The 140270-nt window shown below is 47.7% G+C and overlaps 3 protein-coding genes and 1 long non-coding RNA gene across 5 annotated transcripts; 1 reads left to right on the top strand and 3 right to left on the bottom strand.

Moving 5' to 3' along the window:
• Positions 1 to 36143: 36143 nt before the first annotated feature.
• LOC144603218 (E3 ubiquitin-protein ligase TRIM39-like) lies at positions 36144 to 63193 on the bottom strand. The gene is made up of 6 exons (XM_078416417.1): positions 62768 to 63193; positions 55622 to 55717; positions 51307 to 51537; positions 47595 to 47617; positions 40840 to 40958; positions 36144 to 38398 (listed from the first exon to the last, which is right to left on the bottom strand). The coding sequence occupies exons 1-6, from the start codon at positions 63179 to 63181 to the stop codon at positions 37875 to 37877; spliced, it is 1407 nt and encodes a 468-aa protein (XP_078272543.1). The 5' UTR covers positions 63182 to 63193; the 3' UTR covers positions 36144 to 37874.
• Positions 63194 to 71474: 8281 nt separating this feature from the next.
• LOC144602773 (zinc-binding protein A33-like) lies at positions 71475 to 101309 on the bottom strand. 2 transcript variants are annotated; one of them, XM_078415907.1, is made up of 6 exons: positions 100896 to 101309; positions 83914 to 84009; positions 79639 to 79872; positions 76302 to 76324; positions 73925 to 74040; positions 71475 to 72023 (listed from the first exon to the last, which is right to left on the bottom strand). In XM_078415907.1, the coding sequence occupies exons 1-6, from the start codon at positions 101307 to 101309 to the stop codon at positions 71491 to 71493; spliced, it is 1416 nt and encodes a 471-aa protein (XP_078272033.1). In that variant the 3' UTR covers positions 71475 to 71490. The 2 variants fall into 2 exon arrangements, 1 of the variants encoding a protein (XP_078272033.1); XR_013548503.1 differs by lacking the exons at positions 76302 to 76324; positions 83914 to 84009; positions 100896 to 101309 and having other exon boundaries at positions 72011 to 72023; positions 79639 to 79759.
• Positions 101310 to 114279: 12970 nt separating this feature from the next.
• On the top strand, positions 114280 to 115997 carry LOC144602964 (putative G-protein coupled receptor 139). Its single transcript, XM_078416087.1, has 2 exons — positions 114280 to 114319; positions 115096 to 115997. Exons 1-2 carry the CDS (start codon positions 114280 to 114282, stop codon positions 115995 to 115997), a joined length of 942 nt encoding a protein of 313 aa, XP_078272213.1.
• Positions 115998 to 137102: 21105 nt separating this feature from the next.
• On the bottom strand, positions 137103 to 139725 carry LOC144602772 (uncharacterized). The gene is made up of 3 exons (XR_013548502.1): positions 139694 to 139725; positions 138508 to 138555; positions 137103 to 137434 (listed from the first exon to the last, which is right to left on the bottom strand). It is a non-coding gene; the product is annotated as an uncharacterized LOC144602772 (long non-coding RNA).
• Between the last annotated feature and the right edge of the window lie 545 nt (positions 139726 to 140270).

Here is a 140270-nt window from a genome sequence, read left to right as displayed (position 1 = left end):
GATAGCTGTTTACTTTCGTCATTGTGCAAGATTCCAGGCAATATTTTTCCTCAACCACGACTTCGCTTACGCATTCGAAATCCATCGAAACACTTTGGCGTGTACAAATTGGTAATATTAGGCAAATACGAAAGGGACTCTGGCTGAAACGTGCCATGGTTTTTCAACTTCTGCTGCACGTTTATAATATTTACAACAAAACGTTATGCAGCGATTCCAGGTGAGACGCTTCCGATGGCAGTGAGGGACCATCACTGATTATCAATTGCGTACATGTGAATCGCTTTAGACTGGAATCTATTTGAAGAATGAATCTTCTTGCACTTACACTTGCATGAATCCGGAATTGAGACGCTCGTTTAGGAGATTAAGTCATTCTAACTTACAGCAAACGCGTTCAAGACCAAGGTATTTTACAATTATTAGACACATTAAAAACGTTTTTAAGAAGTCCAGCAATTGCGGAGTATCTTGAACTTTAACGCGATTGTTAAGAAATGGATTTGCATGAGAAATAGGGGGGAAAACTACTGGATGACTGCAGCAATACACTGTGTGTATTGGATAGCAGAAGATTTGAACGTCATAGTTATAAACTAATACTAATATCGATACCAATGTTTCGCTTTTCCACCCTATGTTGTGATTTGCTCAAACATACAAATAAATGGTTTGCAGCAATTCTACTTGAGACCAAGAACGGGGAAATAAAAGACCCATTGGATAGTAAAATCAAGCACTTTGGAGATAGCTTGTTTAACTTAATGTCCTCTTGAACGTATGCTTGAAATACTGCAGAACGAAAATGTTTCTCTCAACAGTGAACCGATCCGTCTCCCGGTATTCTCTTTAACGTTCAACACACGCGACATTGACTAAACACGCGAATTGCATTAAGTTAGTCTCGGAAATGAAAGCGAACGACTGCCGCTAATTTGCTACATGTTGGAATTATCCTCGCATCTGAAGGTCGAAAAATGATGTCGGCATTAAGATGGAGGACATTTACTTTTGCGTGGGTTCCATCTCCGATGTGCTATGTTGCAAATGTTTAGTCAGAGTTGATGCTTGAAATGATATATAGCACATTCTAACCATGCTTTCCTTCACGGAGTCAAAGTGGTCTTGTAATTGGGGTGCAGCTGCCGCGGTGGGGAAAGTTAGTTTATTTGTGTTGGATCTGGTTGAATGTAATAGACACTGTCCTTACTTCTGTAACCGAATGCGCTTCGGCCTTGGTCAGTAGCTCCAGTTGGCTACCAATCAAAAGACAGAACGCTGCAAGTACCAGCGGATCAAGCAGCATTCAAGGAGGCAAAGTGTTTAAGTCAAGGATTCAAGTGAGGAGGTTGCATCATGACTGGAAGGGAATAGAAACGATAACCAGAAAGTTATCAAGCAGATTTCAGTCCTTTGCATATTTATTTAAACAATAAATATTTTTAATGATGGTATAGAATTAGCGATTCGCATATGGCAGTGCATTGGTTGCCAATTTTCATAAAAAGTTCTGTTTTTTTCTTTTGTTTTGCACGATATTTAACACTCACTTTAGACTGTTTCACAGTCTCCGAAAAATTAAATGTTTGTATTATTCACACACGTTGCTTCAGATATTATTGTTTTCAAGGCTTTATAAGAAGATATGGATCTGAACCTTTGGTGTAACCAACAAATAATTTTCAAGAGGAACCGCATTAAAGGCAGAGGCATCGTATTTTTGTAGCCCCTGACAGATGATTCATGTGTTCTCGATTGTAAATTGTGAAACATCCGTAGACACGTCACCAATTTAGCAGTGGTCTGTGGCATGAAACAAACAGCCTAATTAATGTGATCGTGACTGACTAATACCAATCATGGCGCCTGTTAATTCCACCCTCGAGATGTCTCTGACGTATAAGTACCAGCTAAATTTGTGCCCGTCGAACTGACTAGAAAACTACCTTCGCTCCCGATATGAGACAATCGGTAATCCAGAAGACGGAGAGTATTTACTATCCTATTCTTGCAATCATTGGAGTTCCTGGTAAGTGAGCCAGATTATATAGATATGTTTGATTAAGGATGATAAACCAGATAGCACAAATATCGGAAAATATTACAGTTGCTGCCCAGAATGAATGCAAGCGACCTAATCCAGTAATATAATGATTTATTAGCGGTACCTGGTCCGGAGTATTGTGTCTGTGTCACGATTGTACTGGTTTTAACAATCAAATGAGAAATGCTTGAGTTCCTCTGTCGGTAAAATTATATGATCATATCGTTTCAGTTAATTAATATTTCCGTATTATGTAAGTCGATTTAGCAAACAGAAATCCCCTCTTTCTTCTCCTTCACACACAGTATATCTTAACAAAGGCAGTTTCCTCGCTTCGAATGAATAGTCATGCATTTTTTTTTCTTTCCACGCAGTAAATTCTACGTAGCGCCATTTGGCAAAGAACATGTATATTACGGTGGTCTGCTCCATTTGCTGCTCGGCATTGTAGGTCATAAATTTAGACCGCGGTTGAAATAAAATAAGGTCTCGAAATCGTTTGAAGCGTGCTCTGCTTTATCCTGGCACTCCCGCCAAAGGATGCTGGCAGCCCAGGCGGATCCATGCGCATGGTATTGTCGCAGATGCCACCTTCTCCCTGATCACCCATCGGGAAGTAGTACATGCGTCAACAAGCGATGCGAATCTGGCAGCGACCATCCAGGAAACTATTATTGAGGCGTTTTGGGGTCCAACGTAAATTCCAAGTTAAATTTAGTCACGGTCCGTTAAGCTGAGCAGTAAGGTTTATTTCAATACATTCTAACAATTGGTTCCAATCTACACACAGTGAAAGCCATTAGATGCCCATGAGTTGTACTAACAGATTTATGAACCGTGATTTGGGGAGTAATTATAATTGTAATCTATTGCCGGACTTCTTTATCAGTGGGTGTTATTGAAACAAACAAGGATAGTAAAAATAACGCAAAAAAAAGCTGAAAAAATACCTCAGAATAAGATAATCAATATTAAGGTGATGTAGCATTTACATTTCAGGAAGATTTATTTTTTACCTTTAACAGTGCACTAAGAGGGTAGGTAACGCCTATTCCTTTGAGATTGTTCCGCTAGATTTAATCGTCACAAATATATTTGTGTCGCTGACAGGGGAGTGAAATGTTGTGGATGTATTTGTAGACTAAGAAGGATTGTACAGCGGAGATTGTGGCAATCCCGATGTTTAGTTGTTCGGGTCGATCCGTAGCGTGGCACGGCTTTCAAGGAATTCTACATGCATCAGAAAATTCAGAGGCGTGACGCCCAATTGCCGATGGGAACTCTGTCTTTTTATTCATGTTACTTGTCACCCGACAAGTAGGTGTGATACTTCCACCTTACTGTGCTGGGCTGGCGGATAGTTTGCATGCAACACATTGGGACTAACAGTAGCCGGAACTCGAGATAGTTCATCGTGTTCCACCTTTATATTTTTACATATTTGTACATCAGAAATGAGAATGAAATGTTCTCCTTAAAACACCAACTCGATCATTAAGTTTGCGACGTTATCACTATTGTCGGTTATTCCGATCAGAATGATGATACGGAGTACAGGCAAAGTATTGGAGACGTTGTATCAAGGTGTTGGAACATCTACCTCGCCCTTAACCTCAATACGGCGAAACAGTTGCATGTGGACTAAAGGAAGCGCAGAAGGGATAACACCGTTCAATTTCATTTCTAGATATGGTCAACTGTTTCATGTTCTGTGACATTAATATCGCCGGCAAAGTAACTTGCTCTCTTCATGGAGATGAGGTAATTCGAACGCGCATCAACGTGTTCACTATATTAGATGTCGAGGAACATTACACGTCCACCAGGAATCTCTGGAAAGTATATGCATGCACTGTAGAATGTATTTCGAAGGATGCACCTCAGAGCGATATGATAAAGGCTCAGCCCTTTACCGCCTGAATATCCAGAGATAGAGAACCACTGGAACATGGCTTGCATTTACTTCAATCCAGTCCAACTTGTTGATGCATAGCAGCGGAAAGGCTGGGGAAACCGCCAAGGATGCCTGCCATCCAGACCATTCCCGTGTCTCTCTTCTACCTTCTGAGCGAAATATCTGAGCTTGAACGTCGATACTTAAAGAAATATTTATCTCCCCTGCTGTCAGTTTCCCGAACCAATCGCCCATTTCACAGCCCAGTCAAAGAGGCTTTGTCACGTGATCCTATTCTTAACTCATTCAGTTATCCCGTTTTGTTATTCAGGTGTTTTTGCGCTTCTTCAAACTTAATTACAATGTTACGATACCTCAGTTGTACTTTCGGTACCTCAATTTCATTGCATCAACTATTACCTTACGCATGCGTATGAATTACATGAAATTCATTGCGCCCAGCTTTTTATCAGAAGAACGAATATGAACCAAAGATAATTAAAGAAATGATCAAAGTCTACCATGTGGACCCCGTGAAACCATGATATTCTGTTTCCCTCTGGGACACATGGTTTCACCGGACACACAAGACACTTAGACAATATATTGCATAGAATATCCACATTGCTTTGAAAGCCAGAACATATTTATAAATAACTTTATAGTTTGCAAGGAACCATAGACCAGATCAATTTTTAGCATGGAGTCTTGTTTGACATTAGATTGCTGATTCGAAGAACAGTCATACTTTTTCCAAGTGAACATCAAATCTGAATCGTTGCAAACGTCCTCGCTATTGAAAAACACCAAATTATCTTAACTGTGGAGATGGATGTTAATTCTACACACACACGCACACACACACACACACACACACACACACACACACACACACACACACACACACACACACACACACACACACACACAGAAATACAATACATTTACCTGTCAAAGTAAAGTCCCGTGGATTAGAATTGAAGCAAATGCCATAGATTTAACGGGTTATCTCTCGTTCCTAATGAATTTTTCTTTCTTCGTTCACAGCAAATTTGTCGGCAATTCTTGTTCTGTCATCCCGAAAGTGCGGCCTCTCAGGATGCGTCAGGCAATATTTGATATCAATGGCAGTAGCTGACCTAATGGCGTTCATCATCTTTCTGTATGAGATCAAAGAGGCATATTTTCCACATTCATTCTTTAATTATACCCCTATTTGCAGACTGCATATTACACTTATTTATATTTCGCTTGATTGTTCTGTTTGGCTAACTGTCTCTTTTACATTTGATCGACTTGTTGCGATTTGTTATCAGTCGTTACGTACAAAATATTGTACCACGAAGACTGCATTGAAGGTTATAACTGCAGTGATTTTGTTAAGCATCTTGGAAAATATTCCAGTCTACTTTGCCTTTGAACCGCGGGAAATAATTAATAATGTGCCCTGGTCCTGTTATGTAAAATCAAGCTTCTACACTTCACCCAACTGGATCGCGTTTTTATGGGTTGAAACTGTCTTGACCCCTTTTGCACCATTTATGTTGATCCTTCTGTTTAACTCCTTGACCATAAACCATATTATTCTGGCGAACAGAGTCAGGAGCAAGCTCAGAGGCGAAAGAGATGCCAGCCTGACCATGAGGCTGAGAGCAGGAAGAAATCGATCGTTTTACTCGTTGCAATATCTGGTAACTTTATTTTATTATGGATGGTTAACCTCGTGTGCTTCATCTGTGTACAATTCACAGATACTCAATTTTTGGAAACAGATCACACCAACTCATTCCCCATTGCGGAAAAAAGTGGTTACATGCTACGGTGCTTGAGTACTTGCACAAACACTTTCATTTATGCAGTTTCTCAGAGACACTTCAGAGAGGAATTGAAGCATGTCATTTCACGTCCCGTTGTGGTCATTGCAAATATTTTCAAACGCTGGAGGCATGTTTAGCACAAAGCTAATTTTACCCAAACAGTTTAAATGTAAGTTATTCGTTGGAGAGACAGATATAAAATCTTTAATTTGTAAAGCCATTTGTCGTGATATCCATTTCTACAATTTGTAGGGATTTATTTATTTTTCTGTTCAGTGATTAGGAAGCTTTAAGACAACAAAGCGATGTTTTCCAAAATCTGATAAAGTCATAGATTTGTACATTTGCTTGATTTCGCTGAACCCATTTGTGACACAACTATGCTTCAATTCCAATGTCTTTGATTGGGACCAGAAAATGATTAAAATCACAATAGTGTGGTTTGTTGGAAAGTGAGCTGGATAGACACCATTAATGGAAATAACTTTTGTAGCCTATCGGATGTCAAGGGCGTGGAAAATATAAATGATGTTCGTTTACACTGAGGTGATGTGGACCCATTAATCTCACGATTTCTCTGGAGGATAAGAAAAATAACATGATTTGGGGAAGGGGAGGCGGAATGAAATGCATTGCTAACATCTGAGCTGGAAGCTATTGTTGTAGCAATGCACAGATATAATATAATAGTTGCAACACACAGCCTGTCAGGTAGCATCCATGGTGGGAGAAACCAGAGCTAATGTGTGTCAATGAACTATTATCGTGCTTAACTACTTCCGATGCAATGCGCAAAACCTCGGAAGTTGCTGAATACACTTCGCTGAGCGACATACAATGCCAAACTCCAAGTACCGTGTTGCACGCGGATGCGAATGTGGAACAGATAGCTGAGCGTTCAGAGCCACTCTCTGGAAATTTGATCTGAAAATAACAGTAAACAGTTCAGTATTTCTGTGTGTGTGTGTGTGTGTGTGTGTGTGTGTGTGTGTGTGTGTGTGTGTGTGTGTGTGTGTGTGTGTGTCTGTGTGTGTGTGTGTGTGTGTGTGTGTGTGTGAGTGTGTGTTTATTCCATCTGCGGTGCAGAACAATAAATTTAATGCGCTAATCTGGAAATATTAATGGATTCCTGCTTGGGCAAGGAGGTATATTGGGGTTATCTAAATGTTGGAACGGCACCCGGTATAAATGCAAATGTTATATCCGGCGTGCTTACTGACAGAAAATGAGGGAATGTGGCTGTTTGGTGTGGATCAAAGAATGAAACGAAAACGCTAAATATAGAGGGGAATAAAATATTTGACTTATAATGTTAGCTGAACATCCGTTTGATGTGAATCTGTTAGTGTGGAGGGATTTGTGAGTAAATAAAAATACAACATAGTCCAGCATCACGTTGAAGAAATTAGGTGAATGTGGAAATTAGAGAAAAGGAATAGGCTTTTTTTAAACCATTGCGATCTGGATCAATGAAGAAATAGTGAAGAAAAAATGAAGTACACTGGATAGAATTCCATGGAATTTTTCATTATCAGAACGAATATGCATAAGTTGAGCAAATAGGGCAACGGTATGCCGTTCTAACAGGAAGTTGCCAAATGGTCTAGGCAAGATAACCTTTGTGGTCTACGGGTGTACATATTATTATATAATATCTTTATGATGATACTTGCTGCTGATTTTGTCTGGCTCTCCAAATATTTCAGGCATTCACTTTAAATGTTTACAGCCCTCGGGCATATTCCGGTAACATCTCGCCATCCAGCATTCATTGATAAAGCACTTATTCATCTCAGCACTCTTCTCCGCCTGTGTACATCTCCAACCAGATCAACCGTGATTATCAAGCCTTCAGCGCCTTTACTAACCGACACCCCCAACATGTCCGTCCATCAGTCTTCCTAGCCCTCACCTAACCGTAAGCATCCCACGTTTAAGAGGCTAACGTTTCAGTTCACAATGGAGTTTGAAGTATGGATACATTCTAATCCCACTCCACTGACCTTTTCTGACTCAAACAGTTGCAGTTTTCTGTGTATCCCTTCAGATTAACGAGCTTCCGGCCTCCTGCGCCCAAGTCCAATTTGAATCAAACCATTTATCTATTAATCTTCCGTGGATCCCATCTTCTGTGTGCGCCAACCATGAGAGATTTTCTCAATCGCCTTGCAAAGTGCATACCGACAATATTCGCTCTCCTACTAGCCGTAATCATCTTGGTCACCTCATCAAAAAAGACAATCAACTTTGTAAGATATGTCCCTTCACGCTCGGATCCATCACTCCAAATAACCTGGGCTCTGCCTGGCATCAATATCCCCTGTCTTGATCTCTCTGCCTTCATCACAGGGGACAGACTATCGAATGACGTTTGGTACAAGACTACCCGTAGTTATAAGGACACACTTCCTCACACCCAGCCTCTTCCAACTAGTGATTTCTCAAGTCTGCACTACATCTGTCCCCAATACGATGATTATACAATGCAATCCGAGATCTCCTCTTTCCTCATTTAACGTGGTTTCCTCGCAGCTATCATAGATGGATCCTTCCCCTGGGTCTCTCCTGTCTCCCGTACCTCTGCTCTCACTCCACCTACCCAGACGGAACAAGGATAGAGTTCCCCTGGTAACCTTCACCCCCAGCAGTCTGCGAATCCAACATAACATCCTTTGATATTTCCGACACCCCCAACGTGAACCCATCACGAGCCACATCTTCCCATCTCAATCCGTTTCCGCCTTCCAAAAAGATCGCTCTCCATGTAACTGATTGTTTCACCCAACGTTTCCCGACAAGACCATCCCCTCCCCAGGTATTTCCCCTGCAACCGCAGGAGAGGGACCCTGTAACGCTCTACCTGCTCCCTCGCCTCCATCCAATGAAACCAGCAGCACTTCCATGTGAGACAGGATCAGTCAAAGTCAGCATGGATTTATGAAGGCAAAATCAAGCTTGACTGATCTTCTGGAATTTTGTGAGGATGTAGCAAGTACAATGTATAAGGGAGAGCCAGTGGACGTTGTGTGTCTGGACTTCAAAGAGCCTTTGACAAAGTCCCACACAATAGATTAGTGTGCAAAATTAGAGCATATACATTGAGGGTAAGATATTCGCATGGACAAAGAACTGGTTGGCAGACAGGAAGCAAAGAGTAGGAATTAACAGGTGCTTTTCAGAATGGCAGGCGGTGACCAGTGAGGTGCCGCAATGCTCAGTACTGGGACCCCAGTTAATTACGATATATATTAACGATTTAGACGAGGGAATTAAATGTAATATTAGACCGCCGGTCGAACATCGAAAATGCGTCTAGATTTTAACTTTCGTGACCCATCTCTGGTATCTACTTGAAATTTGGCACAGATTTATATTAAAAATCATAACTGGTTAGTGCAAACAGTTGCACACTAATTTATTAAGATAATTAGAAAATGAGAAAGAGCAACAGTTAACATTACAGATGTAACGATCTGTCTCGGTGGACACCAGCCAGCCTGTGGAAATAATCCCTTCTGTTTATGAGTTGATTTACCCTGTCCCTTTCGTTCTGACGTTTCAGTTCGAGATCCTTCTTCAGACCCGCTGAGTTGTTCCAGCATTTTGTGTCGACCTTCGATTTAAACTAGCATCTGCAGTTCGTTCCTCAATAGTCAACAGTGCTGAGCTATGACTGAAAGATCATTATTCTACTTCTCACAACTTACATCCTCAACGGGTTACAGTACTTTTAAGGTTACAGTACTTTTTAATAAACAGCTTTGCGTTACACCAGTTATCTGGAGCACGACTCACTCGACCCGTGTAACAGACATTGCAACAATTCTCCTCACTAAAATGAGAACGATCCGTTTAAGACATGTTTGCAGTTTGCCTCACTCTTTAGTTTTAAAAAAAATTGTAAATCTTACTCTTAGTATTTTGCTAATGTTGACAGATTTCAGTAGCATACACGTAGTCCACGAATGAAGAGACGTCGCAGGATACAACCTGACTCAAGAGAGGATGCAGGATATATATTATTGTCAGACTGCTAAAAAAACTAAACTATAGGCACCAATAACACTTCTGTGAATTTAATTTGGGAAATTACGAAAAGGCAAGAAATTGGAAATTAGACGATTCACGTTTTTTGTCTGTGTCTTCTGTCTACGATTCCTCCAGTGAACCCCAATGATTTACATTGGCGGCGTTCCAAAATGCTAATTAATTCATCATATTCGGCGAAAATTGACTTTCCAGAAGTGTTTTCTTTATTATTCGAATTATGTACAATAATAAATGCAATTAAGACATAACTGGCATCTTATGTGTTTAATTACTCCTAACCTGTGCTTTCAACCCTCGTTAAAACTGTTTTCATTCATTGTGAAGCAATCGGCTGGTGAATGGTTAATAAGCGAATGTTTAATAAAGTGTAACTATTGCACGTAGCTGGACGATCGTTAGAAATCGCAACCGATACCGTAGAAGATACCGTAGTAGATACACGAAGAAGGGGGGGGAAACACGATACTACTACACCTTATTTCGTGTTATTACGAACTAAGTACAATGATCTTGCGATGGGTTTCGACGACATGCATTGCACAGAGCACAAAAGAACCTTCCTCGGAATCCACCGTCAGGCGAGCAACAGACGGAATACTGTCCGCCATGATCCCAGTGGGCTCCCTGCCCAGCTAACCTGAAACAAACCGCGTGATTGGTCAATTGGCGTCGGAGTCAATGTCAAACGTGCTTTGATTGGACAATTACTACTCGGAAAATTGACACGATTTTGTAGTTTTTTTCCATATTTTAAAAATATGTGCAGCTTTTGTTCTTGACGAGTTTCACACATAATTTCTATAATATTTTTACACACTTTTTCTATAAATATAGGTAGATATGGGATGTGGGTCACGACATGAAATGAAAAGGCACCTCGGCCCACGGTCTACAGGGGCCTTTTCTCCCCCTACCTTCGGTCAGACGGTACAGAAGCTCGAAAGCGCGCACCAACAGACTCATGAACTTCCCCCCGGAACGGTCATCCCACAAGCTTGGGTACTGTCCCATTCACCTCTACCCCATTGCAGACATTGTACTTGTCTCTCGAACTGGTGCGCTACAATGCTGGGAACTATATGCTGCACTCTTTGCTCTACACTTCAACTTGACTTGAATATATGTAGTATTACGTTACTGATCTGACACACAGCTATTCACTGTACCTCGATGCACGCGACAATAATGCACCCAAACCGACTACCACTGATGTTCCTTATTTACCCCTCTACCCTCCCCTCACCTGCATCCACCTATCACTTGCCAGACTTTGTCCAGCCCCCACCTCTCTGCCAGCTTTCTGCCCCCATTATAATCAGACTGAAGAAGGGCCCCGACCCATAATGTCACCTGTCCATGTTCGCCAGAGATGCTGCCTGAGCCGCTGAGCGTTTGTTTGTAAAGCCGCCTCTGCAGTTCCTCATTTCGGATGTGCGGGAGGAAACAGTAGATGCTGGTTTAAACTGAAAATAGACACAAAATGCTGGAGTAACTCAGCGGCTCAGGCAGCATCTCTGGAGAGATGGGTGAGGTTTCGGGTCGAGCCCCTTCTTCAGGCTGAGAGGCAACGGAGAGGGAAACTGGGAGTATGAAAAGGTACAAAACAAACCAGAACACGCACAGATGACCAAGGGAAGGTGGAGCCCACAATGGTCCATTGTTGGCTGTGGAAGAGGTGATAACGAAGAGATACAAACAGTGAAAGCAGCAGGATTACTAAGGTGAGGGGTCGGGGGGGGGGGGGGGTTGTCGGAGTGAAGCCACATGCAAATTGGAGGAACAGCAGCTCATGTTGTGCTTGGGCAGCTGACAACCCAGGGGCATGAGTATTGATTTCTCTAATTACAAGTAACCCTTGCGTTACCTCTCTCTCTGTCCCTCCCCACCCCAGTCATCCCGCTGGTTTCACTGTTTGTATCCCTTGGTTATCACCTCATCCACAGCGAACAGTGAACCTTGTGGTCATCTAGTTTCCCTCTCCGCTGACTCTCGGTCTGAAGAAGGGTCCCGACCCGTAACGCCACTCATCCCTTCTCTCCAGAGATGCTGCCTGGTTTCTGATGCACAGGCGAGCCCTGGTCTGCCTCATGTAAGGCGCAGCGCTGCTCCGGCCCACCCGTCCCCCCGGCCCAAGGGAACGAGCCGGCTTACCTTCAGCACGGCGGCGTCAGGTTGCATGGGGTGGGCGAAGTGACGTTGTGGAACTGGATGCGAACGCCCAGTGTCGCTGGAGCCAGGGTTCCGTGAAGGGCCAGGGCGTGCTGGCGGTCCATGAACTCAAACACCTTCTCCGAGGCCCCGACCGCCTTTTTCACGTGAGGGTAGACATGGAGCTGGGCCTGGCGGGGCACATGGGACACCTCAGGGTCACGTCCCTCTCCCAGACGCAGACGCCCCTCCTCCAGGCAATAGACAAGAGACAATAGGTGCAGGAGTAGGCCATTCGGCCCTTCGAGCCAGCACCGCCATTCAATGTGATCATGGCTGATCATTCTCAATCAGTACCCCGTTCCTGCCTTCTCCCCATACCCCCTGACTCCACTATCCTTAAGAGCTCTATCCAGCTCTCTCTTGAATGTATTCAGAGAATTGGCCTTCACTGCCTTCTGAGGCAGCGAATTCCACAGATTCACAACTCTCTGACTGAAAAAGTTTTTCCTCATCTCAGTACTAAATGGCAGACGCAGACGCCGCTCCCCAGATGCCCTTCCCCAGACGCGCCTGCTCAGACGCCCCTCCCCCAGAAGCCCGCCCCCCAGACGCCGACGCCCCTTTTCATGCTCACCAGCTGAGGACAGGACCACGGAGACGGCCACGAGGAGGAAGCGTCGGAGATGCGGCCGCAGACAGGACAGCAGTCTGGAGACGAGGCGGTGGCGGGCGTCTGCCCGGTGTCTGAGCTCCCGTCTGGGGCAGGAAGCGGCGGGACACCTCCAGCCCCAGGGCGGTGACCGGGTAGGCGAGGGGCAGGCGGGTGGGGAGGGGGCGTGCAGGAGCTCGGTGTGGGTGGGGCCCGCGGCCAGTGCCAGGCTGGCGTAGCATGTGGCCAGTACCGACCACGGCTCGGCTAGACGCCTGGCGCACAGACGGACCAGCGGCCGCAGGCAGACGGACAGCGCAGCCAGCGGCCCCACCCCCCACAGCCAGAGCTGCACCAGCGGCCCCACCCCCCCACAGCCGCAGCGCCCCGCTCACCACCCAACTGCCCGTCACGTTCAACATGGCCAGTGGCAGCTGCAACACTGGCAACGCCATCCTCCCTGCAACACTGCCAGTGCCCACACTCCGTACACAGCAACACCAACACTCTGCCCACCTCACATTCCCATTCCCCCGGCCTCCACACGCCCCCCACAGCACCACCAACACTCTGCCCACCTCCCACTCCCCCGTCCTGCACACTCCCTCCACACCCCCACCAACACTCTGCCCACCTCCCTCTCCCACTCCCCCGGCCTGCACACTCCCTCCACACCCCCACCAACACTCTGCCCCCCTCCCACTCCCCCGGCCTGCACACTCCCTCCACACCCCCACCAACACTCTGCCCACCTCCCTCTCCCACTCCCCCGGCCTGCACACTCCCTCCACAGCCCCACCAACACTCTGCCCACCTCCCACTACCCCGGCCTGCCATTCCCAAACATTTATGCACAGGGCAGTTTCACAGGGATGTGGGCCGCGCGTGAATTGGAATCGTTTCCCTTGATAATAATAAAAATTGTAATTGTCATATGTAGGTTGTCTCAGGGTCAACGGTACAATGAAATGTATTTGACAAGACAACGGGTCACCACAGCAGTAATATTCCAAGGATAAATAAGATTTTAAAAATTACATTCATAAGGTAAAAAGACAATATTAATAATAGGTTAAAAGACAATATTAAAAATAATCAACATATATGATTTGAAATGTATTTATGAGTTCAGTAGCTTGATGGCCTGATGGTAGAAACTGTTCTTAAGTCTGGTGGTACGTGCAGCCATACTTCTGTATCGTCTGCCTGACGGTAACAAGGAGAACAGTCTGCGTGCTCCGGATAGAACAACAAATAATAGAATACAGCTCCGAATAGAACAACAAATAAAGAACTGGAGGAGCCAGCGGAGCAGGGACCCCCCACTCCCCCCCACCCCACCCCCCCTCCACCAGATGCCCCTCTGTGATGAACAACATGGAGGAGACACATGGAACTGCAGGTGTCGGAATCTTCAGCAAAACACAAAGTGCTGGAGGAACGCAGCGAATCAGGCTGCAACGGGGGATGGAATGGACAGGCGACGCTTTGGGTCGGGACCCTTCTTCCGACATCAGTCTTTCAGGCTTCACATCCAGAGAGGGTGAGGAGGAGGGGGGGGGGGGGCGGAGGAGAGGAGGATGGGGATGAAGGGGAAGAGCAGGGGGGGATGCAGGCAAGGGGAACGGAATGGGGGGTGGAGAGGGCAAGGGATTAGAGCAGGTAAGGGGACGGAGAAGGAGAGGGGATGTAGCGGTGGGGCCAGAGCGTAGGGGGGGGGGGAAGAGGGTAGGGGAAGGGGAAGAGCTTAAGAGTAAGGCTGGGGAGAGGAGAACGGGACGGAGGAATGGGGCGAAGGATAGGGCAGAGTGGGGAGGGAAGGAAGGAGGGGAGGCAGAGGAGGGGGTGGGGTAAGGGGCATGGAGGGTGGGGTGCCCGGCCTTTGGGTCATATTCAGAGCAGCACCCTCAGTACCCGCCAAACCCCACAACTCGCACTCTCTACCCCCAACGCCCTCTCCCACCCTCACACCCCCCCCCCTACAGCTCCCTCTCCCCTCCCCCTCCCCTCCCCCACTCTCTCTCCAACACCCTCTCCCCCCCTCACCCCGCAACTCCCTCTCCTCACCCCTCCCCTGCGGCTCCCTTTCCCCCTCTAACTCCCACTCCCCTCCTCAAACCCCAGCAACACCCTCTGCTCACCCCACTCCCCCCGCAACTCCCTCTCCTCACCCCCCCCCCGCAGTTCCCTCTCCCCCTCTAACCCCCACTCCCTACGTCACCATCTACCCCAACCTCCTCAACACCACCCCCTCACCACCTCCCTCCCCCAACTACATCCCCTCACAGCCCGACCAACTCCCTCTCCCCCCTCTAACTCCCCCCTACCTCACCATCAACACCCGCCAACCCCCTCAATACCAGCCCCTTCACCAACTCCCTCCCCACCCGCTCCCATCCAAGTCCCTCTCCTCACCTACAAACCCCCCCAGTTATTCCCTCACAATTCCCTCCCCTCTCCCTTCCTTACTCCCTCTTAACTCGCCCCCCCCCCTGACACGTTTAACTCCACCCTCTTCGCAGTTGCTTCCTATTCTCCCCTCCCCATGCTCGCCGCCTCCTCTCCCTCCGTCTCTCCCCGACCTGCCGGGGGGTGGCAGAGAGAGGGAGCGGGCGTGGAGGGAAGGGGAAGAGGAAAATGGAGCGAGGGGGAAAGGAAGGTGGGGAGAGGAAGGTGGAGAGAAGGGTGAGGAAGAGGAGGGTGAGGGTGGAGGGGGAGATGGGGAAGAGGAGGGGGAGGGGGAAAGGAGGAGGGAGGGGAGAGGGAGGAGGAGGGAGGGAGAAGGGAGGGGGAGAGGAGGGGGGTTGAGGGGGGACGGGGCAGAACGAGGGGGAGAGGAAAGGGTGGAAAGAGGAAGGGGAGAGGCAGAGAGGAGGGGAGAGGGGATGAGAAGAGAGGAGATGTAGAGGAGGGGGAGATGAGACGAAGAGGGGAGAGGAGGAGGAGGGGAGGACAATGGATTGGTGAGAGGGAGAGGTAAGGTGCAGTAGAGCGATGGCGGTGTGTTGTGGAGTGGGGATGGATGCGTGGAGGTGTGTTATGGAGTGAGGAGTGAGGGGTGGGGCTGTATTGGAGTGGGGAGAGATGCGTGGAAATGTGTTGTGGTGTGGGGAGTGAGGGGTGGGGTGTGTACTGGAGTGGGGAGAGATGCGTGGAGATGTGTTGTGGTGTGGGGAGTGAGGGGTGGGGTGTGTTATTGAGTGGGGGGGAGGGGTGGAGATGGAGGGGATGATTAATGTTGAAGGGGGTATATCGTCAATGATGTGGGGCAGTGAGACTGGTGAGTCCAGGGCAAGTATACCAGTACATCGTAGGGGTCGGCATGGCCGTGGGGGAGAGGTTACGGTAACGCCCGTGACCCGTGACCGGGAGTCATGTATGACCAGTTCGCTGGAGATCTTTGTGCCAGTGAGCCGCTGTGTGTTAGACACAGGGACCCTAACGCTACCTCCACCACGCATCACCAGCACCCACCTTTTGCACCACCGTGGACTTGATTTCCTTTTCTAATTGTACTTCTGCCCAGTCTTCCTTCTTTTGTAATGTTCAGTGTAGTTTATGTATAAGTGTATGTATAAGTGGGTTTAGTGCCGTATCTGAGTCACTGTGCCTATGCGCTGCATCAAGCAATGCCATTGTACTTGTACCTCTCCGTACAAACCCCCCCCCCCCCCCCGCATTACCCACTCCTCTGCCCCCCGTCCCCCAGTTACACACTCTCCGGCAGCGACAATAACCTTTAACACCTTCAACTTGGATATGCCGTGGTTTATTATTTGGTTTCCAAAAGGCCCCAAGAGTCATCGGGAACGTTTCTCCAGAACCTTTCTCCATCAGGTGGCGCAGCGGTTGTGTTGCTGCCTGACAGAGCCAGAGACCCGGATTCAATCCTAACTACAGGTGCTGTCTGTGCGGAGTTTGTACGTTCTCCCCGTGAACTAATTGGATTTGCTCCGGGACCTCCAGTTTCCTCCCACACTCCACAAATGTATAGGTTTGTCGGTTATTTGGCTTGTTATAAGTGTAATTTATCCCCAGTGTGTGTAGGATCGTGTTAGCGTGCGGGGACCACTGGTCGGTGCGGATTTGGTGGGCCGAAGGGCCTGTTTCAGCACTCTAAACTAAACTCAACTAAACTCAACCAAAACCCAATGGCTTTAGGGCAGGGATAAGCGGTGAGAGGGGATGAGGTTCTTCAACCAATCTACACAACCCGGACATTATCTCAGTCATGCAACTCGACAGCCGTGTCTTCGCTACCATGGGCTTGGTTTATTTTATTAATTATGTTTTTGAACTAATATCTTGTTATTTTTTCTTTCAGAAATATTATAATTAGTGTACAATGTGTTTTTGTGTGTTGTCTTTGTCGATGTGTAAATGTGCAAGGTTTCCCTCTCCCACCATCGCTCCTCCTACCCCAACCTGTCCTCTACCACTACCCCCAACATTCACCGTCCCTCCCCTCTCCCACCACCCCACACCTGCCGCACCCTGTCTACCATTACCCCCCCTTCACCGTCCCTCCCCTCTTCCACCACCCCACACCTGCCGCACCCTGTCTACCACTACCCCCCTCACCCCCTCCCCTCTCTCACAATCGCTCCTCCTACCACAGCCTGTCCTCTACCACTTCACCGTCCCTCTCCCCTCTTCCACCATCCCACACCTGCCCCAGCCTGTCCTCTACCACTACCCACCTCACCCCTCCCCTCTTCCACCACCCCACACCTGCCCCAGCCTGCCTCTACCACTTCACCGTCCCGCCCCTCTTCCACCACCCACACCTGCCCCAGCCTGCCTACCACTACCCCCCTCACCCCCTCCACTCTCCCACCACCCATATATTCAAGATGGCCGCGCCGTTGTGTTTGGGGGCCTGTCGTCGCTCACCTGGAGATCGTAGTGTTCTTCGAGCCACTTTGGTTTACGACCGCCGAACCCTCCTGTTGATCCGAACCTCCGTCGTCGACTTCTTCAGTCCAGGTCCCGGACAAAGTTTCTTCCAGCGATCGCTCCTCAATCAACTCCCGGTAGATGTGCGGGCCCAGCCTTACATCCACCGCCGCACGCACCGCGCTAGGAGGCGGGGTAAACGCGCGGGAACATTCGAAAATTTAAAAAACCTCGCCCGCGCTCATCCAACATCGGCCTACCTCGCCCAGCGCTGCGAAGTCGGACCTGGTCGACCTTACCGCTCCATCCGCCGGCGCTCCCTCGAGCTCAGGTATGCTGCTCTTCGACCGATCATCCCGGTCCCTGGACTGCCGGCCCGCGGGCTCCCAGCAAGGCCATCTGTGAAGCGCAGCGGCGTGGTCTCCCTGAACCTCCGCCCGCTGGCGTGGGAGCCGCTACGAGACCGAAGCTCACCTGCTGTCCCTGCTGTCCCTGCTAAAGTGGCCCTGATCAACGCAAGATCCCTACAGAACAAGACCTTCATCCTCAACGACTTCTTCACCACCCGTGGATTGGACTTCTTACTGCTCACAGAATCCTGGCTTAACCCTGGTGAGCTTGCTCCACTCGTGGAACTCTGTCCTGATGACTGTAACTTCTTCACCTCGCCTAGGCTCTCCGGACGCGGTGGGGGCTTAGCCACTGTGTTTAAGAAACATTCCAACTGCCGCCTCCTGAACGCTGATCATTTCTCCAGTTTCGAGGTGCAACTAATTAAAGTAGGCCTAGCCTATCCCCTTTTAATTGTTCTTGTGTATCGCCCACCAAAAATGCATAAGGACTTCATCACCCAATTTGCTGATCTGATTTCTAGCATTTTGCCCAAATTTGACCGGATCATGATTCTTGGTGACTTTAATATTCATGTTTGCTGTCCCACTAAGCCTCTTGTGAGTGAATTTATGCACCTGGTTGAGTCCTTCAATCTGACTCTTCACACCACGGGACCCACTCACAAGTTAGGCCATACTCTCGACCTAGTGTTATCGTCCGGATTCCCAATCAACAACATTGAAACTACTGAAGCCTGTCTATCGGACCACAGCGCTCTCATTTTTGACGTATCTCTGCCTTTATCTCCCGCAAAATCTCATCTCCCTGTTCGCTACTCCCGCGACATAAATTCATTGACTGCCAGTAAATTCTCCGAGGCTCTCACAGCTGCCCCCAACATCTACACTATTGAGGCCTCTCCCCCCCATCTCAGCACTGAAGTTATCGCCTCTTTATTTAATATCACTTGCTCTTCCGTCCTGGATTCTATCGCTCCCCTTAAAATGAAAAAGCCTAAGCCCAAAGGTCGGCCGTGGCTCAATGACTCCACCAAAGCCCTAAGAAGGGAGTGCAGAAAATCAGAAAGGAGGTGGAAATGTGACAAGCTTCAAATTTCCTTCGAAATTCTGAGAAACAATCTTCTCAAATACCAGGAAGCAGTAAAGTCTGCTAGAGCACAATACCTCTCCGACCTTATTTCCAAAAACTCTCATAACTCCAAGGTCCTATTTAGAACAATTACCTGTCATATGTCCCGCCCCCAGTACCAGCTTAGTTGGGTCCCCTGCTAAGTGCGAAGAATTCGCTAAATTTTTCACCAACAAAGTTGAGAACATTAGAATGAACATTTCCCCTCCCACCCGTCACCTAGCTGTCTCACTAGTCTGTTCATCTAAATTGGACTGCTTCCAACCCGTCACTCTATCCTCCCTTGCAAAGCTTGTCTCCGCTATGAAACATGCAACCTGCCCCCTTGATCCTGCCCCCACTGCCCTTCTGAAGGATGTCATCGCAATAGCCGGTCCCAGCATCCTCTCTATTATCAACAGTTCTCTGGCCACTGGCACTGTTCCAACCAGTTTCAAGCACGCGGTGGTCCAGCCCCTACTGAAAAAACCTAACCTACACCCCACCTTGCCTAGCAACTACAGACCCATTTCCAAACTGCCATTCCTGTCAAAAGTCCTTGAAAAGGCAATTCTAAACCAATTAGTGCCCTACCTGCACCAATACACCATCCTGGAAAGCTTCCAGTCAGGTTTCAGAGCCCACCACAGCACAGAGTCTGCCTTGTTGAAGGTACACAACGACCTGCTTCTCGCCATCGACACCGGCGACTGTGCAATCCTGCTCCTTCTCGACCTCAGCGCAGCGTTCGATACAGTGGACCACACCATCCTTATTGACCGTCTCCGGTACGCGGTTGGCATTGATGGCACTGCCCTGAGCTGGTTCGCTTCGTACCACAAAGATAGGAGTTTCGCCATCAACATAGGCAGTTATTCTTCTGCTCCAGCTAGCCTCTCCTGCGGAGTTCCACAAGGCTCCATCCTAGGCCCCATTCTCTTCTCTCTATACATGCTCCCCCTTGGCCAAATCATTCAAAGGCACGGCATTTCTTTCCACTGCTATGCCGATGACACTCAGCTTTAGCTCCCCCTGAAACCCAACAACCAGTCAAATTTAAACTGCCTCTTACACTGCCTTGAGGACATAAAATGTTGGATGGCACAGAACTTCCTCCAATTAAATGAGAGCAAGTCTGAGGTCATCCTATTCGGCCCCCTCCGACTCCATCAAATCGATAACAGGCAGTCTTGGAAGTCTATCCTGCCTAGTCAAACCGCATGTCAAAAACCTCGGCATGATATTTGACTCTGCATTAAAATTTGACAAGCAAGTCAACGCTGTGGTAAAAGCCAGCTTCTTCCAACTTCGAACCATAGCTAAAATCAAACCTTTCCTCCAATTCGACGACACAGAAAAAATCATTCACGCTTTCATTTCCTCCCGCCTAGACTACTGCAACTCCCTATACACTGGGATCAGCCAATCTTCCCTGTCCCGCCTGCAACTGGTCCAAAACGCCGCAGCGAGACTCCTGACGGGTACCCGTAAAAGGGACCACATCACCCCGATTCTGGCCTCTCCACTGGCTCCCTGCACGGTACAGAATCAACTTCAAGCTCCTCCTATTCACGTATAAAGCCCTAAATGAACACCCCCCCCCCCCCCCCCCACATCAAAAATCTTCTAACCCCCCTCTCTAACTCCAGGTCCCTCAGGTCGGCCGACTTGGGGCTACTCGCTATCCCGCGGTCCAGGCTTAAGCTCAGGGGTGACCGCGCTTTTGCGGTTGCAGTTCCTAGACTGTGGAACAGCATCCCTCTCCCCATCAGAACTGCCCCCTCCATCGACTCCTTTAAGTCCAGGCTCAAAACCTATTTCTACTCCCTAGCGTTTGAGGCTCATTGAGGAGGCGCTGTGAACTGTTTGCATGCTACTGTATGTTTCATTTTTTTCCTTAATACCTAATCAGATGTACAGCACTTTGGTCAACGTGGGTTGTTTTTAAATGTGCTATACAAATAAAATTGACTTGACTTGACTTGACTTGACTTCAGAAGGAAATCAGGGGGGCAAAAGTGGTCCATGAGATATTCTTGACAGATGTCAAAGACGACCCCCCCCCCCCCCCAAAAAAAACGATTCTGCAAATAAATTATGGGAAAATAATTGCTATGGCGCAAAATGATACTCATTACACAGACAGGTGCTCGGCGCCGGGAGGATGTTGGGTGAAAATAAATGAACAAGTTGGAGATAAATATGAAATCTGAAATATAAAATCTGATATAAAGGTGCCGACCAGGCTACACCCGTGGGAAAAGAAACAGAGCTAACATGTCGTGGCCTTCTTGAAAATTAACCAGATTCGTCTGTCTTTTCCAAATTCTGATGGACTGGCACGTTGGTGCGCCCATCGCTTCCTCGCTGCCATTAGGTGGCGCGAATTAGTTTTAACGCTTCAATTGCCGCGATTACTGTGTAAAGAGATCTGAAACGTCAGCCGGCTAAGATGTCGAACATTGTACTCAGCCCGATAACGAATGGTCACTTCATCTGTTATGTCACAAATACTCCTCCGATCAACAGAAGAAATATCAGGCTTTAACTTCTGCAACTTTTATTGTATACTAGGCCAAGTGGACCCGTTGTGCAATTTTGGTCTCCTTATTTGAGGAAGGACATTATTGTTATAGAGGGGATGCAGTCTAGGTTCACCAGGTTAATTCCCGGGATGGCGGGAATGACATGTGATGAAAGAATGGGTCGACTGGGCTTGTCTTCGTCGTAATTTAGTAGAAGGAGAGGGGATCTTATAGAAACTTTGTGCACTTTGTGAATAAATACATTCGATTTGTACCAGCATCTGCAGTTATTTTCTTACACTGTATGTGTATATCTACACACACTGAACGTTTTTCTCTCTCTCGTTTATTATATTTTTTACAGTGTACTATGTTTACATATTCTGTTGCGGTGCTGCAAGAAATAATTCATTGTCCTATCTGGGACATACAGGTATAACAATGTCTTGCCTCTTAAGAAGGGTCTCGACCCGAAACGTCACCCATTCCTTCTCTCCCGAGATGCTGCCTGACCTGCTGAGTTGCTCCAGCATTTTGTGAATAAATCTTGCCTCTTAACTCTCTGCTTATGGAGAATGAGGAGCAGGTCTCCACATCAGCAAAGTTAATGAATATAAGTAACCTGTGGCGGCTCCCAATGGTCAGGCCACTCCCATATCGATCCTTCCAGCACGGTGATGGACAGGTCCGGGGCGGCTCCCAGCTGCAGAGGTAATCCAGGGGCGGCTCCCAGATACACAGATAAGTAGCAAGGATTTTGGCGCGAGCCCAGTCTCCAGTACTATGCTGTGCTCATGAAAGCCTCTACAGACTTTGCCTGGCTCCTCGCCTTCATTCCGTGTTTTCTGACGGACCCGCTACACTTTTGACGTTCGACGCTCCGTTACAGGTATGATGGAGCCAAACAAGATGCCTCAGCAGCCGACCAGGCCCAGCTCAATGCGGTCCCGTTAAAATTGCCCACGTTCTGGACCGCCCAGCCTCACGTCTGGTTTCAACAGGCGGAGGCCCAGTTCCAACTGCCGGGCATTACCTTGCACGCCACCCGTTACTATTATGTGGTCGGCGCCCTGGATCAAGAAACGGCCGGCTACGTCGTATCCTACCTGCGCGACCCCTCGGCAGATGGCAAGTACCTCGGCCTTAAGGAGCTCCTGCTCCGTACTTACGGGCTCACCCGAATGGAGCGTGCGGCCAGGATCCTCCGGATGGACCGTCTTGGCAACAGGCGACCGTCAGCCCTGCTGAATGAAATGCTGGCGCTGCTGGAGGGGCACGCCCCGTGCATTCTATTCGAATTTGCTTACCTACAGCAGCTGCCAGACGTCATCCGTCTGCAGCACGCCGAGGCCTCCTTCGCCGACCCCCAAGCACTCGGCAGGCGCGCCGACACGCTGTAGATGGCGCGACGGAGGGACGTGAAGCCGTGCAGCGTCCGAGCTTCTTCACCAAGGCGGTGGAGCCGTGGATGCAGTTGCGGCCTCGCCCCGAAGGCCCGTGCGACCGCCCTTCGCGGCTCCCGCGCATTCGTCCTCTGCAGTCCCGCCCCAGCAGGCTCCGGGCGCTGGTGCTTTTTCCACCAGCGGTGGGGCGCTGCAGCCCGTCAGTGCTGCCAGCCCTGCACGTACCCGGGAAACGCCGAGGCCGGCCGCCGGTAGTCGCTGTGGCGGCCGACCTGATTCACCGCCTCTTCGCCTGGGATCGGCGAATCGGGAGTCGCTTCCTGGTCGACACCGGGGCAGAGTTGAGCGCCCTGCCCCCTTCAACAATGGACATCCGCTCCGGCAAGCGGGGACCCACGCTGATAGCGGCGAACGGCAGCCCTATCACAACCTATGGGGTTCGCACGGTCCCGCTTATCTCCGGGGCCTGCCACTTCACCTGGCCCTTCGCGGTTGCCGACGTCTCCCATCCGTTGTTAGGCGCAGACTTCCTCCGGGACGTCAAACAGCGGCGCCTGCTCCACTCTGCGACGCTTGAACCGATCTCCTTGCGTTTTGTCGCACCTGCAGCGCCGCCTCGTGACCCGGTGTCGTCAGTGGACAACATATATGCGCAGGTACTGGCTGATTTCCCCGATATTCTGACTCCCCAGTTCCACTCCACGGGCCCCAGGCACGGTGTGTGGGACAGCGTCCAGACTTCCGGCCCGCCGCTCCATGCCCGTGCTTCCACCAGACAAACTCCGCATCGCCCGGGAAGAGTTCCGCACCATGGAAGCCATGGGAATTGTCCTTCGCTCCGACACCCCATGGGCTTCCCCGCTCTACATAGTCCCTAAGGCGAGCGGAAGCTGGCGGCCTTGTGGGATTATCGGCGGCTCAACGACGCGACGACCGCGGACCGGTATCCCGTCCCCCACATACAGGACTTTAGCGCGCACTTGGCAGGGGCCAAATTCTTCTCTAAAGTGGACTTGGTGCGGGGATACCATCAGATCCCGGTCCACCCGGATGACTTGCCCAAGACGGCAATAATCACTCCATTCGGCCTTTTCGAATTTCTTCGGATGCCCTTCGGCCTTAAAAACGCCCTTTTCAGCGCCTCATGGAGTGGGTGTTCCGCGGCTTCGGGTTCGTGTTTGTGTACCTGGATGACATCCTTGTGGCTAGCCGCTCTCGACAGGAGCACATTGCACATCTCCGGCAGCTCTATCAGCGGCTCAACGACCACGGCCTGGCCATCAACCTGGAGAAGTGCCGGTTTGGACTCACGTCCATCGACTTCCTGTGACCCCACAGGGTGCAGTTCCATTCCCGGAAAAGGTGGATGCCGTCCGCCAGTTCCCACGGCGTTCTACTGTGCGTGGTCTGCAGGAGTTCGTGGGGATGGTCAAGTCAAGTCAAGTCAAGTCAATTTTATTTGTATAGCACATTTAAAAACAACCCACGTTGACCAAAGTGCTGTACATTTGATTAGGTTCCAATAGGAAAAAAAATGGTCGCATTCTACCACCGGTTTGTGCCCACTGTGGCCCGAATAACGCGGCCATTGGCGGGTCGGCGGAAGGCCGTAGAGTGGCACGACTAGGCCGTGCCCGCTTTCGACGGTGCGAAGGAGGCCCTCGCACGGGCGACGATGCTGGTCCACCCGCAGGAGGAGGCCCCGACCGCACTGACGGTGGACGTCTCTGGAGCAGTTCACGGACGGGTGTTGGCGGCCCCTGGCTTTTTTCACCAAGCATCTCAACAACACCCAAAGACAGTACAGCGCGTTCGACCGGGAACTCCTCGCCTTGTACCTGGCGGTACGACACTCCCGTTACTTCCTGGAGGGTCGACCCTTTACGGCCTATACCGACCACGGGCCCCTCACGTTCGCCTTTGCCAAGGTGTCCGACCCGTGGTCCGCTCGGCAGCAGCGCCAATTGGCGTTCGTGTCGGAGTTCACCACCTCCATCCGCTACATTGAGGGGAAGGAGAACCGGGTCGCCGATGCGCTGTCCCGCCCCGCCCCGCCATCAATGCCGTCCTGGAAGTGGCCCCGGGCATCGATTACTCTGCCCTGGCAGTGGCTCAGCTGGAAGACAGCGAGATGTCCGCCTACCGGACTGCCATCTCTGGACTGCGGCTGGAGGACGTGCCGTTTGGTCCAGTGGAGGCAACGTTACTGTGCGATGTCTCGTCTGGTCAGCCACGGCCCATCGTCCCTGCCGCCTGGCGCCGAAGATTTTTCTACGTCATCCACGGGCTGGCGCACCCTTCCAGCCGGGCGATGACAGCTTTGGTGGCCGCCCGTTTCATGTGACACGGCCTGAGCAAGCAGGCTGGTCACTGGGCCCGGTCCTGCATTCCATTCCAGATGGTCAAGATCCATCCAGGAGTTCGGGGTACCGCGCCGGCGGTTTGACCACATCCACGTGGACATCGTGGGCCCACTTCCCCCGTCCCGCGGCGTCACCCAGCTCCTCACGGTGGTATACTGCTTCACGCGGTGGCCGGAGGTCATTCTGCTGGCTGACAAGGTGGGATGGGGGATGTGGGGGGGGGGGGTGGGTCACTAAAACTGGCGAAATCAATGTTCATCGCCTTGGGTTGTAAGCTACCCAGGATCATATCTCGGATTTCCGAGTCTTGAAAATGTCCCAGTAAAAGCCCAGCACATTGACCTTGGTTCAAAGGACGGGTGAGAAAAAGTCCCCCCCCCCTCCACCCCCCCCCCTCTCTACATATTATTTTTTTCACACCAAGCATTCCTCCACCGAGAGATAGTTAGAATTGATTAATTTATCAGGGGGTGAAAAGATGTTTGTTCAGGAGCTTGTGATTAATGTCATTGTTACGGTTCGTCCTTAAATCCACTGGAGGATTGGCGCGGATATAAATGGATATCCCAGCGGCGCTCCCTGCTTCATTGTGTCACCGAGTTCGCTGTCTCCACTACGACTATTCCACGATGGGGCGGGCTCTGATTCTGTACGTGAAGGAGATTTCTTATCCAATTCTGGCGGTGTTTGGCTTCCCTGGTAAGTCCGGCCACGTTGATCAACGCGTTGCTGCTCAGTCCCAATGTTACCGATGATTTACCTTTCTGCCACGGTATCCCCAATGCTTCTTCCACTCTCTGCCTGCCGTTTGCACTCTACAATTTCGCTGGTCTTTCTGAAATGAAACTGCAGACGTTCTCGTCCCAGCAGCCAAGGGAATAGTTTCAAAATGCACAGTGCTGGAATACCTCAGCGGTTCAGGCACTTTCTACTCCCGCTCTCTCTTTTTCTCTCTGTGTCTCTATTTTATCTTTTCTCTCCCTCGCTCGGTCTCGGTCTATCTCCCTCTGTGTCTCTGGTTCTCTTTCCATCTTTCTCTATCTGCCTCTGCGCATACATTCGCCATGTTTTGCCTCTCTCTCTCTCTCTCTCTCTCTCTCTCTCTCTCTCTCTCTCTCTCTCTCTCTCTCTCTCTCTCTCTCTCTCTCTCTCTCTCTCTCTCTCTCTCTCTCTCTCTATATATATATATATATATATATATATATATATATGTATATATATATATATATATCTTTCTCACTGTGTGTTTCTCTCGGTCTCTTTTTACCTTCCTCTTTCTTATCCCTGCTTCTGCCAGTCTCCCTGTAGTCCCTACAGTCTCCCTGTATGTCTATTTTCATCTCGTCTCTTTATGTCACTATCTCTCTATTTCTAACTCAGTTTCACTCTATCTTTCTGTCTGCATTTCTCGCCTTTTCTCTCTTGTCTCTCTCTTATGTGCAAAGATTTGCCATTTGTTGCCATTCAGCGAGTTATTCTCTCACTCGGCACCTCCCCATTTCGCTCCCATTCTAAGGGGTCCTCGCCACAATGCCCACAGCAGTGTTCCCACCAACGCTCATTCTTCTCTGCCAGTTAAACAACGTTCGATTCAACTTTCAGGAGGTCCGCCGAATAAACATTTTCCTGAAATATTAAATCCCGCCTCTCTCTCTCCACCGATGTTGCCATTTTACTGTTCATTTTTTAAAAATTTATTATTATTTTTTTAAAAATATTTTTTATTTTTGAAAAGCATATGTACAGATAGAAATAAGAAAAAACACATTTGTTACAAAGTTCTTACACAGCTTCAATTTTAAATTTTTGAAGAGAGAAAGTAAAAAAAAAAAAAAAAAACTATAAACTTGGGGAGAGAGAGTAAGAAGGTTAAAAAAAAAGGGATCTAACAATAAAAATTAAAGGGAGTAGATCCGGGAGACCATAACCACAGTTGTACATCCAACCCCTAACTCAAGTTTCAACTTTTAATTTAAATTTTTTATTTTAGTCCTGTGCCAAACCCATTTACTTTTCTAAAAATTCAATAAATGGAGACCATATTTTAAAAAACAACTCAGGTTTGTCGATTAAGGCAAACCTTATTTTTTCCAAATGCAGGGTCTCTGTCATTTCCGTAGTCCACATTTTAATTGTGGGGGTTATTGGTTTTTTCCAAAATTTAAGTATCAATTTTTTCGCAGTTATTAGACTGTAATCAAGAAAATGTACCTGACTTACTGTAAAATTTGTAGTATGTTCTGATAATCCTAATATAATTAATTTTGGGTTCATATCTAATTTTTTATTAATGACTTTAGAAACTATTTTAAAAATCTCCAACCAGAAGTTTTGCATTTTTATACAAGTTACGAAAATATGAGTTAAATTAGCTTCTTGAAATTGACATTCCGAATTTATTAAGCATTCCGAATTTATTAAATCTCATAACTCAATTTGGTTCATTTTCAGGTTATAGAATTAACTGGTATAAAAGTGAAATTATGCCAATAATGGAGCATAATCCGGCCATACTTCAACAATTTCCTTTTAAAATTGCCTATGAAAAGTTTAAATATCTTGGAATTTACGTGACTAGGAAATATACTTCTTTATTTAAATTAAATTTTCCTCCTTTACTCACTAAATTACACAGAAATATCCAATTTTGGAAAACACTTCCTATATCATTAGTTGGTCGTAGTAATGCTATAAAGATGATCTTTCTTCCACAACTACTATACTTATTTCAAGCAATTCCGATCTATCTTCCAAAAAAGTTTTTTTTAAAAATTGATTCAATTGTTACTAATTTTATTTGGGACTACAAGACTCATAGAATAAATAAAAGACATCTATGTAAGTCTAAAATTAATGGAGGAATTGCTTTACCTAACTTTTTATTTTATTATTGGGCGGTTAATATTAAAAATATAACCTGCTGGTTGGATGATTCTGATCAACAACCGGATTGGTTAAAGATGGAGAAAGAGGATTGTTTACCATTCGATATTGGTGCGATCCTCTTAGCTCCAATAAATTTAAATAAAAAAACATATGGAGGTAATCCCATTATACACAGTGTTATCCGTACCTGGAAACAATTAAAGCTCACGTTAAAATTGAGTAAATTATCTGTTTTCCTTCCTATTGCGAATAATCCCTCTTTTAAACCGTCTGTCTTAGATAGAGGCTTTGCTCAATGGAAAAGTTATGGAATTAAAAGGGTGGGAGATCTTTATCATAAGGGAACTTTTCTTTCTTTTCAGGATTTACAGCAGAAGTATGGATTACATGTTAATAATTATTTTAGATATTTACAACTTAGAGATTATGTAAAATCACACATGCAAGAATATAAGTTTAGAGGTCCAGAAACACTTGATGTATGCCTGAATCGACATTATAATTCAAATAAATTAATATCCTTTATTTACAATACTCTCCTTGACACTGACATTCCGTCATCAGAATCTTATAGACGAGCATGGGAGGACGAATTGAATCAATTTATAATGCAAGATATATGGGATGAAAGCTTACAACATCTACATCAATGTTCATTGAATACTAGACATTCCTTAATACAATTTAAAATAATACATAGATTACATTATTCGAAGACGAAATTAAATAGGATTTTTCCTTTACTGTTCATTTTGACTCACCATGTAACCGGTAACCAACAACTACGCGTTGTAAGAACTTTAGTTTAGTTTCGAGATGCAACATCGACCCACTGTACATCAATCATCTATTCACACTATGTTTAACCCACCTCACTTTCACATGCACTCCCGTGTCTCTGGCGCTGTGCGGCAGAAACTCTACGAGCTGCGCCACTGTGCCGCTCTTTTAACAACAAGAACAATATTTTTGACCCTAATGCTGCCGTTTGGGTCAGGTACTGGGGCAGACTCATTCCGTGGACAAAGAAACACTGTACCAAAGTGCAGTGAAAAGCTTTGTGTTGCACGCTATCCAAACAGAGCATATAATACTGTACGCAAACAGTAGGGGGCGCGGGGGCGCAGCGGTAGAGTTGCTGCCTCACAGCGCCGGAGATCCGGGTTCAATTCCGACTACGGCTGATGTCAAGTCAAGTCAAGTCAAGTCAAGTCAAATTTATTTGTCACATACACATACTCGATGTGCAGTGAAATGAAAGTGGCAATGCCTGCGGGTTGTGCACAAAAAGAATTACAGTTACAGCATATAAATAAAGTTAATAAGTTACTAAACATAGCACAAAAAGTGTCGACAAAAATTTAGTCTCTGGGGTTATCAAAGTTGACAGTCCTGATGGCCAGGTGGGCCGAAGGGCCTGTGTCCGCACTGTATCTCCCAACTAAACTGAAGAAATACAATCAAGCGAAACCCAAGTACAACAGGTCGAGCAACGTGTTCTACTGTTTTTGCATCCCATTCACTAATGAACGAACTGTCTTTCTTTTTGGTTGCCTCGGCGACACATCTGCATCGAGGGCCTCGCACTCAACGCAGAAACATTAGTTCTATTATATAGGTCGCTCTGTTTGAATAATTTTACCGAAGTGTTCTGTGCTTCCTCTAGCGAACATACTGACGGCTGCGATCCTGTGCCGGGGAAAGTGTGGTCTCACCAAAGGAATCACGCGTTACATGGTGGCGATGGCAATGTCCGGTCTGCTGGTGATCATCTTTCACGTGTTGCTGCAAGGAATCTACGGTTACTACAACCCGAACTCTTTCCTCTCCCTCAGCGCAGTTTGTCCTTCCGACGTTTACCTGCGGATCGTCACCCTGGACTACTCCGTCTGGTTAACCGTATCTTTTACCTTTGACCGCTTTGTCAACATTTGCTGCCCGAAGCTGAGGCTCACATACTGCACGGATCGGACGGCCGTCACGGTCATTGTGTCCTTGTGCGCGCTGAGCTGCATCAAGTACATCCCCTTTCAGTTCATGTACGAGCCAAGCTTCACCAGGGACAATGTGAACTGGGGGTGCCGGCCCAAAGCCGCCTATCTGACCTCCATCTGGTGGGTCATGTTCTCCTGGATATGCAGCATCTCTCTCTCCTTCCTCCCTTTCCTTCTCATCCTATTCTTCAACGGACTGACGGTCAGGAACGTCGTCGCGGCCAGCAGGGTCCGCCGGCGGCTGAAAGGGCGGGAAGGCAATGACACTGAGACGGAGAATCGGCGTAAATCCATCGTTTTACTCTTCACTGTGTCCGGCGTCTATATACTGCTGTGGACAACAGAAACTGTGACCTTCGTCTGCACTCGAGTCACTGTCAGTGGCGCCGATGGAAATCATATGAGTCCTTCATATATCGCTTATGAGGTGGGTGTCCTCCTTATGTATGTCAACTCCTGCGCCAACACGTGTATCTACGGAATGACACAGAAAAAATTCAGAGAGGAGGTGAAGAACGCGATTAGCCATGTAACCCGGTTTTTGAGTAATCTCCTGAAACTGGTGCGGATGTAACACGAGGTCTGGCGATTATAACGTCGTCGTTGTCTCTATTCCTTCACATAACCCCAGCTCCTAACTTCAACAGAAAGTGACTCAATGAGCACGAGTCATCACAGAATCAGAGCCCTTTATACCGTGATTGTCACCTGCTGACTCTTGTTTTAACCTGCGCCGAAAACTCGTCTCAGTTCATCTAATGGTCAAATATATTCCATATATTATCTGCCGATTCCGCAGCCGCTCGTCTGCGGAGCGGAAGTGTCTGGAATATCCCTCATTCCTCCTCAAAGTATATCTGCTTTGAAGACATTCTTATTCCTGAGCACTGTGCCGAAATAAAACCTGTGATGACTTCAGAAAGCGAAGCGGTGTACAGACCCGGTACATATCTATTCTACATTGGCGGCGGCGCTGTGGAGACAGGTGAAAGCTTCAACTTCTTCGGAGTAAATATCGGCAGCTATTTGCCCTGGACTAGTCATACCCAAGTAATGTCCAAAAAAAGCATAGCCACGCCTCTACTTCCCAAGAAAGCTCAGGATGTTCGGCATGTCTCCAACGCCTCTCGCCAACATCTAGATACACCTCAGACAGCATTTTCACAGGATGCATCAAAGCATGTTCCGGGAACAGCTCCATCTAAGGCAGCAAGGAATTGCAGAGACGTTGCCCAGACCGTCACGCAAAAAAGAACAACCTACCTTCCATTGACTCCATTTATGCTTCACGCTACCTCGGCAAGGACACCAATTATGATGAAGGACGTGTCTCACTCCGATCACTCGCTCTTCTCCCCGCTCCCATCACGCAAGAAAGCGCACAGCCCCAGACTCAGGGACAGTTTCTTTCCAGCTGTTATAAAGTAAATGAACCATCCTCCGGCAGGGCGATCCTGACCCACCACTAACCTCATTGAGGACCCTCACACCACCTTTAATCGGACTTTACCGGACTTTACCTCACACTAAACGTTATTCCTTTTATCCTGTACCTGTCCACTTTTGACGATTTGGTTATAACGATGTGTAGTCCTTTCACTGACTGGATAACAAGCAAAACTAAACTAGACCTTTCGTATTCCTTTCAAAGCCAGTCAAATGCGCCTCCTCTTTATTATACTATTTAAAAAAAGGAAACATAAATATCCCGTGCATCTTGTTTACCTGGAACCCACCTGTTTGTTCCATGTTTACCGATTGTGTATTGTAGTGAATTAGAAATATTGGCACAGGGCGGCACGGTAGCGCAGCGGTAGAGTTGCTGCTTTACAGCGAATGCAGCGCCGGAGACTCAGGTTCGATCCTGACTACGGGTGCTGCACTGTAAGGAGTTTGTACGTCCTCCCCGTGACCTGCGTGGGTTTTCTCCGAGATCTTCGGTTTCCTCCCACACTCCAAAGACGTACAGGTATGTAGGTTAATTGGCTGGGTAAAATGTAAAAATTGTCCCTAGTGGGTGTAGGATAGTGTTAATGTACGGGGATCGCTGGGCGGCACGGACTTGGAGGGCCGAAAAGGCCTGTTTCCGGCTGTATATATATATGATACGATATGATTAATCTTTAGATAAAGTGTACTCCGTGGTAGAATACAAAGCTGTTGGAATTAAACAAACCGAATCTCAAAACGAGCCCCATCTCTTTTCGATTTACATCCCATGTAATCCATTCTGGGCGCTCCCAGCACGCCGCGGCCTACGGCGGGAAGCCGCCGAGCCGGTTAGCGGTTGTGGGATCCGGTGTACCGTTATCGGCAAGGAGGAAGCCGCCGGCCGCAGGACCAGCCGCTAGACCGGTAGGAGAGGCAACCGGGTTCTGGCCTATTGTGCACTTTAGGTCGGCTGCGAGAGGCGCCCCTTGGGCACAAAGGTGGACGGGCGAGGAGAGGGATATCGCATCCTGGATGCCGATGGGTGAAGGCTCGCAGCAGCCTGGGGATCGCCTGGATCGGGCACCGCTCATCAGAACTAGAGGGACTGGACTTTAAAAATGACGCCAAAACATGGCACCTCTTTCTCGCGGGATCAGTATACTATTTCTTCAGACCTGCTGATCCAGGATGTGCTTCGGTATGTTAATACTGTACTGGAATGTATGTAAAAAACGGATTTTACTGTGGGTTTGCACATGTGACAATAAAAACACTATGGCACATTTTTTCCGTCTGAAGAAAGGTTCGGATTCGAAAGTACTGTCCTTCCTCTACATATACCACGGTACCACGGTATCCCTTCTCTTACTCGAGTTCTGCCAACTTGTAGTGCTATTTGTCTGTGCGTGTCCTTATTCTTCCCTTTTAATCTTTTTTCAAATGAGGTTTCCTGCGATCACAGCACCTTTCTAAATCAGTTATACCATCCCTCTGCAGTGTGGGAACCTTCCTCCGAAGACACGGGGGATTGCTTTAATGACCCTGCACTGGTCCCATCCTTTCCAGCCATGCAGTAATCTGAAACAATTAATTCAGCGCCATTTCTCAAATTCCACTCCAGCTATTCCCCATTTCTACCCACACAGTCTGCCGTGTGCCATCGGCGTCAAATCAGTGAGAAATCACTTCATTATCCAGACTCCTTAGCATGTGCCAGCAAAACAACACTCTTCAGATCAGTTTAGTTTATTGTCTCGTGAACCGAAGTTGAGTGAAAAGCTTTTGTTGTGTGCTAACCAGTCAGTGGAAAGACAATACATGATTACAATCGAGCCATTTATTGTTTACAGATACATGATAAGGTAACAAATTTTAGTGCAAGGTAAATCCAGTAAAGACCGATCAAAGATAGTCTGACGGTCACCAATGAGGTAGATAGTAGTTCAGGACCAAAGGTAATAGAGCAGAGCAAGATAGACCACTCGACCCTAAAAACCATAGTAGGTCATGGCGCCATTTTACTAGGCAGAAACTTGCAGAAACATTTAAAAAGAAAAATAACAGAAATCTGTGAATTGATAGATGAGATATATTCTGCATTTTTATGGTATCATCACACATATTGTTCCCCCAAAACACTGATTACACTGCGAGAGGCATCGCGAAAGGCGGGTTTTACTTACTAAAATGTTAGATGTTAAGCTCCTTTGCGTACTGCACTTGAGTATAGGCGATTTCGACTTGCACCTCTAGTATCTTTATTCAGGTCTGCTCTCTAGTTGTGGTGGGATGATTCACTGCCTGATAACAACTACGAAGATACTGTTCCTGAATCTGGAGGTGTGCGTTTTCAACCTTCTATAATAGTGCCCTTTCTACCCATGTCATTGGCGCAATTTGTTCTATTTGTCCATCCCAAAATTGATGCTCTATTATGTCCTGATAAAGTTCTATCTGCCAGTGGTCCTCTCAACTGAGCAGCTGATCCACGCACCTTTCTATCCTTCCATACTCTCTCCTTCGCTATCCAGTAGCCACCAATTTCCGCGCCACCAGTAGGTCCACCAACGTTCACATCCAAGCCATTTATTTAACTAATGCAACAATGCTCCCACTGCCCCTTGCAGTACTCCGTTGATACTCCTGTCAGAGAAACAGCTCTAGCAATCTCTTCCTTTGCTCCCCATAAAACCTCAGATAGATCTATTTATATTCACCGTTATATCTGATTCAACTGAAATCAGCTCCCTCTTAATTCAGGACTTTAATTCAAAAACTACACTTATCCTTTCTGATAACCATCTTTAAACATACAGAATTGTGGTCATTGTTCCCAAAGTGTTCCCAATTGACATTTGGGACCACCTGCCCAATTCCCAACAAAGTGTGGAGTACTGATCTCTCGAAGGACTCTCTGTTTAATGACCATAAATGAATCTATTAAATTCTGCCCTATTTCAGCGCCTTGCACTAAAGCAAGCCCTCGCTATCAGACAAGTGTAAAACCACTCACTACGATCACCCTAGTGCTTTTACACCGTTCTGCGATTTATGTACATATGTTCCTTCAAGTAGTGCTGAATATTGGGTGAGTTATAGCATAATCCGTGCATAATATTAGACTCAGGAAGCATTTAAGTTAGTGAAATACACACAAGCATCTCAAAAAAGGTACACAAAATACACATATAAAATAAGGTACATTTCAAACAACGGGCATGACCACCAAAATTAAAATCTTCTGTTCTCAGCATATCCCGAACTAAATCTTAATAATAGGCGACACGGTGGCGCAGCGGTAGAATAGCTGCCTTACAGTGAATGCAGCGCCAGATACCCGGGTTCGATCCCGACTACGGATACTGTCTGTATGGAGTTTTCTCCGAGATCTTCGGCTTCGTCATGTTCGTCACAGACATTGCAGGCTGAAGGGCCTGTTCATGTGCTGTAGTGTGGTATGTACTAAGTCTAAGAAGCTGGTTGATTGTTCAGGAATATTTCCATCTTGCCCAAAGTTTGTTCCAGGGAGAATGCCTTATTTCAAGCTTAGCGTGAATGGCAGTTAGTGGCCACACACTCATTTCACCCCCGCCATCGGGAAGAAGTTACAGGAGCCTGAAAACTGCATCGTCCAGGTTCAGGAACAGCCTCTTCCCTGCAGCCATTCGGATTAAACTCTACAACCTCAAATAAGCGCTGAAGTACAGAGACTATTATTGTTACTATAGCACTATTATTGGAGCTTTTTTTTGTGTGTACGTGTGTATGCGTATATATATATATATATATATGTATTTGTGAGTATGTGTATATCTACACACACTGCACTTTTTATTTCTCTCTCGTTTATTACATTGCTTACAGTGTACTATGTTTACATATTCTGTTGTGCTGCAGCAAGAAAGAATTTCATTGTCCTATCTGGGACACACAGGTATGACAATGTCTTGACTCTTGACCCTCTGCTTATGGAGAATGAGAGCAGGTCCCCACATCAGCAGAGTTAATGAATTGAAGTAACTGCAATATACTCCTTGTTTTTCACCAATCACACTGCTCACCTAAGTGGGCTGTTGATTGATTTATTGCACAGATGCATCATGGAAACAGCCCCTTTAGCCCACTGTGTCCATGCCAACAGTCAGTTACACTACTTCTATGTTATCTCCCCTTCGTATCCATACCCCTACACAATAGGGGCAATTGTATTACCTACAAACTGCATGTCTTTAGAATATTTGAAGAAACCCGAGCACCGGAGGAAACCCACACAGTCACAGCGTGAACGTGCAACCTCCACACAGTCAGCACCCGAGGTCAGGGTTGATCCTGGGTCTCTGGCACTGGGAGGCAGAGGCTCCACCACCTGCACCACTGTGCAGCATCACACATTTTTTGTCCATTAATTTGTATATTCTGTAATCAGCATCTGATTTTGAATTTAACATCAAACCAGGAGAAATATCTTAACACATGAACTATAATTTTGAAAAAAAGGACAGAAATTTAAGCTGTCGAAAGAAAATAAAATAAAAATAGGTTTGCATAGTAACTATTTAATTAGCTTAAAACATGCAGCTTTGTTGACCTTTACTTGCGCAGTAACAGATATGAAATGAATCAACATTTACTTTGGGTTATGGATGTGAAGAATCGATTATTTATAAATGTTATGTACAGTTAAATTATGGTAAAGAAGAAACAACTAATTTTTGCAATCAATTATCAATTAAAATTAACTGAAATGGAACAGGCAGTTCTAAAGAGGCATATATTTTGAATTGATTGTATTATAAAATGATTGTTACCAAACTTGAAAGCGACGAATGCAACTAATATTATGCAGTTATTGATAAATCTGTTCATAGGTTACGTTCAATTGATGTATAGTTCCTTCACGTGCAGACATAGGTTTTTTGAATGACAAATGAAACAGTCACTTGGCAAGATTTTCAGTTAATTTTGCATCACAGTCACCAAATTTGATAACATGAGCAAACGCAAGGGAGAAATTAATTTGTAGATTTATTTGCTCATGTCAAATTTCAAAGCCTTCCTTTGAAACTAATATGCTAAGCAATGAGGAGGATTTTGTAGCCAGTTTAAAGTGGACATTTGGTAGGTTATTAGAATGAACTCGGAATTTACAAATGAAATATGGAGAAATGTGATGTTTAGTTTAGTTTAGACATAAAATGTGTAAACAGTCCAGACCGATCACGATCAACCATACACTAGTTCTATCCTACACACGAGGGACAATTTAGAGGCCAACCTACAAACCTGCATGTCATTGAGATGTGGAAGGAAACTGGAGCACTCATGCAGTCACGGGGAGATTGTACAAACTCCGTACAGACAGCACCCGTAGTCAGGATTGAACTTGGCTCTCTGGCGATGTAAAGCAGCAACTCTACCACTGCGCCACTGTGCCGCCAGTGATTCATTTGGACAAAATGTAGTTTAAGTTGCAGGTGATTTATTGAATTGAATGATACAGCATGGAAACAGGCCCTTCGGCCCATAGAGTTCATGCCGACTTGTGATCACCCGTTCACATACGCTTTGGAACATAGTGACCACAATATCAAACGTTCTAAAAGTCTTCTTCACATTAACTTTTTATAATTGGCTTCAAAGCCTCTTCTAACTAGCCTGTGAAATCTCCTTCACATTAACTTCTTATAATTTGCTTAGAAACCTGTAGATTTGCTGATATTTTATCAGCATTCCAGAATTTCGTGTATATTTAAGTTGAGAAAAATAGGAATAAATGAAGATGGGTAAGCTCAGTGTTAATTGGCCAAAAAGATGGGTAGTGAGGGCAAGTTTAACACATCAGTATGTGGTAGAGATGTTTGGCTCAGGAATGTTTGCAGATAGGGACATCGACATACTAAAACTGTCGTTTGTTTGTTTGATTGTTCCTGAACTACAGCCAAAACGTTACACGATAGCCTGACAATTGTAGGCCCACCTTACTCACCGTCGTCCCTTTGGTGCTAATGGAAGAAGTTTCATTGAAATCGGTGTTATATTTTTTAAGTTATTCACATTTTAAAGTTTAAATCTATCTCCTAGGGAGGGAGGGGGTGTAGGGGGAGGGGGGAGGAGAGGGTGCTGCGCCAATTCAGGAGAGATTTGGGCCCCAACAGGTCCACTTGGTCTTAGATATCTAAAGATGGAGTTTACAGGTGGAGACAATGTTGGAACGACTTATCAGACTCACTGATTCACACTGATAACCCCTGGAGTAGGGCAGTTTCAAGTGTCTCCCCATAAAGGTTGACCGGGCGTTCACCAAATAAACCTATATATGCAAGTGGACTATTTGCAATGAATCAATGTTGCAACCCGTTAAGAAGAAAGGATAGAGTTTCTCGGTGAACTTGTCCGTGAAAGTGTACAGATGTGACATGTAATCGGCATTGTACAGTGTCACCTGGCCAGCCTCATAGTTCAGGTAGACGCCCAATCTCTGGGGTTTGACTGGAACAGGGAGGGCAGTACGTGGTGAAGACATAGTGGTATATTCCTCTCCCAGACGCCACAATACCCAGGCTCCGGATTTCTGCTCCGGTGTGAACTCCACTTTCCTCGGTACCGATGCTTTTACCACTCCCACGCTCCACATAGTGTTCCTTCCGACCTCTACCTCCCAGTAGTGGATCCCAGTGTTGAAGCCCCGAGATGCCAGGACACCGTGCCACTGCACAAATCGCTCTGGTCTGTCAGGGACCATCTGTTTAGCACCGAGCCTGATGGCTGTCAGGTCACTGGACAGGATGAGTCTCGGATGCGCAGTGTTCGGATTCAGCTTTAGTTTGATCGGGACTGAAGGGGAGAAAAAATTCTGCATGGTGAATTCACACGATTTGCCATTCAAACAATTTGACACATTGCTCCCCCTCTCCCCATTCGTAACAAGGACAGAGTCCCCCTTGTCCTCACCTTCCATCCCATCAGCCATCGCATACAACATATAATTCTCCAACATTTTGCCACCTCCAACAGGATCCCACTGCTGGCCATATCTTCCCATCTCCACCCCTTTCTGCTTTCCGCAGAGACCGTTCCCTCCAAAACTCCCTGGTCAGCTCGTTCCTTCCCACCCAAACCACTCCCTCCCCAGGTACTTTCCCCTGCAACTGCAGGAGATGCAACACCTTTCCCTTTACCTCCCCCCTCGACTCCATCCAAGGACACAAACAGTCTTTCCAGGTAAGGCAGAGGTTCACCTGCACCTCTGAGGATGTAACTAGGATAATTGACAGGGGAGAGCCAGTGGATATAATGTACCTTGACTTTCAGAAAGCCTTCGACAAGGTCCCAGGTAGGAGATTAGTGGGCAAAATTAGAGCACATGGTATTGGGGGTAGGGTACTGACATGGATAGAAAATTGGTTGGCAGACGGAAAGCAAAGAGTGGGGATAAATGGGTCCCTTTCAGAATGGCAGGCCGTGACTAGTGGGGTACCGCAAGGCTCGGTGCTGGGACCGCAGCTATTTACAATATACATTAATGACTTGGATGAAGGAATTAAAAGTGCCATTAGCAAATTTGCAGATGATACAAAGCTGGGTGGCGGTGTGAACTGTGAGGAAGATGCTATGTGGTTGCAGGGTGACTTGGACAGGTTGTGTGAGTGGCCGGATGCATGGCAGATGCAGTTTAATGTGGATAAGTGTAAGGTTATCCACTTTGGTGGTAAGAATATGAAGGCAGATTATTATCTGAATGCTGTCAAGTTAGGAAAATGGGACGCACAATGAGATCTGGGTGTCCTAGTGCATCAGTCACTGAAAGGAAGCATGCAGGTACAGCAGGCAGTGAAGAAAGCCAATGGAATGTTGGCCTTCATAACAAGAGGAGTTAAGTATAGGAGCACAGAGGTCCTTCTGCAGTTGTACAGGGCCCTAGTGAGACCGCATCTGGAGTACTGTGTGCAGTTTTGGTCTCCAAATTTGTGGAAGGATACACTTGCTATTGAGGGCGTGCAGCGTAGGTTTACTAGGTTAATTCCCAGAATGGCGGGACTGTCATATGTTGAAAGATTGGAGTGACTAAGCTTGTATACACTGGAATTTAGAAGGATGAGAGGGGATCTTAACGAAACATACAAGATTATTAAGGGGTTGGACACGTTAGAGGCAGGAAACATATTCCCAATGTTGGGTGAAGTCCAGAAGCAGGGGTTTAAGAATAAGGGGTAGGCTATTTAGAACGGAGATGAGGAAAAACCTTTTCAGTCAGTGAGTTGTAAATCTGTGGAATTCTCTGCCTCAGAAGGCAGTGGTGACCAATTCTCTGAATGCATTCAAGAGAGAGCTAGATAGAGCTCTTAAGGATAGTGGAGTCAGGGGGTATCGGGAGAAGGCAGGAACGGGGTACTGATTGAAAATGATCAGCCATGATCACATTGAACGGTGGTGCTGGCTCGAAGGGCGGAATGGCGTCCTCCTGCACCTATTATCTATTGCATTTTTCGTGGTCATCTTAATATAGGCCAGAATCTTATTCCAAATTATTCCAAAATTCCAAATTATGAAATTATGAAATTCCAAATTATGAACTGAATTTAAATGACACAGTTTCCATCGTGTGATATGAAGCTGATAGCAATGCTTACACTGATGGAAGGCAGAGATAAGGTAGACATTCGCAACCTTTTTTCCCAGGGTGAAAATGTTGTGGACCACAGGTCGTGGCTTTAAGGTGAGAGTGATGAAGTTAAAAAAATATGTACGGGGCATGTTTTTTTAACACAGAGGATGCCTGGAGCATGTTGCTGGATGAGATGGTGGAGGCAGACACCATAGTATCTTTTAGAGAGGTGCATGGATATGCAGAGAATGGAGGTATAGGTTTCAGGTAGAGGAGATTAGTTTATCTTGGCTTCATTGTCGGCATGGACATTGTGGGCCAAAGCGTCTGCTCCTGCACTGTACTGAACTCTTTAAACTGTTAGTTCAGGCCCCAGGATTACCAGCCGTGTTACATATCTGGTGTATCGCTACTGAACCTGTGGGCTGGCCTGGCCCAAATGTGTAGGAAGGACATGCAGGGGCTAGTTTACACTGAACATAGACACAAGAAGCTGGAGTAACTCAGTGGGTCAGGCAGCATCTCTGGATAAAAGGAATAGGTGACGTTTCAGGGCGAAACCGTTCTTCAAACTCGACCAAATGTGTCAATTTTTCCTCACAACTCTATCAAAATCTCTTCCATATTTCAAACACCATAATTCCTCGACTCTACTGGAAGATAAGTTTACCTGGATTAATTAACTTCAGCATCCGTTTCCACAGACTGAACTGAAAGGGGCCGCTGAAATCATCTTGACTGAGGTCAATGGAAACTCTGGCGGGTCTTTGGAACTGCATGTTTTCACACCTGTGTTGGAAATAAAAAGTATCGCTGAGATGCAAAAGTAGAATGATACACCATATCTATGATCTCACTTTATATACTTGTCAGCACTGCCCTCAACTTCTGACTTTTCAGAGACTACTATCCAAGACTTAGGTCATAGGGAAATATGAACAACATATATAAGAAATATATAAATCAAGCTATTCTATGTGTTGATTGGGGATAGTTATTGACCAAGGAGGAATTTTCAGTTGGTTTTTATAGTATTCTGCAAGGGCTACCTCAGAAAGCAAATGGAGACCTCAACCAAAAGGCAACACTTCTGATAGTATTGAACTCCCTGTACTGCATCCCAAATATTGGACTTTCCACTCAGCACTTAAATTCCATGCTTCATGTATCTTGTGTTTTATGTTGTATTTTGCTGGCAGACCAATTTCTCTCCTGGGATAAGTAAAGTTCTATCGTATTGTATCATATTGCATCCCTTGCACATGAGACATTGGTTTTTATTATCCATTGCTGGTAGCTTAACAGCCACCAGCTATTAACCTTCTCCATAGGTAATGGATATTCCTTCTGAACTGTGTGTGTGTTAGAGGAATTAAGTGTGAGGATATTGGAGAGGGTGTGGAAATGATGTACAATAACAGTGCTTTGGTTACATTGATTAGAAGGACTGGAGCCTCAGGGGCTTCCCAGGTAACGATTGCATGACCGAGTGAAAGACTGATTTTTTAAGCCAGGAATAATTATAGAGATATAGTCCGGAAACAAACCTTTTGGCCCACCAAGTCCATGCCAGCCATTGATCACTCGTTCACAATCGTTCCATGTTATCCCAATCTCCCATCCAGTCCTTACACCCTTGGGGCGATGAACAGAGGCCAATTAACCCTGCCCGTCCCACTGAGTAACTCAGTGGGACCGACAGCATCTCTGGAGTGAAGGAATGCATGGCGTTTTGGGCTGAGACCCTTCTTTAGACAATTTGCCTGAAGAAGGGTCTCAACCCGAAACGGCACCCATTCCTTCTCCCCAGAGATGCTGCCTGTCCTGCTGAGTTACTCTAGCATTTTGCGTCTATCTTCGGTTTGAATTTGCATCTGCAGTTCCTTCCTACACAAGAGAAAGTACAAGCTCTCCACAAACAGCATCCGAAGTCAGGTTCAAAACAGGTCTCTGGCGCTGCCAGGCAGCATCTTTACCAGCTGCGCCATAGTGCTATCCTCAGCAATAATAAATAAGAATAAAGCAATACACCTTGCACTTTAAAGATACAGTGCGGAAAAAGGCCCTTCGGCCCACAAGTCCATGCCGCCCTCCGATCACATTAACACTATCCTACACACTTGGGATAATTTACTATTTTACCAAAGCCAATTACAAACCTGTACATCTTTGTTGTGTGGGAGGAAACCGGAGCACCTGGAGAAAACCCACATGGTCACAGGAAGAATGTACAAACTCCATACAGAAAGCACCCATAGTCAGGATCGAACATGAGTCTCTGGCGCTGTAAGGCAGCAACTCCACCGCTATACCACTGTGCCACACCAATAATGAATTTTTCATGGTATTCATTAACTAATGGATCCAAAGTATATTCCATTTGTTTGATCACAGGTAAAATTAGGGTTATTATTCAATGATTCTAAAGAACTATAGCAAGTATATTGTGAGATGGCCATGGAAGATTACTGTTTCTGACTTGCTGAATAATTGACTTACAGACATTTCTGAAGAATGAAGCCCTTACATAAGCTGGGAGAAGAGAAGGCTGAGGAGAAATGTAATTGATTATGTGAAGTAATGAAGGGTCTGGATAGATTTGATATTGAAGGACTCTTCACATTGGAGGAATGGTAAAAGATTATATGCAACGGGTATGCAATATAGGGGAAGAGTATTAAGAACATCATAATGAAAAATTATTCTAACTTCCATACCAGACACAGCAGTAGAGTTTCTGCCTTACAGTGCCAGAGACCCGGGATCAATCCCGACTATGAGTCCTTATCTCTATAAGGTTTCTACGTTCTCCCCGTGACCTGTGTGGGTTTTCTCTGGGATCCCCAGTTTCCTCCCACACTCCAAAGACATACAGGTTCATAGTTTATTTGGCTTTGGTAAAAATGGTAAATTGTCCCTAGTGTATTGGATAGTGTACAAGGATCGCTGGTCAGTGCCGGCTTTAGGGCCTGTTTCCACACTGTATCTCTAAACTGCCAAGGGATGTCCTTTTGGACGTCCCTTGGCAGTTCTGATGGACATCATTTCATTCTAAACTAAACTGCTGGCATGTTGTCCAAATCTGGAACATACGGATGCAGAATTGGTGGAGACATGTTTCACTGTAGTCTTTGAGGGAACTGGATAAACATATTCTGGAAGCAAGTTTGTAAGGCTGCAGAGAGCATGCCTTTAGGTGGAACTAGTGAAACATAGAAACAAAGAACAGTAGGTGCAGGAGTAGGCCATTCGGCCCTTCAAGCCAGCACCGCCATATATGGCTGATCATCCAAAATCATTACCACATTCCTGCATTTTCCCCATATCCCTTGATTCCTTTAGCCTGAAGAGCTAAATCTAACTCTCCCTTGAGTTAGAGATTGGTAGCTAATGTCTGGTGTTGTGGGAATTACAGAGACAAGGCCTGAAGAGGATCGGAGCTGGGAACTGAATATTCAGGGTTATACATCCTATCAAAAAGACAGACAGGTGGACAGATGGGGTGGGGTACCTCTGTTGGTAAGGAATGAAATTCAGTACTTTGCGAGGGGTGACATAGAATCAGAAGATGTAGAGTTATTGTAGAATTGAGAAATTGTAAGGGCAAAAATACCCTAATGGGAGTTATCTACAAGCCCCCAAACAGTAGCCTTGATATCGGGTGCAAGTTGCATCAGGGGTTAAAATTGGCATGTAACAAAGGTAATGCTACGGTGGTTATAGGAGATTTCAATATGCAGGTAGACTTGGAAAATCAGGTTGGTACTGGACCCCAGGAAAGGGAGTTTGTCGAGTACCTCCGAGATGGAATCTTTGAGCAGCTTGTACTGGAGCCTACCAGGGAGAAGGCAATTCTGGATTAGTGTTGTGCAATGAGCTGGATTTGTTAAGGAAACTCAAGTTAAATGAACCATTTGGAGGTAGTGACCATAATATGATAAGTTTTAATCTGCAATTGGAGAAGGAGAAGCTAAAATCAAAAGTGTCAGTTTTGCAGTTGAACAAAGGGGACTATGGAGGAATGAGGGAGGAGCTGGCCAAAGTTGACTGGAAAGGGTCCCTCGCATGGGATGACGGCGGAACAGCAATTTCTGGGAGTAATCCAGAAGATGCAGGATCATTTCATTCCTACGAGGAGGAAAGATTCTAAGGGGAGTAAGAGGCAACCGTGGCTGACAAGGGAAGTCACGGACAGGAGAAAACTAAAAGAGAAGACGTATAACATAGCAAAGATGAGCGGGAAGCCAGAAGATTGGGTAACTTTTAAAGAACAACAGAAGTTAACTAAAAAGCCAATACCGGGAGAAAAGATGAAGTACGAAGGTAAGCTAGCCAAGAATATAAAGGAGCATAGTAAAAGCTTCTTTATGTATGTGAAAAGGAAAAGATTAATTAAGACAAATGTGGGTCCCTTGAAGACAGAAGCAGGTGAATTTATTATGGGGAACAAGGAAATGGCAGACGAGTTGAACAGGTACTTTGGTTCTGTCTTCACTAAGGAAGACACAAATAATCCCCCAGGTGTACTAGGGGACAGAGGATCTAGGGTGACAGGAACTGAAGGAAATTCACATTAGTCAGGAAATGGTGTTGGGTTGACTGATGGGATTGAAGGCTGATTATTCCGCAGGGCCTGAGGTGCTGCATCCCAGGGTACTCAAGGAGGTGGCTCTAGAAATTGTGGACGCATTGGTGATCATTTTCCAATGTTCTATAGATTCTGGATCAGTTCCTGTGCATTGGAGAGTAGCTAATGTTATCCCACATTTTAAGAAAGGAGGGAGAGAGAAAACAGGGAATTATACACCAGTTAGCCTGACACTGGTGGTGGGGAAGATGATCGAGTCAATTATTAAAGATGTATTAGCAGCACATTTGGATAGCAGTAACAGGATCGGTCCAAGTCAGCATTGATTTACGAAGGGGAAAGCCTGCTTGACTAATCTTCTGGAATTATTTAAGGATGTAACAAGTAAAATGGATAAGGGGGAACCAGTGGATGTAGTGTATCAGGTTTTCAGAAAGTCATTGATAAGGTCCCACACAGGAATTTAGTGGGCAGAATTAGAGCACATGGGGGTTGGGTATTGACCTGGATAGAAAATTGGTTGGCAGACAGGAAACAAAGTGTAGGAATTAACAGATCCCTTTCAGAATGACAGGGTGTGACTAGTGGGGTGCCGCAAGGCTGGGTCCATAACTATTTACAATATATATTAATGATTTAGATGAAGGAATTAAAAGTAACATTAGCAAATTTGCAAATGACACAAAGCTGGGTGGCAGTGTGAACTGTGAAGAGGATGCTTTAAGGATGCAGGGTGACTTGGATAGGTTGGGTGAGTGGGCAGATGCATTTTAATGTGGATAAATGTGAGGTTTCCATTTTGGTGGCAAGAACAAGGTGGCAGATTATTATCTGAATGGCTTCACATTAGGAAAAGGGGAGGTGCAACGATACCTGGGTGTCCTAGTACATCAGTCACTGAAAGTAAGCATGCAGCTACCGCAGGCAGTGAAGAAAATTCTCTGCCTTAGAAGGCAGTGGAGGCCGATACACTGGATGCATTCAAAACAGAATTAGATAGAGCTCTTAGGGCTAATGGAATCAAGGGATATGGGGAGAAGGGAGGAACGGGGTACTGATTGTGGATGATCAGCCATGATCACATTCAATGGCGGAGCTTGCTCGAAGGGCTGAATGGCCTACTCCTGCGCCTATTTTCTATCTATCTACTGTATGTTTGTTTCCATGAAAACATCCAGCGAATTGGCCTCCACTGGCTTCTGTGGCAGAGAATGCCATAGATTCACAACTCTCTGGGTGATAAAGTTTTTCCTCATCTCAGTCCTAAATGGCCTACCCCTTATTCTTAAACTGTGACTCCTCGTTCTGGATTCCCCCAACACCCGGAAATATTTCTCTGCATCTAGCCTGTCCAATCCTCTAAGAAATGTATATGTTTGTATAAGATCCATTCTCATCCTTCTAAATTCCAGTGAATAGAAGCCCAGTCGACCAATTCTTTCCACATATGTCAGTCCCGCCATCCCGGGGAATTAACCTGGTGAACCTACGCTGCACTCCCTCAATAGCAATAATGTCCTACCTCAAATTAGGAGACGAAAATTGCACACAATACTCCAGGTGCGGTCTCACCAGGACCCTGCACAACTGCAGCAGGACCTCCTTGCCCCTAAACTCAAATCCTCTCGCAAAGAAGACCAACATGCCATTAACTTCCTTCACTGCCTGCTGTACCTGCATGCTTACTTTCAGTGACTGATGTACAAGCATACCCAAGTCTCTTCCTAATCTGACACCATTCAGATAATAAATTGCCTTCCTGTTCTTGCCACCAAAGTGGATAACTTCACATTTATCCTCATTATACTACATCTGCCATGCATCTGCCCACTCATCCAACCTACCCAACTTACCCTGCAGCCTCATAACATCTTCCTCGCAGCTCACACTGCCACCCAGCTTTGTGTCATCCACAAACTTGCAGATGTTACATTTAATTCCCACATCTAAATCGTTAATATATATTGTAAATAACTGGGGTCCCAGCACCGAGCCTTGCAGCACCCCACAAGTCACTGCCTGCCATTCTGAAAAGGACCTGGCAATTCCTACTCTTTACTTCCTGTCTGCCAAGCAGTTCTCTATCCTTGTCAATATTCTACCCCCAATACTACGGCCTCTAATTTTGCACACTAATCTCTTGTGAGGGAACATGCCAAAGGTTTTTTGAAAGTCGAGATGCACGATATCCACTGGCTCTCCCTTATCCAATCTACTTGTTACATCCTCAAAAAAGTATGTGCAAGCAGATAATGGTTTGTCTTAGCATCATGTATGGCGTACACATTGTGGGCTGAAATGCCTGTTCTTGTGCTGTCTGTTCTATGTATCTTGCCCTGTCCCCTTCCATCTAGATCCCTCCCTTTTACTTTGCATTTCACCCATCCTCTCTTCTTATCTGACACATATTTGTTGCCTTTTTATCTCCAGCCTGTGTCACTTATTCCACTGCCAATAAAACCCGCGCCCAAACTGTATCCACCTATCACTCGCCAGGCTTTGTCCTGCTCACTACTCCTTCTCAGCTTTCTCCCTGCTACTACAATCAGTATGAAGAAGGGTCCCGGCCCGTAATGTCGCCTGTCCATTCCATCTACAGATGCCGCTGAGTTCCTCCACCACCCTGTGTTTTGCTCAAGATTTCAGTATCTGCATTTCCGTGTGTCTCCTGTCTTTGTTCTGGATTTCCAGCCCCTAAAGTGTTTTGCTCCAATGAACCCAAGTATTCATTCACTTTGCCTGCCATCCGTATCCAACAATGCAAAGGACTACAGGTGGAATGGGTTGCATTACAGAATATATAATTGTCAGCCAAATATGGACAATAATGCACTTACCGGCCAAGAATATTTTTAATATCCTGAAAGAGAGAAGATTGTTTTAGTTTTAGTTTTTAGTTGTGGAGATACAGCAGAGAAACAGGCCCTTCGACCCACTGAGCCCACACCGACCAGCGATCCCCGCACATTGACACTATCCTGCACATACTGGTGACCAATTACATTTAAACCAAGCCAATTATCCACAAAATCGTGCGGCTTTGGAGTGTGTGAGGAAACCGAAGATCTCTGAGAAAACCCACGGAGTTCACGGGGAAAACGTACAAACTCTGTACAGACAGTACGCGTCGTCAGGATCAAACCCGGGTCCCTGGTGCTGTGAGGCAGCAACTATATCGCTGAACCACCAGTAAAAGGGTGGGCCTTTTATTACAACATTGCATTACAAAGATCTGTCAGAAACTTAAACAATGGTAAAAATGCATTTCCAATATTATTGTGTAAAAACTGCAATTTGACTTTAAAATGTCACAAGATTTGGACACAGAATAGTTTCAATACCGAACTCATAGTTCGAAATTCTCGGTGGAGGGCATGTCGATAAAATAGCAGCATTTAAGTGGCTTTTAGATAGGCACATGTATATGCAGGGCATGGAGGGATATGGATCATGTGCAGGCTGAAGAGATTAGTTTAGCTAGGAATCATATTCAGCTGTGAGATTGTGGGTTGAAAGGTCGGTTCCTGTGCAATGTTCCAAGTTCTATGGTCTATTAACAGAAAAACTTAAAATTGAAGCTCACAGACCTATGAGGAAATGATTCTTTGGTGCAATAAACCTCTATTATTTCACGGTGCGACTATTTGGAAGTCCTGATGCATCCAATTTGCCACATCACTTGTTGATTTCCCTGTTCCTTTTAACACACCAGGGTCTTAGTCGCCACTGATAGACACAAAAGACGTACTCCAAAGACGTACAGGTATGTAGGTTAATTGGCTGGGTAAATGTAAAAATTGTCCCTAGTGGGTGTAGGAGAGTGTTAATGTACGGGGATCACTGGGCGGCACGGACTTGGAGGGCCGAAAAGGCCTGTTTCCGGCTGTATATATATGATATGATATGATAAAATGCTGGAGTATCTCAGTGGGACAGGCTGCATTTCTGGAGAGAAGGAATGGGTGATGTTTCGGGTTGAGACCCTTCTTCAGATTGAGAGTCAGGGGAGGGGGAGATACAGAGATAAGAAAGTATAAGGTGTGAGAACGAGACATCAAAGGGGGTGGAGATCAATGAAAATGTAGAATAGATCGTTGTTAGCGAGGAGAAGGTAACAACAAACCAAACAGAGATAAAATGTAATCAGGGACAGTCAGACTGGTTGGAGTACTGGGAAGGGGGAGGGATGGAGAGAGAGGGAAAGCAAGGGTTACTTGAAGTTAGAGAAGTCAAACTATCTCCGGTTTAAACTAGCATCTGCAGTTCCTTCCAACTCTTAGTTGCCATTCTTCCTTCAGCATTCTGGTGCTAAAGTTCCACACTCACAGAGCAGCACGGCACAATACTGGAGCAGGCCCTTTGGCCCACAATGCCTGTTCCAAACACGATGCCAAGATAAACTAATCTCATCTGCCTGCACGTGACCATGACGTGCCTGTCTAAAAGCCCATAAACACCAGTATTGGTCCTGCACCCACCACCATCACCCCTGGCCCTGCATTCCAGGCACCAACCACCCTCGCCTGCCCCACACATCTCCATTATATTTTGTCTCCTCACCATCAAGCTATGCCCACTGATCTTTCATATTTCCACCATGAGAAAGGGTTCTGACCGTCTACCCTATGGCTCTCTTAATTTGATCTACTTACAGAGGTCCAGAGAAAACACCGACATTCCAGAGAAAACTATCCAAGTTTGTCCATCCTCTTCTGATACTAATTCCCTGTAATCCAGGCATCATTCTGGTAAACATCTCGTGCATTCTCTCCAAGGCCTCTACACACTTCTTATATTGGGGTGTCCAGAACTGCACGCAATACTCCAAATGAGGTCTATCTAAAGTGCTAAAAATCTGCATCGTGTCTTCCTGACACTTATACTCAATGCCCAACTAGTCTTTTCCTTTTCACTGGCTTGCAGAACTTGAGTCTAACATGATTCTGTGTGCTGATTCTGTCTATAAGCTTGTGATGGTGTAAGAAGCAATATTTTCACTGCATCTGTCCCTCACTGTATGTATTCATATGACAATAAGCTCAGCTTGACTTAACCAGTTCTCCCTTAAAACTCACCTGGGCCCCACTCCCCATGCTTCCTTGAAACTTGCCTCGTTCTGCTTCCAGTGCTCTGTTTACCTGTACCTGGTTAACTGGAATAGACTCTAAAATCTGGAGTAACTCAGCGGGCCAGGCAGCATCTCTGGATGAAAGGAATAGGTTTTGGGTCGAGACACCTTCTTCAGACTGAGAGTCAGGGGAAACGAAAATGAGAGATATAGAAGGTACATAGAAGAAATGAATGAAAGATATGCAAAAAACGATGATCGAGGAAAGGTGTAGCCCACAATGGTCCATTGTTGCCTGTGGGGTAGGTGATAACGAGTTAACTGAAATGTTTATTGTTATTCTACATATCATCTATAAACAATGATTTAAAACAGTGCAAAACACAAAGTGCCTGAGGAATTCATCAGATCATGCAGCATCTGTCGAGGGGGAAAGGAAACATGATGAATTGGGTCAGAACCTCCTCCAGACTGATTAGTGTACATAGTACCGTTATAACTCAGCAGGTGAAGCAGCATGTTCAATGGTGCTGTTATAACAGCAGGTGAAGCAGCATGTTCAATGGTGCTGTTATAACACCAGGTGAAGCAGCATGTTCAATGGTGCTGTTATAACACCAGGTCCAGCAGCATGTTTGATGGTGCTGTTATAACACCAGGTGAAGCAGCATGTTCAATGGTGCTGTTATAACAACAGGTGAAGCAGCATGTTCAATGGTGCTGTTATAACAACAGGTGAAGCAGCATGTTCAATGGTGCTGTTATAACAACAGGTGAAGCAGCATGTTCAATGGTGCTGTTATATCAGCAGGTCCAGCATGTTTGATGGTGCTGTTATAACACCAGGTGAAGCAGCATGTTCAATGGTGCTGTTATAACACCAGGTGAAGCAGCATGTTCAATGGTGCTTGACCTGCTGAGCTATTCAAGAACTTTGTATCCTCTTGTGGAAACCAGCATCAGCAATTTCTTGTTTCTACATTAATTAAGTGTGTTGGAGTATGAATGAATACGATGCAAGATTCTGGAAAAGCTGCGATATTTGTTTAGAGTTTAGAGATATAGCCCGGAAACAGGCCCTTCTGACCACTGAGTCTGTGCCGACCAGCGATCCTCGCACATTAACACTCTCCCACACACACTTGGGACAATTTACATTTCTACAAAGCCAATTAACCTACGAACTTGCATGTCTTTGGAGTGTGGGAGGAAACCAAAGTTCTCGGAGAAACTACACACGGTCACGGGGAGAACGTAGAAACTCCATACAGCCAGCACCCATAGTCGGGATAGAACCTGGGTTTCTGGCGCTGTAAGTGCTGTAAGGAGGCAACTATACCGCTGCGCCACCGTACCACCCATTCTGGGACTGGTGCTGCCAAAGTTCTGAATGTGGACTGATGGAGTTCTCTATTGCACATTGGGTTTTAGAATCTGAATGGTAATGGCATCATGTTTCCCATGTAAACAATAGACAATACCTGCATAAATTCTGCATCTTCCAGACTCAGATTTTCTTGCATGTCTAAGATCGCTTCTTTAAGTGATGCATGCTGTTCGGAGATTTTCTTTAGATTTTCATCTTTTTGTTGCAATATGGCATTTTCCTTTTGCTCCAGTATTGTTTTCAGCTTTTTCTCTTCCTGGTGCAGAAACTGGTGCAGTTCTTCGAACTTAGATTCAATGTTCTTCTGCAGAGCCGCAGATTCTTTCTGATGGAATAAACAACAGGTGGATTTACCCAGTGCAAGGTGAGAAGTTCATGGGTCGTGGAGCACAGAACAGGAAACAGTACAGCATAGGAACAGGCTCTTTGTTCCACCATGCCACAGCTGAACATTATGCTATGTTATAACTGAAAACACACACCTCCAGATTCAGGGACAGTTTCTTCCAGCTGTTTCCACGCAACTGAACCATCCTCTCACGAACTAGAGACCAGTTCTGCCCAACCATCTACCTCATTGGAGACCTTTGAACTATCTTTAATCGGTCTTTACCTTTCTTTTTATTTTAGCGATACAGCGTTGAAACTGGGCCTTTGGCCCACCAAGTCTGTGGTGACCAGTGATCACCCATTCACTAGCTCTATCCAACACACTGGGGACAAATTACAGAGGCCATTTAACATATAAACCTGCACATCTTTGGAACGTGGGAGGAAACATCTTTAAGGTGAGAGGAGCAAGTTTAAGGGAGATGTGCAGTGCAAGTATTTTTATTTACACAAAGGGTGGTGAGTGCTTGGAATGTGCTGTTGTAAGGGGGGGGGGAGTTGAGGCAGATACATTAGAATCATTTTAGAGGCTTTTGGACAGGCAAGTGAATGGTGGGATATGGACAATGTGCAGGCAGATAAGAGTTGGTCCTGTCATTATGTTTGGCAGACATTGTGGGCCAAAGGGCTTGTCCCATGTTCTGGGATGGTGATGGTTTGACACTGTGGTGCAGATTCAATCTCCTTGTTTACAGTAGGCTGTGTTGAATAGGTTCATTAACTTGACATCATTAAAAGGAGTTGTATTATATGGGAAGTGAATAAGGTTCTGAGTGGAGTTGTTGACAGGATATGTTGTAGGAAGGAACTGCAGATGCTAGTTTAAACCGAAGATAGACACAAAACATATTTCATTATCTTTGTATCACCCTCTCCCCTCATTCAGTCTGAAGAAGGGTCAAGACCCAAAACGTCACCCATTCCTTCAGACAGAGATGCTGCCTGTCCCACTGTTACTCCAGCATTTTGTGTCTGTCTTGTTGACAGGATACTTTCTCTGGTTGGGACAATCTAGAACAGGATAGATTCAGCCAACAGCTTTACCTACTGAAGGAGGGAATGAAGAAATAAATCTGAGGAATGAGCCTGAAGAAATGTCCTGATCCAAAATGTTACCTATTCATTTCGTCCGCTGATGCTGCCTGATTCCCTGAGCTCCTCCAGCACTTTATGTTTTGTCCAAGATTCCAGCATATGCAGTTCCTTTTATCTCCAAGGGAAAGGGAATGATTTTTGTTTGCTCAAAGGTTTGTGAGCCTCTGGAACTCTTCAGACTGGAGAGATGTCATAGATGAATTGATGTAATTTGTACGGTAGCGCAGCGGTAGAGTTGCTGCTTTACAGCGAATGCAGTGCCGGAGACTCAGGTTCGATCCTGACTACGGGTGCTGCACTGTAAGGAGTTTGTACGTTCTCCCCGTGACCTGCGTGGGTTTTCTCCGAGATCTTCGGTTTCCTCCCACACTCCAAAGACGTACAGGTATGTAGGTTAATTGACTGGGTAAAAATGTTTTTTTTTAAATTGTCCCTAGTGGGTGTAGGATAGTGTTAATGTACGGGGATCACTGGGCGGCACGGACTTGGTGGGCCGAAAAGGCCTGTTTCCGCGCTGTATATATATGATATGATGATATGATAATAGAGAGAAGTCAAAAGTTATGACTAGAAAGGTGGACAGGCTTGATGGAGCACATGGAGATACAAGGAAGTGCAGATACTGGAATCTTGAGCAAAATACAAAGTGCTGTCGGAAATATACATCGTGTAAGATTTGAGAAGTTTTCCCTCATTCTGAAAGCAACACAAAACCAAAGAGCTGCAGTTTGGACATTTTAAACGGGAGACTGGGGCTGATAGCGGAGAAAGGCTGCGGTCAGTTTTACCAAGGGATGTCACAATCTGTGGGTCCTAAGATGGCCGCAGGACCTCGTGACCAGCCACAAAAGCAAAAACCTTACAGCCCAGTCTCTAGGTTTCTGCAAAGCCACGGCCAGAACAATGGATGGGTATTGGCCATGCAGAAGCCTGCGAAACCAGGTCGAAGTCCAGACACTGGGGCACTGACACCAGCATACTCACAATGCCCCAAGCCGACCTACACAGTTAATCTCGTTAAGGGGGCACAATAGCCCATAGAAAACTACCTGGTAGGTGATGGGAAACCAGTTAAACCCATCACCTTGCAACGAAATACCAATTAACACCGTCTGGCCATCCCCGGTATCCCCGGACATAAGCGCAGATCAGAGAGAAAACTCATACATATCTTTTTAAACAAAGAGATTCCAAGATCTGGCGGGAGATAGGACGGGTCAGAAATAGTATAACTGGCCACGACTTTTGGGTTTTAAACGGAAGAAGAAAACCTGCAAGGAACGCAAGCAGGCAAGAAAACGAATGCAGGAGGAAGAAAAGACAGGCAAGAAAAACGGATGCAAAGAGAGAGGAACAGGCACGCAACACGAGGAGAAATACTGCAAAACCAACAGCCAGTAACCCCAGTAATAGCCCCATGGTGAGCATGTACTCCAAATCCTGCATATCCTGGACATAGTTTAGTGTAGAGGGGAGGGTGGTTTGAATAAACGTTGGGTGTGTAAAGAAATATGTGTTGGTCAATTTTGCGATGTGTCGTACGTTCCCCATCTTACAGTCGTGTAGATGTCTTGTAGAACTGTGTGTTTAAGAATTCAGCGAAAAAGGTATTCGTGTATACGTCTTGTGGAACTGTGCGTTTTGTGATTCATAAGTCCAAGGTATTCATGTGATTCAATATGTGTTTAATAGATATGTCGTATAGCAATATATAAGTATTCATGGACAATAGTCCCAAGCGCTAAATAAAAGCCTTTTTCATTTAAACCCTGGTTTTCAAATCTGGTCTGGTGGAATTTTTCTGCACTATAAACGCTCCTGCATCTAAGTCCAGTGTCTAGAACCGTAGGGGGTGAGTGGGTCGAACCACTCACGGGGAACCAGTGTGCACGACCTGGTCAAGGGATCAGAGCAAGGCACGGGGACCTTAGGTCGGGCGAAAGATCGGCGCAGAAACCCCTTACAATCGCATGGGATCAAAGGAAAGAAAGCTGAATGGATAGAAAACTGGCTTCATGGAAGGAAGGAGAGGATGATGGTGGAAGGTTGCTTTTCGGACTGGAGGCCTGTGACTAATGGTGTGCCATGGGGTTCGGTGGTGGTCCCATTGCTGTTTGTCATTTATAGCAAAGATGTGGATGAGAACATACATGCAGAGGAGAAAGATTTAATAGGAACCCGAGGGGTTACTTTTTTATTCACAAAAAGCTGGAGTAACTCAGCAGGGTACTTTTTTACACAACGGGTGATAGGTGTATGGAACGAGTTGCCTGAGGAAGTAGCTGAGGCAGGTACCCTTGCAACGTTTAAGAAACATTTAGACAGGTACACGGATCAGGTAGGTTTAGAAGGATATGGGCCAAACACAGGCTGGTGAGACTAGTGTAGATGAGACATGTTGTCCCGTGTGGGCAAGTTGGGCTGAAGGGCCTGTTTCTACGCTATATGACTCTATGAACTGATCGGTTCAGGAGCATCTGTGAAAGGAATGGACAAACAGCACGAAACATTGCTTATCCACTCCCTGCAGAGATGCTGCCTGACCTCACCCACTGCATTACTCCAGCACTTTGTGTTTTGATGGAGCACTTGTCTGATTCCTGCTCCCTTCCCTACGCTTCTCATGCTGTGTAGTTGGAGAAAACATCGGGCCTTTCAATGAAGGCACAAGAAACTCAGGATGCTGGAACCATGAGCAAATGATCATTGTGATCTTTGGCCTGGAATCGGAGGAAACAAAATATTACAACAGATCAAATATATAATGGAGTGAAAGGCACGGAAATTAAATATTTACCTGGTGCTAGATTGAGTCAATATCTCACATGCATGACATTGGACCGCCACACTAGTTTTTACATTAACTGTTTCGTTTCCCATCTCAACTGTGCTTTGATGTGGGACCTTTAAACGGCCCTTCGTACCTTCAGTTTATTTACATCTTCTTCTTCTTCATCCTGACTTTCACAGCAATCAAGCATTTGTTCACTCAGGGACTCGATTTCTTTCCGTAGCATTCCCTGGAACAGAGAAACGCGCAAAAAAAGTCACATCGGTCTCCTGAAAAAGACGACATTTTTAAAGTCTGTTGTCAATGATCTGGAAGATCAACCCCAATTATAGTCTGGCTCAGCTGGAAGAGCAGCCTCACAGCTCCAGCCATCTAGTTTCAACCTGGTCCACCATGTTTGTCCATGAGGCGTTCTCCTTGTGTGGATTACACCCATTTGCTTGTAATTTTTTCCATGTTCCATAAAACAGGCAATCCGGCATGTTTCCAGTGACTCCAACCAATTTCTACAGATGCACCCTGGAAAGCATCGTATTAGAATGTATCACAGCTTGGTTTGGCACCTACTCTGCCCAAAACTGCAAGAAATTGCAGAGTTGCAATGTCGCCCAGTCCATCATTCAAACTACCCCCCCCCCCTCATCAACTCCATCGACACCACACTTCCTCAGGAAAGCAGCAACATGATGAAGGACTACTTCCTCTCCATTCATCCTCTCTTCTAGCCTGTTCCATCGGTCAGAAGATCCAAAATCTTGAAAGTGTGTATTACTTTCAGGAATAGCTTCTCTCCTACTATTATAAATCTATATATAAATCATATATAAATCTATATATAAATCAGACTATTCATCAGACTCTTATAGTAGAGACAGATAAACAACCAACCTGGTTAAAAATGGAAAAAGAAGATTGTTTGCCCTTTGAAATTAGTTCGATTTTATTCGCCAATAATAAAATAAGTAAGAAAACCTATAGTGAAAACCTTATAATAGATAGTGGAATACGTATTTGGAAACAAATAAAGAAAACATTAAAATTGGAATGTATACCACTAGCTCTTACTATTGTAAATAACATCACATTTAAACCTTCAATGATAGATAAAGGTTTTTTACAATGGAAAAACTGTGGAATTAATAAGATGGGAGATCTCTATAGGGAAAAATTTTTCCTTTCATTTCAAGAATTACAACAAATTTATGGATTACATTCAAAAGATTACTTTAGATATTTACAAATTAGAGATTATGTAAAAGCAAATACACATGAAATTAGAAATAGAAAGACAGAGATTTTAGATGAATGTCTGAATAAACACCCAAATACAGAAAAATTGATATCATATATTTATAATATTTTACTGGAAAACGACGCTCCAAGGACAGAAATATATAGACAATCATGGGAAAATGAATTAGGTCAAATTATTAGACCTGATATATGGGATGAAAGTTTACAACACATACATCACTGTTCGCTAAATGCTAGACACTCTCTTATACAATTTAAAATATTACATAGACTACATTATTCAAAAGCTAAATTACATAGTATTTTTCCAAATATATCTGCCATTTGTGATAAATGTCAGCAATTGGAAGCTAACTTAACGCACATATTCACAAACTGTGAAAAAATCACTAAATTCTGGACAGAAATATTTAAAATAATTTCGAATGTTGTTAATATGAAGCTGATCCCTGACTCAAACTTAATAATACTGGGAATATTAGAAACAGATCAATTAATAACAATGAATCAAAGAATTTTTATTGATTATAGTTTAATAATTGGGAAAAAATTAATACTGAAATTCTGGAAAGGTCCTACATCCCCCACAATTAAAATGTGGATTACAGGAATGTCGGAGACACTTCATCTGGAAAGATTGAGACTTGTACTAATGGACAGGTTGAATCTTTTCAGAGGAATATGGTCTCCATTTATTGCATATTTAAAGGGTCAAAATGGCTTGGTGCGAGGACCTGACTGTGGCCTGAATAATGGAATGGAGGAAGAATTATGTATAATAAATCATGGATATATCTCCAATGATAGATAACTTTTTTAATACTCCATTCATTTCTCCAATTTGGATCTCTTATTTTTATTTTATTTTTCTCTATCTTTCCCTCTCTAAAAAAAAAAAAGTATAGAAATATGTAGGACATAATTGTTAATATTAATAATATTACGAATGTATGTGATAAGTAAATTTTATTAATATGTACTTATGTTTAATAAAAACATTTATCAAAAAGACTCTTATAAGCTGTTGGTATGGTCCCGATCACCCAATCTATATTCGTGCAACGTTTGCATTTTTAGAACATCTGCACTTTCTCTCTAGTGTAGCACTACACTCAACACTGTTTATTGTTTTCTTTGCACTACCTGGTAGACCTGTCTCTGGTTTGATTGGACTCATAAATGGTATGACTTGCTTGGATAGCGGGCTGAGCAAATGTTTTCACTGCATCTCTGTACACTTGAGAATACAAAACCAACACCAAAGGTAATTGTGTTCTGTTTGGTAGTTTAGGATGACACAGTAAATTGCCCCGAGCATACAGGTGAGCGATTGAATCTGGGTAAAATTGATGGGGAAAGTGGAAGGAATAGATTGCAGGGAAAATTATTGGGAAATAAGGTCGCTCTTTATGCTGGCATAGACAGTGGGCTGAAATAGCCTTCACCTATATCATCAGGATAAACAGAATTGGAATTTGGTCGTGGTATAGGTTCATTATCGTTATGTGTACTGAGATGCAGTGAAAAACGTTTGTCTGTGTTCTATGCAAAGAAATCAGGTAATACTATACATGAATACAATCAAACAAGAAACAAGTACAATAGTAAGAGCAAAGAGAAAATACCAGAGTGGAGAATATAGTCCCCAGCAATGGAGCATAACAGTTCCATAGAAAAAGTCCAATGTCCGCAATGAGTTAAGTTGGAGAATTGGGACTGTACTCTAGCTTCAGATAGGATCTTTCAGAAGTATGGTAAATATGACAAAGGAAAAAGCTGTTCCTGAGTCTCGCTTTATGGACTTTCAAGCTTCTGGATCTTCCACCTGATGGGAACGGGGAGAAGAGGTGGAAAAGGTCCTAGATTTTGTTGGCTTTTATCCCGTGGCAACGCAGATGGAGTGTCATAGCTATAGAATCTTGCAGCGTGGAAACAGGCAGTTCGGCCCAATTTGCCGTCACCAGCACTAGTCGTACCTGCTTGAGTTTGGCCCATACCCCTCTAAACCTGTCCTATCCATGTACCTGTCTAAATTTTCTTAAATGTTACAATAGTACCTGGATCAACGACCTCCTCTGGCATCTCATTTCACACACCTACCATCCATTGTGTGAAAAAGTTACCCTATTAATTCTGTCCCCCTCACTTTAAACCTATGCCCTCTGGTTCTCGATAACCTTACTCTGGTCAAGAGACACTGTGCATCTACACAATCTATTCCTCTCATGATTTTGGACACCTCTATGAGATCACCCCTCATCCTCCTGCACTCTGAGGAAAAGAGTTTTCGCCTGCTCAACCTCTCCCTGAAGTTCCCTCGAGAACTGCCAACATCTTCATAAATCTTCTCTGCACCCTTTCCAACAGTGTATGGTGGGGAATGTGGCCTGTGTGATGGCCTGGGTGGCATCCACAACTCTCTGCAATTTCTCGCTGCTTCAGGCAGAGCAATTCCCAAACCAAGTAGCGATGCATCCCCAAAGCCTGATTTCTTCAGTGCACCTGCAGAAGTTAGTAAGAGCCGTTGGAGGCATGCCGGATTCCTGAGGAAGCACAGGCATTGGGGTGCTTTTTTGGCTGTAGCTGCAATGCATCTGGTCAAGGACAGAATTTCCATTCATAATTAGAATAACAATTGAAAAATGGGTGAAGAGAGATGGAAGGGATTATCTAAGAATGTCAGAAATTGGAGCAGATTTTGATAACATGGCTCCCTGTGTCCTTCACCTGAGGACCACCCACTTCCCTTCCCCATTCTCATGGTCCTCGTCTCTCTTAGGGGCAAATTCTCTCTTGAACGTACTTAACGACCTTTACTCCACAACTCTCTGCAGTAAACTATTCCAAAGATTCACCATCCTCAGTGGAGAAGTTTCTCCTCTTCTCCATGTAAATGAGGAACTGCGTATTCTTGAATACTGACCCTGTTTTTAGATTCCCCACAAGGGAAATCATCTTCTCAACATCTGTCTTGCAACTCCCCGTCATAACCTTCCATGTTTCAACAAGGTCACATCTCATTCTTCGAAGCAGCAATGAATACAGACCAAACCTACTCAACCATTACTCATAGGGCAAACACGTAATGTGAGCAATCAAACAATATGCATTATCTGGGCTGTCTCCAATGCAAGTTATCTTCTCCTTGAAGGGCCTGTTTCCCTGCTGTATCTCTAAACAAAACTAAACTGCAGATGTTAGAATCTTGAGTAAAACACTGCTGGAGGAACTCCGCGGGTCAGGCAGCATCTGGGGAAAGAACTAACAGATGGGTTTTCAGGTTGGGTCTGAAGAAGGGTTCAGAATGTTGTCTCGATGGGTGGGTATTATGTATAAGGAGTGGTTGTTTCCCCCAGAATGCCAGCAGGTGAAGGGAGATCCCATAGACGTTTATAAAATTATCAAAGGCATAGGATAGGGTGGACAATCAGAACATTTTCACAACAAAAGGTAGGAAATGTCAAAGACTAGAGGCATAACTTTAGGTGAGAGGTGCAAACTTCAAAGGAGATGTGCATGGCAAATATGAAAGTGGCTTTTAGGAGACACGCATTAATATATGGGGAAGGACATGGATCATATGCAGGAAGAGATTTGTGGATACAACCCTGTCCGTCACACAGACCACACTCCCCACCAATGACTCCATCTATACTTCAAGCTGCCTCGGAAGAACAGCCAAATTAATTAAGGATCTTTCCAAGCCTGGTCATTCCTTCTGCTCCCTGGTCCTGTCAAGCAGAAGATTCAGAAGCTTGCAAGAGAGCAACTTCAGAGTCAGAAACAGCTTCTTTCCCTCTTATTGCACTTCTGAATGGTCCTTTCAAAATCTAGGCAACAGACCTGATTTTCTATCCGACCTTATTGCAGGCAGTGGACTTTTTTCTGTGGAACTGTTACATTGTTCAGTTTAATTTAGTTTAGTGATACAGTGCAGAAACAGGCCCTTCGGCCCACCAAGTCCGCACTGATCGGCGATCCTTGTACATCAGCACTATCCTACACACGAGGGACAATTTACAATTTTTACTGAAGCCAAACTAACCAACAAACCTGTACATCTTTGGCTTGTGGGAGAATGTACAAACTCATTACAGACAGCACCCATAGTCAGGATTGAATCTGGGTCTCTGGCGCTGTAAGGAAGCAACTCTACCGGTGTGCCACCATTGCCACCCCTGATTGTAAAGCTGAGAAATGGTATTCTGCACTCTGGCATCTTTCTCTTTGCTCTGGATTTTCCTCTCGTGTTTGGCTTGATTCTATTCTTTTATATTATCTGATTTGATCAGATAAGCACGCAAACAAAAGCTTCTCACCGTACCAGGGTACGTGTGTCAATAATAAACCTAAACCAGAGATTAGTTATACAGCGTCATGGTCAGCATAGATATTGTAGGTCAAAATGTTTGTTCCTGGGCTCTATTTTTCTATATTCTATGAAACTGTGAGGATCAGTTCTTGCCCTGTGCTTTTCTGTCTATATACTAAAACTCTCGTTTGTTTGTTCCTGAGCTACAGCCAAAACGGGACACCATAGCACGACAATTTTAGGCCCACCTTACTCACCGTCGTCCCTGTGGTGCTAATGGAAGAAGTTTCATTGAAATCGGTGTTATATTTTTAAAGTTATTCACATTTTAAAGTTTAAATCTATCTCCGAGGGAGGGGGGGGGGAGGTGGAGGGAGGGAGGGGGAGGATAAAGGGTTTGAGGGGGATGGATTGGGGGGAGGGGAAAGGGAAGGAGAGGGAAGGGGGTAGGCGGGAGGAGAGAGGAGAGAGGAGAGGGTGTTGCACCAATACAGGAGAGGTTTGGGTCCAACGGGTCCACTTGGTCTAGTATTCTATAACTGTGGGCTGAATGGCCTGTTCCAGTGCTGCGCCATTCTATGTCCAACGACACTGTGGGTCTGCTCCTGTGCTGTACTTTCCTATAATAAGACACAAAGTGCTGGAGTCACTCAGCGTGTCGGGCAACATCTCTGGAGAACATGGATAGGAGACCGAATCAGGAACATTGTAGTAGATTAGGTTCGGGGAGGTGCTTGTGAACCTCTCTCTCGCTTGGAAAGTCTGTTTGGGTCGCTGGAAGGAGTGACCTTTTGACATAATGGGCTGCAGGGCCTATTTCTGTGCTATATTTTTCTACATTCTATGACTCTGTGGGCTGAAGTGACAAGTCCACTGCCATACCTTTCAATGTTCTACGGCACAGTGGGCCAAAGGGCCTGTTCCAGTGCTGCACTATTCTTTATTCTCTGACAGTGTAGGCCGAATGGCCTGTTCCTGTGCTGACTAAGCTTTATTCTCTGAAAGAGTGGGCCGAATTAACTGTTTCTGTGCTGTACTTTTCCATATTCTATGACACTGTGGGCCGAAGGGCCTGTTCCTGTGCTGTACCTTTCTATGATCTATGACACTGTGGGCCGAATGGCGTGTTCCTGTGCTGTACTTTTCTATGATCTCTGACACTGTGGGCCGAAGGGCCTGTTTCTGTGCTGTATTGTTCTATGTTCTCTGACAGTGGGCGGAAGGGCCTGTTTCTGTGCTGTACTTTTCTACCTTCTATGGCATTGTGGGCCGAAGGGTCTGTTTCTGTCCTGCTCTGTGTGGTGGGTGAGGACTGGGTGGACAGAGAGACCTGTCCCTGCCCTGTTCTGTGTGGTGGGTGAGGACTGGGTGAACAGAGAGGCCTGTTCCCGTCCTGTGCTACTCTCTCTCTGTTCTGTGTGGTGGGTGAGGACTGGGTGGACAGAGAGGCCTGTTCCTGTCCTGTCCTGTGCTACTCTCTCTCTGTTCTGTGTGGTGGGTGAGGAGGTGGACAGAGAGGCCTGTTCTGTGGTGCTCTGTGTTCTGTGTGGTGGGTGGGTGAGGACTGGGTGGACAGAGAGGCCTGTTCCTGTCCTGTCCTGTGCTACTCTCTCTCTCTCTGTTCTGTGTGGTGGGTGGGTGAGGACTGGGTGGACAGAGAGGCATGTTCCTGTTCCCGTCCTGTGGCAGTTCACTGTGAGCGCGGTGTCTCACCTTATGGAGTTCAGCGGCCTCGCCAAGCGGGCTGGTGGAGTGGCCGTGGTGATGGCGAGACGTGGCACACACCACACAGATCGGCCTCTGGTCATCGCTGCAGTAAACCTTCAGCCTCTCGTCGTGCTCCTGGCAGCGGAGCTCCGTCTGAACCACCGCCTCGTCCACTCTGAGCTTCATTCCATTCTCCACGATGTTGGACACGAACCGGTTGTGTCTGAGCGTCTTGTCGGGCAGCAGCGCCCGGCACTGCGGACAAGTGGCCGGCCCTCGCTCCGACTGCCAGTGCCGGACGATGCAGGTCCGGCAGAAATTGTGGCCGCAGTCTATGGTTACAGGCTGGACAAAGAACTCCAAGCAGATGGGGCAAAGCGCCTCATCTTTCATGGACTGTAGCACGTCTATACTCGCCATCGCTGCTGCCCTCTCCGGGTCCCGGGCGCTTAGTTTCACTTTCGCTCGGCTGCAAAGTCGGCGATTTCCGGGTACGTTTCTTTTCACAAATCTGTAGATTTCAAACATGGACACAACAACGCTGGAGTAACTCTGCGGGTCAGGCAGCCTCTTCCTCTTCTCCCGTGGTGTTGCCCGACCCGCTGATTTATCCAGCATTTTGTGTCGACCGTCGGTGTAAACCCGCATCTGCAGTTACTTCCTAAACATTTTGTCAACAGATTAAGATTCTGTTTTATTTTTTTGTCCCGAAGCGGAACAACGAGATTCTTTCACAAAATGCTGGAGTAACTCAGCGGGTCAGGCGTTACTCCAGCATTTTGTGAATAAATCGATTTGTACCAGCATCTGCAGTTATTTTCTTATACAACGGGTAGATCAGATTTCTGTTTATATTGGTCGTGTCGTTCAATTGCCTCATGTTTGTTGGGAAGCAGCTTCTCCTGAACCTGGACGTTTGCAGTTTTCAGACACCCATAATTAACATCTTCCGATGGCAGGAGGGAAATAAGAGCGTAGCCAGGGTGGTGTGGGGTGCTCGATGATGCTGGCTGCCTTTTTGAGACAGAATCACCTTCCATGGCAGGGAGGGGGACTGGGACTGGGCAGTGTCTGCCACTTTTTGTAACCTCCTTCATTCCCGGGCGTTCGAGTTGCCGAACCAGGCCGTGATGCAACTGGTCAATATGCTCGCTACTGTACACGTGTAGAAGTTCAAGAGTATTTGTCCATATACCGAATCTCCTCTATTTGGGGAAAAGAATCCCTGAAGGGGAAAAAATAAACCACTTAAAATGTAGTGCGAGTGTTTGCTGGAGTCGAGGCAAGTTGGGGAGAATCAAATGAGATTCGTGTAAATGATTGGTACAGATTCAGTAAATCGCTGGAGGCACAAGCTGGAGTGAAATACAAAGTGCTGGAGGAACTCAGGCAGATGTTTTGGGTCAGGATCTTTCTTCCGACTTATTACTGTGGGGTGGGGGGTGGGGGAGGGGGGAGAGAAATCTGAAACAAGAGAGAGGTGGGGACAGGACAAGGCCTGGCAAGTGATAGGTGGATACAGGTGAGGGGTGAGGGTAGATTGGCAGATGGGTGGACAAAGGCAAGAGATGAAAAGTAGACAAAAGGGTGTCAGGGAAAATGAGTGAAGTGTAAAGCCAGAGAGAGGGGTATAGATGGAAGGGGAGAGGGGAAAAAGTGGGTCAGGATGGTGGAAGTAATGGATGCACACTGGGAGTGGGGTCAGTGGAAATTGAGGGGGCGGGGGGGGGGGGGGGGGGGGAGGGTACTTAAAACTGGAGAATTTAATGTTCATATTGTTGGGTTTTAATCTATCAAAATGGAATATGAGGAGCTACTCCTCCAGTTTGCAAATTGCCCCACTCTGGCAATGGAGGAGGCCCCAGATGGAAAGGTCAGTTTTGGATTGAAGACAGACACAAAATGCTGGAGTAACTCATCGGGTCAGGCGGCATTTCTGGAGAAAAGGAATAGGTGATGTTTCGGGTCGAGGTCAGGTTTGGAATGGGAAGGGGAGTTAAAATGGTTAGCAATCGGGAGATTCAGAAGGCTTTGATGGACCGAGTGCAAGTGTTCAATGAAGGAGTTGTATCATTGTGTGTGTGTATGTGATTCTGTGTTTGCATTGTTCCATCAATACCCAGTGCACATTAAGGCCAGACTCCCCTTGGGCCTCGAGAGATTCGGGACAGATAGGCTGCTCAACCCACTGAAATTTACAAAAGCCCAGCACACAGATGAAAGCAGAGACATTTCCTTGAGATTTAAAGAGATTCAGCATGTCACCAAATACTCTGTCAAACCTATATAAAACTCAAAATGCGGAGTAACTCAGCAGGTCAGGCAGCACCTATGGAGGAAAGAGAGGGGTGATGTTTTGGATCGGGACTCTTCATCATTCCCAACCCGAAGCATCATCCATCTATCCACTCGGTCTACAGATGCTGCCTGACCCACTAGGCTACTCCAGCACTGTGTGTTTTTCTCCAGGGTCCAGTATCTTTAGTTCCTTGTATCAAAACGTGTATATATATGCACTGTAGAAATTCTCCTCTGTGCAGTTCCGTTCAGTTTCACCGAAGTACAGTGAATCAGGATACAGTAGATGACATCGTGGCCTGGTCCGGCAATTACAATCCACAGGAACGCAAGGCACAGCAGAGAGTGGTGGAGTCAGCCCAGTCCATCATGGGCACAGCCCTGCCCTCCATGCAACACATCTAACAAAGATGCTACCATCAGGCAGGAGGTACAGATGCCTGAAGTCCCACACCAGTAGATTCAGGAACACCTACTGTCTCATCGTGCAGGGGCTACAGATGCCTGAAGTCCCACACCAGTAGATTCAGGAACAGCTACTTACCCACAACCATCAGGCTGTTGAACTGACAATCAGACCTCCACAATGGAACACAACAGACCATAATTGTTCTCCCATGGAGTTGTTTTTCTAATTGTGTTTTGCAATAATGCCTTGTTTTTTTTTGCTTTCCTTTAACTGTCGTGTAGAATGTGTGTAGATTATCTATGATTTATGATTTTGTGTGTTGTCTGAGTGTAAGTGATGCAAGCTATACCTCACTATACTTGTGCATATGACAATAAACTTGACTCAATTCAACTTGATCATGGCTGATGTGATTGTAAGCTTAATTCCACATTCCTGCCTATGCCCATAACTTTTTACCCCTTTATTGAAATGCCTTCAAGCTGCTGCCTCACGGTATTAGAGACCTGGGTTTGATCCTGTCCTTGGGAGCTATCTGGGTGAAATGCTGTCACATAGGTTTCCTCTCACATCCAAAGGTGTGCAGTTGTGCAGAATAATTGGCCTCTGTGAATTCCAGAGTGGCGCAGCGTTAGATTTTAGAGATACCGTGCGGAAACAGGCCTTTCGGCCCATTGAGTCTAGCACCAGAGATCCGAGTTTGATCGTAGCTACAGGTGCAGTCTGTAGGGAGTTTGTACGTTCTCCCTGTGACCGCGTGAGTTTTCTCCGGGTGCTCCAGTTTCCTCCCACATTCTAAAGGCAGGCAGGTTTGCAGGTTAATTGGCTGCCGTAAATATCCCAAGTGTGTCGGATATGAACCTAGGATAAGTGGTGATTGATGATCGGCGTGAAGTATTGCAAGCAGTTCTGGTTGTCCCATTACAGAAGGCATGTGGAGGCTTTGGAAACGGCGCAGGTGCTTGTTTATACACCTTGTTCAAATTTTACATGGGCAAACCCTTATTTTTAAACAGGGACTCCTAGTTCTAGGACTCCTTTTTCATAAGGGGCAATATCCTTTCAAGGTCTACCCTTTTAAAGACACTGAACAGCTTTAATGTTTCAATCATGTCTCCACCAAAATGAATGCTCACAGCATCAAACTTAGTATGTGCCTCCTTTCCTATTGGGACAGTGTCAGACATTCTAACTGCTAATCTAGTAATCCCTCAATTTTCATCCTTCATTAAATGGATGACTAATAGATACTCCAGATGTGTTCTTCTCTGATCTTTCTTTCATCAAAGCGCTGAAGCATAACCACCCCAGTTATGAATACAGTTTCCTTTGCAAAAAGCACTTCTAGCTGTCCCAATTATTTGCTGTACTTGCATTTCATGTACAAGGAGAACCAACAATAGACACAAAGTGCTGGGGTACGTCAGCGGCTCAGCCAGCATCTCTGGAGAAAAGGGATAAGTGACGTTTCGGATCGGAAACAGTCCAAGCCAATATGTAGAGGAACCAACTAGAGGGCAGGCTATCCGAGACTGGATATTGTGTAATGAGGAAGGATTAGTTAGCAATCTTGTTGTGTTCAGCCTCTTGGGCAACAGTGACCATAATGTGGTAGAATTCTGCATTAAGCTGGAGAGTAATACAGTTAATTCAGAGACAAGGGAACTGAACTTAAACAGTTAATTTTGATGGTATTAGATGGGAATTTGCTAGGATAGACTGGCAAATGATACTTAAAGGATTGACAAGGTGCCACACAAGAGATTAGTGGGAAAATTAGAGCACATGGTATTGGGGGTAGGGAGGGTATTGACATGGATAGAGATCTGGTTGACGGACAGGAAACAAAGAGTGGGAATTCACAGGTCATTTTCAGAATGGCAGGCAGTGACTAGTGGGGTGCCGCAAGGCTCAGTGCTGGGACTCGTTATGTACAATATATATTAACGATTTAGACGAAGGAATTAAATGTAACATCTCCAAGTTTGTGGATGATACGAAGCTGGGTGGCAGAGTGAGCTGCGAGGAGGATGCTATCAGGCTGCAGGGTGACTTGCATAGGTTGGGTGAGTGGGCAGATGCATGGCAGATGCAGTATAATGTGGACAAATGTGAGGTTATAGACAATAGACAATAGACAATAGACAATAGGTGCAGGAGTAGGCCATTCAGCCCTTCGAGCCAGCACCGCCATTCAATGCGATCATGGCTGATCACTCTCAATCAGTACCCCGTTCCTGCCTTCTCCCCATACCCCCTCACTCCGCTATCCTTAAGAGCTCTATCCAGCTCTCTCTTGAAAGCATCCAACGAACTGGCCTCCACTGCCCTCTGAGGCAGAGAATTCCACACAAGCACAAGAACAAGAAGGCAGATTTTTATTTGAATAGTGTCAAATAAGGAATAGGGGAGTTGTAACGAGACCTAGGGTACTTGTACATCAGTCACTGAAAGTAAGCATGCAGGTACAGCAGGCAGTGAAGAAAAGCTAATGGCATGTTGGCCTTCAGAGTGAAAGGAATTGAGCAAGGATGTCCTACTGCAGTTGTCCAGGGCACTGGTGAGACCACACCTGGTCTTCTAATTTGAGGGAGCACATTCTTGCTATTGAGGGAGCGTGCTGTAGGTTCACCAGGTTAATTCCAGGGATGGCGAGACTAGCATATGATGGAAGAATGGGTCGACTGGGCTTATATTCACTGGAATTTAGGATGAGAGGGGATCTTATAGAAACATATAAAAATTCTTAAGGGATTGGACAGGCTATATGCAGGAAAAATGTTCCCGGTGTTGGGGGGAGTCCAGAACCAGAATGCTGCCTGCATTAGGTGGTACTAGCTGCAAGGAGAGGTTGGACAAACTCGGGGTTATTTTCCCCCGAATACCGGTTGAATCTGATAGAAATATATAAAATATGAGAGCCAGTATGGTAGACAGTTAGAATCATTTTCAACAGGGGGAGAACGTCAAACGTTAAAGAATTGATGCCAAAATATTAAAAATTAGGGGGGGGGGTAGTAGTTTAAAGGAGATGTGCAATTATTTTTGTTTTGCAGAGAGAATGGTCGGTGGCGGTGGTCCTGCACATTGTGTAGGAAGGAACTGCAGATGCTGGTTTAAACCAAAGATCCACACAAAAAGCTGGAGTAACTCAGCACGTCAGACAGCATCTCTGGAGAAAAGGAATAGGCAATGTTTCAGTCGAGACACTTCTTCAGACGAGTCTGAAGATGTCTCAATCCAAAACGGCGCCTATTCCTTTTGTCCAGAGATGCTGTCTGACCCGCTGAGTTACTCCAGCTTTTTGGGTGTATCCTGGAACATGCTACCAGGGATGGTGGTGGAGGCAGCTGCAATAGTAAAACATAGAAAATAGTTGCAGCAGTAGGCTATTTGGCCCTTCGAGCCAGCACCGCCATTCAATATGTTCATGGCAGATCATCCAGAATCAGTTCCCTGTTGCTGCTTTCTCCCCATCCCTTGATCCCGTTAGCCCTAAGAGCTCTCTCTAACTCCCTCTTGAATACATCCTGCATTGGCCTCCACTGCCTTCTGTGGCAGAGAATTTCACAGGTTCACAACTCTCTGGGTGAAAAAGCTTTTCTTCATCTGAGTCCTAAATGGCCCACCCTTAATTCTTAAACTGTGACCACTGGTTCTAGACTCCCCCAACATCGGGAACATTTTTCCTGCATCTAGCCTGTCCAATCCCTTAAACATTTTGTATGTTTCTATAAGATCCCCTCTCATCCTTCTAAATTCCAGTGAATATAGCAGTACTTAAGAGAGTTATAGATTGGCACATGGATATGCAGGGAATGGAGGGATATGGATCATGTGTAGGCAGTGGAGATTAGCTCATTTTGGTATTTGTTCAGCACAGATATTGTGGGTTAAAGGTCCTCCTCCTGTGCTGTTCTATTGTATGTTCTTGTGGTAGACACCATAGCTTTAAGGTGAGAGGAGAGAAGTTTAAAGGAGGTTTACGTGGCAAGTTTTAGATTTGTTTTGGTTTATTACTGTCACATGTACTGCAGTGAAAAGATTTGTTTTGCAGCTATCCATTCAAAATCGGATAATACTATACATAAACACAGCCAATCCAAACTCAGCTACAATAGGTGGAGTGAGGTAAAAGATACAGACTGCAGACGACAGTTTTCAACACTGTAGCACAACAGTTTCAGAGACAAAGTGCAATGTCTGCAATGGGGTAGAGCAGAATCAGACTGTACTCTAGCTTACGGCAAGACCATTGAGAAGCCGAATACCAGATGGGAAGGAGCTGTTCCTGAGTCTTGTTTAGCGGAGTGGAGTTCTCAGAATTTTTATTTTTACACAAGAGAGCAGTAGGTGCCTGGAGTGCACTGGCAGGGGAAGTGATGGAAGCAAATACAACAGCAACACTTAGCACACATTTCAAAAGGCACATAAACAGTTAGAGATTTGAGGGGATATAGACGAGGTGCAGGAAGATGTACAGATTAGATCCTCATCGGCACAGACACGGTGAACCGAAGGGCCTGCTGTTGGTTCACACTGAAGATAGACACAAAATGCTGGAGCAACTCAGCGGGACAGGCATCATCTCTGGATAGAAGTAATGGGTGACGATTCGGGTCAAGACGCTTCTTCAAACTTTCAAGACCTGTTGCTGTGTTGTTTTGTTCCAGCTTCGATGAAAGGCTGAGCAGTGCAAGACTGGAGGTTTCAGCATTGTAGCCAGCAGGGGATGTGGATGGATGCAGAAAGACACATCACGTCATTTGGCATTCAAACTTTATTTAACTTCATAAAAACCATTCTCCCCGCCTGAACAACTCATCCCCCACAAAACAACAAAGTGCGAATATTTGTGCTCACAGCAATATCAAACTGGACCTTGGATCCACACGCTTGTTAAACCCCCTACACCCGTGAAAGCTTTTTAAAGCGGCACGGTAGCGCAGCGGTAGTGTTGCTGCTTTACAGCGAATGCAGCGCCGGAGACTCAGGTTCGATCCTGACTACGGGTGCTGCATTGTAAGGAGTTTGTACGTTCTCCCCGTGACCTGCGTGGGTTTTCTCCGAGATCTTCGGTTTCCTCCCACACTCCAAAGACGTACAGGTATGTAGGTTAATTGGCTGGGTAAATGTAAAAATTGTCCCTAGTGGGTGTAGGATAGTGTTAATGTACGGGGATCGCTGGGCGGCACGGACTTGGAGGGCCGAAAAGGCCTGTTTCCGGCTGCATATATATGATATGATATGATATGATTATCACCGTACAATAGTTTGCACAGGTGAAGTTGGAGGGACATCTATCTGCAAGCACCACACAGCACCAAACATGCTTTATCCACACCGTGAGGCAGTGGATCTACCACCTGCACCACTCTGCCACCCTTATTACCTTTAATGCTTCAAACCAAGGGGCAAGAGTGAACAGGAAAAGCCTTGGGATTATCCATCCCAGGTTGGACCAGCCCTGCGGACACCCTCCCAGGGTGAGTGTCAGGGGGCCAGCCTGAGTGGGCCGCTACACCTTGAGACCAGCCCTGTGGACACCCTCCCAGGGTGAGTGTCAGGGTCAGTGTCAGGGGGCCAGCCTGAGTGGGCCTCTGCTCCTTGAGACCACCCTTGCGGACACCCTCCCAGGGTGAGTGTCAGTGTCAGGGGGCCAGCCTGAGTGGGCCTCTGTTCCTTGAGACCAGCCCTGTGGACACCCTCCCAGGGTGAGTGTCAGGGGGCCAGCCTGAGTGGGCCGCTGCTCCTTGAGACCAGCCCTGCGGACACTCTCCCAGGGTGAGTGTCAGGGTGAGTGTCGGGCCAGCCTGAGTGGGCCGCTGCTCCTTGAGACCAGCCCTGTGGACACCCTCCCAGGGTGAGTGTCAGTGTCAGGGGGCCAGTCTGAGTGGGCCGCTGGTCCTTGAGACCAGCCCTGTGGACACCCTCCCAGGGTGAGTGTCAGGGGGCCAGCCTGAGTGGGCCGCTGGTCCTTGAGACCAGCCCTGTGGACACTCTCCCAGGGTGAGTGTCAGTGTCAGGGGGCCAGCCTGAGTGGACCACTGCTGCCTTCCTTCTTGTTGTGGGGGTTGAAGAGAGGGAGGAGTGTCTGGGTGAACTTGTGGTGCAGGGTGTAGAGGTGGCACAGGCTGTCGGCATCGTAGAACGCCAGGTGCCCCTCCTCGTAGTCCAGGTAGACGCGGACTGTTTGCGGCTTGTGTCGGAGGGGGAGGCTCTGGGGCCCAGGGCCTCCCAGGTTGACCAGGTTGCCGTTGACCATCTCCAGCACCCAGTAGCCGTCCTGCGGCACCAGCGGCCCGGTGATCAGCCGGTCGGCCAACTCGCTGGCCACCCCCAGCACCCAGGCCTGGTTGCCCCCCAGCTCCACGTCCCAGTAGTGCCGCCCCGACTTGAAGCCGCTGTCGGCCAGCACGCACAGCCAGTAGTTGAAGCGCTGGGGCGAGAGCAAGCACTCCCGCCGCTTCTGGCCATCCACCACACTGCGCAGGTCCTCGGACAGGAGCAGCCGGGGGTGAGCTGTCCTGGCGTTCAGCTTCAGGGACTCCCGGGCTGAAAGGCATGAAACAGTCGGTCAGTGGAGATTGTTCCCCACTGTGGAGCTCACACAGTTGGCTTCATGGAAGGAAGCAGAGGGTGATGGTGGAAGGTTGCTTTACGGACCGGAGGCCCGTGACTAGTGGTGTGCCTCAGGGTTTGGTGTTGGGCCCATTGCTGTTTTGTCATCTCCATCAATAATCTTGATGAGAATGTGCAAGGCACGATTAGCAAGTGAAGATAGACACAAAAAGCTGGAGTAACTCAGCGGGACTGGCAGCATCTCTGGAGAGAAGGATGCCTGATGATCAAGAAGGATGAAGTAGGGTCTCAACCCAAAACGTCACCCATTCCTTCTCTCCAGAGATGCTGCCTGTCCTGCTGAGTCAGCTTTTTGTGTCTATCTTTGGTTTAAACCAGCATTTGCATTTCCTTCCTACACATGATTAGCAAGTGTGCAGATGACACAAAAGTGGATGGTATTGAAGATGGTGAAGATAGTTGTCACAAATTGCAGCAGGATCTTGATCGTTTGGCCAGGTGGGCTGAGGAATGATTTCTGAAATTTAATGTAGAGAGATGTGAGGTATTGCATTTTGACAAGTCTAACATGGGCAGGACCCACACGGTAGACAGGGCTCTGGGGAGTGCTGTAGAACAGAGGGATTTAGGAGTACCGGTACATAGTTCTTTGAAAGTGGCGTCTCACAAAGATAGGGTGATCAAAACGGCTTTTGGAACGTTGGCCTTCATCAGTCAGAGCATTGAGTATAGAAGATGGGAGGACATGTTCCAGTTGTATAAGACATTGGTGAGGCCACATTTAGAGTGCTGTGTTCAGTTTTAGTCACCATGTTGCAGGAAAGATGTTGTCAAGCTGGAAAGGGTGCATAGATGATTTACAAGGATGTTGGCAAGGGTCAGGGGCCTTATCTATAGGGAGATGTCAAGCAGGCTAAGACTTTATTCCTTGGATCGCAGGAGCATGAGGGGTGATCTTATGGAGGTGCACAAGATCATGAGGGGAATATATCGGGTAAATTCAATCTTTGCCAAGAGTAGGGGAATCGAGAACCAGACGACATAGGTTTAAGGTGGGGGAGGGGGAAAGGTAATAGGAACCTGAGGGGTAACTCTTTTATTTTACACAAAGGGTGGTGGGTATATGGAACAAGCTGCCGGAGAAGGCAATTGAGGCAGGTACTACCAGAATGTTTAAAAGTCATTTGGACAGGTACATGGCTAGGATAGGCTTACAGGGCTATGGGCCATGCGAGGGCAGGTGGGACTAGAGTGGATGGGGCATGTTGGTCAGTGTGGGTGTTAGGCCAAAGGGCCTGTTCCTGTGCTGTACTGTTTTAAGTTCTGTGATCAATGATCTATGACCTGAAATATTAACGCTCTGTTTCTCTGTCTAAATGCTGCTTGGTCTGCTGATTATTTCCATCCTTTTCTGTTTTATATTTTGTAATCCAGGACAAAGCGTGATAGGTTCCTCATCCACATTGGATTTTACTGGAGTTAACTTGCACTAAACATTATTCACGTTATTCGCTTTATAATGTGTCTGTACACTGTGGATGGCTTGATTGTAATCACACATTGTCTTTCCGTTGACTGGTTGGCACGCTAAAACAGCTTTTCATTGTGCCTCGGTACACTTGACAATAAACTAAACTCAAACTCCCTTCATCACCAGTACAAAGTTGCTACACTGGTCAAGTTTCTGCAGTGGGATTTGCAACCTTCTAAGAGGCACGTGTGGGACCACTGAGTCATCGTGCAATGTAGCCCCCATGTAATGGATGTATGAGCAGAACATCCCAAACCCTCAGTCTCCCTGCACCGCCCCCCCCCCCCACCTCTGACCACCCCTTTCCCTCCATCCCAACTCTCCAAAAAGCAGGGTCACGTACCTGGCACAAGTGCTTTCAACTCATCCCAGATTTTAACGTAACGGAAAGGTGTGATGATGGAGTCAGTGTGGAGGTCGGTGGGAAAGTCCTTTGGTGCGATGTATTCGTGTTTGCATCTGGAACGTAGGATTGGAAGCTTGTGCACGTGAAGGAAGCTTTGCAAAGGCACAGATACCCACATTTCCCCCGCACCCTTCTGCAATCTGAGCCCTGGAACCAGCAGTGGGCCGTCTCTCTCTATGACTTCCCTCTCTCTCGATGTAACTTCAGGCAGCCCTGGGCTGCTTACTGTGCCCATTGAAAGTAAAACAAGAAAGGCTTTGAAATGCACCCTGCAGCCAACAATTTTATTTATATTGTCAGACTGCAGTCATTTCCCAGTTCCCCGAGGAAGTCAAGCAGCCAAATTATTTAGAGTGGGGTCCCAACACTGTGATAATGGTGATGGCAAAGGAATAAATATTGGCCAAAGCTGTACCTGTCCATCGTACACATGGATAGACACAACAATGTTTAAAAGAGCCATCAAGTGGAGTCACACTCAGAGTATTGACTAGAGGAGGTCATGTTGCAGGTATGCAAGGTGTTGGTGAGGCCACATTAAGAGTATTGTGTTCAGTTTTGGACACCAAGTTGTTGGAAAGATGTTGTGAAGCCGGAAAGTGTGCAGAGAAGTTTTACCAGGATGTTGACAGGACTCGGGGGGGGGGGGCTCAGCTATAGGCAGAGGTTGAGCAGGCTAGGACTCTATTCCTTGGAGTGCAGGAGTATGAGGGGTGATATTATAGAGGTGTAGATAAGTTAAAGGCGCAGCCTCTTACCCAGAGTACGGGAATTTGAGAACCAGAGGACGTAGATTTAAGGTGAGTAGGGGAAGATTTAATAGAAAACCGAGGGGTTACACAAAGAGCGGTACTCTCTCAACGTTTAAGAAACACAGATGGATAGTTTAGTTTAGTTTGGAGATACAGCACAGAAACAGGCCCTTTCAGCCCACCGGGCCTGCGCTGACCAGCGATCCCTACACATTAACACTATCCTATACCCACTAGGGACAATTTTTACATTTACCAAGCCAATTACCTACATACCTGTACGTCTTTGGAGTGTGGGAGGAATCCGAAGATATCGGAGAATACCCACGCAGGTCACGGGGAGAACGTACAAACTACGTACGGACAGCACCCGTAGTCGGGATTGAACCAGGTCTCCGGCGCTGCATTCGCTGTAAGTCGGTAACTCTACCGCTGCGCCACCGTGCCGACAGGTCCCCGATAGGATAGGTTTGGATGGATATGGGCCAAATGCAGGCAGGTGGGACCAGTGTCAATGAGACATGTTGGTGGGTGTGGGCAAGTTGGGCTGAAGGGCCTGTTTCAATGCTGTATGAATCTATGACTTTACGACACAAGAGACTGCAGACCCTGGAATCCAGAGCATCTCCCACCCTTCTCCACCCCAGGCCCCGCATTCCAAACCTGCCCCGTTCCCTTCAAACCACCATCCCACTGTGCGGTTTTATATTTTGCGCCCCAGCTCATCATATTCCATCACCCACACCCTTTTGTCTTCTCCACTTTTCGCCTCCAGTATCAGTTACAATCTCTACCCTCTCTCCCTCATCTGCAGGTACCCACCTAGATCCACCTGTCACCAGCTCCTCCCCTCCCCTTTACCCTCACCTCTCTCCACCCGCTTTCTCCCCTCTACGCCATTAGTGCCCCAACCCAAAACATCTTCTGTCCATTTCCTTCCACGGATGCTGCCTGACCCGCCGCGTTCCTGCAGCACTTTATTTTTGCTAATCCAGTGGAGTGCCTGGTATTCTGTGCTCATACTGTATCTCTGAGAGCTCAAACTTGAAGCACGCATTTTAAATAAAGCAGAGAAATATTAACCAGAGATAACTTTATGTAGAAATAAGGACCTGCAGATGCTGGTGTACAGAAAAGGACACAGCGTGCTGGAGTGACTCAGCAGGTTGGGCAGTATCTCTGGAAAACACGGATAGGTGATGTTTTGGGTTGAGACTCTTCGTCCAGCATTTTTTATTCTCTGGTCCTTTATCTTTATAGCTGCTTTTTTTTTTACAAATCTCTGGACCTTTATATTTCCGAATGCTCTTTCGATGACTTTACATGTGCTGCAGAGCCATGGTTCATGGGAAGTGAGCAGAAACGGGAGCTCTGCTCACTAAGTCCGCTTCCCTACAAGTGCCTGCCGAACAGTAACTGTGACTGTGACCTGCGATGGGACCAACTCACTCAGGGAAGAGTGAAGCAAAGAACTCCTAGCTCTCTCAGGGCTGTGAACTCCCTGCACAGCTCCCAACGGTGAACTAATCAGCCACATACAGAAAACCGATGCAGCCACGTACCTGTCCAACAACTGCTTGATGTCCTAAAAAGTAAAAATAAATAAAAATGGTTTAAATTCTCGTGATCTGATCAGTTCATTCAAATAAAATTAAGGATGGCGCATTCAATTAAGGGCTGCACAATGGCGCAGTGGTAGATTTTCTGCCTCACAGGGGCAGAGACTGGGTTTGATCCTGACTATGGAGCTGTCTATATGTTGGGTGCAATGGATGTCCCATTGCTATGGGTGCAGTTTATATGTTCTCCCTGTGACCATGTGTTTATATGTTCTCCCTGTGACCATGTGTTTATATGTTCTCCCTGTGACCATGTGTTTATATGTTCTCCCTGTGACCATGTGTTTGTATGTTCTCCCTGTGACCATGTGTTTATATGTTCTCCCTGTGACCATGTGTTTATATGTTCTCCCTGTGACCATGTGTTTATATGTTCTCCCTGTGACCATGTGTTTATATGTTCTCCCTGTGACCATGTGTTTATATGTTCTCCCTGTGACCATGTGTTTATATGTTCTCCCTGTGACCATGTGTTTATATGTTCTCCCTGTGACCATGTGTTTATATGTTCTCCCTGTGACCATGTGTTTATATGTTCTCCCTGTGACCATGTGTTTATATGTTCTCCCTGTGACCATGTGTTTATATGTTCTCCCTGTCACCATGTGTTTTCTCTCCGAGTGCTCCGGTTTCCTTCCACATCTCAAAGATGTGCAGGTTGGCAGGTTAATTGGCTTCTGTAAATTGTCCCTAGTGGGTGGGAAAGAACTCGTTTATGGGGGGTTGTTGGTTGATGTAGACTCGGTGGGTGGAAAGGCCCATTTCCACACTGCATCTCTAAACTAAAATAAAATAAACTGAGCGCTTTACGACACAAATAAAAAAACTTATGGTGGGATTCTTCTTCCGAGGGATGATAGAAACAAAATGGTGCAAGATTGTTTTGAGTGATGGGAAGGTGAGGAAAGAGAGGGGAAATGAATAGTGAGTCATGGCTCAGGTGCAGAGAAGCTGTCAAAGTGGACCTCAGAATGATCAGGGAATTTGGCTAAGGGAAGACAAATATCCCATCTATAAATAAGAATTGCTGCTCCTTTATAAAAATAAAATAGATTAATGGGTGTTGCACTCCGGAACTCAGTCTTGCAAATTAAACGTGACAATATTTAATTAGCTATTAGCCAATATAGGAGCATGAATTTTTTACACTGGCATAGACCACCTATCCCTTTAGTCTTTTAACTCCACAATTCCTTGGGTTATTTCCTTATTTAAAAGGAACCTCCAGAAGCTAGGCACAGTCCGATTCACCTCGACTGCTCAGTGAACAGTGGACTTTGTCTGTGGAACTGATGATTAAATCCTGTGCCCTTTATCTTCCCTTTTGCTCTACCGATTGTACTTGAGTTTGACTTGATTGTATATATCTGATCTGCGCGGATAGCATCCAAAACAAAGCTTTCCACTGTATCCCGGAACACATGATCCTCAACCAATGTTTGGAGATATAGCATGGAATCAGGCCCTCCGGCCCACAAGGGCATTGCCGACCAACAGTCAACCATGTGTTCTATACAACACACTAGTGACCATTTCAGAAGTCAATTAACCTACATCTTTGGAATGTGACAGGAAACCGGGGAAAACCTACGCGTTCACAGGGAGAACATACAAACCCTGGACAGACAGCACCTGTAGTCAGGATAGAACCTGGGTCTCTGGTTCAATGTGATGGGCTGAAGTCATGTGTAGACTAGACTGGATGTGGACGGTAGATTCCTGCTAAGTCTAGCAAGGTAGATTATAATTCATAGAAATATAGGAGTAGGAATAGTACATTTGATCTTTCAAAACTTTTCCCACCATTCGATCTGATCAAGAGGGGGAATCACTGACTTTCCCGGTTTCAACATTTGCCCACATCTGCTGATTCTACTAACTCAGAGAAAATACAGAAATCCTCGATGAACAGATGTAATGATTTTGTTGCAACTGCATCCTGCAGTAGATAACTCGACAGACTCACTACGGTCTTGGGAGAAAAACCTGCCTCATCTCAGTCTTAAACGCATCACACCTTATCTTTATACTGGCTTCTGGATTTCAGAAATATCCTTCCTGTATCTAACCTTTCCAATCCTGATAAAAGTAGAGTCATAGAGTGATACAGTGTGGAAATAGGCCGTTCGGCCCAACTTGCCCAAACCGGCCAACATGTCCCAGCTACACTACGCCTACCTGCCTGTGTTTGGTCCATAACCTTCCAAACCTGTCCTATCCATGCACCTGTCTAACTGTTGGGATAGTCCCAGCCTCAACTACCTCCTCTGGCAGCTCGGTCCATACACCCACCAACCTTTGTGTGAAAAGGTTACCCCTCAGATTCCTATTAAATCTTTTCCCCTTCACCTTAAACCTATGTCATCTGGTCCTCGATTCACCTACTCTGGGCAAGAGACTCTGAAATATACACTCTGTGCATGTGTATGGTACATCTGTGAATTCTGCAGGTTTCTGCAAGTTTCTCTCTCATTCTTCCAAACTATCATGAAATTAAGCCTTCATTCGTCAGTCCTGCCATCTCAGGGATCAGGAAAGCTTCACTGAACTCCCTCCATGGCAAGAACATCCTTCCTTAGACAAGGAGATAAAGAATGTCCACAATACTCAATGTGCAATCTTACCAGGACTGTACATAAGACCATAAGACACAGGAGCAGAATTAGGCCATTCAACCCTGAGTCTGGTCTGCCAATCAATCATAGGTGATCTATTTTTCCCTCTCAACCCCATTCTACTGCTATCTCATTGTAATCAATAATGCTCTACTTAATCAATAACCTATAATTTTCTGCCTTAAAAATAACCAATGCCTTGGCCTCTACGGATGTTTGACAATTTCCACAGATTCACCATCCTCTGGCTGAAACAATTCCTCCAACTCCATTTTGAAGGTACATCCTTTTATCCTGAGGCTGTGCCCTCTGATCCTAGACTCTCCCATTACTGGAAATGTCCTTGGAAACAGTTGAAGCAAGACCTCCCTGCTCCTATTCTCAAATCCTCTTGCCACGAGCACAAGAAAATAAGTCGGAGTTGGCCACTCGGCCCTCAAACTTACCCCACACATTCAATATCATCATGGGTGATCTATGCGGGCCTGAATACCTCTTTTGTGCAGAGGTGCACCAAGAGTGTCTCAAGGCCAATAAAGCACCATTTTGATGCAAGCTCTTTTATCGACTGGCAGAAATTATGTACCAGAAATGTGAAATAATTGAGAAGAATGGTGAAGGTCCATTGCATGTTCTACACGCGTTGGCTGCCTGCTGCTTCTTACCTGAAGCATCTCCTGGGGCTCCCCGTAGCTCAGTTGCAGCTGTACATCCCGGATGGTTCGCTCGATCGTGCAGGCTTCCTGGCAGATCTTTGCCAGGTCCTCTTGCAAGGGCTGAACCGTCCTGCCCACCTCTTCATCGATCTTCACCGCCAGCTCCCGCTTCCTCACGTCCAGGAATCGGTAGACGCTGGAAAGATCGATCTCGACCTGCTCCTTCAGCAGTCGGCCCTTCTCCTGTGGAGAAACAGCAAGCTCAGTGGTTTAGGTTTATTATCGACACCATGTACAGTGAAAGGCTTTGTGTTGCAGGCCATCCACAAAGATCAGATATACAATACCAGATATATTAGATATCTCAGTTATACAGTAAACCCTCGCTGTAACGGACCACAGGGAGTGATGGTGTCCGTTATTACTAATTGTCCGCTCATACCGAATGAGGGGTTTAATATGAACAGTACTTCATATTCTTGCTATTGAGGGTGTGCAGCGTAGGTTTACTAGGTTAATTCCCCAAATGGCGGGATTGTCCTATGTTGAAAGACTGGAGTGGCAAGGCTTGTATACACTGGAATTTAGAAGGATGAGAGGGGATCTTATCGAAACGTATAAGATTATTAAGGGGTTGGACACGTTAGAGGCAGGAAACATGTTCCCAATGTTGGGGGAGTCCAGAACCAGGGGCCACAGTTTAAGAATAAGGGGTAGGCCATTTAGAACGGAGATGAGGAAAACCTTTTTCAGTCAGAGAGTTTTAAATCTGTGGAATTCTCTGCCTCAGAAGGCAGTGGAGGCCAATTCTCTGAATGCTTTCAAGAGAGAACTAGATAGAGCTCTAAAGGATAGCGGAGTCAGGGGGTATGGGGAGAAGGCAGGAACGGGGTACTGATTGAGAATGATCAGCCATGATCACATTGAATGGCGGTGCTGGCTCGAAGGGCCGAATGGCCTCCTCCTGCACCAATTGTCTATTGTCTAATGTCTATAGTACTATTGGAAAACAGCCGATAAACATTCACTCCACAATAAACAGTGAAGGACACACAATGCTGAAGGATGGCCCAGTGGCATCGCAGTGGTTGCTACCTTACAGCGCCAGAGACCAGAGTTCAATCCTGGGTGCTTCCTGTGACAGTGTGGGTTTGCTGCGGGTGCTCGGGTCTCCTGCCGCTTGGCGGAGACGTTGCAGGTTTGGGGTTTGGTGTCTTCTGCGGGTTGTGGGGGTTCAGTGGGTCACTGGTGGTGCCGCTGCTCCAGGCCCGGATCTGATCCAGGCCTGGGGCGCTGCTTGAGGCCGTGTGGGTTTCCTCCAGGTGCCCCGGCCCACTGGTTCTGTACCACACACCGAACTGTCCCCAGTGTGTGGGGCGGAGCTTGTGTGCCGGAGTGCTCAGAGTCAGGCCCGGGTCACTGGTGCTGTGGGACAGGGAACTGCTGGTGGCTCCCACACAGTTGGGCTGCAGGCCCACACTTCCTTGCGGCTGAGTGGGGGGGGGGGGGGGGGGGGGGGTGGTGAAGGTTGTGGTGTGGGGGATCGCAGCACCTGGGAGAGCCCCATGCTGTCACTATGGCTTTGTCTTCACACAATAGACAATAGACAATAGGTGCAGGAGTAGGCCATTCAGCCCTTCGAGCCAGCACCGCCATTCAATGCGATCATGGCTGATCACTCTCAATCAGTACCCCGTTCCTGCCTTCTCCCCATACCCCCTCACTCCGCTATCCTTAAGAGCTCTATCCAGCTCTCTCTTGAAAGCATCCAACGAACTGGCCTCCACTGCCTTCTGAGGCAGAGAATTCCACACCTTCACCACCCTCTGACTGAAAAAGTTCTTCCTCATCTCCGTTCTAAATGGCCTACCCCTTATTCTCAAACTGTGGCCCCTTGTTCTGGACTCCCCCAACATTGGGAACATGTTATCTGCCTCTAATGTGTCCAATCCCCTAATTATCTTATATATTTCAATAAGATCCCCCCTCATCCTTCTAAATTCCAGTGTATACAAGCCCAATCGCTCCAGCCTTTCAACATACGACAGTCCCGCCATTCCGGGAATTAACCTAGTGAACCTACGCTGCACGCCCTCCATAGCAAGAACATCCTTCCTCAAATTTGGAGACCAAAACTGCACACAGTACTCCAGGTGCGGTCTCACCAGGGCCCGGTACAACTGTAGAAGGACCTCTTTGCTCCTATACTCAACTCCTCTTGTTACGAAGGCCAACATTCCATTGGCTTTCTTCACTGCCTGCTGAACCTGCATGCTTCCTTTCATTGACTGATGCACTAGGACACCCAGATCTCGTTGAACTCCCCCTCCTCCTAACTTGACACCATTCAGATAATAATCTGCCTTTCTATTCTTACTTCCAAAGTGAATAACCTCACACTTATCTACATTAAACTGCATCTGTGGGAGGAGAGAGAACCACTGCGACTGTTCTATCCTGCGCACTGTCAATTGTCCCTAGTGTGTCGGGTGGAACGTGTGTATGGGTGATCTCTGACAGAACCACTGTAACTGTCCTATCCTGCGCACTGTCAATTGTCCCTGGTGTGTCGGGTGGAACGTGTATGAGGATCGTTGACTCGGTGTTTCAATGCTGTATCTCGAAACTAAACTAAAATGGATCAAAAACAGCATTCGCTACATCCACCTATTCCTCATTCCTTGAAACAACAAACTCGGTCTGCTTCAAAGTCAGCTTGATGTAACCAAAATTTGTTATAGAGGTCCGTTAAATCAACGGCTTACTGTACTGAATGGTCTATTCCCGCTCCGATATTTCCCTGTATAATCATTGACACCCAGCTTACTGGACTGGCAAGGAATCTGCCTTCTGTGTCCTGTCCGGTCCACACGTGACTCCAGCCCATCAGACTGGGTTAGCTTTGGGTCTATTATTGTCCCGGGTACCAAGATACAGTGGAAAGCTTTGTTTTGTATGCTATCCAAACAGATCCAATATGGCATACATAGATACAATCAGTTCAAACTCAAGTACAATAGATAGAGCAAAGGAGAAGATACCGAGTGCAGAATATAGTTCTTACCATTGTAGCGCATCAATCCCTTGGACAAAGTACAATGCCCTCAATGGTGTAGAGATGGATCAATACATTTCACTGGGAATAAACATTGCTGTTACCAAGGCACCAAAGAGAGGAGGGGCAGGACAAAGCATGGCAGGTAATAGTTGAACACAGGCGAGGGAGGTTTTCTGATAGGCAGATGATTGGACAAAGTTCATAAGTTGTAGGAGCAGAATTAGGCCATTCAGCCCATCAAGTGTATTCTGCCATTCAACCGTGGCTGATCTATCTTTCCCCATTCTCTTGCCTCCCCCCCATAACCCCTGGCATCCGTACTAATCAAGAATCTGTCAATCTCCAGCTTAAAAATATCCATTGACTTGGCCTCCACAGCCTTCTGTGACAATGAATCCCATAGATTCACCTCCCTCTGACTAAACAAATTCCTCCTCGTCTTTCTAAAGCTACGGCTATGTGGGATTCTAGACTCTCCCACTAGTAGAAACATCCTCTCAATATAAACTCTATCCAGGACTTTAAGGTCCAGAGATGAAAAAAAAGTCTTCTTTTGTATGTCAACGACAACAATCAAAAGTGGCAATTGGTGCTTCAGAATACCGTAGTTGATGCATTGCTGCAAATTTTGCCAGTTCTGTAGAACTAACCAGGGTGGACAACGAGGACGTAAAGCAGTTCCCACCCCTGAAAAAAACTGATGGAATGAGACAAAAGTATTGAAGAGTTGCAAATTGTGAAACCAGAGGAAGGAATATAAGTGGAGGGAAATATATTGGTGCATCCAGGAGGGGGGGGTAGGGCAGGCAAAGCAATATCCTTACCATCAAGCCCTGTGAAAATGATGTACACTTCAACAGGACCAGCATGGTGGAGCAGCGGTCGAGCTGCTGCCTCACAACAACAGAGACCCGGGTTCAATCCTGACTATGGATGCTGTCTGTACAGAGTTTGTGCATTCTCCCCACGACCTGCGTGTATTCTCTCTGGGAGCTCCGGTTTCCTGCCACATTCCAGAGACGTACAGATTTGCAGATTAATTGGCCAGTAAAATTGTAAATGGCCCTTTGTGTGTGCAGGACTGTGTCAGTGTGCGGGGATCGCTGGTCGGCGCGGACTCGGTGGGCCGAAGGGCCTGTTTCCCCGCTCTATCTCTGAACTGAACTACCTGTAAGTTCAATGTGCATAGGTCACTTCAAAACTAAACCTGGTGTGAGAAATCGTACCTTGATTTTATAAATCTTTGCTTCTTGTTGGCTCTGACTGTGACTTGCTTGCTCCTTTTGGATCTGGAGAACATCTTTGGATTTTTCCAACCTGTCCTGGTGAAAAGGTGCACAGTATTAGTGCAGGCACTGACAGATTACTGAGCAGAATCAGTAAGTCAGCAAAAGACAACACAAACACAGAAAATGCCCCAAAATACACGCCAGGCCAGAGCATTTCCATGGAAGTGGATTAAAGTCTTTAATGTCATAATCTTCAGCCACATCAGACAGTTTAAAACACATTGCTGCCTCACAGCCCCAGAGACCTGGGTTAGATCCTGACCCCTGCTGTTGTCTGTTTCAGTTGTTTATTGTCACCTGTACCGAGGTACAGTGAACAGCTTTTGTTGCACGCTAACCAGTCGGCAGAAAGACAATACATGATTAATGCACTGTCTGTGTGGAGTTTGCACGTCCTCCCTGTGACCATGTTGGTTTCTTCTGGGTGCTGCAGTTTCCTCCCACATCCCTAAAACATGTGAGCTTGTACCTGTTTAATCGACCTCTGTACGTTGCTCCTAGTATGTGGGTGAGTGGCTGAGGAAGTGGGATAACATGGATCTGGTGCGAATGGGTGATCGATAGCTGGGGTGGGCTTAGAGAGGCGAAGAGTCTGTATCCATGCTGTATCTTTCAATGATTTAGTGATTCAACCTCACCAGACAAACTGCAAGCTCAGCAGAACATGAAGTGCTGAAGTAACTCAGCGGGTCAGGCAGCATCAGTGGAGGGAACGGACAGGCGGTCTTCAGGTCTGGACCCTTGTTCAGGCTGAAAACTGCAAGCGTGGGGCGTGTGGACAGTGAGTGCTTCTCATCCTTTCATCTGGATGTGACTCTCAGCCATCTTTGCTCCAGATATCGAAGGGCAGGAGACAACAGCAGGAGCAGGAGCAGGAGCAGGAGCAGGAGACCACAGCAGGAGACAACAGCAGGAGACAACAGCAGGAGACAACAGCGGGAGCAGGAGACAACAGCAGGAGCAGGAGCAGGGGCAGGACCAGGACCAGGACCAGGAGCAGGAGCAGGACCAGGAGCAGGAGCAGGACCAGGAGCAGGAGCAGGACCAGGAGCAGGAGCAGGACCAGGACCAGGAGCAGGAGCAGGGGCAGGACCAGGACCAGGACCAGGAGCAGGAGCAGGACCAGGAGCAGGAGCAGGAGCAGGAGCAGGAGCAGGAGCAGGAGCAGGCCACTCAGCCCCTTAAGTCCGGCCCACCATTCAGTGGGATCATGGCTGGCTCTGCTGGTCTCAACTATTCTTATTTATCAACGTTATTCACAAAATGCTGGCGTAACTCAGCAGGTCAGGCAGCATCTCAGGAGAGAAGGAATGGGTGACGTTTCGGGTCGAGACCCTTCTTCAGACTTATTGATCAACATTGTCGTTACCCCTCCAATATTTCTCAGAGCTGAAAAAAATCACAGTAATGTTTTCTGGACGGGGTGGTGCTTGAGTTATCAGGAGAGAATGGGAAGTCGATTGACATTTTTCTTTTAAACAAAGTTTATAAAATTATGAGAGACACAAGCAGGGTAGATAGTCAGCATCTTTATCCTTTCAAATATTTTTTCCTTCTCCAACTTAAATATGTCTGATGATCCAGCCTCCACCACCCTCAGGGGCACAGAATTCCAGAGATTCACCACCCTCTGAGACAAGGATGGAACAGTGGCAGTACGATAATTGAATTCTCAATGAAACTCTGAGTCCAATGGCAGCATTTGAAACTTGTTGTTTAGGCACGGTGGTTACATGGGATCAGAGTGAAGCATTCTGATAGGAAACGTTTCTTGATGCGATTACCAGTTGTACATTACAGAAACAAGGAACTGAAAATGCTGGTTTACAAAAAAAAAGTCACAAAGTGTTGGAGTAACTCAGAAGGTCACACAGCACCTCTGGAGAAGTGACATTTCGGACCTATATTCAGACTGGACACAAAGTGCTGGATTAACTCAGCGGGTCAGAAGGTGGATCCTGACCTGAAACAACATCTACAATGATTCAATGATACTTTGTTGTCACATGTACCTGGGTAGAGTGAGATTCTTCGTTGTTGCATACAATCTTTGTTGTGGGGCAACATTGTTGTTTTCACCCAGAAGGGCGGCACGGTGGCACATCGGTGGAGTTGCTGCCTGACAGCACTTGCAGCGCCGGAGACCCGGGATCGATCCCGAGATCTTCGGCTTCCTTCCGCACTCCAAAGATTTACAGGTATGTAGGTAAACTGGTCGGTGCAGACCCGTTCGGCTGAAGGCCCTGTTTCCGCGCTGTATCTCTAAACTGAACTAAAAGCTAAATATGGTAAAATCCTACCACAGACTTCACCTTGGCAGAACACAAAGATGCACTACGTTTCTGGCACTGACAACGTTTCTATCCAGGTTCTCCAGAGATGGTGCCTGACCTACTGAGTTACTTCCAAAATGCTGGAGTAACTCAGCAGGTCAGGCAGCATCTCGGGAGAGAAGAAATGGGTGACGTTTCGAGTCGAGACCCTTCTTCAGACTGATGTCTGAAGAAGGGTCAGTCTGAAGAAGGGTCTCGACCCGAAACGTCACCCATTCCTTCTCTCCCGAGATGCTGCCTGACCTGCTGAGTTACTCCAGCATTTTGTGAATAAAAACCTTCGATTTGTACCAGCATCTGCAGTTATCTTCTTATACTACTGAGTTACTCCAACACTTTGTGAGATTTTGTAAAAACCAGCTACACATTCTGGCAGTCCCCACCTATTACTTCCCTTTTCTTCCTATTTGTACCCTGTCATTATTTGAGATTGTGTTTATTGTTGTGTTTATTTGTTTAACTCCGACCACCATGGAATATGCAGACTCTCTGCCACTCCCCCATAAATGGGAATCTCTCCCCTCTATTACAGCAGCTTTCAGAGTGACTGACCAACCGAGTTGTGTTGTTTATACCCGAGTTTACTTGCAGCCATATCTTGGCAACAAGCTATTTATAGTTCACATTCCATTCCGCCCCCACCATCCCCCCCCCCCACCCCACCAATTCTGTAATCACAAAGTAAGAATGAATCACCCAAGTAAGAAATCTAAGGAAAGGTAGCACAAGCACACAACATTGGATATCTTTAGTTTAGTTTAGAAATCCAGCTCGAAAACAGGCCCTCCTGCCCACAGTCCACACCGACCAGTGATCCCCGCACACCAACACTATCCCACACACACTGGGGACAATTTATAATTTGTTACCAGGCCAATTAGCCTATAACCCTGTTCGTCTTTGGAGTGTGGGAGGAAACCGGAGATCCCATAGAAAGCCCACGCAGGTCACGGGGAAAACGTACAAACTCCATACAGAGATCACCCATTGTCAGGATCGAACCTGGGTCTCTGGCGCTGTAAGGCAGCAACACTACCACTCCTACATTTTTAACGGCCTCCATATTTTAGAGACAGCCTTCAATATTTTTGATGGGGTAATAAATTTACATTTCTCCAGATATTGGAAACACGTTTAACATGCAAGAAGGGCTGTCTATAGCCTTGCAGGGCTTATCTAAACTTCTCTCAAAGAAATCAACCATTTGTTTGCAACAGCAATAAGCATAAAGATACAATAGAAAATAATCATGGTGATAATGAACAAGACCAAGCCTTAAAGCAATGACGTTGCACAGCCACCCTCCCCACCCCCCCCCCCCCTCCCCTCCCCCAGTGATCGGGTCGCCCATCAACTCTCTCGACCCCATCGATGCCACGTCTAGACACTCTCTTGGTCCACTGCAGTCCCCGTCTTGATTAGTACAGCTGTCAGGGGTTATGGGGAGAAGTTAGGAGAATGAGCTTAGGAGAGACAGATAGATCAGCCATGATTGAATGGCAGAGTTGACATGATGGGCCAAGAGTCCTAATTCTGCTCATATCACTTACGACCCCACTGATCTTCTCAGCCAAGTCCAGAACCAGGTTCCACACACAGTCCCAAACTCAGCAGTACTGTACTGGAAGGTACATTCGTATTACTGTAACACTGGGGAACAGGTCTGCCATTGCATGACAGAGGATACAGTAGCAGTGGATACAGGCAGGTAGAACACAGGGGGAACAATGCTTGTGAGGGCGGGTCTGTCGGTGTGGTGGAAAAACTGAGCAGGTCAGGCAGCATCTGTGGAGGGAAATGGGCCATCGATGTTCTGGTTGGGGCCTGGTGCAGCGGCAAGCAGAAGAAAGGACGGTTCAGTGACCTTTTGTGACTTTGTTGGTGCCAGTAACGTGGTGTACTGCCTTGGTGAGGTTCGCTGTGTGATTTTACCGAGTTGTAAGCAAAACAAAGCAATTCACTGTGCCTAGGTGCATGTGACAATACAATATAATTTAATCTAACCATTCCTCAGACAAATCACTAGATGTTATTGCCGATTAGCTTTCTGTGACCCAGGACAACCTTAACCTTAACTTTGAATGTCAATTTTTAATCAGTACTTTATCAAGCTATTTGCCAATATTATTTTCCACCACATTGTATCCCATCAGCCATGTTACAAACGTGGATGGCATTTTCTAGATGTCTGAAGAAGGGTCTCGACCCGAAATGTCACCCATTCCTTCTCTCCTGAGATGCCGCCTGACCCGCTGAGTTACTCCAGCTTCTTGTGATACCTTCTAGATGTTGGAGGTTGAGGGGGGAGAGCTGATGGAAGTATATAAAATTATAAGAGGCATAAATAGGGCAGACATTCAAAACCTTTTCCAAAGGGTGGAAATGTCCCAGACGAGAGGGCAGAGCTTCAGGGTCAGAGGCAGAAATATTAAAGGAAATATGTGGGGTCAGTGTTGTTGTTGACACAGAGAGGTGGTGGATATCTGACAGGGGTAATGGTGGAGACTGATATAATAGTGGTGAAGTGGCATTTAGATAAGCACATGCATGGAATGGAGGGATATGGATCAGGTTCAGGCAGAGGGGAGTAGTTCAACTTGCCAAACTGTTCAGCACAGACTTTGTGGGCTGAAGGGCCGGTACCTGTACTATATTGTTTTCAACGTTCTTGCTCACACAGTCAATATCCCTTTTGAAGTTTCCTTGTATCACATCACAACCTCACCTCTTCCTTCCACCAGCTTTTCCCATTGCCGCCCGTTTATCTCCCTCCTAGGTAGGAAGAGGGATGAGACCCTGCGGAGTGAACACAGGGAGTTAGGCAAAAGGCTAAAGTGTGGGACCTCCAGGGTAGTAATCTCTGGTCTGTTCCCAGTGCCACGTGCCAGTGAGGGCAAGAATGGGAAGATAGGACGTGAATGAGCAGCTGAGGAGTTAGTGCAGGGGGCGGGGATTCAGATGTTTGGGCCATTGGGATCTGTTCTGGGGCAGAGGTGACCTAATGAAGAGGGATCGTGAAGTCAAGTTTATTTGTAGAGCATATTTAAAAACAACCCACGTTGACCAAAGTGCTGTACATCAGTTCATGTACTAAGAACAAACATACAATGGCACACAAACATAACAGCACATACATAAACAATTCACAGCGCCCCCTCAGAGGGCCTCAAACGCTAGGGAGTAGAAATAGGTTTTGAGCCTGGACTTAAAGGAGTGGATGGAGGGGGCAGATCTGATGGGGAGAGGGATGCTGTTCCACAGTCTAGGAGCTGCAACTGCAAAAGCGCGGTCACCGCTGAGCTTAAGCCTAGACCGCGGGATAGTCAGTAGCCCCATGTCGGCCGACCTGAGGGACCTGGAGATAGAGTGGTGGGTTAGAAATGTTTTTATATAGGGGGGTTTAGGGCTTTCTATGTGAATAGGAGGAGCTTGAAGTTGATTCTGTACTGTACTGGGAGACAGTGGAGAGAGGCCAGAATCGGGGTGAAGTGGTCCCTTTTACGGGTACCCGTCAGGAGTCTCGCTGCGGCGTTTTGGACCAATTCCAGGCGGGACAGGGTTGATTGGCTGATCCCAGTGTATAGGGAGTTGCAGTAGTCGAGGCGAGAGGAAATGAATACGTGGATGATTTTTTCAATGTCGTCAAATTGGAGGAATGGTTTGATTTTAGCTAATGGTACGAAGATGGAAGAAGCTGGCTTTTACCACAGCGTTGACTTGCTTGTCAAACTTTAATGCAGAGTCAAATGGGTTGCTGCTAAACTGCAGGGGAACCAATATCCTGGCAAGTATGTTTACTAGTGCTGATCGGGTTGGTTGTTAACTAGATTGGCAGTGGGATGTGATTCACAGCAGGAGTGATACAGGTCAGGCTAGAGGTTGATGAAAGCAAGGTCTGTATGCAGGAGCAAAGCTGGGAGTGAGGATTCATTAGCATCTATTTCAATGTAAAAGGCATGATGGGTGAGGCGGATGAGAACAGGGCCTGGATAGGTAGGTACGTGCGACTGGAATGTTGTAGCCTTTATGGAAGCCTGGTTAAGGGAGAGACAGGACCGGCAGCTTAATGTTTCAGGGACAAACACAAAATGCTGGAGTAACTCAGCAGGTCAGGCAGCATCTGTGGAGCAATTGAATAGATGACGTTTCTGGTTCAGACCCTTCTTCAGACCTGAATTACTTTATTCAATTACGATTCCTTTTCTCCAGGGATGCTACCTGACCCCCTGAGTTATTCCAGCATTTTGTGTCTATCGTTGGTGTAAACAAGCATCTCAGCAGGTGTGAAGAAGGGCCTCGACCCGAACGTCACCTATTCCTTTTCTCAAGAGATGCTGTCTGACCCGCTGAGTTACTTTTGTGTCTCAAGTCCTTCCAACACATTAACATTAACGTTTCAGTGTACAGATGCTGAAGGCGAGATAGAGGTGTGGGTAAAAGAGAAGGGGCAGTTGCTTTACTGATTAAGGAGAACTTCATGGCGATTATTTGGGGTGACGTTAATAACGATTCGTCCAGTGAGGCTGTTTGGGTGGAGCTGAGAAATAAAAAGGGAATGATCACCTTGTTGAGAGTGTACTACAGGCTGCCAAATAGCCAACATGATGAAGAGCTAATATGCCAGGAGATTGCAGGCAGTTGCGAGAATAATAAGGCTGTCACATAGTAGGGAATTGTAACCTTCCCAATATAGACTAGGAAGGCCATAGCATCAAGGGCTTAGACCGGATGGAATTTGTCAAATGTGTTCAGGAAAGTCTCCTGAGCCAATATGTAGAGGATCCTACAACGCAGAGGGCAAAGCTTGACCTACTCTCAGGAAATATGGACGGGCAAGTGACTGAAGTGTTGGAGGGTAGGCCTTTTGGGACATCGACCACAATTAAATTAGCTTTATAGTTATGGCTGGTCTTCAAATGAAAGTTCTGAACTGGGGCAAGAACAACTTTGATGATATCAGAAGATAGATACAGGTTTCAGAAGATATTAGTGAAAATCTTAGCTCATAGATTAAGTCTAGTTATAGATAAATTGATACACCCCGATCAATCAGGCTTTATAGCCAAACGATATTCATTTTTCAATTTGAGACGCTTGTTCAATATAATATATTCAAATAGACTATTAAACGAAGATTTAGCAATCATCTCGCTAGATGCTGAAAAAGCATTTGATCAAGTAGAATGGCCCTATCTTTTCTCAGTGATGGAAAAATTTCAATTAGGTGAAAATTTTTGTTCATGGGTGAAACTTTTATATACATCCCCAACAGCTAGAATATTAACTAATCAAATGCTGTCATCCAAATTTCATTTATCTAGGGGTTGTAGACAAGGATGCCCACTATCACCGCTTCTATTTGCCCTTGTTATAGAACCACTTGCTGAGAGTATTAGATCAAATTCAGATATTCATGGCTATAATACTAAACATACAACCAATAAAATTTCTTTATATGTGGATGATGTATTAATATATATTACAAAGCCAGAAATTAGCATTCCGAATTTATTAAATCTCATAACTCAATTTGGTTCATTTTCAGGTTATAGAATTAACTGGTACAAAAGTGAACTTATGCCAAAAATGGAACACAATCCGGCCATACTTCAACAATTTCCTTTTAAAATTGCCTATGAAAAGTTTAAATATCTTGGAATCTACGTGACTAGGAAATATACTTCTTTATTTAAATTAAATTTTAAATATCCAATTTTGGAAAACACTTCCTATATCATTAGTTGGTCGTAGTAATGCTATAAAGATGATCTTTCTTCCACAGCTTCTATACTTATTTCAAGCAATTCCGATCTATCTTCCAAAAAAGTTTTTTTTTTTAATTGATTCAATTGTTACTAATTTTATTTGGGACTACAAGACTCATAGAATAAATAAAAGACATCTATGTAAGTCTAAAACTAATGGAGGAATTGCCTTACCTAACTTCTTATTTTATTATTGGGCGGTTAATATTATAAATATAACCTGCTGGTTGGATGATTCTGATCAACAACCGGATTGGTTAAAGATGGAGAAAGAGGATTGTTTACCATTCGATATTGGTGCGATCCTCTTAGCTCCAATAAATTTAAATAAAAAAACATATGGAGGTAATCCCATTATACACAGTGTTATCCGTACCTGGAAACAATTAAATCTTACGTTAAAATTGAGTAAATTATCTGTTTTCCTTCCTATTGCGAATAACCCTTCTTTTAAACCGTCTGTCTTAGATAGAGGATTTGCTCAATGGAAAAGTTATGGAATTAAAAGGGTGGGAGATCTTTATCATAAGGGAACTTTTCTTTCTTTTCAGGATTTACAGCAGAAGTACGGATTACATGTTAATAATTATTTTAGATATTTACAACTTAGAGATTATGTAAAATTACACATGCAGGAATATAAGTTTAGAGGTCCAGAAACACTTGATGTATGCCTGAATCAACATTATAATTCAAATAAATTAATATCCTTTATTTATAATACTCTCCTAGACACTGACATTCCGTCATCAAAATCTTATAGACGAGCATGGGAGGACGAATTGAATCAACTCATAATGCAAGATATATGGGATGAAAGTTTACAACATATACACCAATGTTCATTAAATACTAGACATTCCTTAATTACATTGGTTACATTATTCGAAGACGAAATTAAATAGGATTTTTCCCAGTATCTCTCCTATTTGTGATAAATGTCAATTTCAAGAAGCTAATTTAACTCATATTTTCGTAACTTGTATAAAAATGCAAAACTTCTGGTTGGAGATTTTTAAAATAGTTTCTAAAGTTATTAACCAGCAATTGGATATGGATCCAAAATTAATTATATTAGGATTATCAGAACATACTACAAACTTTACAACAAGTCAGGTACATTTTCTTGATTACAGTCTAATAACTGCGAAAAAATTAATACTTAAATTTTGGAAAAAACCAATAACCCCCACAATTAAAATGTGGACTACGGAAATGACAGAGACCCTGCATTTGGAAAAAATAAGATTTGCCTTAATTGACAAACCTGAGTTATTTTTTAAAATATGGTCTCCATTTATTGAATTTTTAGAAAAGTAAACGGGTTTGGCACAGGACTAAAATAAAAAATTAAAATTAAAAGTTGAAACTTGAGTTAGGGGTTGGATGTACAACTGTGGTTATTGTCTCCCGGATCTACTCCCTTTAATTTTTATAGTTATATCTTTTTTTTTAATCCTTTTATTCTCTCTTCCCAATAGTTTATAGTTTTTTGGGTTTTTTTCTTGTTTTTTTTCCTTTCTTCTTTATTTTTTTTATTTTCTCTCTTTAAAATTTTTTAAATTGAAGCTATGTAAGAACTCTGTAACAAATGTGTCTTTTATTTCTATTTGTACATATGCTTTTCAAAAATTAAAAAAAAAAAAAAAAAAGAAGATAGATACAAAACGCTGGAATAACATAGAAAAAAATGTGCAGGAGTGGGCTGTTCGGCCCTTCGACGCCAGCACCACCATTCAATATGATCATGGCTGATCATCTAAAATTAGTACCCCATTCCTGTTTTTTTCCCCATATCCCTTGATTCCTTTAGCCCGAAGAGCTAAATATAACTCCCTCTTGAAAACATCCAGTGAATTGGCCTCCACTGCCTTCTGTGGCAGAGAATTCCACAGATTCACAACTCTCTGGGGAAAAGGTTTTTCCTCGTCTCAGTCCTAAATGGCCCACCCCTTATTCTTAAACTGTGACCCCTGGTTCTGGACTCCCCCAACTTCCAGAACATTTTTCCTGGAACTCAGTGGGCCAGGCAGCATCTCTGGATAGAAGAAATGGATGACCTTTCAGGTCGAGACCCTTCTTCAGACTGAGAGTCAGAGGAGAGGGAGGCACAGATATAAGGAAGGGCAAGGCGTGAAGACGAGACATCAAAGGGGGTGGAGGTCAAGGAAAATGTAGCATAGATCATTGTTAGCGAGGGGAAGGAGACAACAAAGCATACAGAGATAAAATTTAATCAGGGGATAGTCAGGCTGGTCAGAGAACTGGCAGAGGCAGACTTGTAAAAGTTGATTGGAGTAGGCTGTTTGCAGGTAAAGGGACGGCCGGAAAGTGGGATGCTATTAAGAGTGTGATGGTAAAAGTTGAATGCAGGCATTTTCCTGTTCAAGTGAAGGGCAAGGCAGGTGGGAGTAAGAAAGCCTGGATGACGAGGGAAATTGAAACTCTGTTCAGGAAAAAGCAGGAAGCACGGGACAGGTAGAGGGAGCTCGGATCAAGTGTATCCCTAGAGGAGTTCAGAGGACTAAGCATACTTAGAAAGGAAAACAGGAGGGAAAAACGGGGGCAAGAGAGTGCTCTGCCAGATACGATAGAGAATTCAAATGTATTGTACAAGTACATAGAAACATAGAAAATAGGTGCAGGAGTAGGCCATTCGGCCCTTCGAGCCTGCACCGCCATTCAATATGATCATGGCTGATCATCCAACTCAGTATCCCGTACCTGCCTTCTCTCCATACCCCCTGATCCCTTTAGCCACAAGGGCCACATCCAACTCCCTCTTAAATATAGCCAATGAACTGGCCTCAACTACCTTCTGTGGCAGAGAATTCCACAGACTCACAACTCTCTGTGTGAAAAATAACTTTCTCATCTCGGTCCTAAAAGACTTCCCCCTTATCCTTAAACTGTGACCCCTTGTTCTGGACTTCCCCAACATCGGGAACAATCTTCCTGCATCTAGCCTGTCCAACACTTTAAGAATTTTGTATGTTTCTATAAGATCCCCCCTCAATCTTCTAAATTCCAGCGAGTACAAGCCGAGTCTATCCAGTCTTTCTACATATGAAAGTCCTGCCATCCCAGGAATCAATCTGGTGAACCTTCTCTGTACTCCCTCTATGGCAAGAATGTCTTTCCTACATTGAGTACATTGAGGGAATGTGAGAGAAAGAAATAGAGAACTAGAGAGAGAATAGGGACCGTCAGAAATCAAAGTGGTCATCTACAGTATGTGAGGAGCTGCAGGAAGTGAGCAAAGTCTTCAATGAGTAGAAACAGAGATCTGCAGATGAAAATTGTCCCTAGCGGGTGTAGGATAGTGTTAATGTGCGGGGATCACTGGGCGGCGCGGACCCGGTGGGCCGAAGGGCCTGTTTCAGCGCTGTATCTCTAAAAATCACAAAGGAGTCACGATCCAAAACATCATCTATCCATGTTTTGCAGAGATGCTGCCTGACCTGCTGAGTTACTCCAGCACTTTGTGTCCTTTTGGCTCTTCTATGAGTATGTCTGCTCTATTTTTACTGTCAAGAAGGACATGAAAATTGGGGAAGTCGGGACAGTTAATGGAGATGTCTTGAGGACAGTCAGTTTTGCCATTGAGGAGGTACTGGATATAGTGAGGCACATGGAGGTAGATAAATCTCTCGGGCCTGATCAGACGTAGCTGACATTGTGAGAAGCTGGAGAAAAAAAACCGCAGGAGCCTCTTGGAGACAATACGAATCATCATTAGACACGAGTGAGGTGCCGGGTGACTGGAGGGTGGCTAATGTTGTGCCTCTATTTAAGAAGGGTTTCAAGTAAAAGCCTAGGAACTATATACCAGTTGGCATTACATCTGTTGTAGGCAATTTACTGGAAAGGATTCTGAGGAATAAGATATATGCATTTGGATCGACAAATGGGAGAGCGTGTCTCACAGATTTCATTTGGGTTCTTTAAACCCAGAAGGTTGATGAGGGCAAGGCCGTACATGTTGTCTTTGTGCACTTCAGTAAGGCCTTGGATAAGGTTCCGCACGTTAGGCTGCTCTGGAGGTTAGATTGCATGTCATCCAGGGAGAGATAGCTGACTGGATCCAGAATTGGCTTCATGGAAGGAAGCAGAGTGTGGTCGTGGTGTGTTGCTTTTCAGATAGGAGGCCAGAGACTAGTGTGCCTCAGGGATTGGTGCAAGACCCATTGCTGTTTGTGGTTTATATTAAAACAATTGGCCACACAGTGGCACATCGGTAGAGTTGCTGCCCTACAATGCTTGCAGTTACGGAGACCCGACTACGTGTGCAGTTTGTACGGAGTTTGTACATTCTCCCCATCACCACAAGGGTTTTCTCCGAGATCTTCGGTTTCCTCCCACACTCCAAAGACGTACAGGTTAATTGGCTTGGGTTTGTATACTTGGTGTGAGTGTAAATTGTCCCTCGTGTGTGTAGGCTTGTGTTAATGTGCGGGGATCGCTGGTCGGCGCAGACTCGGTGAACTAAAGGGCCTGTTTCCGTGCTGTATCTCTCAAAACTAAAGCTAAACTAAAATAATTAAAAACTAAAGCAAAAACAATTTGGATGAGAATATCCAAGACAAGATTAGTAAGTTTGTAGCTGACATTATAGTAGGTAGTATAGTGGACAGTGAAGAGAGTTGTCACAAATTACAGCAGGATCTTGATCAGCTGGGCACGTGGGCTGAAGAATGAATAATGGAGGTCAATGTTCGTGTGAGATGTTGCATTTTCAGAAGGCAAACCAGGGCTGGACCTTCACATTGAATGGCAGGATTCTGGAAGTGTTGTACAGCAGAGGGATCTAGGGATACAGGTGCACAGTTCCCTGAAAGTGACGACACAGGTAGATAGTGTGGTAAAGAAGGCTTTCGGTATATTAACCTTTCTTCAGTCAGGGTACTGAGTATAGAAGTTGGGATGTTCGGTTACAGTTGGCGAGGTCCCATTTGGAGGATTGTGTTTACTTTTGAGCACCCTGCTTAGGAAGGATGAATCACAGAGGTTCTCGACACGATACGTCACCCATTCTCTTCTCTCCAGAGATGCTGCCTGACCCGCTGAGTTACTCCAGCATTTTGTGATACCACTGCTTAGGAAGGATGTTAATAACCTGGAAAGAGGGCAGAGAAGATTTACGAGGAGGTTGCCAGGATGTGAGGGCCTGAGCTATAGGGAAATATTGGGCACACAGGCACTTTATTTTCCAGAGCGCAGGAAGCTGAGGTTGTGAGTGATCTTACAAAAGTGTTTAAATTCATGAGAAATTGATAGGAAGAAATCACAGAGACTTTTACCCACGATTGGGGAATTAAGAACCAGAGATCATAGGTTTAAGATGAAGAGGGAAAATAATTAATAAGAACATGAAGGGCAACATTTTTCACTCTGAGGGTGGTGGGTGTATGGAATAAATGGCCAGAGGAGGTAGTTAAGGCAGGTACAATAACAACATTTAAAGGACACTTGGGCAGGTACATGGATAGGAAAGGTTCAGCTGGACATTACCCAATACAGGCAAATTGGACTAGTTTGGATGGGACATGTTGGACAGCATGGATGAATTGAGGCAAGGGGCCTGTTTCTGTACTGCATGAATGCCCATACACCCCTCCCCCTCACCCCCCACCCCCACAATCACCCCGTCACCACCCCCTGCACAACCCTATCATGGAATAGATAGTTTGGATGCATAGAGTACTTCATCCAGATTAGGGGAATCAAGAACCAGAAGACACAGGTTTAAGGTGAGAGGGGAAAATTTTAATAGGAACCCGAATCACTCACTGAGTGGTGGGTATATGGACAAGCTGTCAGAGGAGGGAGTTGAGGCAGGGACACAGAAATCATACTGAAGGTAGACACAAAATGCTGGAGTAACTCAGCGGGACAAGCAGCATCTCTGGAGAGAAGGAATGGGTGACGTTTCGGATCGAGTCCCTTCTTCAACCTGATGTCAGAGGAGTGGGCGGTACAGAGATAAAATGTAGTCGGAGACAGTAAGACTGATGGGTGAACTGGGACGGCGGAGGGGTTGGGGAGAGACGGAAAGCAAGGGTAACTTGAAGTTAGAGAAATCAATGTTCAAACTGCTGGGGTGTAAGCTACCCAAGTGAAATATGAGGCGCTGTTCCTCCAATTTGCGCTGGGCCTCACTCTGACAATGGAGGAGGCCCAAAGTGAGATGGAGAATGGGAGGGGGAAGTTAAAGTGCTGAGCCACCGGGAAATCAGGTAGGTTTAGGCGGACTGAGCGGAGGTGTTCAGCAAAACGATTGCCGAACCTGCTCTTGGTCTCGCCGAAATACAGAAGTTGACACCTGGAATTGCGGATACAGTATGTGGTTGGAGGAGGTGCAAGTGAACCTCTGCCTCACCTGATGACTGTTGGGGTCCTTGGACGGAGTCGAGAGGGGAGGTAAATGGACAGGTATTGCATCTCCTGCGGTTGCTGGGGAAAGTACCAGGGGAGGGGCTGGTTTGGGTGGGAAGGGACCAGTTGACCAGGGAGTTGCAGAGGGAACGATCTCTGCGAAAAGCAGAAAGGGAAGATGTGGCCAATAGTGGGATCCCGTTGGAGGTGGCGAAAATGTGGGAGGATTATATGCTGTATGGGACGGTTGATGGGGTGGAAGGTGAGGACAAGGGGGACACTGTCCTTGCTACGAATGGGGGGAGGGGCAGCAAGATCGCAGCTGCAGGATATCGAGGATACCAGAGTGAGAGCCTCATCTATAATGGAAGAGGGGAACCCTCATTCCCTAAAGAAATCATGCTGTTGGGTTGCATCACAGCTTGGTTTGGGAAGAGCTCTGCCCATGACTGCAAGTAATTGCAAAGAGTTGTGCAAAAGTAGCCCGGTCCATCACACAGACCATAAGGCAAGGGAGCAGAATTAGGTTGTTGAACCCATCAAGTCTACTCCACCATTCAATCTATCTTTCCCTCTCAACCTCATTTTCCTGCCTGTAACCTTTGACACACTTACCAATCATGAATCGACCAATCTCTGCTTTAAAAATACCCAATGACGGCATCCACAGCTGTCTGCGGCAATATATTCCACAGATTCATCACCCATTTGCTAAAGAATTTTGAGACCAGGCTCCCCACTACTGACTCCATCTGCATGTCACGCTGCCTCGGGAAAGCAGTCAAGATATTAAAGTATTTTGCACGCCCCTCTTTCCTGCCTCTCCCCGTTGGGTCAAAGATCCAGAAGCTTGAAAGTACTCTCTACCAGACTCTGAAACGCTTATTCCCATCTGGTATCAGGCTTCTCAATGGTCCTTCCGTAAGCGAGGGTACAGTTTGATTTTGTTCAACCTGATTGCAGACCTTGGACATTGTCTCTGAAACTGTTGCTCTACAATGAGGAAAACTATACCCTGCTCTCTGTATCTTTCCCTTCGCTCTACATATTATACACGGGTTTGACTTGATTGTGTTTATGTGTAGTATTATGCAGACAGCACAGTGGTGCAGATAGGGTTTCTGCTTTACAGCCCCAGAGACCCAGGTTCGATCTTGATTACAGGTGATGTCGGTACACAATTTGTACATTCTCCCTCTGACTGCATGAGTTTCCCCCCACACTCCAAAGATGTACAGGTGAGTTGGGTAATTGGCTTTAGTAATTTATAAAATGATCCTTGGTATGTAGGATAGCGTTAGTGTAGGGGTGATCACTGGATGGCACAGATTTAGTGGGCCGAAGGGTCTGTTTCTGTGCTATATCTCTAACATCTAAAGTAAATCCGAATGTGATTGGACAGCATGCAAAACAATGTGTAGGAAAGAACTGCAGATGCTGGTTCAAATCGAAGATTGGCACAAAATGCTGGGGTAACTCAGCGGGTCAGGCAGCATCTCTGGAGAGAAGGAATGGGTGACGTTTCGGGTCGAGACCCTTCTTCAGACTTTTTATTAGCAGAAACAATGGGTCTGCCAGGGCGGTTCTGTTTGTGGATTTTGGGGAGAAGATAAAATCGAGCCGTGCGGGACTGGGGAACGATAAGGTTGGAGGCTTTAGAGGGCAGAGAGCCGGAGGTAATGACATCAGAAATGGTGTGTGATATTAAGGTCTGGTGCTCGTCTGTGGGATCATGGTCCAAGGTTAAGTAGGAGGAGATGTCTGAGAGTTGTCGTCTGGCCTCAGCCCGGTGGAGGTCAGTGGGTTTAATTATCAAGTCGGGTTGCTGCAGAGTGAGCGGAGGACTGTACGTTCAGGGAGGGAGAGGGTAGAGTTAGTAAGGGGAGCGGAAAGTTTGATGCGGTTGTGGAGTCTTGGAAATGAAAATGTCTAAAGAAGGTAGATGGCCATCCGGGGGGAGTCCAAGAGGAGGGGTCTGGTGGAGACGGGAGAAGGGGTCATCACTGGGTGGTGAGGATTCCTTCCCACAGAACAAAGGCATGAATGCGGAGGCAACAGAAGAAGAGCTCTACATCGTGGTGGACCCGATGCCTGTTCCACTGAGTTACTCCAGCATTTTGTGTCTGCATGCAAAACAATGTTAGGCACATGTGAGAATAATAAACCTAAACCGAAAACTCAATTTGAAAGACAGTTGGACAAGTACGTGGATAGAAAAAGGTTTGAGGGATACAAAACACGGGCAAATGGGACTGGCTCAGATGGGATATCCAGATTGGCATGGATACGTTGGACAAAAGGTAGACACAAAAAACTGTAGTAACTCAGCGGGACAGGCAGCATCTCTGGAGAGAAGGAACGGGTGACGTTTCAGATCGAGACCCTTCTTCAGATGTGGGGCCAAAGGGCCTGTCCCCATGTTGTATGACTCTTTGAAGACACTTACTTTGTAGAGGACGGAAGCCTCCTCGATGGGGATGATGACGTGGCCTTGGTGCTCACTGGAGCAAGAGCAGACGATGCAGATGGCACCCTGGCACTCCAGGCAGAAGAGCTTGTGTCTCTCCTGGTGCCGCTGGCAGTAGAAGGCCGGCTGTCCCTGGCGGGGCTCCAGCTTCAGCTCCTTCACGCCCTCCACAATGTTGGCCAGCTTGCGGTTGGGCTTCAACCTCTTGTCCTTGAACACCTCCCTGCACTCGGGGCAGGAGTAGAAGGCATCGCCCTTCTCCCAGCTCCGCGAGATGCACAGTCGGCAGAAGTTGTGGTCGCACTCCAGGGCCACCGGCTCCTGGAAGAAATCCAGGCAGATGGAGCAGGTCACCTCACTGTAGAGTCGACCAAGGGGTGGTAGGGAGGCCATTATCCAAGGTCCAGCCTTCTCAGTAACCTCCGTCAAAATCTGTGGAGTAAAACACAAACATATAAATGTAGTGTCTTCCTGTGCTGTTTCATGGTTGATCAGGTGGAACCTGTGGTGTACACGTCCTATAGGCTCCCAGTACGGATGTTCCTCTGGAGATCAGAGCTTTCAACTTAGGCCAAAGCTCCAGCACGAAGGGAGTGGCGACACAGTGACGCAGCGGTAGAGTTGCTGCCTTACAGCACAAGAGAACCGAGTTCCATCCTACGTGTGCAGTCTATGTGGAGTTTGTACGCTCCCTATGTGACCACGTGGGTTTTCTCTGGGTGCTCCGGTTTCCTCTCACATTCCAGAGAGATGCAGGTTTGTAGGTTAATTGGCTTTATTGTAAATTGGCCCTGGTGGGTAGGATAGTGATAGTGTACGGGGTGTATCACCGGTCGGCATGGACTCGGTGGGCCAAAGGGCCTGTCTTCACTCTGTATCTCTAAAGTCTAAAGTCCAAGGAGTGCTCCTGCCTTGTCAGAGGCACCATCTTTCACTTCCAACACAAGATCATAAATCCCAGTGTACGATCACTGAATTCAGAATGATTTCTTGAGTCCAGTTTCAGCGTTTAAAAAATGTTATTCAGGCAAAATGGTTAATTGGTATCAGAGCAAAGCATTAAAGGATCTGCAGACCTTAACTAAAAACTGAATATATCATAGCTAATACAACGAAAAGCTAACTAATTATAACTGAAAGACTGAAGACTGAACTGGTCATTCAACTAAAAACTTTCACACAGAACTCACTTTGTACACGCAGCTGAAAAACAGGCTTCTTTACCTATATAGGATGATCTATGTATCTCTGTATCCAAGGGCCCCAGGACCTAATCTACAGGGAGAGGATGGGCGGGCTAGGACTTTATTCCTGCAGCGCAGGAGGATGAGGGGTTATCTAACAGAGGTGTATAAGATAATGATCTGTATCGACACATATATAGAAAAACTGTATCCAGTAAAAACATATGCAAGCCATACACGTTCAATAGGTATTGTGAAGAGAAAATTGGGCATAGTGCAGAATATTGTATTACAGCTACAGAGAAATTGCTTGTAACATGTACCCTGGCCATTTACAACATTGGTCTTTGTACGATCTTTGTGTATGCAAACATCCTATTGTCAACACAGAAAATGTTGGAGTAATCAGAGTAACTCTCTGGGAGATAGACACAAAGTGCTGGAGTAACTCAGCGGGTCAGGCAGCATCCCAGTAGAATGTGCACAGGAGAAGCTTTGTGTCAAAACCCAATGGCTGGTAATAGATGAACACATGCTGTGTCCTGCCTCTCCTCTTTTCCAGCTTTCTTTCCCAACTCCCACAATCAGTCAGTCGGAAGAAGGGTTCTGACTAAAAACATCACCTATCCACATTCTCCTAGGATGCTGCCTGACCCCCCGGTGTTACTCCAGCAGTTTGTGCCCATCTTTGGAAATAACTAATTCTGTGATTCTTTTTTATCAGCACCTTTGGAGAATACGGATAGGTGACGTTTCGGGTTGGGACCGTTGTTCTGACATACTACAGGGAACTATGTGAACATAGAAACATAGAAGATAGGTGCAGGAATAGGCCATTCGGCCCTTCGAGCCATCACTGCCAATTAATATGATCTTGGCTGATCATCCAAAATCAGTACCCCGTTCCTGCTTTTTTCCCATATCCCTTGATTCCGTTAGCCCAAAGACCTAAATCTTACTATCTCTTCAAAACATCCAGTGAATTTACCTCCACTGCCTTCTGTGGCAGAGATTTCAAAAGATTCACAACTCTCTGGGTGAAAAAGATTTTCATCACAGTCCTAAATGGCCTACCCCTTATTCTTGAAATATGACCCCTGGTTCTGGACTCCCCCAACATCGGGAACACTTTTCCTGCATCTGGCCTGTCGAATCCCTTAAGAATTTTATATGTTTCTATAAGATCCCCTCTCATCCTTCTAAATTCCAGGGAATACAAGCCCAATCGATCCATTCTTTCATCATTTGTCAGTCCAGCCAAACCCAGGAATTAACCTGGTGAACCTACGCTGTACTCCCTCAATACCAATGGCTCCTTCCTCAAAAGACCTAAATTGCACACAATACTCCAGGAGTGATCTCACCAGGGCCCTGTACAACTGCTGTAGGACCTCCTTGCTCCTAAACTCAAATCATCTTGCAATGAAGGCCAACATGCCATTAGTGTTTTTCACTGCGTGCTGTACCTGCATGCTTACTTTCAGTGACTGATGTACAAGGACATCCAGGTCTCGTTGCACCTCCCCTTTTCCTAATTTGATACCAATCAGATAATAATCTGCCTTCCTGTTCTTGCCACCAAAGTGGATAACCTCACATTTATCCACATTGCACTACATCTGCCATGTATCTACCCACTCACCCAACCTATCCAAGTCACCCTGCAGCCTCATAGCATGCTCCTCGCAGCTCACAGTGCCACCCAGCATTGTACTTGCACTCCTAGATCCATCTGCTCTAGAACTTGCTCCAGTAAGTTCCTGTCTAATACCATTAAAGTTGGCTTTGCTTCAATTCAGAATTTTAGCATGTGGGGCTGCCCTGTCTTTTTCCATCACGACTTTAATACTCATAGAACAGTGGTCGCTGATCCTAAACATTTTGCTCACGGACATTTCAGTCACTCGTCCGATCCATGAACCTGTTCAAAACTTTGAACAAAAAACCATTTCCCACAAAATTCAAGCTTCAAGTTTTCTCTGTGGCATGATATACTCTATTCCCACAAATTTCAAGTAAATTAATTTCCACTGCATTTAGTTACAATCAATTTAAAATTGATCATCAGAGAGTCAGAATCATATGGCATGGAAACACGCCACATGTTGGAAGGAATTGCAGATGCTGGTTTACACCAAAGATAGACACAAAATGCTGGGGTAACTCAGCGGGACAGGCCCATTTCTGGATAGAATGAATGGGTGACATTTTGGGTTGAGACCCTTCTTCAGGGCCCAAAACATCACCCATTCCTTCTAACCAGTGATGCTGGCTGTCCCGCTGAGTTACTCCAGCATTTTGTGTCTGTCTTTGATGGAAACAAGCCATGTGCCTCAACTGATCCAAACACAATAAGATGCCTCATCTAAGCAAGACCCATTTGTTTGCATTTGACCCATATCCAAACAAATGTTTTTTATCCATGCACCGATCAAAATGCCTTCTAAATGTTGTTTTTGTACCCGCTTCAACCACTTCATCTGGAACGTTCCACCCCCAGTGTAAAACGATTGCCCCACAGGCTGCTATTGTTTATCCCCTCTCACATTACACCGATGTCCCTATTGCTTCATTTCCCTATCCAGGGAAACAAAAAAATGTATATTTACCATTTCTATTCCCCTTATTATTTTAAGCATTACCCCTCAGCCCCCTGCACTGCAAGGAATAACGTCCTAGCCTAACTCATCTCTCCCTATAGCTCAGGCCTTCAAATCCTGCCATTAACCTTGTCAATTTCTAGTTTATTGATACAGCATGAAACAAGCCCTGTGGCCCACGGAGTCCATGCTGGCCAGCAATCATCCATATACTAGTTCTATCCCACACTCTAGGGACGATTTACAGAAGCCAATTAACCTACAACCCTGCACGTCTTTGGAATGTGGGAGGGGGGAGGGGGGAGGGGTAGTGAAAATGTTCCACTGAACTAAAAAACCTTGAACGCAGTCATGTTTCATATCGCGGAGATAGAATGCGGAAGGGACGTGCAGAATGCGTTTGGGTGAACGACAACGTTGACAAGGAAAGTTAATTTTAAACTCGACAGTTTGAAGAAGGGTCTCGATCCGAAATATCACCCATTCCTTCTCTCCAGAGATGCTGCCTGACCTGCTGAGTTACTCCAGCTCTTTGTGTCTATCCTCGGCAGTCTGATACATCAGCGTAACATGCAAGAGCATGAAACAGAACAGTGTCGTCACATGTTTAGAGAAAAGACACGTTTAGACGGTTTGCTCCGTTAGGGCAGCACAGTGGTGCAGCTGATAGAGCTGCTGCCTCGCAGCGTCACGGTCCCGGGTTCGAGCCTGCCCTCGGGTGTTGTATGTGTAGCGTTTGCACATTCTCTCTGCGACCGCGTGACCACATCGGAAAGACGAGCGGTGTTTGTGGGTTAATTGGCCTCTTTAAAAATGCCGCCCGCCTGTCTCCATACGGTCTCTCTAAACTTAGCGATCCAATGTCAAACACAATTAGTAACAATGAAGGACATGTGAAAAGTTCAGCGCCTTTGTATCCGTCCAGGCTTGTTATAATGAGCCCTTATACAGGGGAATCCCCGCTTTCTGCCAGAGAATTTTGCACACTTAAATCCCTGTCCGAGTGTCGGTCCGAGTCCAGGCTTCATGTCCAGACACCGCTTTGCAGCCTGCGCCTGAGTTACTATTTAAAGCGCCATTTTACGCAAGGTCGTTAAAAAGTTACAGAGGCCTTCGATTCACTTTAGCCCGGCGCCCAATGTTTACATGTAGTTTGATCGCAAAAGAACGATCTTCGAGCGTGAAAAAAAATTATCGCGGGTTGAATGAACTCACCCGAACATTGCAAATAAAATAACTTTTCTCGCTGGAAGTTGCAAACCGCTCGGGTGTGCATTTAGTGCACTGCACTGATTACTTCTAGTGCGACTGACTCTCCTCATGGGAACGCGTGTATTTAGGTAAAGCCTTGTGTGCCCGACATGTTCACAGCTTGCAAGTTCCAGCTTCGGAACCCTCGATATATCCCGACATGTGTTGGGTCGCGCCGTACCTGAGTCGGGCGTTGAGGCGAGTTGCAGTACGAGCCGTTACAAATCCGCACCTCAAGTTGCCTTCACTTGTGGCGAGGGTTTCACTCGCTACTGGCAGCTTTTGATTCTGCCCGCAGGGAGACAGACTGGTGAAGTTGAATGTATTGCACCACCGGCCACAGCCGACAGTGGCGCTACTGAGCGAGTTCCGTGGCCGGCAGCGTTGCAGTGCCAGTGAAAGAGTCTAACAGAATGTGTGGGAAGGAACTACAGAGATGTTGGTTTAAAGCGAAGATGAAAAACGAAAAAAAATACCCGGGGTATTGCCTCCAGCACCTTAATGGTCGGCCGCAGGAGCCGTTCCTGGGACACTGAGATGTGCAGGAGAGGAGAGGGATGTTGGTTCGTGCAAGTGCTCCAGTACATCGAGCGGGTGGACCGACCAGCCTTTGGACTTTGAATAATGATGCCAAAACATGGTGGCGCCCGCATGTGTAATATCATTGTGCAGTTGCACAAGTGACAAATAAAACACTATTCAACCTATTGAACTATTGAGTGTCTGACACCTCATTCTCATAGAGGCATAGATTGATACAGTGTGGAAACAGCCCCTTCAGCCCAACTCGCCCACACCTGCCAACAATGTCCCAGCTACCCTAGTCCCACTTGCCTGCGCTTGGTCCATAACCTTCCAAAACTTGTCCTATCCATGTACCTGTCCAACTGTTTCTCAACGACCTCCTCTGGCAGCTTGTTCCATACACCTACAAGCCTCTGTGTGAAAATGTTACCCCTCGGATTCCTCTTAAATCTTTTCCCCTTCACCTTGAACCTATATCCTCTGGTCCTCGATTCCCTTACTCTGCGTAAAAGACTCTGTGCATCTACCCAATCTACTCCTCTCATGATTTTGTATACCTCTATAAGATCTCCCCTCATCCTCCGACTCTCAATGGAATAGAGATTTTTATTTTCTTGATCTCTTTTTCTCCATCACAGGCGACAGACTATCAACTGATCTGCACTCTAAACCCACCGATTCCAACAGTTATCTGGACTGCTCATCCTCTTCCTACTCCACCTTTTGTAAAAATGCCACCCCCTACTCTCAATCTCTTCATCTTCGCCGCATCTGCTCCCGAGAAGAGTTTTTCCATTCGAGATGTCCTCTGCCTTTAGTAAGTGTGCCCCCCCCCCCCCCCCCGCTGTCAAAGATGGATCCCTCACCCCCTTCTCCTCTGTGTCCCATAGTTCTGGTCTCACTGCCCCCTTGCCCCCAGACCAGAGAAAGGATAGACTTCCCCTGATCTTCACATCTCATCCAGTGCATTAAGCTCCAATATAAAAAGGATAGTTCCCCTGGTCCTCACATCTCATCCAGTCCAGTATGCTCCAATATAAAAAGGATAGAGTTCTCCTGATCCTTACATCTCATCCAGTGCATTATGCTCCAATATTTCCGTCTCCTTCAACATGACCCCACCGCGAGACACATTTTCCCATCCCCAACTCTTCCTGTTTTCTTCAGAGACAAATCCCTGGTTCACTTACCTCTTCAACCAACACCATCCCCTCTCCAGGTACTTTCCCCTGCAACCGCAGGAGATGTAATATCCAGTGATTCCAACAGCCCTTCCAGGTTAGAGAGAGGTTCATGTGCACCTCCTCTAACTTCATCTACTGCATCTGATGTTCCCGCTGTGGCCTCTTGTGCATCAGCGAGAGCAAATGTAGATGAGGCATCTGTTTCACCGAACACCACTTGTAATTTGAAAACCTGTCAGAATTGCCAGAGGAGGTAATTGAGGCAGGGACTGTCCCAACGTTTAATAAACAGTTAGACAGATACATGGATAGCACAGGTTTGGAGGGATATGAGCCAAATGTGGGCCGGTGGGACAAGTGCAGCTGGGACATGTTGGCTGGTGTGGGCAAGATGGGCCTATTTCCAGGCTGTATCACTCTATGACTCTATGACCTGCTAGGTCTCCTAGTTACTGACAATTTTAACTCCCCTTCACATTCCCTTATTGACCTTTCTGTGTTGGGCCTCCTTCATTGTCAGAGTGAGACCACAAACAAACTGGAGGAACAGCACCTCATATGCTGTTTGGGTATCATGCAACCCAATGGTATGAATATTGAATTTTCAAATTTTAGGTCACAAACCGAAAACCGGCCGACTCAACCTCTCCCTACAGGTCAACCCCTCTAGTTGTGGGAACATCCTCGTGAATTCTCTCTGTCCTGGCAATGTCCTTGTAAGTCATCTGGGCACCCTTTCCAGCTTGACAACATCTTTCCTACAACATAGAACTGAACACTATACTCTAAATGCGGTCTCACAAACGTCTTATACAACTGCAACATGACCTCCTAATTTCTGTGCTCAAATGCTCTCACTGATGAAGGCGATGTACCGAAAGCCTTTTTGACCACCTTGTTGACCTGCGACTCGACCTTCAAGGAACCATGCACCTGCATTCCTAGATCCCTCTGCTCTACAACACTCCCCAGAGCCGTACCATTCACTGTAAGTCCTGCCCATGTTAGATTTACCAAAATGCAACACCTCACATTTCTCTGTATTAAATTCCATCAACCATTCTCCAGCCCACCTGTCCAATCGATCTAGATCCTGCTGCAAATTTTCACAACCATCTTTACTATCTTCAAAACCATCCACTTTTGCATCGTCAGCAAACTTTATATTCTTGCCATGTATGTTCTCAACCAAATCATTGATATAAAATTAAAACAGTAACAGGCCCAGCGCCGAACCCTGAGGCACGCCACTAGTCACAGGCCACCAGTTTGAGAAGCTACCCTCCACCATTACCCTTTGCTTCCTCCCATGGTGCTGATTTTCTATCCATTCAGCTATCTCTCCTTTGATCCCTTGCAATCTACCGTTCCAGAGCAGCATACCATGTGGTAATCTAGCAATGTATGTGCCAGCAGACACAGCTATCTAAAATCAGTCTGAAGAAGGGTCTCGATCCAAAAAGTCACCCATTCCTTCTCTCCAGAGATGCTGCCTGACCCGTTGAGTTACTCCAGCATTTTGTGATACCTTCGATTTGTACCAGAATCTGCAGTTATTTTCCTTCACAGCTATCTAAACTCTATGATGGCAGCACTAATGAGACTTTTAAAAAAGCTTTTAACAAGGCACATGGATATGTGTCGAATGGAGGGCTATGGATCATGTGCAGGCAGATGAAATTAGTTAATGCTGGCATCATGTTCGACACAGACATTGTAGGTCGAAGGGCCTGTTCCTGTGCTGTACTATTCTGTGTTCTATGTACACCTCCTCCCAACTGCTTCCTTTAATGAGCCTATTTTATTCCCCCAATCTCACCCTCCCCATTGTATCTCGAGTGATGGTGAAACTTTTTTCGTGCAGGGAAAGTAAGTTGCCATGTGTCGGAGCAAGACGAAGGAAACAGAGAAGATTTACAAGGATGCTGCCAGGACTCGAGGGCCTGAGCTACAGGGAGAGGTTGAGCAGGCTAGGACTCTCTTCTTGGAGTGCAGGAGGATGAGGGGTAATCCTATCAAAGTGCACAAAATCATGAGAGGAATAGATTGGGAAGATGCACAAAGTCTTGTGCCCAGAGTAGGGGACTCTGGAACCAGAGGATAAAGGTTTAAGGTGAGGGGAGAAAGATTTAATGGGAACCAGAGGGGTAACATTTTCACACAAAGGGTGGTGGGTGTATGGAGCGAGCTGCCAGAGGAGGTAGTTGAGGCAGGCATTATCACAATGTTTAAAAATCATTGAATGTCTGCAATGAAGCAGAGGAGAATCACACTGTACTCTTGCTGATGGAAAGACTGTTCTGAACCCTGATAATGGAAACATTCTACCCAGTCTCATACAAGCAACTGTAGTCCGTGGCCTATTAGAAAAAACAGGCAGACAACCGAATTTGTTTAACCTCATTATTCTACTCACCCAGGTGGGAGAGAGTCTAGATACCGAAGCATTTAGAAACACCCAGGCAGCTAGTGTAGCCTCTCTCTCCGAAAGCTTACATTTACACACATTTTATACCCTAAATACATGTGCCAGTATTTTTCCATCGCTGCCTTATATGGCAAGTTTACAATGCACTATAAACCTTTATGTGTGCTTCAGGACTTCCGTGTCTGTCGTGTCCATCGTGACCTCTTCTTTCTTGGGAACAAAGGGCAGTCCATGTGGCAAGATGTTCTTCTTAACACTTCAAAGCTTTGAGGCCAGTTGCTGATATCAGAGGATACGATCAGCCATAAACCGCGCTTCCATGCTGACAACAGGATGCCCCAGGAATAATCCGAGCTGGAACTTTTACACTTCTGCAATAAAACCCACATTGCTGCATTCGTAATATTAGCCCTTACATTTACAAGGTTGATCTCCCATCACTTCCTCTGTGTGTGCCATCAAAGATCACTCCGAGTTCCGCTCTCTAGTATTAATCTGTTTAAACACTGAAGACAGTGAAACAATCTATTGTTTCCACGGAAGAGATGCATGATGCGTTCACTTATAGCAACCGCTTGCCACTACCTGTGCCATTTAATCAGTAATCAAACAATCAGTCCCTCTTGTGAATTCCAGCACATGATTCATAGAAACATAGAAACATAGAAAATAGGTGCAGGAGGAGGCCATTCTGCCCTTCGAGCCAGCACCACCATTCATTGTGATCATGGCTGATCATCCACAATCAGTAACCCATATCCCTTGATTCCACTAGCCAATAGAGCTCTATCTAACTCTCTCTTCAATCCATCCAGTGATTTGGCCTCCACTGCCTTCTGTGGCAGAGAATTCCTAAATTCACAACTCTCTGGGTGAAAAAGTTTCTTCTCACCTCAGTTTTAAATGGCCTCTCCTTTAATCTAAGACTGTGCCCCCTGGTTCTGGACTCCCCCAACATTGGGAACATTTTTCCTGCATCGAGCTTGTCCAGTCCTTTTATAATTTTATATGTCTCCATAAGATCCCCTCCATTCCTTCTAAACTCCAGTGACTACAAGCCTCGTCTTTTCAATCTTTCCTCATATGACAGTCCCGCCATCCAAGGGATCAATGTCGTGAACCTACGCTGCACGGCCTCAATTACAAGGCTGACCTTCCTCAAATTAGAAGACCAACACTGTATAAAATACTCCAGATGTGGTCTAACCAGGGCCCTATTCAACTGCAGAAGACCCTCTGTATTCCTATACTGAAATCCTCTCGTTATGAAGGCCAACATGCCATTAGCTGTCTTCACTGCCTGCTGTACCTGCACGCCAACTTTCAGTGACTGGTGTACAAGGGCACACAGGTGTCGCTGTCCTTCCCCCTTGCCTGGGATCAACACCTGTGGATTCCAGCATCGAGGAGCTTGCAGTCTCGGGGAGAGACTGATGTCAGGAAGCTCCAAAGATTGAACTTTTGTTCGCCTTCCTTCACAGTGAGGAATGTGGGGGAGTCACTGCGGTGGATGTTTATGTTAAAATGTAATTTTTGTGTTTTGTTGCTTTTTATTGGTATGACTGTATGGCATATCAAATTCCTTGTATGTTGCAAAACATACTTGGCTAATAAAGTATAAGTATGATTATGAAATGTTTCCTGTGGCAGAGTGGTCTAGACCCAGTCAGACAGAGTGTTAGACAGTAGGGTAGGGCATTTACGACTGGGATAAGAAAACAATAATTTGTCCTTGTAAGATGCAACGGATAGAGGAATAAAGTCTTCAGACTTCTCTACCCTGGAAGGCCCTGGAGGTTCACGTCTTGTTTATTCAAAAAAGAGATTTGAAGATTTATGTGCCTTAAGAAATTAAGAGACGTGGAGAGCAGGATAGAAAAAATGGTGCGGAGGTGGAACTTTAATATTTTATTGATAGTGAGCAGTCGTGGTATTAGTAGTGGTTTACTATCGTCACATGAATCGAGATACTGTTTCGCAAATTGTCCAGGTCATTCACACCATCCAGATCATGAGTATAATCACACCACATCCGTACAACGAGTAATGCAAAAAAGAACGCGAACAGAATGCAGAATATAATGTCACAGCCACAAATAAATGTGCAGGTTGAAAATGAAAGCTTCACGGGACATAACAAGGAAGATTGGAAGATCCAAACTATACCCTTAGCTTACAGCCGGGAAGCTGTTCTTGAATGAGATTGTATGTGGTTTCAAGCTTTTGTATCATCAGCCTGATGGGAGAGAGGGGAAAAGGTTATGACCAGGGTGTGGGTCTTTACAGGGGCAGCGGGAAGTGTAGATGGAATTAATGGCGGAGCGGCTGGTCTGTGCGATGGACTGGGCTGTGTGATGGGTTGGGCTGTGTGATGGGCTGGGCTGTGTGATGGGCTGGGCTGTGTGATGTAACAGTCTGTGTGATGGGCTGGGCTGGGCTGTGTGATGGGCTGGGCTGGGCTGTGTGATGTAACAGTCTGTGTGATGGGCTGGGCTGGGCTGTGTGATGGGCTGGTCTGTGTGATGGACAGGACTGGTCTGTGTGATGGACAGGACTGGGCTGTGTGATGGGCTGGGCTGTGTGATGGGCTGGGCTGGTCTGTGTGATGGGCTGGGCTGTGTGATGGACTGGGCTGTGTGATGGGCTGGGCTGTGTGATGGGCTGGGCTGTGTGATGGGCTGGGCTGTGTTGGGCTGGGCTGTGTGATGGACTGGGCTGCATCCACAACTCTCGACAATGTCCTCTGTTCTTGTGCAGCACAGTTGTCAAGCCCAACTGTGACGCTCACCGAGAGGGTGCTTTTTATGGTGAATCTTGAGAATATCATTTGGTTGCCCCTGTTCCTATTTTTCCACATTCTGACCAGTCACACATATCTCATTTATCCTGCCCCACCATGCATTTCTCTGTCTAGGGTAGAGCCTTTAATCACAATATTATTGCCTTCCTCTTGTTGGCTTCTGAAAAACTGAATTGCACCTTTGTCGGCTCCTAATTTACTGGTAGACGGCACCACTTTGGTTCAACTCTGACCCGGGCATAAAATTATGTTCCCCCACTGCCCTTGGACGTCAATAAGAAGTCAAGTCTTATTTCAAGGGGGCAAGGACACAAAAACAGGGATGTGATACCGAGGCTTTATAAGGCGCTGGTCAGGCCGCATTTGGAGTATCGTGAGCAATTGTGGGCACCATACCTGAGGAAGGATGTTCTGGCGCTGGACAGGGTCCAGAGGAGGTTTACAAGAATGATCCCAGGAACATATGATGAGCATGCACTAGGCCTGTACTCGTTGGAGTTTAGAGGAATGAGGGAGGACCACGTTGGAATGCACGAATGGGTGAAAGGCTTGGATAGAGTGAATGAGGAAGGGATGTTTTCACTAGTGGGAGAGTCCAGGGCTGGACGACATAGCCTAAGATTTAAAGGATGTTTCTTTATGAAGAAGACGAGAAGGAATTTATTTAGTCGGAGGCTGGTGAATCTGTGGAATTCGTTGCCACAGAAGGCAGTGGAGGCCAAGTCAATGGATATTTTTAAAACAGAGATAGATTCTTGATTAGTACGACTGTCAACGGTTATGTGGAGAAGGCATGAGAATGGGGTTTGGAGGGAGAGATAGATCAGCCATGATTGAATGGCGGAGTAGATTTGATGGGCCGAATGACCTGATTATGCTCCTATCACTGATGACGACCTTATGAAGTCGTCGCTTGACCCTGAATCAAGCATCCCTTGAATGTTGAGCCAAAGGATCGGAAGAACAGGTCTGCTTACCAAAAGAATACAAATGGAAGTGATGAACAGAGGCAGGCACAGAGGAAGAGAGCTAGTCTTTACGCAGGTAAAGTAAGAAAAGGGGGATAGATAAACCCGAGACTCCGATTCACAGCTCAGGGCCGTGAGCAGTAGTGAGCCCGGAACTGCCCAGAGTAATCCTGTTTATTGCAGTCACTCGTATCAATTACCGAGCGCGGACATTAGCTGTTTATTCAAATGGAAAGAGCTGGAGATGTTTGTGAGATGGGGTGTGCGGAACTGTAATGTAATTTGGTCTCCCAGTGGAGAAGGATGACGTATAAATCAGGCTGCACGGTGAATCGCTTCAGTGTGGCATCTGTACGTTTGCAATAACGAAATCTTGCTCCTATCCATCATAGAATGCACGGAATAGAGGCGGCTGACGCGACCATGATTTACTACCCGATTCTTGCAATTATCGGTATCCCAGGTGAGTTATTTTGTTGCCACCTCCGTCGCTTTACTTCTGATTATCTGTATTCCTTATTAATATCTCCTCTTTTGAGTTTCAATCTAGTTTCTTGTCACGTGAAGCGAGGTTCAGTGAAAAGCCCTTCTTCCATGCTAACCAGTCAGGAGAATGAAAATGCATGATTGCAACCGAGCCACCCACAGTGGACGAATACATGATCACGTTAATAACGTGAATAACGTTTAGTGCAAGATAAATCCAGTAAAGTCCGATCAAGGATATGTGAAGTGAGGAAATGCACATGCCGGTTTAAACCGAATACAGACGCGAAAATCAGAAGTAAATCGGCGGGTCAGGCAGCATCTGTGGAGAAAAGGAATAGGTGCCCTTTTCGGGTCGAGACCCTTCTTCTGATTGAGAGTCAGGGGGAAGTGGAACGAGAGATATAGACGGTATTTAGGACAAATGGATGGCAGGAATGCCGATTCATTTCTCCAGAGTTGCAGCCTGTCTGATCAAAGATAGTCCGAGGGTTTCCAATGAGGTAGAAAGTAACTATGATGCTACAACCTGACTCTTAGACCCAATGCCCCGATCGATGAAGGTAATTGGTCCGTTGTTGAATATCCGACATCGTCCCCCTTCACACAGCCAATGATGTCTGCCCTGCAATATTGACGGCAGCAGTTACAATGTTCCCGGTTCAGTTATTCCCAGCCTTTCCATGGCCAAAGACACGGCCTCGATGCTGGTGTTTCTCTCTGGTAATTACCTGCCTTGTCATCTTGTTACAGCAAACGTCCTCTCTCTGGTGGTCCTGTCCCGGAGAATGTGCGGCCTCTCCAAAGTGGTCATCCGTTACATGCTAACTATGGCAGTCGCAGACACAATGGTCTGTATATTTAATGTCATCGTGAGAAACGTCCTCAGCTATCATTTTCCGCATTCATTCCTGGCATACACCTGTACGTGTCGTCTTACATCCTTTATACAAATATCCTGCGTGCAATTCTCCGTCTGGTCTACAGTGTCATTCACAGTCGACCGCTTCTTCGCCATTTGTTGCCAGAAATTAAAATCAAAATACTGCACCGAGAGAACCGCCGCAGTGATTCTAACGACCGTGTGTTTGTTCAGCTTTTTGATCCATATTCCAGTTTATTTTCGGTATGAGCCCCTCTATATTGCCGGTGATATACGATGGGGCTGCCGTACAGTTACGGAATATGCTTCTTCGCCCGCATGGAAGACGTACAAATGGTTCTCCAAACTGTTGGTACCGCTGCTGCCACTGCCGCTGGTACTGCTGTTAAATTCACTGACCGTCAGGCACATTGTACAGGTCAGTCGAATTCGCAGCGCCCTGAAGCGCCGAGTGGACGGTAATATCTGTGATCCCGAGATCAGAAACCGGAGGACATCAATGATTCTGTTATTTGCCATCTCGGGCAGCTTCACTGCGCTGTGGACTCCGGTTACGATACTCGACTTGTGTTTCGAAGTCACGCAGAGTTTTGCGGTCAACGCCCCGAGGTCCATTTATCTCGCGATTAGAATAGCGCTTCTGCTCATGTATCTGAGTTCCAGCACAAACACTTGTATTTATGCTCTTGTCCAGAGGAGGTTCCGGGAGGAAGCGAAGAAGGTGATAGCTGATCCATTTATTATTATCGTCCGGTTTTTAAAAAGAAATTAGACCCGTCGCGTTGAATCGAAGCTCGTTGCCCGGGTTCTTGCTTTACCGGCCATTTAACTACCCTTCCCATTCCCAAACCCACTTATCTGTCCTTGTCCTCCTCCGTTGTCAGAGAGAGGCCACAGGCAGACTGGAGGAACAGCACCTCGTATTCTGCTGGCTTAGCTTAGAACCCAACGGTATGAAGATTGATGTGGAGGAAGGAACTACAGATGCGCGTTCAAACCGAAGACAGACACAAAATGCTGGAATAACTCAGCTGGGCAGGCAGCATCTCGGGAGAGAAGGAATGGGAAACGTCACCCATTTCTTCCCTCCAGAGATGCTCCATGTCCCGCTGCGATACTCCAGCATTTTGTATCTATCTTCGGTATGAAGACTGAATTCTCCAATGTTAACTAATATCCCCTACACCCTCTCTCCCTTTCATGTGCCCCTAACCTGAAACGGCACCCGTTCCTCCCACTATCCCCCCACCCCATGTTCCCTTCCATCGATATCCCTCCCTCTGGCTTTACATTTCACTCGTCTTCTTTCCACACCAAACAGGATTTTGTCTCCTTTTCATCTTTAGCCGTTATCATTATTTTGAACCATCTGCCAATCGCCCCTCCCCTCACCCCACTGCCCTTCTGAAGGATGTCATTGACATAGCCGGTCCCAGCATCCTCTCTATTATCAACAGTTCTCTGGCCACTGGCACTGTTCCAACCTGTTTCAAGCACGCGGTGGTCCAGCCCCTACTGAAAAAACCTAACCTAGACCCCACCTTGCCTAGCAACTACAGACCCATTTCCAAACTGCCATTCCTGTCAAAAGTCCTTGAAAAGGCAATTCTAAACCAATTAGTGCCCTACCTGCACCAAAACACCATCCTGGAAAGTTTCCAGTCAGGTTTCAGAGCCCACCACAGCACAGAGTCTGCCTTGTTGAAGGTACACAACGACCTGCTTCTCGCCATCGACACCGGCGACTGTGCAATCCTGCTCCTTCTCGACCTCAGCGCAGCGTTCGATACAGTGGACCACACCATCCTTATTGACCGTCTCCGGTACGCGGTTGGCATTGATGGCACTGCCCTGAGCTGGTTCGCTTCGTACCTCAAAGATAGGAGTTTCGCCATCAACATAGGCAGTTATTCCTCTGCTCCAGCTAGCCTCTCATGCGGAGTTCCACAAGGCTCCATCCTAGACCCCATTCTCTTCTCTCTATACATGCTCCCCCTTGGCCAAATCATTCAAAGGCACGGCATTTCTTTCCACTGCTATGCCGATGACACTCAGCTTTACCTCCCCCTGAAACCCAACAACCAGTCAAATTTAAACAGCCTCTTACACTGCCTTGAGGACATAAAATGTTGGATGGCACAGAACTTCCTCCAATTAAATGAGAGCAAGTCTGAGGTCATCCTATTCGCCCCCCCCCCCCCCCCCCCGACTCCATCAAATCGATAACAGGCAGTCTTGGAAGCCTATCCTTCCTAGTCAAACCGCATGTCAAAAACCTCGGCATGATATTTGACTCTGCATTAAAATTTGATAAGCAAGTCAACGCTGTGGTAAAAGCCAGCTTCTTCCAACTTCGTACCATAGCTAAAATCAAACCTTTCCTCCAATTCGACGACACAGAAAAAATCATTCACGCTTTCATTTCCTCCCGCCTAGACTACTGCAACTCCCTATACACTGGGATCAGCCAATCTTCCCTGTCCCGCCTACAACTGGTCCAAAACGCCGCAGCGAGACTCCTGACGGGTACCCGTAAAAAGGACCACATCACCCCGATTCTGGCCTCTGTCCACTGGCTCCCTGTACGGTACAGAATTAACTTCAAGCTCCTCCTATTCACGTATACAGCCCTAAATGGACACCCCCCCCCCCCAACATCAAAAATCTTCTAACCCACCTCTCTAACTCCAGGTCCCTCAGGTCGGCCGACTTGGGGCTACTCACTATCCCGCGGTCTAGGCTTAAGCTCAGGGGTGACCGCGCTTTTGCGGTTGCAGCTCCTAGACTGTGGAACAGCATCCCTCTCCCCATCAGAACTGCCCCCTCCATCGACTCCTTTAAGTCCAGGCTCAAAACCTATTTCTACTCCCTAACGTTTGAGGCTCATTGAGGAGGCGCTGTGAACTGTTTGCGTGCTACTGTATGTTTCATTTTTTCCTTAGTACCTAAACAGATGTACAGCACTTTGGTCAACGTGGGTTGTTTTTAAATGTGCTATACAAATAAAATTGACTTGACTTGACTTGACTAACCCGAATCCACGTAATACTACTGTTGGGAGGAACTGCAGAAGCTAGTTTCTAAAGAAGATAGACATAACGTGCTGGAGTAACACAGCGGATCGGGCAGCATCTCTGAAGAAAAAAAGATGTGACGTTTCGGCTCGGAACTTTTCTTCAGAACGAAAGAAACGTCACCTATTATTTTTCTTCAGAGATGCTGCCTGACCCGCTGAGTTACTGCAGCACTTTGTACCCCTGTAGAAACGTTCCGACACGAAAGGTCACCTATCCTTGTTCTCCAGAGATGCTGCCTGATTTACTGCAGCACTTTGCGTCTATCCACCTCCTACTTGTCAGGCTTTATTCCGGCCCCACGTCTCTTTTGCAGCTTTCTCCCCCTACCACAATCAGTATGGAAGAGAGGCTCGACCGGAATCGTAGTCTATCAATTCCCTCCACAGATGCTGCCTGACCCGCTAAGTTCCATCAGCACGTTGTATTCTGATCCTAAAACATCGCGCTGTTGATTTAAAGCCGAAGGGTTGGATGACCGGCCAGTGTAAGGTTCCAAACAATGTAACCTAATGTTCAATTATAATTTAATCCATTTTTGCCTTGTTGCCATTTTTGCCTAAAAATCAAACGGATTTTAAAAAAAACGGAAAAACCTGGAAATACTCAGCAGGTCGGGCGGGCGAGCCTCTGCGAAGAGAAACAGAATCAATATTCCAGATAGAAACGCTGCACACCAGATCTTACCAGCAAGTGAGATAGTCGGAAAATCAAAAAATGTCACGGTAGACGCTGAATATCTAAAATAAGAACAATTTCGATTGAATATCTTTGTCCTAAAAGATTGGCTCGGTTTCTATTCTCACAGATGCTGCTTGACCAATATTTCCTGCGTGTTCGGTTTAAGTTTTCGTTTCAGCATTTGCAGATTTTTGTTTAGATTATCACTTTTCAAATGGCAGTCGTTCAATCTCAGACCTCAGGTTAAAATATGTTACAATCAGATGACAATTTAGCGAGCTTTCAGTACGAATCGCAGAATCATTGAAATGTACAAAGAAAACGCAACAAAATGGAGATACACGGAACTGCAGGTGCCAGAATCTTGAGCAAAACATAAAGTGCGGGAGGAACTCACCGGGTCTGTCCACACCCGTGGAGGGAATGGATAAGTAAGATTTCGGGTCCGGATCATTTTTCAGAATGGAGAGCAATCAGCCCATCGCGTCAATACTGCCCCAAAAGACTGCGCTAATCCCACTTGACCGTTAATGGTCCCAGTCAGACCGGTTAGGACTCTTCAACTGTTGAAATCTGAAGGGCACAGGATTGTTTCTGAAACGTGGCGGCTCTTTGTGTTCTATATCAGAAGTGTACTGTTATTAAAATAAATGGTTGAACATATTTATGCGTGACTGTGGTTATGTAGAGCATGATTTTACTGAGTGAATAGCAAAACAAATAATGTAACTATGTATCTACTTGTGACAATAAAGTATAATTGAACCGCTGAGTTTCGGATCACCATCATTTATTGAGTGAATACATGTGTTTATAATTATCCATCTACCAACGTCCTCTCGTTACAGGGGCACGGCTGCACGTTCACTTCTTTGTTTTCCCCAAGAGATAACGGGTGGTGTTTAATAATGTTCCTATTTCACAGACAACTTACAATGGAATTACAAACAGAACAAAAAATGATGGCAATGCTCGACAGGTCAGGCGGCATCTATGAAACAAGAAATAGGAATGATGTTACGGACGAAAATCCTTGGTCAGAACTGACAGGAGATGGGAATCTCGCCGGAGGGAGGTGCAGAACTTCTTTAACTCACGGGTATTCCTGGAAAGAGCAGTGGCAGTGAATTTAACTTTGAAGGAAAAGACGTGAAGCAGTGCAGAATCTGACGACGCCGGAAAGAAATTCGAAACCGTGTTGGGTAAATGTTGAAATGTACTAAGAAGGTGGACAATTTACACCGAACCGAGATGCAGAGAGCTTGAAACGGTAGCATTTGGTTATTGTCCGTCCATTCGCATCAAGTACTGGAGATGTAATCTGAACAGTAGAAGCCATTATCGCGTGGAAAATCACGAGGGGAATGGATAGGGTGAATGCACAGATTGGGGGAATCAAGAACCAGAGGACATAGGCTTGCGGTGAAAGAGGAAATATTTAATAGGAACCTGAGGGGCAACTTTTACACTGAGCCGCTCTTGCCTATAAGGAACGATCTGCCAAAGGAGGTAGTAGAGGCAGGTACAAAACTGTAACAACATTTTAAAGAGCGTAAGAAGGAACTGTAGATGCTGATTGACATCAAAGATAGACACAGATGCTGGAGTAACTCAGCGGATCAGGCAGCATCTCTGGAGAAAAGGAATGTGGGGTTTCGGGTCGAGACCTTTCTTCAGATTGGGAGACAGGGGAAAGGGAACGGGCAGATATAGAAAGTAAGTGGAACGAATGAATGAAGGAAATATAAAAAGCAACGACGCTCAAGGAAATGTGGAACCCACAATGGTCCATTGTTGGTGTGGGGTAGGTGATAACAAGTTGTACAGACTGTGAAACTCAACAGGACGGCAGTGAAACTAGTATGACGACTAGGGTGGAGGAGCAACGGAGAGAGATGGGATGAAAGCGGTTACCTGAAGATAAATAAATCAATATTCATACCGCTGGGTTGTAAGCTGCCCAAGCGAAATATGAGGTGCTGTTTCTTTACTTTGTATTTGGCCACACTCTGACAATGGAGGAAGCCTGGAATAGAAAGATCAATATTGGAATGGGAAGGGGAGTAAACGTGTTTGGCAACCGGGAGGTCACGTATGTCGAGGCGGTCTGAGCGAAGGTGCTCAGCAAAACGATCGCCGAGTTTGCGCTTGGTCTCGCCGATATATGGGAATCCACACCTGAAACAACCGATACAGTAGATGACGTTGCAGTACGTGCAAGTGAACCTCAACTTAGGTGCAAGTCTCACCTGAAAGGACTGACGGGGTCCCTGGACAGAGTCGAGGGAGGAGGTGTAGAGACAGGTGTTGCATCTCCTGTGGTTACAGGGGAAGGTACCTGGGGTGGGGGCGGTTTGTTTGGGAAGGGATGAGTTAACCAGAGTTGCGGAGGGAACATAGAAACATAGAAAATAGGTGCAGGAGTATGCCATTCGGCCCTTCGAGCCAGCACCGCCATTCAATATGATCATGGCTGATCAACCAAAATCAGTACCAGTTCCTGCTTTCTACCCATGTCCCTTGATTCCGTTAGTCTTGAGAGCAATATTTAATTCTCCCTTGAAAACATCCAGTGGATTGTCCTCCACTGCCTTCTGTGGCAGAGAATTCCACAGATTCACAAATATCTTGTTGATAATGTTTTCCTTCATCTCAGTGCTAAGAAGCCTACCCATTGTTCTTAAACTGTGACCCGTGGTTCTACACTCCCCCAACATCGGGAACATTTTTCCTGCATCTACCCTGCCCAATCTCTTAAGAATTTAATATGTTTCTATCAGATCCCCTCTCATCCTTCTAAATTCCAGTGAATATAAGCCCTATCGACCTATTCTTTCAACATATGTCAGTCCCGCCATCCCGTGTATTAACCTGGTGAACCTATGTTGCACTCCCACAATAGCAAGAACGTCCTTTGAGACCAAAAATGCACACAATACTCCAGCCGTGGTCTCCCCAGTGCCCTGTACAACCGCAGTAGGACCTACTTCCTCCCATATTCAAATCTTCTCGCTATGAATGCCAACATGGCATTTGCTTTCTTCACTGCCTGCTGCACCTCTATGCTTACTTTCAGTGACTGATGTACAATGACACCAGGTCTCCTTGCACCTCCCCGTTTCCTAAACTGACACCATTCAGATAATAATCTGCCTTCTTGTTCTTGCCACCAAAGTGGATGACTTCACATTTATCCACATTAGACTGCATCTGCGCACTCACCCAACCTATCCAAGGCACCCTGCAGCCTTATAGAGTTCTCCTCGCAGCTCACACTGCCGCCCAGCTTTGTGTCATCCACAAACATGGAGATGTTACATTTAACATTTTCACCCAGAGTGTTGTAAATCTGTGGAATCCTGTGCCACGGAAGGCAGTGGATGCCAATTCACTGGAAGTTTTCAAGAGAGAGTTAGATTTAGCTCTTCGGGCTAAAGGAATCAATGGATTCGGGAAAAGCAGGGACGCGGTGCTGATTTTGGATGATCAGCAACGATCGTATTGAATGGCAGAGCTGGCTCGAACATCTGAATGGCCGACTCCTGCACCTATTTTCTATGTTGAACCAAATTGTATCATTAAATCAATCAAAACATTCAAGGTATTTCCACTGCAGACTCTTATAAAATAAACCTAAAACCGGAATGTTCTGTAAGCACATCTGCACTTCCCAGAATAGCGGAATAGTAGAGCCATCGAGTCATAGATTGATACAGCGTGGAAACGGGCCTTTCAGCCCAACTTGCCCAAGCCGGCCAACATGTCCCAGCTACACTAGTCCCACCTGCCTGCGTTTGGTCCATATCCCTCTAGACCTGTCCTATCCATGCCACTGTCTAACTGTTGCTTAAATATTGGATAGTCCCAGACTCAACGGCCTCCTCTGGCAGCTTGCTCCATACACCCACCACCCTTTGCGTGAAAAGTTTACCCTCAGATTCCTATGATATTGTTCCCTTCACCTTCAACCAATGCCCTCTTGTCCTCGATTCACCTACTCTCGGAAAGGGACTCCGTGCATCTACCCGATCTATTGATCAGCGCAGCGGTAGAGTTGCTGCCTTCCAGCGAATGCAGCGCCGGAGACTCAGGTTCGACCCTGACTACGGGCGCCGTCTGTGCGGAGTTTGTACGTTCTCCCCGTGACCTGCGTGGGTTTTCTCCGAGATCTTCGGTTTCCTCCCACACTCCAAAGACGTACAGGTATGTAGGTTAATTGATTGGGTATATGTTTTTTTTTTAATTGTCCCTAGTGTGTGTAGTGTTACACTATAGTGTTAATGTGCGGGGATCGCTGGGCGACGCGGACTCGGTGGGCCGAATCTAAATCTAAATCTAAATCTCATGATTTTATACATCTCCATAAGACCACCGCTTATCCTCCTGCGCTCCAACGAATAAAGTTCCAGCCAACTCAACCTCTCCCTATAGCTCAGACCCTCTAGTCCTGGCAACATCCTCGTAAATGTTCCCTGCACCCTTTCCAGCTTGACAACAGCGTTCCTATAACATGGTGCCCAGAACTGAACAAATTACTCTAAATGCTGCCTCACCAACGTCTTATACAACTGCAAAATGACTTCCTAACTTCTGTACTCAATACTCTGACTGATGAAGGCCAATGTACCACAAGGCTTTTTGACCACATATCTAGCTGCGACTCCACCTTCAAGGAACCATGCACCTGCACCCCAAGATCCGTCCGCCTGCAACACTTCCCAGAGCTCTACCATTCACTGTGTTGGTCCTGCCCATGTTAGACTTTCCAAAATGCAACACCTCACGTTCCTCTGTATTAAATTCCATCTTCACCGTCGTCCCGCGCCGAAAACGCAGTGTTGCAATCGGCGGTCGAATCTGCCGGCAGAAGCCAGGGCTCTGGATCTCCGGCCCGGTCAGACCGTGTAGATCCAACCCCACAGAAGACTTCTGAGGCTGAATTTGCGGGCATGTATCTCATCTCCGTTGCGGCGTAGACTGGATATTCCGGTTCCCATCGACTCGGCGCGGCAGTGCGCGTAGGACAGCGAAGTCCGGGGCTCCTCACAGCCGACCGCGATTTCAGGAGATTCCCGGCAGCGGTACATAAACGCGGTTGGTCACCAGTTGACGATTCGCGACCCGATCAGAGCGTCGCCGCCACTTCGCGTGTCCCCGAACCCCGCGCGGGTCAAATCTTCCGGGAATCTGACGGAATCGCGATAGCCGAGATAGAGGCCTGCAAATTCGTCGTTGAAAGACGGTTAGGGGATGGATTCACCCGGTCTGGCCGGGCCGGAGTTCCACAGCCCTGGATGCTGGCGGTAGATTCCACCCGCCGACTGCAACATTGCGTTTTCGACACGAGTCGTCCGCGGGGAACTCTGTGGTGTTCGGAGACACCCGAAGAGCCGGCTGCGCCCCGACCGGGCCGCGAATCGTTAACTGGTGACCGGCTGTGTGAGTGTACCGCTGCCGGGAACCTGCCGATATCGCGGCTGACTGGAGGCGCACGGCGACCCCGCTATCCGACGCGGAATGCCGTGATGAGTCGCTGTGTACTAGAATGGCGAGCATAAGCCGCCGCGGAGCCGAGATACATGCCCGGAATGGCGAGCACTGGCGGCACGGTAGCGCAGCGGTAGAGTTGCTGCTTTACAGCGAATGCAGCGCCGGAGACTCAGGTTCGATCCTGACTACGGGTGCTGCACTGTAAGGAGTTTGTACGTTCTCCCCGTGACCTGCTGGGTTTTCTCCGAGATCTTCGGTTTCCTCCCACACTCCAAAGACGTACAGGTATGTAGGTTAATTGGCTGGGTAAATGTAAAAATTGTCCCTAGTGGGTGTAGGATAGTGTTAATGTACGGGGATCGCTGGGCGGCACGGACTTGGAGGGCCGAAAAAGGCCTGTTTCCGGCTGTATATATATGATATGATAAGCCGCCGCGGAGCCGAGATACAGGCCCGCAGATTCCGCCTCGGAAGTGGTCTCTGAGTACAGATCCACCCGGTGTGGCCGGGCTGGAGATCCAGAGCAGATTCGACCCGCGCTGGGCGTCGGCGGGGAGCTCGGCGGCTGCAGCGCAACTCGTCAACCGAATCTGCGGGTCTGTATCTCGGCTCCGCGACGGCGGAGGCTGGACGTTCCGGTGGACATCGACACGTCGCGGCCTTCTGCGCCGGATAGCGGGGTCGCCGGGCTCCCCCGATTTACCGCGATTGCGGCAGATTTCCCGGCAGCGGTACTCACGCGGTCGGTCACCAGTTGACCACTCGCGACCGGATCGGGGCCCCGACGACTCTTCGGGGTCTCCGGACCCCGCGCTGTTCCCGCCGGAGCTCCCCGCCGACGAACCCCGCGCCCAAAACGCAACGTGGCAATCGGCGGGTGGAATCTGCCGCCTGCGGACGTGTCTCTGGAGCTCCGGAACCCGCACTCCCGGCGAGTCCGTTCCCAAGGCCGACTCCACATGCGGACTTTGCGGGTCCGTATCTCGGATCCGCGGCGCTCTGGGAAGGCCGTTCCGGTTCGCGGCTCGTTGGCCCGCGTCGGACGGCGGGGTCGCCGTGAACTCCCTGCTTACCGCGACATCAGCAGATTCCCGCCAGTGTTACACTCACGCGGCCGGTCACCAGGTGACCAGTCGAGGGCCGTTCGGGCGCTGCCGACTCTTCATGTGCCTCTGAAAACCTGTGCTCCACCCGCCGATCTCCCCGCCGACGCCCCGGGCTGAAAACGCAATGTTGTATTCGGTGGATCGGATGTGCCGTTTGCGGCCGGCGCTCTGGAGCTCGGGCCGGGACACACCAGACCGATCCGTTCCCATAGACGACTTGCGATTCTGAATCTGCGGGCCTGTATCTCGGCTCCGCGGCGGAATAGGCTGAATGTTACCGGACCCATCTACTCGTTGCAACAGCCCGCGTCGGACGGCGCGGTCCCGGGCACCCCCAGTTCACCGCGATTTCGGCAGAGTCCACGGAAAGGTGCAGTCACCGGACAGGTCGCCGGTTGACGGGCCGCGGCCGCTCGAGGTGGTGCCGACTCTCCAGGTGTCTCCGATCACCGTGCTGCAGCCGCCGAGCTCCCCGCCGGCGCCCGGGGCAGATAACGCACGGTTACAATCGGCGGGTGGAATCTGCCGCCTGCGGTCGCGCTCGGCAACTCTGGCCCGACCACACCTGACGGATCCGACCCAAAGCCAACTTCCGATGTGGGATTTGCGGGTCAGTATCTCGGCTCCGCGGGAGCCTAGGCTACCCGGTCCAGTATCCTACGACGCGTCTCGGCGACCTACGTCGGACAGCGGGATCGCCGTGCGCTCCCGGCCGACCGCTATTCCAGCGGATTCCCGGCAGCGGGACACGTACGCGGCCGGTCTCCAGTTGACGAGTTGCGACCCGATCCGCAAACCGCCGACTCCTCGGGTGTCTCTGAACATCGCGCCGCACCCGCCCAGCTCCGCGCCCACACCCTGTGCCGCAAACGCAATGTTGCAATCGGCGGGTCGAATCTGCCGCCTGCGCCCGAGTCTCTGGATCTCCGGCCCTTTGCAGACCGGGTGGTTTATCCCCTTTGCCGACCTCCGAGGCCGAATGTGCGAGGCTGTATCTCGGCTCCGCGGCGGTGTAGCGTCGACGTTCCGGTACCCATCGACTCGTCGCGACAGTCCGCGTTGGAGAGCGGGGTCGCCGGGCTGCACAGATTTACCGTGATTTCGTCAGATTTCCCGGCAGATGTACAGTCGTGTGAGGGTTAAACAGGGAATCTCAGCTAGAATGTAAAATGGAATTACCAGTTAAATTAGCAGCGCCGCGTTCCACAGCCCTTAGAACAACATTCAACCACAGTTTTCCAGACAGTGGGAGACTCTGTCTGCACCTGTCCGTGTCAGGGGACTCGCGTTGCCTGGGAACGTCGCCTTTCTCAGGCCATTCTATGGGAAAGTGGAGCGTTGGTGAACCAAACACAGCAGCAATAGTTGGGTCGACCACCCGCGCCGCTGCCGCTAGTAGCGCAGAAACGTTGCAGACAAGGGGGGCTTATGGTGGGGTCGGGGAGGGGCAGTGGCGCGGTCTGGTCTGGTGAGAAATGCCATAAAGGATGGAGTTGGCGGCCTTTCGGGGAGAGAGCCCCAGCCTTGGGCCGTGTGGCGGACGGTGCCGGGTGATGGAGAACAGAACCATCCTGCGGCGAGCTGTGCCGTGTACTCGGGGTTTGCGAGCGTGTACTGGGGTATTCGGGGACACGTGAGTGTACGCGCCTTATTTGGTCGTGTAATAAATTACATAGTGTATCAGACTGTTGTGTGAATCCGGTGATGTATCGAACACAACAGGTGCGTGAACGCGGCTGGTCGCCAGTTGACCTGATCGGGTCGCCGCCCACTCTTGGGTTGTCATTGAACACCGTGCTGTGCCCGCCGCGCTCCCCGCCGCCGCCCCGCGCTGTAAACGCAATGTTACAATCGGCGGGATGGATGTGCCGCCTTCGGACTGGACTCTGGAACTCCAGCCCGTCCAAACCCGCTGGATCCATCTCCACAGCCGACTCCCGACGCCGAATCTGCGGCCTATATCGGGGCGAGGCGACGGTGTCGGCTGGACGTCCCGTTTCCCATCGATTGGTCGCGGCATTCAGCGTCGGACAGCGGGGTCGCCGGGCGCTCCCGGTCTATCGCGATTCCGGCAGATTTCTCGACAGCGGTACATTCCCGCGGCCGGTCACCGGTTGACGAGTCGCATCCCGCTTGCGGCGGCTGCACGGTGTTCGTTGGCACCCGCAGACCAGGCGGCTGTGGGCCCGTGGAGTCAGAGAAGACGTGACTTCCTTTAACTGATGGTGGAGAGGAGAGCGATGCCGCTGTGGTGCAGAGTTTCCTGTGAACCGCCAATGACTGAAGCACTGGCGGGCGGCGCTGCGCCTGAACAGCAGCGGGAGCTGATGCCAACGTGTGGAAACAGTTCATTCTGGCAAGAGGGGAAGGGCTGGTTGCAGGGTGTGCAGCCGTGGGAGTGAGGGGTGAACACAGGGAGATACTGCGGGAGACAGCGGTCCGAGTGAACTGCGGCGTGCGGATGGATTGCGGGATGCGAGAGTGCGGGGTGAGCGGGGCATTGCGGAATACAGTGGTGGGAGTGGGTGCGTGGTCTGTGCGGGGTGCGGCGGGAGTGACGGTGTGTAGGGGGGAGTGGGGTGCGGATGGGGGTGTGGGGGTTTAGAGGAGTGTGGGGTGCGGATGGGGGAGTGGGGGTTTAGAGGAGTGTGGGGTGCGGATGGGGGAGTGGGGGTTTAGAGGAGTGTGGGGTGCGGATGGGGGAGTGGGGGTTTAGGGGAGAGTGGGGTGCGGATGGGGGAGTGACGGTGTGTAGGGGAGTGCGGTGGATGGGGTGAGGGTGGCACAAAAGGAGAGTGTGGTGCGGCGGGGGGGCAGGGTTGTGCGGGAGTGTGGGTTCTGGGGGTGTGCAGGGTGGGGTGGCGCGCGGACGCGTTGCGGGTGGTGATAAGCCAGTGGGAACGTGCAGGGGTCGGTGCGGGGCCGTGCGGGGTCGGGGAGGTGCGGGGTGAGGGGAGTGCGGCGTCTGTGGGACTGATGGGTCGGGGGAGTTGGGCCGCGCCGGGTATCTCGGACATTTACCCGGTGAGTCGCTGCATTTCTGTTGCTTCTGAAGGTGCCCGACCTTTGCCAACAGGAACGGACGGAGGGCACTGGAACCCCGCAACCCCCTCACCCCCCCCCCCCCCACACCCCATTCCTCCGTGAATGGCCAGGACGTGAATCCTGGAATTCTCTGCCCCATGTCAAGGTGGAGGCGTCAGGTCACAGTCAAGGCGGAGATTAACGGTTCGTTAGACTGAAGCGATCGCGGAGTAGGACCAGAGCAGATAGAGGCTGAGGCCAAGGTTGTATCAGCCACATTGTTACTGAACGGATGGCAGTTCGTTGTGATGTTAATAGAGTCCGTTGATTAACAGCCGCCTGAGTTTTATTCCGGGGGAGATGTAGACTGGAGCGGGTGGGGCGACGGGAGGGGCCTGTGTGGGAGGAATTGTCCAGATGCTGCTGTCAATGGGCTAGCGGGGGGTAGTGGGGGCGGGGAGTGCGTGGTGGGCGGTGGGGGAGTGGGGAGTGGGGAGGGGGGAGTGCGGAGTGGGTAGTGGGGGCGGGGAGTGCGCGGTGGGCGGTGGGGGAGTGAGGAGGGGGTTGTGGGGGAGGGGTAGTCGCGGCGAGGGGAAGGACGAGGAGGAAGTAAGTGCGCGATGGTCCCGGTACTCAATGAGCCGCGGACGCGCCCTCACCACCCGGACGCCCTGACAGCGCTGCCCGGCTGCGATGGCGATGGTTCGGTGCCGTGGACGGGACTGCCCGGGGAAGGACAGGCGGGTGAAGAGGGACCGGTCGTGCTTGGCCACGCGTCTGGGGAGCTGTGTGCGGGAGACACGGAGAGAGTGTCCCACACACCGGATCCCACTCTTTGCCTTCTGCCATTCGGCCAATCTTCTATCCATTCCAGTACCGTCCCAGTAACAGCGTCGGCTCCCATGTTGTTGAGAAGCTTTGCCCGCGAAGCAAAGGGCAGCGAATGAGACGGCAGTTGCTGGAATGTCCAACACAAACAGAAGACAGGAAAACACCAGCGGGTCAGGCTAGATTTGTCACCAGTTCTGATGAGGGAATTATCCAAACCGTTGATTTACACATTACACCTCCCCAGGTGCTGCCCGACCCGCTGAGTTCTTCCAGCGCTCCGTGTTTAGCTGCTGTATCTTGCTGCATATCTGGTGCAGTACCAGCCGCGCCCACCCGTGGCAGCAACCTCCGGCATCGCGCCCTCCTCAGCATCAGCCCTGTCAAGGCCGAGAGATTTCCCACCGCTCTCTCCGCTTTGTACGAACATCCCCGTTACATTCTTCACCGCCCTGTCTACTGTGGTCTAGCATTCATAGTCCGTTAGGCTACAGGTCCTGTATCCGAGGCCCCTCTGTTCCTCAACATCCCCAGGGCCCCTACGTTCATTTGACCTCACTTTGCACTCTTTAGTATTAAATCCCATTTTCCATTCATGTGCCCAAGTTACTCGCCAATAGTTACATTTCTCCACCCTGAGACCATCCTCAATAGAAGTGTTTATCGCGTCATCTGCCACTTTACTAATATCACCTTCTCTTCATCGAAGTTGTTCGTGTACATAAGAAGCGCCATGGGCCGCACGTAACTAACTACATGTAGGTGGGGATTAAGGACCATATAATACTAGTGAGACTTCCTTCCTCCAGACCCAAGGTGGCACAGTGGCGCAGCGGGAAGAGCCGCTGCCTCACAGAGCCAGCGATTCTGGTTCAATCCTGACCTCGGGTACTCTCTGTGTGGAGTTTGCACGTTCTATCTGTGAATGAATGAATGAATGAATGAATGAATGAATGAATGAATGAATGAATGAATGAATGAATGAATGAATGAATGAATGAATGAATGAATACTTTATTGTCACATGTGACAACTCACAGTGATAGTCTTTGTTTTGCAGACCCAAGGTATGCAAAGAGTCGTCTCATAAAGGGCGCAGACAAAGTTACAAAGTATCCCACGCCGGGTCCGCCTTTGCTTTCCCTCCCCACACTGCCGCTCCCACAATTCGGGTCCTGTGTTCTCCCCCCCCCCTCTCGCCGGTTCCCCCACGCCGGGTCCTCCATTGCTCTGATCGCATGTGTTTCTCCGGGTGGTCGAACTTCCTACCGCAACCCAAAGATGTGTAGGTTTGCAGGTTAATCTGCACTCCATATGTTGCTCCTCGTTTGCAGGGAATGGTCGACGAAGTTGTAACATTGAACGATTGCGAGCGGGTGATCGATGGTCGTTGTGGTCTCAGTGGGTGGAAGACCCTGTTTCCATGCTGTATCTCTCTATGCAAACAAATCCCAGGTCCTCTCGTAATGAAGGTCAATATTTCACACGCCCCGAGTGCCCACTGTACCCGCCTGTGGGTTTCATGTGACTTGTGCACAAGGACATCCAGGTCCCTCTGAATATCAACACCGTACAATCTCTCGCCGTTTAACAAGATGCGCGGGTTCTCTGTTTCTCTCGACACACAGCAGGGCTTTTGGGTCCACCGCGTTCATGTTGGCCGTTCAGCGCCCATCTACACTAGCGTGATTATCAGCAATTAAAGTGCACATTTGGGTACATTTAGAATGTGGGGGAGTCTTTGCCTCCAACAAAGCGCCTCCAACAACACCCAATGTCGATCTGAGCACTTTTACACCCCTTATGCCTCACCTTTAAACTGATGCCCTCTGGTATTACACATATCGGTTCTGGGGTGAGGTGTCTCGCCAACTATCAACACCCATGTTATTCTGTACTTTTACATCACGGAACCAGCTGAACACAGTGGGTCTCGACCAGAAACGTCGCCCATTCGTCCTCTCCAGAGATGCTGCCTGCCCCGCTGAGTCACTCCAGCACTTTGTGTTTTTTTAAAAACATGCAAGACAAGAACAGTTCAAACCATCTTGCCCATTCTCGGCGGGCACAGATATTGATTAGAATGGTATTGGGTCGTGTTAACAATTACCATTATACCCGGCACCCGTGCCACTCATGTGCCCCCCGGGCGTTATCCCTTCCCTCATTTGAGGGGCGTCTCCACCACACTCTGCCCCCCAATGTCCAGCAGCGGAGGGACCCGAGTCGGTCGTTCGACCCCACAGAGTCTTGGCGTTGGCTCCACCAAGATTCAGTGGGTCCCTCAGCACGTACTCCTGCAGTCTGCAGCGGGCCAGTCGGCAACATTCCCCGACGGACAGCTCGCTCCGCTGGGAGGTCAACAAAGCTCGGGCAGACCAAAGAGCGTCTTTCACCGAGTTAATGAGCTTCCAGCGGCATTTCACGTCCGTCTCTCAACGTGTCCTTGGGAACAGCCCGTAAATCACAGTCTTATATGACGGAGCTGTTTGGAATAAACCGGGACAGGGATCCTTGCAAACTTCTCCAGACCCTCTTTGTAAATCCACACTCTGCGAAGAGGTGGGCAACCGTCTCCCGTCTATAGCAGCCGTCCCGAGGGCAGCGAGCGCTGGTAGTGAGGTTCCGACGGTGCAGGAACGATCTGATATTTAACTTTTTTTAAATTTAAAAATACTTTATTCGAAAACAAAAACAAACATACAAAGTGCAACTCGATAAAATCAATACCTGCCCGTATTGGCAGTTTACAAACAAACATTTATTAAATTAAAATTCCACCAACTTTGTCAATAATACATTCGACTCCAGCGGCGACCATCAAATGTGGTTTTATAAAACTGCCACAGGACTTCCCAACCCTGATAATCAAAGCCGCAACCGACGTAGGGAAACGGACCATGTAGGGAAACGGACCCGACCTTATGTACGCGGAGGGGGTCCCGTGTGCGAGGGGGCGCGCTCCGTGTTCGTGAGTCGCGGGTGGCTGCTCGTGTACGGGCGCCGGATCCCGGATTGGCGAGGTTTCGTGTATCGGGGAGACTGGAGGTTGTGGCCGGGCCGGGGCTCCGGAGTCGCGGGCTCCCTGTACCCGACCCACCCCCGCCCCCACCCACCGCTCCCTACGCCCCGCTCCCCGACCCGCCTCCACCGCCCGCTCCCCGCCCCCTCTCCCCGCCCCCCGCCCCGCTCCCCGCGCCCGCCCCCACCCCCCGCCCCGCCCCCCGCCCCGCTCCCCGACCCGCCGCCACCGCCCGCTCCCCGCCCCCCGCCCCCCGCCCCGCTCCCCGCTCCCCGCGCCCCGCCCCCGCCCCGCTCCCCCTTCCCCGCTCCCCCCTCCCCGCGCCCCGCCCCCGTGTGGGCTTTGCTTCCTTATCTAGGAGGATGGTCCCTATCTGCCTTTTGGTGGGCGAGCGGCTCGGTGTTGGATGATGGGGACTTCGTGTCGGGGGAGGGGCGCGTGCGTCCCGTGACTGGGGATGGAGAGTTGGGGAGGGTTTAGTGTCTGGGGCGATGCCCCGGGGGTTTGGTGTCTCCGGGTCAACTCTACCCCGACCCAGTCTTCATCTCCATCTGGCCTGGAGTCTCAGACAGGGCGGTTCCTTGTCGGGGGCCGGGGCTCCGTATGTGAGACAGAGAGACGGTGGGGAGTGTCCGTGTCGGGGCCTCTATGTCTGTGGGTCCGTGTCGGGGGCCGGGACCTCGTGTGTGAGAGGGAGAGACGGTGGTGAGTGTCCGTGTCGGGTCCTCCATGTCTGTGGGCCCGTGTGGGGGGCCGGGACCTCGTGTGTGAGAGGGAGAGACGGTGGGGAGTGCCCGTGTCGGGGCCTCTATGTCTGTGGGTCCGTGTCGGGGGCCGGGACCTCGTGTGTGAGAGGGAGAGACGGTGGGGAGCGTCCGTGTCGGGGCCTCTATGTCTGTGGGTCCGTGTCGGGGGCCGGGACCTCGTGTGTGAGAGGGAGAGACGGTGGGGAGTGCCCGTGTCGGGGCCTCTATGTCTGTGGGTCCGTGTCAGCGAAGTGAAGGGGGTGGGGGAGCTGTATCCACAGCGGAGACTCTAGGAGATGGATCTGTGTCCGGGGTGCTGGGCTCGGTGAGAGGGCGGCGGGTGGGGTGTTCGTGTCGGGGTCTCCGTGCCCTGTGGCGGCGGCTCCGCGTTCGGGGAAGGAGGGGGTGGTCGAGGCCGGTACGGGGGGCTCCGTGTCCGGGTGAAGGGGAGGGTGGGCTCACCATTAGGGAGACGGGCGCTGTGGGTGACCGGGGTGGGAGCGCTTCCTGCGCGGGGTGAGCGGGAATGGGCTCCGTGTCGGGGGAGCGAGGGTTCGGTGTCAGGGAGGAGGCGCGGGACGTGGCCGGTGAATTGGGTTTTGTGGTGGAGAGACAGGCGGGATGTTGGCGATCGGGGGACGGCCCAGGAGGGGCTGTTCGTGCACGGGGGCCGGGGCCGTGTGACGCCAGGTCCTGGCGGATGGGAGAGCAGCCGTGATTAGCTCTTTTAAACAAGAATAAAGACGCTTGGACAGGTACAGGGGTGGGATAGATTTAGAGGGATGTGGGCCAAAGGCGGGCAGGTGGGACGAGTGTAGATGGGGCATGTTGGGCGGCGTGGGCAAGTTGGGCCGAGGGGCCTGTTTCCACGCTGTGTGACTCGATGCCGCTCTAACAAGACACATAACTTAGCCCTGTTATAATTAGACAGGGAAACGACAGACGGACCGGCGTTGTGGGGGTGGGGAGTGTACCGGGTGATGTGGGTCAGCTGGTAACTTGGGCAGGGCAGGGGCGGGGGGGAAATGAGTCCCGGTCAGTGCGAACATATACGCTCTGAGAGGAGCAGTAAGGGGCGGCCACACGCGGTGAATGGAGGGGAAGAAACATAGAAAATAGGTGCAGGAGGAGGCCATTTGGCCCTTCGAACCAGCACCGCCCTTCATTGTGATCATGGCTGATGGTCTACAATCAATAACCCGTGCCTGCCTTCTCCCCATACCCCTTGATTCCACTGGCCCCCAGAGCTCTATCTAACTCTCATTTAAGTTCATCCACTGCCCTCTGTGGCAGAGAATTTCACAAATTCACAACTCTCTGGGTGAAAAGGTTTCTTCTCATCTCAGTTTTAAATGGCCTCCGCTTTATTCTTAGAATGCGTCCCCTGGTTCTGGACTTCCCAACATTGGGAACATTTTTCCTGCATCTAGCTTGTCCAGTCCTTTTATGATTTTATACGTCTCTTTAAGAACTTCTCTCATCCTTCTATACTCCAGTGAATACAACCCCAGTCTTTCCAATCTTTCCTAATATGACAGTCCCGCTATCCCAGGGATTAACCTCGTGAACCTACGCTGCACTGTCTCAATAGCAAGGACGACCTTCCTCAAATTAGGAGAACAAAACTGCACACAATACTCCAGATGTGGTCTCACCAGGGCCCTATACAACTGCAGAAGGACTTTGCTACTGTACTCAAATCCTTTCGTTATGAAGACCAACCTGCCATTAGCTTTCTTCACTGCCTGCTGTATCTGCACGCTTACTTTCAGTGACTGGTGTACAAGGACACCAAGGTCTCGTTGCACTTCCCCGTTACATAACCTGACGCAATTGAGATAATAATCTGCCTCCTTATTTTTGCCGCCAAAGTGGATAACCTCACATTTATCCACATTATACTGCATTTGCCACGCATCTGCCCACTCACTCAACCGGTCCAGGTCACCCTGCAACCTCCTAACATCCTCTTCGCAGTTCACACTGCCACCCAGCATTGTGTCATCCGCAAACCTGCCAGTGTTAAATCTAATTCCATCATCCAAATCATTAATATATGTTGTAGATTGTCCCGGGGAGTATTGGGGAGCGGGGAGATCTCGGGGTACTCCATGAAGCTGCAGCGTAGATCGACAAGACGGTCCTGTCCCTGACCCTGACACACACGGTGCTCATTCGCCCTCATCGGCCGCGGCCAGGGAACCAGGAGCCGGGAGACCGCTGGGAATGTGAGCGAATCACAGAGAGTGCTGGAGGAACTCCGCGGGTCAGGCAGCGTCTGTGGAGGGAATGGACCGGCGAGGTTCCGGGTGGGTTCAGTCTGAGGAAGGGAGGGGTGGGTGACGCTGAGAGAACCTGCCCCAGGGTCAAAGGCGGGCAACTGATCAGGGGAGCAGAGAAGCGGCGGCGCCGTTAAACTAGTCCGCCGTTGCCGAGTTCGCAGAAGACGTCACCGGCACTTAGTGTAGATTAATTTAGTTTATTGTTATCACCTGTACCGAGGTACAGTGAAAAGATCTGTTGTGCCGCGCTGTCCAGTGAGCGGAAACACTGTCCATGATTACAATCAAGCCGTCCACAGTGTACAGATACAGGGGACATGTATCATGTTAAATGCAGGATAAAGTGCGATTAAAGATGGTCCGAGGGTCTCCGATGAGGAAGATGTGAGGTTATGGCGGCTAATTGGTGATAGGATGGTTCAGTTGCCTGATAACAGCTGGGATGAAACTGTGCCTGAATGTGGAGTGGCGCGTTTTCACACTTCTGTCCCTCTTGTCCGATGGGAGAGGGGAGAAGTGGGATTGGCCGGGCTGGTCCAGGACAAGTTGCTGGTGATGTTTACTGCTCAGTACTTGAAGTTTACAAACTCCGGCGCTGTCAATGTACACCGGGGTGTGTGGACCGCATCGCTTCCTGAAGTCGATCACTGTCTCCCAGACACGTTACAATCTCCCGCTCCGTTCTCCAGCGCTCCGGGTTCAGTAGTTTAGAGATACAGCGCGGAAACAGGCCCTTCGGCCCACCGAGTCCGCACCGACCAACGAGCCCCGCACACTAACACTATCCTACACACACTAGGGACAATTTACAATTTTACCAAGCCAATTAACCTGCAAACATGTACGTCTTTGGAGTGTGGGAGGAGACCGGCGATCCCGGAGAAAACCCACGCAGGTCACGGGGGAACCTACAAGCCCCGTACAGACAGCAGCCGTAGTCAGGATCGAGCCCGGGTCTCCGGCGCTGGGAGGCAGCAACTCTCCCGCTGCTCCACCGTCCGCGCTCTGCCCGGTCACGGATGTCCCGGCAACTTCCCCACCCCTCCCCCCCACACAGCGTGTCCCACTGGGCCCACCTCCCAATGCCCGTGACCCCCACCCTCCCAATGCCCGTCACCCCCACCCTCCCAATGCCCGTGACCCCCCTCCCAATGCCCGTGACCCCCCACCCTCAGAATGGCCGTGAACCCCCACCATCCCAATGCCCGTGACCCCCACCCTCCCAAGGCCCGTGACCCCCACCCTCCCAATGCCCGTGATCCCCCCACCCTCCCAATGCCCGTGACCCTCCCCCCATCACCACCACAAGCAACCACGGACAGGCAGCTGGAGAACACACTGGACTTTATTGAACATTTATGTCGCGACAGTGAAGCAGAACACGCCCCCCAGCAAAGAATCACATTCCCTGATCACCCCCCCCCCAGCAATGTATCACATTCCCTGATCACCCCCCCCCAGCAATGTATCACATTCCCTGATCACCCCCCCCCAGCAAAGAATCACATTCCCTGACCACCCCCCCCCAGCAATGAATCCCATTCCCTGATCACCCCCCCCCCACAGTCCACGGGTGGATGTGTCGCCTCAACGCCAGGAACCCCTCCCTCCCACTCCGCCCCCGACCGGCACCGGGCCTCGGGTCAACCAGCGCTGCAAATCTCCAGCTGTGATTGCCACCAGATGTTGATCGGGACTGTTCCCCACTGAACCCCGTCATTGCAGGAACATTATGGGAAGCAGCAGCCCCCCCCCCCCCAGTGCAGTCAGTAAATGAGCAGCGACCCAGAGAGACAAGCGCAAAGTCCAAATCACCAAACCAGCTGTGGATGCGCTCATTGCTCACCCATCACCCCACGATTACAGTCCCCGCCCCCCCCCCCCCAAAGCAGAAACCCCGCAAACTTGTCCCGCTCTCCACCGACGCTCCTGGACCGGCGGCGGGACACGGCGGCCCTGGGGGAGAGAGAGAGTTGGTCACAGAGCGACGCCAGCCCACCCGTGTAGCAGTAATACCGACCCCCGCCCCCCCACCGGGAATAAACACCTACTCCCCCAGCACCACAGGACAGCCCAGCACAACAACAGGCCCTTCGGCCCACACTGTCTGTACCGACCGTGCCGCCAAGACCAACTATCTGCCCGCTCGTCACACCCCCCCCCCCCCCCTCCGCTCCCCGCATCTCCACGCGTCCATCCAACAGCCTCTTTAATGCCCCTGTCGTGGCTGTGTCGCCGCCACCCCCTCAATTATCAGCAATAAACCCACCCCCACCCCGGGAATAACAGCTCCCCCCGGAAACACCCACCCCCTCAATTATCAGCAATAAACCCACCCCCACCCCGGGAATAACTGCCCCCCCCGGAAACACCCACCCGCTCAATTATCAGCAATAAACCCACCCCCACCCCGGGAATAACTGCCCCCCCGGAAACACCCACCCCTCCCCTTACCGGATATAATATCCCCCCCACACACACCACTTGCATATCCCCCCCTCCACACACACACCACTGGCATATCCCCCCCACACACACCACTGGCATATCCCCCCCACACACACCACTGGCATATCCCCCCCACACACACACCACTGGCATACCCCCCCACACACACACCACTGGCATATCCCCCCCCCCACACACACAAACACCGCTGGCATATTCCACACACACACACACCACTGGCATATCCCCACCTCCGCACACACACTAACCGCAGCCCCTCCCCTCACGGGATGTATCTCCCGCCCTCGCAACGGGGAATTCAACTCACCGCCCCCCGCCGAAAATAACCCCCCCCCTCAAGGGCGATGATCCCCACACCGGGAATTAAACTCACTGCCCCCCCTCCACCAGAATAAACGCCCCCCCCCCACAGGGGAATTAAATCCACCCCCCCCCGGGGAATTAAAGCCACCCCCCCACAGGGGAACTAAACTTGCCCCCCCGCTCCCCCCCTCCCGCCCCGGGTGTGGTGTGTGGGGTGTGTGGGGCGGGTTGGGTGGGGGCGCCGGCTCGGTTCCTACCTCAGGCTGGAGCAGAGGATGTTGATGAGTTTTCCCCGCGCTCCGATGCTGCGGAGGGAAGGAGCGGCGTTACACGTCTACTGGCAACGGCGTGGCTGCAGCGAGGCGCGGACGGCCGGACACGCGCACACGGACACATGCGCGCACACGCGAGCACGGGCACGCGCGCAGAGGTACGGGCACTCGCCCGGACACGAGCACGGGGGGGGGGGGGGGGGGGGCGCAGAGACGGTCACGTGGATAAGTGTGAGGTTATCCACTTTGGTGGTAAGAATAGGAAGGCAGATTATTATTTGAATGGTGTCAAGTTAGGACAGGGGACGTACAACGTGATCTGGGTGTCCTAGTGCATCAGTCACTGAAAGGAAGCATGCAGGTACAGCAGGCAGTGAAGAAAGCCAATGGCATGTTGGCCTTCATAACAAGAGGAGTTGAGTATAGGGAGCAAAGAGGTCCTTCTGCAGTTGTACAGGGCCCTAGTGAGACCGCACCTGAGTACTGTGTGCAGTTTTGGTCTCCAAATTTGAGGAAGGATATTCTTGCTATTGAGGGCGTGCTGCGTAGGTTCACTAGGTTAATTCCCGGAATGGCGGGACTCGTATGTTGAAAGACTGGCGACGGGATCTTATCGAAACATATAAGTTATTAAGAGGTTGGACATGTTAGAGCAGGAAACATGTTTCCCAATGTTGGGGGATTCCAGAACCAGGGGCCACAGTTTAAGAATAAGGGGTTGGCCATTTAGAACAGAGATGAGGAAAAACTTTTTTAGTCAGACTGTTGTGAAATCTGTGGATTCTCTGCCTCAGAAGGCAGTGGAGGCCAATTCTCTGAATGCATTCAAGAGAGAGCTAGATAGAGCTCTTAAGGATAGCGGAGTCAGGGGGTATGGGGAGAAGGCAGGAACGGGTACTGATTGAGAATGATCAGCCATGATCACATTGAATGGCGGTGCGTACAGGCTCGAAGGGCCGAATGGCCTCCTCCTGCACCTATTGTCTATTGTCACAGCGCAGAAACGTGCACAGATACGCATGGACAGACGGGGTCGCGCGCAGCGACAGACGGGCGCGCGCAGGGACAGACGGGCGCGCGCATGGCCAGGCGGGCGCGCGCAGACAGACAGACACAGTAAGGAAGTGTAACACTGTGGACAGGGGCGGAGCTGGGGTCTGAGGGAACTTACTCTGGGTGGGACCGTAGACGATCTTCCCCGCTGTAAAACACACACACAGTTAGTGACGCGGCCCCGCATCAGCCTGGTCTAACACACACATTCAGCAGCTGCCCCGTCAGCTCTGGACACACTCACACAGCGGACACGGCAGCGCTGTGACCGGCAAGCAAGAGTACGACAGGCCGCAGGTCAGGGCTGGGCCCGGCCCCGACACCGGGACACCGGCTCCCCGACAACACCTGACCTCAGGGTGGGGGCGTTCGAGGTGAAGGGAGCGGGGAAACGACTGAAGTGAGGGCGAGATGGAGGGGGAGAGGGACGAGGAGGTGTGGGAGGGGGGAGATGGAGGGGGGTGAGATAGAGGGGGGAGGGAGAACGAGGGGAGGGTGGAGCGGAGGGAACAGGAGCTGTGGTCCTGAGGGAAATTACTTACGGAGTGGAGGGTGGAGACGTGGAGGAGCAGGCCGGGAAGGGGGAGATGGTGGGGGAGGGGGGGAAGTTGGGGGTGAGGGGGAGGGGGAGATGGTTGGGAGGGGAGCGGGGGATGAAGTTGGGGGTCAAGCAGGGGGAGATCATGGGGAATGGG

Source organism: Rhinoraja longicauda, chromosome 19, assembly GCF_053455715.1.
Source record: "Rhinoraja longicauda isolate Sanriku21f chromosome 19, sRhiLon1.1, whole genome shotgun sequence".
Lineage (NCBI taxonomy): Eukaryota > Metazoa > Chordata > Chondrichthyes > Rajiformes > Arhynchobatidae > Rhinoraja > Rhinoraja longicauda.
Note: the sequence above shows the minus strand (reverse complement) of the source record. Positions and strands in the feature narration are given on the sequence as shown.

Coding starts and splice junctions, on each gene's coding strand:
- LOC144602964 (XM_078416087.1), top strand. CDS start 114,280: ATGATTTACTACCCGATTCTTGCAATTATCGGTATCCCAG. Junction 114,320..115,095: donor TGCAATTATCGGTATCCCAG/GTGAGTTATTTT, acceptor ATCTTGTTACAG/CAAACGTCCTCTCTCTGGTG.
- LOC144603218 (XM_078416417.1), bottom strand. CDS start 63,181: ATGGCGAGTATAGACGTGCTACAGTCCATGAAAGATGAGGCGCTTTGC. Junction 55,718..62,767: donor AGGCCGCTGAACTCCATAAG/GTGAGACACCGC, acceptor TCTCTGTTCCAG/GGAATGCTACGGAAAGAAAT. Junction 38,399..40,839: donor GCTGAAGTTAATTAATCCAG/GTAAACTTATCT, acceptor TCTCCCCTTCAG/TCCCGATCAAACTAAAGCTG.
- LOC144602773 (XM_078415907.1), bottom strand. CDS start 101,309: ATGGCCTCCCTACCACCCCTTGGTCGACTCTACAGTGAGGTGACCTGC. Junction 84,010..100,895: donor AGGCTTCCGTCCTCTACAAA/GTAAGTGTCTTC, acceptor CCTTTTCACCAG/GACAGGTTGGAAAAATCCAA. Junction 72,024..73,924: donor GTTGAAAGCACTTGTGCCAG/GTACGTGACCCT, acceptor CATGCCTTTCAG/CCCGGGAGTCCCTGAAGCTG.